We start from the raw sequence: 116550 nt of genomic DNA, 5'->3' as shown, positions 1-116550 counted from the left end.
GCTAGTTATCCTAATGAGGAGTAAAATTTCATGCTATGAAGGATTAATAGTAGCACATGTGGACCTAGAGGGAGAAGGAAAATGATATGAAGACATAAGGAGGTCTCTAGAAGTGAGAGAATACTCACAATAAGCCTACAAAAAAGATAGAGCTACAATTCATAGATTAGCCACTCAATTTACTTTTGGCTGAGGGGCAATTCTATAAACTCTTATGTGTGATAGAAAAATAGGCTGAGCAAATAATGAAAGAAGTACATGCAGGAATGTGTGGTCCCCATATGAATGGAAAGGTTCTAGTTGGGAAAAAAAAATGTTCGAAACATATAAGGATTGACCTGAAAAACTCTTTTATGTTCTTTAAGGCTATCGTAGTACAAGGACATCCACGAGGGCAACCCTATTCTCTTTAGTGTATGGGACTAAAGCAATGCTATCCATTAAGTAAGAGTATGTTCTTTAAGGCTATCGTAGTACAAGGACATCCACGAGGGCAACCCTATTCTCTTTAGTGTATGGGACTAAAGCAATGCTATCCATTAAGTAAGAGGTCAGATCCTTAAGAGTGATGCTAAAAGCTAAGATCCTAGAAAATGAGTGGGCCTAGAAGAGATATGAAGAATTAGCTTTGATTGATGAAAAGAGTATGTGAGCCTTGTATCATATGCAGGCTTATCAAAGGAAGATAACTAGAGCCTTTAATAAGAAGGTAAAGCCAAGAAAGATCAAAAAGGGAGACATGGTTTTGAAACAAGCTCGGCCTGTCCCTTTTGATTTAAGAGGAAAGTTTAACCCAAGCTAGGATGGTCTATACATAGTCAAAAAGATCTTGTTACGGTAAGAATATCATACTTGGATGGGAATGAATTTTAAGAACCAGTCAATTTAGACAGGCTAAAATGGTACTTTGTGTGAGACAGGCTCGCTAAGCTAAAAACCTACAAAAGGCGATCTAGGCAAAAGTAAGGGTTAAAGAAAAAAAAGAAAAGAAAAGAAAAGAAAAAATGCTATATTGAAAACCTGCAAAAGGCAGTCTAGGCAAAAGGAGAGATGAGAGAAGATCTGGATGAAAAACTTAAAAAGGCCATTCGGCAGGTTATAAAGCTTATTTCTAACTTTGGAAGGTTAGAAATTTGGCAAAACTAAATATAAGAGGGAGTAATGGTGTACCTGAATAAATAAAGAAGTTTTTATTGCATTGACTAGGAATGGGTTTATATTTAATTATGATCGCGAATGTTTGTGTCTTGAGGGATACATCAAATGATTAAGTAATTGAACTGCATTGTTTTGATTTAATCTATGTCTTCTGAGCATGACAAGATAGGTGCTTGATATGAATGCCCTGGTAATTGTCTAATTTCAAAAAAAAAAAAAAAAGGAGCTCGCTAGGTGGAAAACCCGAAAGGGCCGCTTAGGCAAAAGTTAAAGCAAGCCCGCTGAGATAAAAATCCAAAAGGATGTTTCAGGCAAAAGTTAGGGCACAGAGAATAGAGTTTATGGAAGAGAAATGAGTCAAGGCACAAACCATGGGGGAAGAAAAGAAAAAGAAAAATCAGAGGGAAATTGTATTGTGACCTTAAGGAAGTCTTTTTTGGTGAACAATTCTTCTAAAAAATTTTGAGGTTATAAGAAAGTTTTTGCAAAAAGAGGTCCCCCAGAGGACTAAGTTTTTTTAGAATCTCTAGTAAAATCAGCATGCCCATGATAGGAAGTAGCATACAGGAAGCATAAAAATCAGAGAGAATTTTGAGACCCAGTCATCCCAATTTTTTTAAATCATGAATTAGATATTTTTTGGCAAGTCCTTAGACGTTGTTTAGGACGCACGATATAGTTGTGTAAGGTATAGAAGAACATGCATCAACATGTCACCTATAGGTGTGTAAGGCGTAGAATAACATGCATCACTACAGTTTCAAGTGTCGAACTACGAGGGGGTCTGATTCTTCTTCAGGATAGCGAGGAGGATACGTAGGTAGTTTAGGACTGCGGTCCTAAATACGAACCTGCAACATTTCATGACAGATGTTTTTTAGTAAGTCCTTAGACATTGTTTAGGGCATATAGCATAGTTGTGTAAGGCGTAGAAGAACACGCATCAACATGTCACCTGTAGGTGTGTAAGGCGTAGAAGAACATACATCACCATAGTTTCAAGTGTTGAACTACGAGTGGGTCTGATTCTTCCTCAGGATAATGAGGGGGATACGTAGGTAGTTTAGGACTGCGGTCCTAAATACGAATCCACAACATTTCAAATCACACAGTTGCCATTATCATGAGACCATAGTTAGTCTCATGACACAGAGTGTATCGACAGAGCAAGATGCACTCAATTTTCACATGACACAGTTATCACTGTTATGAGATCGTAGCTAGTCTCATGACGCAGAGTGTATCGACAGAGCAAGATACACTCATTTTTCACATGACACAGTTATTACTGTTATGAGACCGTAGCTAGTCTCATAACATAGAGTATATCGACCGAGCAAGATATACTTGATCCTTATAGCCAATGTTTCATAGTTATTAGAAATTTGAGTTTCACTTTGACGAAAGTTGAGCAATGCTTTCGCATTGATTTCAACTTTCGCCAAAGTGGGGGGCAAACTGTAGACCCTTATTTTGTGATGAGTATGTGCATTGAGGCTGTGGGAAACCCGATAATGAAAAATTATATGACAGTAAGATGTAATTGGAGGCACAGAGCTGAATTATTAATTCCATAGCATGATCTTGAAAAAAAAAATAATAATATGTTTTTTTTTTGAAAGCGAATTTAATTAAATTTAAATAAAATTTTGTTTTGTTTAAATTTAATATGGGTAATTTTTAAATGTACCTAATTAAGTTTAATTGGGCCCCATGGGCCTAAAAAAGCCTAGTTAGGAATTTTAAATAAGACCTATTTAATTTATTTTTTTGAAAATTAAAATAAGAAAATATCTTTTTTTCTCTCTCTTTTCCTATTGGTTGGAACACTTCACCCATATCACAGTCTCACCCAAATTCCTCGATCCCAGTTATTTAAGTTATCTGAACCTTATCACACTAGGACTTCAAACCCTACCACACCTCTTCCTCACTTTCTATTGGTGTCTTTCCCTTCCCCTCTTTTCCTATTGGTTGAAACACCTCATCCATATCTCAGTCTCACTCAAATTCTGCAATCCTAGTTGTTTAAGTTATCTGAACTTTATCACCCTAGGACTCCAAACCTTATCACACATCTCTCCCAAAACCCTATAAATACCCCACTGATAAAAAATTAAAAAAAAAAGAAAAAAGAGGAGAAGAAAAAGAAAAAAAAAGGAGAAAAGAAGAAAAGAAAAAAGGAAGGGGGATGGGAGGAAAGAGGAAGAGAAAATTCAGAGCTATAGGAAATTTAGAGATATTAAAGACTCTTTGAGTTCTTCCTTATTTTTTCTTTTCTTCAAAAAGATTTTCATACAAGATTTATAGAATGTCAGTTTTTATTGTTTTCTTTTCAAGATCTATGCCACACAATATTTTAATTCTATGCTCTTTGTCTTCAATTTATTTTATATGTTCATATAGATCATATAATCATGTTTAATTTGAGGAGATACACAACTCTGCATATGTTTACTTTCTATCTCTCGTATTTTTATTATTTTTCTTTATTTTCTGAATCTGTAAAAAATTTGTAAAAATTATATTAATATTCTACACGAAATTTCATTAATTTTAGGCTCAAGAATCACTAAAAAAGCTTTAATATTTTGTAAGTTATGGCTGTTTGAAGTTAGAGTTCCTGTAAATTCTGATTTGCAGGTTATCCAACTTGTGGAGCCCATATCTCATTTGTTCCTTAATATTTTTGTGTAAATCTAGTGTCTAAAATTAACTTCAGAATCTTATGAATATTTTCCAATTGGTTTTGCATTCATATATGTTGTGGTTAATGAGTTATGAATTTTACAAAAAAGTAGTACGATTCTGTCACTTAGAAAAGTTACGATTTATGTAGACCATTCGGCTAGGGTTTTGTTTGATTTATAAATTTTATGATCTTGTATGATATGTAGGCTATCTTCTTTAATTTTTTTATGATTTTTAGACATGTCTAATTATTTTTAAAAAATCGGATTTCTTACTACCGTTAATCTGTCAGAATTTGGAAATTGTATATTTATGCATGTTCTTGTATTTTCTTGGGTTTTAATTGATATTTGATCTATTTTTCTGTGTTCTTTTAATTTAAGAAGTGTTATGAAGTGTTTGGATTATGTTAGAAGACTTAGACCATTAGGTAGTTGTAACTAATTAGAAATCTTAACCCTTTAGGAGACTAGAGTTAGAATCCAATGTAAATTGTTATTAATATTTTCTTTATTTCTTTTATTTTTTTTAGTTTATTTATTTTTTATTATAAATAAAATTGGTAAGTAACCCTAAGGTAAGTACCAAAGAAGGCATTTGCGTAGAGCTTATATGGAGCTAAACGGGAGTAAGCCAGGGATATCATTACCATACTAGAAGACAATACCCTTTTTTAAGGGTAGCTTACTCCAATGGTAACTATATTTACCAACAGGTAAGTAACTCTAAACTTCTCTAATAACCATTGGCATGAAATTACAGTAATAATAGAACTTTTATTTGGTAAATTAAAATTAACTTTGTTTTTAATTTAACTGACTTTTGCATGTAATTAATTTAAATAAATACTTTATAAATTAAAATTAATCTTGTTTGTAAATTAAACTAATATTGACATATAAATAAATTTAATTTAATACTTGGTAATTGTAAAATAAATTTACATGTTAGAAATCTTTATTAGGTTGTGATTGTTTGGGCCTTATGTTATATTAGAATAAATTACACATGTACATAATTAACTTAGTTCAATTATCCTTAGGGTAACTTGGTGAAAATTAATTAATTAGGTTAAATAGAAACGTAGGGTTATTGAAATTGAATTTGTTTGTAAATTAAATTCTCAATAATAAATTAATTTTAGTCATCTGGTAAATATCATTTAAATAATTAACAACCCCATAGATAAGAATTACTTGTGTATGAAATTTATGTGTACACAACAACCCTTTTGTTAATTATTTGCGCGTGTAGGATTAGAATTGCATTTTTTAGGATGAAGTTTAATAATGGAATGATAAACAAGACTTTTAGAAACATTAGTAGAGAACTGGCACTCAAATTAACGAAATTAGACCAGGCGTAAGGGGTGCCCAACACCTTCCCCTTACGTACCCATTATCCCGAACCTAGACATTGGGCTATGGTAATGACAGTTGTGAAAACTCTGCAAGGAATAAGTTGCCATCCAAGACCTTCGAAAGAAACACTGAATATGTCCCAGTTATTACCCTAGTAGTATTATGGGAAAACGGTACTTACCAGTGATTTGATTCTATTAGAATTGTATGAAGTGCATGGCTAAAAAATGCTGTCTAAGGAGGTGGTACTTAAGTGAGACCATTGTGACTCCACTATCTTTTCTGGGCATTACCTTGTGTATCTTATATAATTCTAATGAATGATATTTCGCTTCATGCCCCCCTCCTACAGTAACACATTGAATTAGCAGTAAAGTCTATTTGCTTGCTAGCAGATTTTGAGGTCAACATAGACCATTCATGAACTGCTGAATCCACCGACTTCGCAGCCTTTGACAACCAAAGATTCAATGGACTAAATACCTCTATAATCTCCATTGTAAATATTAGCAAACCAGGCTGCTTCATTGAATGGGATTCATGACATTAAGAGAATCAATGCACTGCTTCCAAAGCTAACAAAGGAATAATCTTCTTGCATGGTGACAAGGACCGCAACTCAGGCAGCTAAAATGTTTACCAGATCACATCTCAGTTCTGACATTTGATCCCTGAAACGAGTCGTCATTCAACTGAGCAGCCTTCGTATAAGATAAATCACTGCTTTTAACCCCACACTGAAAACACACTAGAAAAGAAATAATGAGCACAACTTGTCACATAAGTATGGACAAGAAAATCTAAAGTCCAAAAACAAACTAAGATTTAACAACTTCAGGATAATGATCTCACCAGCATATTTTGGATCAATCATTTTTCCAATCTTGCCTTCAACTTTCTATTTCAGCAAGCATTCACTGCAAATAACAGACTTCAGTGAGCATGCTTGAAAATAACTTTTTTAGTTAAAAAAAAAAGCCACAAACAGTGACCTGTCTAACATTTATGAATACAATCATATATATGATTCGCAATCACATCCACTTGTGTCTGTTAGAACATGTATCATTGTTGCCTCCAACACCTGTTAGTGATAATTGAACATGTTTCATTGTCTGCCAGGTCATCTAAGGATTGTTTAAGGAAAAAGGACATAGAAACAAACTTTTATATGTTACAAATTGTAGATTTCTTATTGTCATAGAAAAGGAGGCATGAGAGCATAAAAAATCATATGTGAAAATTAGACAATTTTAAACCATATCATTAACGTTCCAGAAGCTTCAAGCATTATCTCAGCCTCCCTAGCTCACCAAGAAGTAAACCATGTATGAGGCAGACAACTTCTTTCCATCAAAGTGATAGAGGTGGTGTTTGGCATGTCACTAAGTTGTAATTCAATCAATTTTAATTTGTTAAAAATCCATAAAGCTGTTAGTAATGCCTCTTTTGTTTGACATTTCTTGCACCCCAGCTTAGCCTTTGGAAGCTCATTATGCACAACCCAAAAAGCGTGTTTTAGTTTCTTGTTTCGAGTTTCCAGCTACCTTTTGATTTGCTTCTTGTTTATCTGTGAAGATGTAATTTTATTTTATTTTATTTTTTGTTTCCATTTGATGATGATCTTTGATTTTAGGGTTATGTATTGATGATTTAATTGAATGGGAATGGAAGTGACATTTCTTAGCTTCTTGGTTTGCGTTAGATTGGAAAATTTTCAATGTGGGTTTTTGCTTGATTGTTGAGAAACTGAGGGAAAATGTCTCAATAGACTAAGTTGGGGTACCAGTGGCAACCGAGAGTGATTTTGATTTGTGTAGTTTTGATTTATGAAATAGCATAGGATGATAGTAGAAGAAAGAGAATGAGGACATTCAAAGCATAATCAGCAATGGGTGGAGCCACTTCTGGCCTTTTTTGATAAGTCACACACGTGATTTCATGCTCCATTCTGACAAGGCCAATACGTGTTTAAGTGTTATTGCAATATAATAGTTGAGGTGTAAAATAGGTTACAAAAAGGTTGAGAGTGCAATAGGTCAATCCCAAATAGTTCAGGGGTGCAAATATGCATTTATATTGGACAGTCCTCACCTTGCATCTCACACCATATTAATTATAAAACTATACTTGTATCTATGGAGCAAGAGAGAGGACAACAGCAACAACCAGGGTCATCTATTTAATTTGTAAAAGACTAGAAATTTTTTTTTTGGTGATATTTTATATAATTTGACATTATCACAATATGCAGTGCTGCAACAATCATACAATTTATTTTCTCATTTGAAAATAAATATGGGTTTGAGTGTCTAGATGCATATAAGTTATTAATTCTAGGTCAAAGTCACTATTGATTAGTGGCTTTTCCGGTCTAGGCTATATAAATGTTTCTTTTGCCATAAGGCAAGTATAAATTCAGCAGAAAGTTCTATGTAAAAGAAAAAAAGAATACCAAGGAAAAAAAAAAGATAAAAATGAACCTGAGCATCACATGATAAGCATTGCATCTTGGGAGCAGCAACTTGTACAATATATGCTCAACAAAACGAAGCAGAAGGTTTCAATTTGGCACTTTTGCCGCACCATGCTCACCAGTAATCCCCACAAGAACATGTACCATCCCATATATGGTGAAATTGATTTCCATCTCGAACAATGATCTTACGTTTAGTGGCTTTGGACATGAACTTCATAAAAGAATGACAGTCAACACAAATTCGGAGATTCTTCATAATCTGAATAGGAGCACCAGTTGGTGTTCTCAGAATTCCATACACAATAGCAAGTTTCTCACTATGGTAAAGAAGCTCATTCTCCTTTTGTTCCTCTTCAACATCCTGAAATACAACATTTGTATCTGGATAACCTGCAGCTCTGTAGCATCCATAGAAGTCCTTTAGTGCCAAGTGTATCTCATTGATCTCGTTATGCTTCTTGTCTCCCACAAGGAAACAGTGCAGCCTATTCTTGACCTGAATCCAGCTGATTCCTGGTTCTTTTTTCACTACACTGTGTTTCATCAATTCCCTTATTTCCCTTGCTTTGTCCCACATGCCTTGAGATGCATATATATTTGATAATAAGACATAAGTCGCAGATCTCTGCATCCCCATTTGCAAAAGCTTTTCAGCAACCCTCTGGCCAAGTTCCATGTTTTGATGGATCATGCAAGCGGCAAGCAGTGCATCCCAAATCACACAATCTGCTTTTAAAGGCATGTTTTGAATGAGAGCTTCAGCTTCTGAAAGCTTTCCAGCTCTCCCAAGGAGATCAACCATGCAAGTATAGTGATAAATTGATGGGAGCATCCCATAATCCTGGGTCATGGAAATGAAATAGTCCCATCCTTCATTGACCAACCCAGCATGGCTACAGGCACCTAAAACATTTAAAAAGCTTATTTCATTTGGCAAAACCCCGGCTTCTTCCATTTGCTTGAAAATTTTGGTTGCTTCTTCACCTAATCCATTGTGTGCGCATCCAGCTAAAACTGCATTCCATGTGACTAGGTCCCTGTCAAGCATCTCTTCAAAGACATGAAAACCATATAGACTACCACATTTGAAGTACATAGATATTAGAGCATTCAACACAGACAAACATGAATCAAATCCATATTTGAATACCAATCCATGAAGCTGTTCTCCAAGCTTGGTTACACCCAGATTGGCACAAGCACTTAGAAGGCTAGTAAGTGTTATGTTTTTTGGTCTCACTCCAGCTGACAACATGTCAAGGAACAGTTTCAAGGCCCTTTCTGCTTGACCAGCTTGCACATATGCTGATATGATAGCTGTCCAAGATACCACATCCCGCATTGGCATCTTTTCAAAAATGTTCCATGCATCATTCAACATGTTGTTCTCTGAAAGCCCAGAGAGAAGTGAGCTCCACGAGACTCTGTCTCTCACATTCATCGTACTAAATAACTGGGAAAAATCTCCTATGTTATTGCACTTTGCATACATGGAAATCAACCCATTTCCCACAAATGGATTAGAGTGACACCTTGTCTTGATAGTAAGGGAGTGTATTTGTTTACCTATCTCAACATCTCCAATGTTGGCACAAGCAAACAAAGCGCTGGTAAAGGTTGAATGACTTGGAACCATCCCAGTCCTATGAAGCTCAGAAAACAACTTCAAACCTTCTTTACAATTTCCATTCTGCACAAAACCAGCAATCATGGCTGCCCAAGAAGCAGCATTCCTAACAGGCATTTGCAAGAATATAGCTTTTGCTTCTTCAAGCATTCCGTTCTGAGCATATCCACCAATCATAGCATTCCAAGTAACCACATTTGGATTCTCAATCTCATCAAATATGTGTCTGGCATCATCAATCCTCCCTTTCTGCATATATGCAGCCATCATTGTGGTCCTTGTAGCAACACCTTTTTCCCTATCCCTCTCATACAATGCAATCGCATCATCCAATCTCCCACACTGTGAAAAGGCAGCAATCATACTAGTTAATGAATACTCGTTCCTTACTGGCATTGCCTCAAAAAATTTAGCAGCATTATCCAAACTTCCACTCCTCATATATGCATTCAGAATGGCAGTCCCCACCACCACATCCCCTTCATAGCCCAATTTCATCGATATATTCCTCAAAATGCCAATCAAATCCAAATTATTCAAACCCATTATTGCTGACAGTCCAACCACCAAAGTTGCCTGGTCGGGCATCAATCCACTATTCATCATCATCAAAAAGATGTGCCAACCTTCTCTATACTGGCTTATCTCCACATAGCCAGACACCATAACCATCCAAGACACGCAGTTTCTCTCTCCCATTCTATCAAATAACTCCCTCGCTTCCCTCATCAATCCACTTCTAGAATACCCGGTTATAATAGAATTCCACGAAGAAATATTTTTCTCAGGCATTTCGTCGAACAAGTTCCTAGCACTTTTTATATCACCATTCTGCACATAACCAGCTAACATTGCGTTCCAAGTCACTACATTACGCTCAGGCATTGATTGAAATACAGTTTTAGCTTCTTCAATAAGCCCAGCTTTTGCATACCCAGATAGCATGATGGTCCATGTTCTCACATTCTTGTACTCAAAGTCATTAAGAAGTAATTTAGCATCTCGAATGTTGTTATTTTGGATATAAGCAGTGATCATGGAGTTCCAAGAGACAGTGTCTCTTTGAGACATTGAGTCGAACACATGACGAGCCTCTTCAATCCGGCCAAGCTTGCCAAGTTGTAGAATCCTTTGGTTGCATTGAAACAGATGCTTTTGTGGGTTTGGTGAGCTTTGGGAGACAGGGAGAGGGATAGGAACAGTGGAGAGAGAGCGGAAGCGGGCAAGCGGCAACGTAATATTAAATGTCGAAACGGCTGGCCTCCGCATTGTTGGGCAAAGACCAGCATATAGCCTCTCATTTCTCAGAGGGAGGGGAAAGGGACGAGAACCATAGAAGACTTGCCAAAAAAAAAAAAGGAATTAAAACCCCAACGATAAATGAATTTTGTTAGGGCCTTAATGGGCCAAACTTTCTGTTCTTGTGCTTTTAGTGGAATAATGGGCTTAGCTTCCTAAAAGGGACAGATTAAAAGAAAATGTTTTCAAATTTGATATTTTTTTTTAATGTCTATCTCATGTTAGGTTTTTCTATTTATAGACCAAATTTATTAAGAAAATATCTTGATGAACTTATGATTAAGAAAAATTTCTTAGAGCCACAGCTAGTTAACCATAACCCTCGATGTTTAATCTTATTTAGTCTGATAACTAAACGCATATTATTTAATCGGTATGTATCAAATTTAAATTCTCACTCCTCCAATTCCTATATATATATATATATATACACATTACACCCTTACAATGTTAGTGACTTTAAGAGAGAATTTAATTAGTAGATGAATATTTATTTATTTATTTATTAACATTTTTTTTAATTTCATAGCATAATTACAATTGCTTAAATTTAATTAAAATAATAAAGGGTGCATTATAAATAGCCTAAATAGAGATTAATTTGCAAACTTGTTTGAAAATTTATTTAAGGATGTAGAGATTAAATATTGACTTAATGTTTACTTAACATATCAAAATTGACACATAACTTAATACCAATTTTTAAAATTAAAAGAAAAGAAAACAAAAAAAAAATAAAAGAAAAAAAAAACCTAACAACACTTGAACGGCTTATAAATAATTGGTTTCAAACTTATCTCGTGATGAATGAACTTGTCCAAGCTTGAACGAGAGCCATTACTTTTGATGTTCTTGATCTTAACAAGTAAAATTATTTTTTAAAAAAATACTAAAAATTTATTTTATTATATGGGGTTTGCAATTTGCATGGGCATGCATTTAAGGAAAAATAAAAAGGATTGAAATCATCACTTATTAGCAACCTCTAATTAGATATAATAGTTATTCAGTTAATCAAAAGGAAATTAGGTGTGCAAAGATGATGCCTCCCACTAGTAAGTGTACTCCTAAACTCAATTATAAATGGGTCACTCTCTTAACCAACATCACCACCAAATCGGTGCCACTTTGCCTAGAGTTGGTCACTGAATGTTTGACAACTTTGAAAGGGATATTTCTATGCAAAAATTATCATCATTGTTCATTTCTTTTCTTTTCTTTTCCTTTCTTTATTGGCTACCAACGATAACGAACACTTAAAAATAAATATAGGTGAGCAATCAAGTTGAAGAAGGAAGAGGACTAATTTTATTATATTCAATAAAAAAAAATATAATTATCAATAATATTTAGATATATTGATACTCATCAGAAACAAATGAATAACCATTCAAATATGTTCAAGAACTTTAAATTTGTGTTCACGGGCAGCCACAACTAAAACTTTATTTCCGAAAAATCATGTGAGAGTTGCTGAGGATGTTTCAATTTAATTGAACAAGAAAACAAGCAGGAACAATAGACCACAGTCCACAAGCATCTCCTGCTGCATTTATAAGTTTGTTGTTTTATTAGTTAGTTATTATTTATGTCCATATCTACCATTAAAAATAATAATAACAATTAATAATTAAAAAAGGAATCTATACTATATATTATGAAAAAAAAAAAATGGATCGTGATCATTGCATGAAGATTATGTACAAATGGAGGATCTGGACAGTTGCAAAAGTACCCATCACGAGTGGCATCAATCTATCTGATGGTGCTCCATTATCTTGGAACATGGGATGCTTTTTATTTTTATTTTTATTTTCTGATTCATGTGGTTTAAAATTAAAAAAAAAAAGTACCTTTTCATTTTTGTTTGTATCAAAACCATCCAAATATATGTATTGGAAAAAGTTTTAATAAAGTGGGATGTGTTTAATTTTCATGCTATGATTCATGTATCTCAGTTATAGATAAGAAAGAAAGAAAAATAAAAAAATCTTATAACCAAAACAATCATTCACCTAATTTACTAGTGTCTTGTATTTAAATTTTGAATTTTGACTGTGTTTTATATTTTTAAATTAAAAAAAAAAACACTTAATATGATATATGACAAATTGATGGATGGATATATATTAATGAATTTTATCATTATGATATTAAAATTATAAAATATTAAACTTGAGTTTCAGGTGAAATTAAATAAAAAAAAATAACATACCATATAATAAAAAAAAATTATGTTAATGATATTACAGCTATTTTCAAGATTATAAGATTTTGAGTTTAAATTTGAGTTTAGTCAAAACTAGAGGTGTTCAAAAACTGAATAAAAAAATTGTAAAAATTGAATTGAATTAAACTAAGGACAGGGTCGAATCAAACCAATTTGATGAAGTTCAATTTAATTCGATTGATTTTCATTTTCAATATCTATACTATGTATAAATGTGGAAAGAGAGAAATATTAGCATTGTAAAAAAATGTCATTTATTTTTTAAATTAATTATGTTTATATATTTATTATTTAAATTAATTTTAATGCTTATATAAATTTAAAATTCTTAATTTAGAGTTAATATAAATTTAAAATTCTTAACTCTACTTATACTTACATTCAATTAAATATAAACTTTAGAAGTAATAATTAACTAAAATAAGAAATTAATAAGTGAAAAATAAAAAATACTATTAATCTATAATCTATAATACATATAAATGTATGAAGGAGGAGGAGGAAATTATGTTTATCAAAAATATCATTCTTTTTTAAAATTAATTACAATTATAATTTTATTATTTATTTTAAAATTTGTATAAATTTAAAATTCTTACTTCTACTTATATTTAACTTCAATTAAATATAAAATTTTATAAGAAGTAATTAGCTAAAATAAGAAATTAATAAGTGAAAAATAAAAAAATATTAGCAATGTATAAATTGGTGTAGAGGACAAGGCAATTAATCTGTAACTGATTCAACTCTGCTATATTAGAGCTAACAAAATCATCATTATAACTGGAAACTCCATGGGTCCCCAGTTAATCTCAATAATTTCATGAATCATATATGTAACACTTAATTCAATTGCTTTAAATAACTTTCAGGCCCTTAAGTTACTCAATCCAAAATGATTAACCTAAGTTATTTTAGTAGTTAGGGCTAAGATTATATATATATATATATATATATATATATATATATATATATATATATATATATATATATATATATATCCTGAGCCCAGGATATGGGACATTACAATCCTCCCTCTTAATGTTGTGCTATATGGGTACAATTGCTAAGCTAGGTATTGTTGTTGGCTAATGCATTAAGTGGTTACACCTCATCTCTAACTATGGGTAGGCATTTCCTCACAGGTACACTAGTTTTTGAATAATGTAGGATATTATAAGATACTTGTAATGTTTCATCACTTATTATACCTATTTCCCTATCTAATAAGTAATTTTTTTGCCACTTATCAAGCTTAAAGAGAGTCGCTAGAGAGAATTTGTCTATAAAATTGCATGTCTTCAGTGTTTTTACTCTGAGAGAGTGGCTTCAAGCTCATTAGCACTAGATCGGATATGAAATATGAACTATTCCAATTGTCTATCCTCATCCATTCTCGAGTCATTTTTAACTAAATCCCATATTACTAAATACTACCTTTCAGAGATTGCAAATAATCTATATCTTTAAGATGTACGAATAGATATCTTCTAGAGATTGCATATCTCAAGAAAACTGTTTAGGACGTTGAGTGAGGAGGGTAAAATCGAAATGGGTTGTTTCTTGGAGGGGGCATGTGCAAAAATATCAAGGGATGTAGATAGAAATGTCAAGGAAAAAAAAATAAATTTATAAATTTATCCCACACAAATAAGACAAAAGAAAAAGAGCAATTAAAGAGACAAAAATTATAATAACCCAAATTTTTAAATAATTTTTTTATGTGTAACTATATGATTTTTTTACTGTTTTAGAGAACTCAATGGGGGTCATATGATGTTGATGAGATATGACTGAGAGAATTTGAGATTTAGAAGTGTTATTTGGATCTTTTTGCAGGTTGGGTAGGTCCTAGGTATATGAAAAATTTTACCGGATTTTCAGCAAAACTTAGGATTGTCCCTTGATTCTTTAAAATTTAGTTTTAAGTAAATATTGATAAAATTTTTTATATAATGTTTAGGTGAGCTGGGTCAACCTTCTTCTTCCGTTCAGCTACCAAAGTGACTTTTTGTTAATTTATGAGTAGATATTGATTTTATTTATAATTTCAATATTATTATATTCAAAGTATGTTCATGCATCATTTATACATATATGTATGTAGTAAATATTAGGCACGCTTTATATTGCATTTGTTATTATTGATATTGCTGTGATTGTTGTCTTATAGTGATATGAAGCGGTGTGTGTGAGTGGGTGTGTATGTGGTGTGTATATGGATATAGATAGGATGGGTAGACGTGGCTGAAACTTGACTCGCTGGGATCTGATCCTTATTATAAATAAGTTGGGATAGACACGACTTTGAGTTAATCTCGCTGGCCTCCACATTTGGATATTAAGAGAAAGTCCAACTTTGAGTTGATCTCGCTGGTAGATGTTGGAACTAAGAGAGCTGTATAGGGAATCAGCTCTCATATATATATGTGTGAGTGTAGATGTGACACACGGGTGTGTGAATGCTCCAGATTGCCTTTGATATGATTATGACTTGCTTTATTTGAAATATGTGAAGATGATGCATTTCACTCTTAGGATGCACTAGACATAGATAGTTATAGAAATTGTAAGTAAAATCAATATCTTACTCTATGAGTCGAACGCTCACTCATGTTCTCCATATTTTTCCAAGTTACATGAGAGTTTTTCTTGTGATTGACCTGTCTCCTTCTTCGCAGGTCTATTGGTGCATTGTCTATGATTATTGTCGTTGATCTAAAATCTAGAACTCCGCATGTGTTAGTGATATTTTATTTAACTGGGTCTGTAAAAGATTAACTATTTAAATTTGTTAACTTATTGATTGTGTACGTGTGGACTTATAAATTTATTTATTTATGTGGATGAGGGAGCTAGGCTCCCAGTGATCATATTATGTTGATTGAGGATGTTGTGGTGAGCTGAGCTCCCCAAATGGTTATATATATATTGTGATTACAGGTCGAGTGAGTCAAAAACTTCCCATTCGATGGTTCTAGTTATGGCCGGACTCTATCCGGTTATTTTCTTGAATTGGGTTTTGAAATTGGGCTTGTCGTTTGGGCTTGACGGTGAGGCTTATTACGGGTTTTGGGGGCTTTATACTGATCCAAGTTTTAGTGCCAGACCTGCCCATAATTTGGATCGTGACAAAAATCCTAATCTTATAAATACAAATGCTTAGATAGTCAAGGACAAATTAGCGATTAAAGTAAATCCAAATCAATTCATAATGCAATTAAAATTTGAGTTCTAATATATTTATATAGATTAGCCCAACTAAAATGAAAAATGAGTAGTCTATTTTTTTTAATTTATGTAAAAATAAATTTTAAAAAAATTTAAATTATGAGTGAGATACACAAAGCACACAAAATATTGTATTTGTCATTGGCCTCTTCTAAATGTCACTAGTTATTTTTTTTACTGGCTCAATTAAATAAATAATTTAATGAGTTTATATTCTAACAATTAAATATATATATTTTTTAATTTCTCAATTGAATTAAAAATTTTTAAAAAGACTAAAATTGTGAATGAATACTATATTGAGGTAGATAGAATAGAATAATAGATTGTGAATTTGTAATGAAAAATAGAGAGGAAAGAAGGGTGTTCAATTCAGACTTGAGAGAGAAATCGAGAGGGGGCGAACATGTGAGGAAGCCTCGTACTATCTATAATAAGAAATGGAGAGTGAAAATAAAAATAACCCTAAAATAAAAATTTAAAATGCTAATTAAAATAATTGGATATGATTTTTTTTTAAATTAAATTGAATAAATTATAATTTAAAAATAAAAGTTAAACTATCTAATAAATAGAATTAAATTTTTGAATTTTAATTTAGATCAAATAATGTTCACCTTAATTGAAGCTAAATAATAATAATAATAATAGTAATAATAATAATAATAAATCTTTAACATTGGAAAATCCAAATAGCTATACTATACATTGTTATAAGAAAAAAGCTATAATATAGAGAAGCTTTTGTTATTAAAAGGATGTGTGTGCTTCGCTTCACATGGCGCTTGTAAATGTCCACACCCGTGAAACCTATGAATTTAAGTTTGAAAAAAAGTTCAGAATAGGCATGTGAATGTGAGAGAGGATTTGGATTTTGGAGGGCTTCCAGAGATAAGACTTTCAATATGGATGCATTTTTGAGACAAAATATAGTGTTCTCATTGCCTAACATTGTCTTTGCATGTGATAGGATAGTCGTAGGACCCATATTAATTTTGGGGCTACATTTTTCATTTAATTATTAGCCTATAGTTAAATACTTAAAAAAATATAAATTTTAATACTCTTTTACAAAAAAATTTATAATACACTATAGTATATGAATGAATGAATGAATTTTTAAGATAAAAAAATAAAGATTTTAATTAATTACTTGGCAAAGTAGTGACTGACAATAAATAAAATATTTTGAGATAACCATTAATAATGTTTTATATATTTTCAAAATTGTGATTAATCAATATTTTATGTATTTTCATCATAATAAATAGCATTATTTTTTGAGTAAAAGGAAAATAATAAATTCTCAATTTTTAAGAGTCTGTTGGGCAAATGATTAGAGGGACAGTTAAAAAGGCGTCCATGCTGTGAGTGATGATTAATTTTTTAAGAGCAATCTGTGATGATTAATTAGTGTGTCTAATGTCTAAGCAAGAATGATTATGCTCTCTTTGAGGGTTCATTTCAAATAATTAATATTTAAGGATTAAAAGCTAAACATTGCATGCCCTTAATTAATCTACAAACTTTGATGATTAAAATGACTGCAAAACTTGCATGCTTCAACCCTCGTCCCAAAAAATGAAAGGCACGTCTGTCAGTTCCAATCCTGACAGGATGTTTTTTCCTAAACAATTATCAGGTGAATAAATATTGAGGTAACCACTGGTGAAAACTTATCAGTGATAACTCAAGAAAGATCTGAAGTAAAAAAGGAGAAGAGAGGAGGAGAGGAGAGGTTAATATTAATTTTACAATATGCCATTTTGTAGTTCATGTTTCCTTATTAACACATCATTATTGTGAAGTTTATTAATTATATGTTGATTTTTTTAGTTTACAAAGAAAAAAAAATTCAAATTTAATTTTTTTTATTTAGTGAGTGTAAAATATATGTTCTTGCAAAGAAAAGCTTTCATTGGAAATTAATAAATAAATATATTATTTTATCAAGAAAATGTAATGTTTATAATTTATTGGGTATTTTTGCTAAGTTGAAGTAAATTAATTATGAAACAAGGTGCATGTGTCAATGGTATTACTCAGTCTGGGGTCATCTCATGCCGTATAATGTTTTATGTTATGTTATATATATAAAAAAAATTAGTTCTTGATGGTAGACCACGACTAATCAAATTATAAAATTAAAAATTAAAATTAAAGTCAAATTTTAGTCTAAAACAACAATATATATAAATACTACAGTTCATCAGCAACATGACTCTTAAACTTTCATTTTTTTAGGTGGAAAAATGATAATCAAGATGGTATAAATTAAAGCTTCTATTTTCTATATTCATTTACAGTTTACAGATTTTTTTGAGATTCATTGTTATTCATTTTAATAATATTTTTCTCAAAATTAAACTTGAGTTTTCTTTTTAAAAACATACAATAAATCTTATCACTGCACATAACACTTATTGACAGTATAATTTCAAAATTTAAACTCTAATACACTCATTTGCAAAATAAATTGAACTTTGGATAGGATTTTCTTCATATACATGATAAATAAAACCAATAAATAAGAATTGATGAGTATCATTTAGTGGGTACTTTTTTTTTAATATATAAACTTATATAAAATAGGCCAAGTATGTGAATAGCTGAAAGTGTTAAACTAAGTCTAAGAGATCATGATAAGCTTACATGGTATTTGTCTAATCATGGCATAAACAAGCAATTACTAATTAGCTAGTGATGGTAGACAACAACTAATACAATTAAACAAAAACTAATTAAAATTAAATTAAAGTCAATCTCATCTCACACATAAACTATAAATTATATTTTCCAAGCCTCCCACTTTTTCTTTTGCCCAAGAAAAGCACAACTCCAAGTCAGATGTGGAAAAACTTTTCTTTACTATTGATCCTTTTAAAAAAAAAAATAGTTAGCCATTCATTTATTATTATTTTTTTTTGACAATAATTATTTCTTGTGCTAGAGAAAAAGCCTCCCTTGTACTTGCAGTCAAACTTCTGATACAATTGGCCAAAAGGAGCGCCCTTAATGCAATGGCAACTTTACTCTTTAATCCAAAGTTTAAACTCCTTAATCCTAGGAGGTTATTACTAAATAATTAGGAGTTAGATTATAGAAATTTTCATTAATTGGATTTTTTTTTTGGGCAAAAGCAGGTGAGAAAATTTGAATTTAAGACCTTAATAAGATTATGAGAGATTGATCTATTATCTAAGTATGTGGGTGATGAATTAGGTAGTGATTAGTGAATGGCAAGAGGGATTGCTTTTAGTCTAACCAAGAAATAATCCAACTTTAAGAAAAGGGTTGCCAAGTTTGAAATTTGAGTCCAAAATTTGCCACTTTCCTCCACAAAGACAATAACAACTCACACTTCACCTTACATACAATGTCCCCACTTGCTACTATTTTCCCATGCCGTGATTGATGGTATTATAATTTCACATGGAATTCTTAGGCCTCACTCCTAATTAAGGATCACCAATTTAGCCCAATTTTGGAGGGAACATGACCTTGTAAACCCCACATCCTCTTTCCTTTTTCTTTAGTCACTCTCAAGATTCAACCATCAAGCCAATTTATAAAAGAAAAGCAAGGCACCCCCCACCCTCCGAAAGAAAATCTCAAGTCTCCTCTAGCAATTTCACCACCTTTTACACTTACCTATCTAGACCTTCTTGCCTTGTATACTTCTTTCAGACCTTCAACCTCATCACACACTCAAAGCCATGGATTGGTTCTCTTGGCTATCAAAAACTGGCCTTGAACCTTCTCTTGTATACGAATATGGCCTTGCTTTTTCTCACAATGAGCTTGAAGAAGATGATATAGCTTATTTTAACCATGAGTTTCTTCAAAGCATGGGAATATCAATAGCCAAACATAGGCTGGAGATCCTCAAGCTTGCTAGGAAGGAGAAAGGAGCTAGCCCACATCCCATTTCAAGAGTTCTTGTTGCAATCAAGAGAACAAAGAGGTGTCTAGCTAATTACATAAGAGCATGGTCTCGCCGCGATGAATCTGCTCTTGTTGTTGTTCCAAGGCCTGGTTATGCCACTAGATGGAGAGGAGCAATGTTGAAGAGGAACAAGAAGTTGATGATGGCTAAGCAAGGGAGATTGTTGCTCACAAATGGAAGTCCTAAGGTGGTTTCTGGGCCTAGATTAGACAGTTTCTCAAGTCCAATGGTGTATGATCTTCACAAAGAGGAGAAGATGGATGGTGATGATGATGGCTATTGGTCAACTGGTGTTGAAGAGATCAGGTGGGATACCATGTTTCAGAATCTGAAACCAACATGAGCTAATTGTTTCAGTTTTCAGTTTTCTTTTCTTTTTCCAAATGTTTTCTTTATTGATTTTAATTTTAATGGTGAGAGATGGATTTTTTGGGTTCTTCCACCGGAGAGTCTTATTTGTGTGTTTAAGAAGACAATATTTTCTTTTTTCCTTTTTTTTTCCCCACTAGTGGTGGGTCAGATAGAGCGCACACTTTGGCATCAGGGGTCAGAGCCTGTTTCAGCAATGAGATTGTCTCCCCTTGCTTTTGTGTGGCGTAATCTTTCTTTATCTTTGCAGAAAAGAAGGCATAATAGCGTTTGTGTCTTTCTAAGAAGACAGACTGTGTTAGGTATGCAAATATGTAGTGAAATGTATCCCTGTTTTCTTTTGGTAAAAGAGAAGAAGCTAAATTTATCACTTTAATGAATCAATTCTACTCTTCTGATATCTTGGGAGCATGAATTTCTTTATCAAATCTGTAAATAAGCCATTCACTTTATACTGTAATTGCCCATAGAACATAGAAACAGTGATACAGAAGTTACAAGCTTCATTTCATGTAAGGATTTTAAGTGTATGTGTGTGTTTGTGGATTAACAGAGGCACAAAGCACAAATACAATTCATTTCAACCTAAATTGTGCAGTCAGCAGTGGGTGTACGTGCGTGCCCTGCAGGAACCCATGCTCATGTGAAGATAGAATTCAATGACTAGCTGAGTTTAAATTTTGCATTGGTACACTGGTTAGCGGCTAGGGTTGTGTACAAAAATCATATTGAAGCGATTCCCACATGACACGCTAGAAATCAGACAGCACCTGGAAGAGGAACCAGAAAATTAAAGAAAAACAGGGATTTATGTATTCTTTATTAGGATTCATTTAGAATGATCAAGGAAAACACAGAAATCAGCATATTTCCAGTGTTTATTGAAAGACTAAATTCTGTCTACAGATGAAATGATAGTAAAACTTGCTGCTAAAGCTGGGGCAAAAATATAGAAGGAAAAAACATAAATGAGGCACTATAACATTAATCTTTCACATATAGTTTGCTACAGCATTCCAGTTCAGGCTTTGATATAGCTCAGGAAGATATAATTTCACTGATACACAAGCAAAATCATTCCTCAAAGGGCAATATATATATATATATATATTGAATGTCAAAAGCTTTTACTGACAAACCCCAATTAGCTCATCCACAGCCAACAAATTCTCGGGGTAGATTAATTTCTCAGCAATTTGCACCATATGTAGCCAATTCAAGCTACTTCCTTTGGTACTGCACGGTAAACTCTGCAAAATAGGCATGTCTCAATTTTTTTTATTACATAACAGCCATACTTTCTGCTTGTTAATGGCCTGAAGATTGAGGTAGATGAAAAGAACCTCCTGCATAAAGCATTTGGTAAACTGGCCTTAATCTAACTGTCAGGATTATGCTCAGGATGGTGCCTAATCCACAGATGCCAGCTAGAACCAGGAATGTCACCTTGAAACAATCAGGACCCACACAGGTAGAGCTTCCTTGCTTAGTAGCTTCTGCATCATACACATATCCAGCAAGCAGCCCCGAGAAAAGAAGTGCACCTATAGGATTTCCCAGCGACATAAAGGCATAAATTATGCCAAAATGTTTCAAGCCGAAAAGCTCAGAGACAGTTGGCACTGTTACAGAATACAGAATACCATAACAGACACCAATCACAGCAGTTGCAACAAAAAGAATACCATCAAGAGCTAATGCCAATAGAATGAATATCACAACCATGATTAATTGTGCACATGTCATCCACAGGGTTCGAGGAATTGTTTTTGACCTGCAATATCATGATTTAGTCACCTTTCATTGTAATGTCCTCGAAACAGCAAGGGAAATACATCCAACCAAAAGATAAAAACAAGTTTGAAACTAAAAAGGGAAATGTAGGTTATAAATTAGGAATGGGGAAAGATTGAAAAGCCAGAGGTAGGCACACAACTGGGTACATGCTTGTTAAGGGAAAAACCAAAATACCAATGATATTTTTTAATCTAGTAAAATTGGAAATATTATGACTGCATATCGAAAACATCAACATCAAACATGATACTTCTTTGAAGGAAAGAATAATTTCATATTCCAACCTAGTACAAGATTCTAAATCAATGAGGAATAACCTGACAAAGTGCTCAGAAACAGCACCCGAGCCAAGACGGCCAACAAAATTGCAAAAGCTGAAGACAGCAAGCAATATTGTTGTATCATCAAGGCCATATGCAAACCCAATTTGAGCCAAATTATTGAGAACAGTTACTCCAGAACCAACTCCAAGAAAGCATACCACCCAAACAAGCCAGAAATCAGCCTTGATTAAAGCTTCAACAAATGTAAAATCCTCCCCTCTCTTAGGTTTCCTTTTCTTCTTCACTGCTCCCTCTCCCACAGCGAGAAGTATTTCTATATCTGAAGCATCCTCAATATCAAGAAAACTTCCAAGATATGAGGCTGATGAAGATGGTGTCACCAAAGGATCTGTCGGGGCCGATTCACCTTCTTCCGAAACCAGATGATCCAAAGAATCAGTTGCTGGGATATGGTTCTTTGGCCTCACAGGAAAAAGAGTCATTTTGACAGGAATTGCAAGAGGAGACATCAAAAAAATAACCATTATGGCAACTAATATGTATGAAAGAGTATCACTTAAAGGAATCAAATCACTTATTATAGTGGATATGAGAAGATAAAGGGCAAGCACAATGCTTGCAGCTTGGGTGAAAACAAAATGGACATGAACAGAAGAGTCTTCTCCAGAAGCTGGAGTACAGGGTCGAATAAAGAACATCATTGCTAGACATATAATAGGAATGCCAAGTGTAAGGAATAGCAGAAGCTTTGAGGCAGAGTCACCCAGCGCCATATTGAAAAGCACAGTATAAACTGCAGCAGAGATCCCAACATAACCTTTGAGAATGCCAGAAACAGTACCCCTACTAAGAGGGAAGTTTCTCATATTGGTTACAAGCACAGCTGTGCCAAACCATGCATTGCTATTAGTGGCAACAACAAGTGCAAGCCATAGCTACAAGAGCAATGAAAAGCAATGGTTACAAGCACATATATGATAAAATGGAATGTTGAAAACATACATACTGCAACCAAGACTTAAATCTGCCACAATAACAGTGGAAAGAACGAATAAATTGTAAATGTTCATTGATTAAGTAGATGGAATTTCAAATGAAAAGAATGTTCATTGATTGCTTCACTATAAGCTAGAGTGACATGGTGCTTCATCTCTCCTTTGTTACTCGATCCTTAATTCTACAGAATGATAAACAAAATAAAAACCTATAATACTCTATTAAACAGGATAAGATTGAAATTGAGTACAAAGTTAAATATGAGCTGCTTTTATATTTATAAAAAAAAAATAATCCTTTTTTTCATATGATCATTTTGAAATGAAAAATGAAAAAGCAAATCCTTGAGAAAAATCACTGGAATTGTGATCACACCAATATCCGATAACAAAAACATAATACTAAGACAAGTAAGAACAAGTACTGCAAGCAAAATTTAAGAACGTAAGAACAAGCATTTCAAGCATCTGGGTAAATATACCAGAAAAGCTATAATATTGATCAGAAATGAATTTTCACACCTACTCCAATGCACATAAAACCAAATATTATGCAAATATTAAAAACAAAAAACTTACTAGTCTAATAGAAAAAGATCAAAGCCATACATCAAGAAAATGACCTCCATTCATACCTACGGATTAGCATAAATGTATCTACGTTCCTAGTTAAAAAGATGAAACTTCAAAGTGGATTCTTCAAACTATATCAAATGGGTATGCTTGCAATTTCAAATGAACAACCCGATAGAGGGGGAGAAAAACTAAAAACAAACAAACTAGGTCACATGGAGGTCAGATAGCTAATCACTCACTACCAAATAGTTTCAGTGATCAAAAGTGGAGAACAGCTAATACAATCAAACGATCATTTTAAACCCATCAAGTCCATAATTGGATAAACAAAAAAACTTGGATTGTTTCAAAATCTAACTCACCAGCCAATAAGGCAAGCCAGGGACAGTTTGGCTAAAAGCAAGCCAAAGAACGCCATACCCCAAGAAACAAAAAACTACACCCACAGAAAGCACAGCCCAAGGAGGCAACTTATTGATGACAATACCAGGGATCAAACCCACGCTCTCTCCAATATCATTAGCCACTCCAAGAAGTGTTAACTGCTGCTGGTTGAAACCAAGCACCGATTTAAGTGCAGATGAGTAGAGTGGGAAGTTGTAGCCATTCCCAGCAGCGACCTGCACCCATGCAGCGGCTGCCAATCCCACCCACGGTGGCCTACTCCCTGCTTTAAGAACTATATTTGGCATCTTGGTTCATATATATTATTCTTGGATAATGGTCTCTGTTTCCGCACCCGAAAGGGGACGTTTCTTTTGGTTCTTTCTGATTCTCGCTGTATTGTGGAGAGACAGAGGAGACTGTTTCAGAGTCGAAGAAAGCGTTCAGAAGGTCAAGAGAAAGTCGGGCTTATTCAGGAGCCCCCCAACTACGGAAACATTCTTTTTCCCGATTAAACGAAACCTCGTTTGATGAATAATAATAACCAAATTTATTATTTCATCTTATACTTTGATTGATATTATAATTTAAATTTTATATTTAAAATATTAAATAATTTAAATTTTTTTATATATGTTTCATCAAAATTAGAGACTCTTACATTTAATATTATTATTAATTTAAATAAAAAAATAAATATATTACTTTTTTTTAAATAAAAAAAATTTACAATTTAAACAATGAGTTTTGATAATATTATAATTTAATTTTTATATTTTAAAAATTAAATAATTTAATTCCTATATTTAATAATTACTAAAATTATTAGATTTTTTCCTTATTAACTTTATTCTTATTAAATTTTTTTCTTGAATTATTTTTGTAGAATAGAAAGAACTAATTTATTCAATAATTAATTTTTATTAAAGAGAAACATAAATAAGAGATTAAATCATTTAATTTTTAAAATATATTTATTAAATTATAGTATCGATTAAATTTTAAGAGCTAACTAGTAATTTTTTTAATTAATTAAAGCATATATTTATCTTTATATTTAAATTAATAGTAATATTACACAAAAAAACTTTTGATTGACGTGAGTATAAGTGAAACATTAAATCATTTAATTTTTAAAATATAAAAATTAAATTTTAATATCGATTAAAATTTTAAAATTAAATAATAAATTTTTATAATAATTACTTTATTTTTTAAAATTAATAGTACTTTATTTATTATTATTGAATTCGCATTAAAATTGTAAAGCGTTGAATTCAAATTTAAATGAGATTTGATTATGATGATTAGATTTGATGATTACTATGATATAATTTTGAATGCCACAGCTGGCCAAATTCTGTTTTTACATAAATATGTTATCTTTAGTTTTTGGTTTTTTAATTAAAAGTTTTTTCAATAATTATTATTAAATAATTATTATAAAATTATCAAATTATCAGTATAGGATAAAAAAATCCTATACTGAAAAATTATAATTAATGTATGAAAAGGTTTATAAAATATTTGAATTTTTTTTATCAGAAACAAAATAAAATATTTGAATTAAATTGTCTAATAATTTAATATTAATTTTTCAATAAACATAATGCTTGGATGCGGTACACATGTATAAAAAAAATTTCTCAATTTTTAAAAATTAATATTCCTATGCTAATCTAATGATTAAGGATCATGACATTGTTGTTAGGATTATTGTTAAAAAATAATTACTTTAATATATTAACTAAATAGCATTAAAATTTAATTTAAATTTATATTTAAGTTATTTTAATCATGAAAATTTTCAATAATTAAATCTTTTCCATATTATTTTTTGAAAATTTTTTACTCAAAATTTCAATATAAAATGGGACTTAAATTTTTATTTGAAACTAAAATGTCAGAGTTATTAATAAATTAAATTAATAATAATTGATGATTAAAAATACAATTTATAAATATTAAAATTCAAACTTTATTTGTTATTATTTAATTAATATTTTATGCCTTAAAATCTAACACATATGCATATAATAATTAAAGAGAAAAAGAAATATGGGAATCTTTCCAAAATTAATTTCACCAATAATTTGGTGATCAACGAAGGAACAATAAAGCAGCTTTGTTTGAAAAGAAAGTTGGATTTTTGAGCTCCTGATTTGAAAGATTGGAATTTTTCTAAAACCCAATTTATTATAAGTTAAAGATATAATACATATTAAATTTATTTATTAAATATATAAAATATAAATATTTATATATTAAATTTACATATTAAAAAGTATTTAATTTAATTTATGAAAATTAATTTATAATAAATTAATTTAAATATATAAATATTTAAAATTTTAAATAATTATGTGTATTTATAAATTATTGATAAATAATTAATATATTTAGTAAAAATAATTTATAATCACATTTATTATTAAAATAATTAAAAATAATATTAAATAAAATTTATAATAAAATATTATATATTAAATGAAAATTACTATAATAAATATTTAGTAAAATTAATTTATCAATATCAAAATGAAAAATTGATTCTTTAATTTTTATAAAAAAATTATAAATTCAATTTGTAAGTTAAAAAATATTATAAATAAATAAATAAATTAATATTTTTAAAGCTTAGAATTATAAATAAAGATAAACACTTTTTAAATCTCCACCGAATTCAGATAAATATTTTTCAAAAGATTAATTTCAATTTGGTTGAATTATAAAGATTTTTTTTTTAACTTCAACTGAAAAAAGTCAAAATTCGCATTGATTTCAGGGTTTATCAAATTGCATACCAAACTAGACACAGGCAACACCGAACACTTTCCTACCTTCTATTTGAAGTTGATCTTGGCTGCCTAAGACAGAGAGATAAGACGTAGACCCATTACACAATTGTTGAGAGACAAGTAGTAATTAATTGTTGCTCCTTCCAATTATTAGTCCAAGCACTTTCCAAATTGGAATTCAAGAAAGCATACCACTTTCCCTTCTTTATATATTAAAAATATCATATCCAAATAATATAAAAATAATAATAAAACCTTTTGTATTTGTCACACTTAAATTTTAAAATTAATATGATATTACACTACATTCTCTAAATAGTTATCCAAACACCTGAAAGAGAAATTATAGTGAGTGGATAATCTATTATTGGACTAGGACTTATGCAAATTTCTGTTGGATAATCTACATATCCTGGGTAGTCTTGGACTGAGCTGCGTTGAGCTTCGGCAGTGTCAGCTCATCCTCTACCTTACATAAAGCCCAATACAAGAGGAAAAATTATGAATTCACAATCTTGATACGAAATAATGCAACTTATGAATATGTATTAGCGAGGGGGTTATATTATTTTTTTATCAGAATAATTACAGCCTAAATTATTTCTCCACTCTCTGTTATATTAAAAATCGATGATTAACAAAATAAAAAGGAAGTATCACCTCAATTATTCCTTCAATAATATCTTATGAACATTTGATTTAGAAGTTGGTAATTTATATTTTTTGTATCCAGCAAATAATGGATGATGTACAAGTTGAATATAAAAAAGGTGCATGGTGTCATCTCAATTATCAAATAATGGACATTGATAAAGAAACAAAATTATAATGACAATTTTTATTTTCTAATATAAAATGTGGTAAAAGTAGATGGAGCTCATCCATATCCACATAGTTTACGCAATAATTGAAAGGCCTTTCTCAACTTACTTGCATTGCATAGTCCGAAATATACTTGCCAAATTTTGTACATTTCTCAGTGATCTCAAGCCCTGTTGCAATCACACCATATTAACTAATATTATATCCCCCAAAAAATCTGCAATTGGCTTTTTGTTAATTATATTTGTCCTACCTTATTAATAACTTTGGAAATTTCATCAGAGATAATCTATTTTATTAATTAGCATAATCTAATATTAAGACTCTGTTGAATAATAATTTTTAAGATAATATTTAATATTTTAATCTTAATTAAAATATTATCTCTTTTATTTATATTATTCAGTGGTATAATATTTATATTAATATTTATAGGTTAAGGAATTGATTTATGAAAAAGTTATCCCTCCTAATATTTAGAACTGATTTATTAAAAGTTATCATCTAACCTTTAAAGGTTGATGGAGATATTATTTGATAATATAATATTTATACTAATATTTAGAGGTTAAGGAAATAATTTATAAAAAGTTATTTCTCATGACTTCTAGAGGTAATTTATGAAAAATTATCCTTCCTAATTTTTAAAGATTAATGAAGTGTTTTGATCGGAGTTAATAAAATATATCACTATTTTTATATTTAACGGCTAGTATAATAGTTATTTTATTGAAGAAAAAAAAATACATTTAAGTATCATGTGACTTACGCATTTTATTAAAAGTGACTTAAAATTTTCTTTTTTACACATAAAGGCATATAGTTTAACACCGTTAATATTTAAGGGATAAAGAGAGTAACGGTGTTAAATTTTGTTTGATGTGGCAAATATGTGATAACATGGTGATGATGTGGCAAAATATGGCATGTCATCAATGCCACATCAGTGATAAGTCAATATCACGTTAGCAATTTTTTTTTATTATTATTATTATTATTATTATTATTATTAATTTTGAGACTTAAGTATAAAAATATTAAAAGCATATGTCCCTGTCCCTTAAGTATCCAAAAATAGAAAGTTTGGGCCCTGAATACTGAAAGTTTAAAATTATACGATACTTAAGTGTACTTTACGCTTTGACATTTAAGGGTAAATCAAAAGTAAAATACACTTAAGTATTGTTTATTTTCAAACTTTTAGCATTTAAAGCCTGAGCTTTCCTTCTTTTTGACATTTAAGAGATGTGCTTTTAGCTTTTAACACTCAATAAACATGTACTTTTAATCTTTGCACTTAGGTTTCAAAATAAATAATAAAAATAATAATAAAATTGCTAACGTGGCACTGATTTGTTACTGAAGTGACATTAATGACATGTCACATTAGTATCACGTTCTGTTACATCATCACTTTGTCAATGCATACCTACCACATTAGTAAAAAATCTAACATCGATAGTTACTTTGTTCTTTAAGTTCTAACGATATTAAATCATAGGCACTTTTGTACAAAAAAAAAAATTTAAGCCTCTTTTAATAAAACATGTAAATCATAGGGTACTTAAGTATATTTTTTCCTTTATTTAATATTTCTACTTTATTATTACATAAATAATAAACTATTAATAATTAATATTTACTGTTTAACAAATAATAAAACTGCTGACAATTACTTAAACAATTAACCATTATTATAATAACTAATATTTGATGAATAGACCTAAATCATCTAATTATACTAATAATTATTTTCATTTTTCTCTATAATTTAAAAAATAATATTCCGATTAAGCACGGTTTGATGTATTTAGTATATATTTATATAAATAATTAATTAAATATAAAATATATATATATATTTTATTATAACATTTATAAAATTTTAAATATTTTATTTTAAATAAATATAATTTAAATGTTTTATGAAATTATCAATTTTAAATAAAATATATTTAATGGATTACGAACTTCTACAAAATTAAAATAGTATTTAAATATACGAATCATTTGGAGTATTTTATTTGGTTTAAATATTTAAATCATTAATTAAATTTAAATTTGAATGGAATGTTTTTTTATAAAATTTATTGTCAACTTTTTTTTTTAAATATTTATTTTCATCTTTAAAAATAAAAGATTAAAATTTTAAATTTTATAATAAAAAACAAATAATTTTCTTTTCTTTTCTTTTTTAAAAAACTAGCATTCATTTACTCTACAGCCTGTCAATTCCACATACATGCATCACTAATAATCCTGCAAATTTATTCGCAACAGAGTATCCAAATCGAATCTTCATGAGCCGAAAGAGAATTTATAATTCAAGAAACAGTTCAGAGGACTGTGATTAAAGAAAAAATTTAGAGAATTTTTCGGTTTCACTTTAATACTCAAATTAAAAATTAAATTATGCTATTTATATAAAATAATTGTAATCCTTATCGACCAAGGCAATTAGTTTCGTGTAAAATTCTTCTGAGATAATTTTATAATTATAATCATACTAAAAATTAAAATAATATTTAAAAATAACTTTAATATGAAATTAAAGTTAATATTCGACATTAAGTTTATTAAAAATAATTATAAATTAAAATTTTAATATGAATTTTGAGTTAATATAGTAAAAATTGAACTCAAAAATATATATAGTATTTTTTTTAATATAATATATTTTAAATTAATATTATTTTTCTGTATATGATAATATACATATGAAAAAGATTTTATAATGATTAAATTATAAAAATTTAAAAAATATTGAAAGAAATAAAAATCGCTCTAATCGAATTCAAGTTGCTTAACGTGTGATTTTAAAATTTAATTTATTAATTTTATTTTAAATATTATTAAAATCAAATTTACCTAATTTAGTAAAATAGCATGAATATGCTCAAATTGATTCATCTATAACTTACTATAAACTCCATTATAATCTCTAAAAAAAATTGATATTAAATTTTTGTTTGACAAGTATATATATATATATATATATTGTAATGTGAATGGTAAGTTAATTTATTTTTATAATTATAATTATATTTATTTTTTGTCTGACCGACACAAATGGAGTTGATACAAGGAACCTACAGTAACTGTCTACGCTCCCGGCTCCGGCCCCGCTAGACCAGAACCAGTTTTACCTGCATCCTACACGAAATCGCCAATTCATCTGTCACATTATTAAGGATGATAACACCAAAATTTCCATGGATGAGAACTTGAAGCTTGAGTTCCATTTTTCACATTTTTTTATAATATTTGATTACACAATAGGCTCTCTGTTAAGATTCTTATTTTTCACACTTTTCATTCTTTTTACTTTTTAAAAAGAATATATTCTACCGCCGTCGTGATTTTCTCTGATTAAATGGCTATTCCCGATCTGCTTTTTACTTAAATAAGATAACTATATAAAGAAATTAATTAATTTCTTATTAAATTTGAAATTTTAAATTAATTATAAAAATATTTAAATTTAATATTTAGTTAAAAATAATTATAATAGAAAAAAAAATGATGTGCATAAATGCATAACCTCCAAAATTTTAATTGCCAAGAAAAATTATAAAATGAAAAAAAAAATCTAGCAATCGGTTACATGGAGTAATATTAAATTTCCAATAAATATTAAAAAATAATCAAATAAATGGATTATCTCACAAATATTTAATTACATTAATGCTCTTAAAAAAAACATTTAATATTCAATCAGCATACTCCCAAATTTAACAAAAATTGCCTCATCTACCACCTACCATCAATTCTACATAAGAAATGAGAATTCCAGTTTTCGCAACAGATTTCACTAATCTCCGGCTTTAGACATGATGGAAAGCCGGCTCGGTCTCGTCTCGAAAGCGGCTCGACGCCGAAGATGATGCGAAGAAGGACGAATCAGAGCCGACAATGCTCTCTTCACTAGCTCTCCCTCCACACCTCCGATCCTCACAAGCGAATTCGTCATCGCCGATCGCCTAAAGTTCAATCTACTACTTGAGTGATATGATGCTGATTGTGTACTGCTGCTGTGATGGTCATAGCCATTATTTCTCGTTAATGACCTGTGGAAGGCGCACCGGAAGGAGCCGGGATGCGTCGTAGGGGAACACGCGCACGTTCTCTTCTGATTGGACATTGCATTGGCATTGGAGGTGTGCCTTTTGATGGAAATCGAACGGTTAGGAGAGATTGAACGATCGATTGATAAACGCAAGGACGACGAAGATTGATGGTTGTTCTGGCGATGGTGGTGACTGTACATGTTCACTCGTGTGGGGGAGTTGGCACGTGCAAATAAAGTGGCGGAGGTAGAAGAGGAGGAGCTAGATGTGAAACTGGAAGCGGTTGATGAAGCGAAAGAAGATGACGACGATGACATCAATGGTGGTGGCATGCGGCACGTGCAATGAGTATGACCATTCGATTTGTTTCTAGACGTCGCCATTGTTGCATCAGAGACAAGCAAGAAATGAAAAAGCCTTTTTTTTTTTTTTGGATTTTCTATAAGGGGCATAAGGAAATGAAATTGGGCAAACCTGGAGTGAAGCAAGACGGATATATATGGAGGGCCATTTGGGTGGACGGGTTGTAAATAAGATGTGGTTAGGAGGGTAGATCTTTAAGTAATAAAGGGCGGTTAGTACATGGTAGGAGTGTAACTGAGATCGGACTGTACACAAAGTTGCCGGTTGGTGGGTTAGGGTTTCGTTTTGGGCTCTCCACGCATATTCAGGAGAGTGTAATAAACGCTCTTCATTTTTTAAAAAAATTATATCATTTTTCTAACTTAAATAAAATGTAAACATCTTAAAATGATTGCATATCTATTTTTTAAAATTTAGCAAATAAAATTATTTCTAATTAAAAATAGAATAAGATATTTTGAGCATTCAAGAATAATACTTTAAGTGAAAATTCAATTTTTTTAAAAAAATAAAAAATGATTTTATTGATAAAGTAAATTTTAAAACTTAAATTATTATTCATTAAAAATAAAAAAATGATAAGTAATAATTGGAATATTTTAAAGATTGAATTATAAATTATTTTTAATTTGATTGATAGACTTATAATTGAACGTAAATAATAAAAAAAAATAAAATAAATGAAAATGCGAATTTTATAATCTCGAGATCGTTATTCAAGTTTCGGAGGGAATAGCGAGTGCTTAAAATTGGCGCCTATTTTCCGAGTGTTCTAGTGCGCTCAAGAGGGAGTGGCACGCATGGAGATTGGTGTGCTGTCAGAATCTGCCACTGTTTCTATGACACAATTACCCTTCTTTGCTTGCCAAATTCACAATTTCTTGTATTAATTAAATCAAATCTTGCCTCCAAATGCAACCTTTTTTTTTTTTCTTCAAATTTCAGATACCCATAAAGATTATTATATATGAATTTAAATTTATTTTAAATTTAATTAAAATTTATTTTTAAAATTATTTAAACTTATTTTAGATTTAATTATTATTTTTATTAGAAAGATTTAAATCTATTTAATTTTATATATTTTAATTAACAATCACATAAAAATTATTTTAATTAATTTATATTTTAAAAATTTAATAATTTTATAAAATATTTAAAATTCATTTTATATAAAATAAAAAAATATAAATATTATTATAAAAATATATTTTATATTTAATTAAATATTTATAAAAAAAATTCAAATAACATATATTCAATATATAATATCCAAATTAATCATGAGTAATAATTTTTAAATTCAAATTTATACTAAAATTTAATTATATAATACTCAAATCTGTCGTACCAAGATTTGACATTGGATACTTGCAACTCAACCATCTTATTTCAACTGAGTGTTAAAAAAAAATCCTATATTATTTACTTTTTTAAAATATTAAAAAATATTCCTTAAAAAATAAAAAATAATTATTTTTTAACTTTATTTTGATTTATTATGATCTCCAATGCATCTATCTTTTTTATATCAATTTTTTTTTTATCTTAATTAAATATAAAGATACTCTAATACATCACATTTGAATTTTTTTTAAATTATCGGTTACATTTAAAAAAAATAAGAAGTATTAATTTTTCTTTAATTTTATCCTTTGCCTCCGTCAAATATTATAATAAATATTTATATAATTTTTTAAATAAAGTGAAAGGTAATTTAAATAATTATTAAAATATTTTTATAAAAATAAATTATCTAATTATTTTATTAATTACGGTATAAAATCTAAATGTAACATATAAAAGTTAACGAAGGTAATATATTTTAATTATTGATTATGATAAAATTTATCATAATTAACATTCACAATAAAATTGATTACAAACCTATTTTAAAATTTCTCCATTAATTAACAAGCGCAGATGACATGTGCTTTGCCTTCTTTTAAACCCACTTTACTCGAATTTATTCATCTTAGTGAAGGGAAAAAAATTTGTTGATAGTAAAACTTGAAGTATATATATATATATATATATATATATATATATGTCATTTAAAAAAAAAATTGGAGTTCCTTCCCAATTGGTCAAAGGCTCAAATTGTTCATAATTTTTTTTTTAAGTCAATCAAGCTATTAACATTAAAATTGATTTAATTAAATTTTGTTATATTTTAATTTTAATTATGTATTCTCATGTGATGAAACAAAAATATATTTATTTATAAAAAAAATTTGACAATTAATTCAAAATTAGAATTGATTTTTTTTTCCCCTCTTCATACTCCATCCACATCAACGTTATAAATAAAAGAAGAAAAGCAAACGCTTGAAGAAGAAGAACAATACAGAACACAATAATTACTTTCAAATTGTAAAGTCATAAGCAATATCAACATGCAACCACCAATTAATTATCAAAATGATCACCATGACTCAACTAACAAAATTAACATATCAAACATTTTACTAGAATTTCAATTCAAATGCAATCGACGACATCAATCATACGAGAATTCAAAAATATAGCTACATCATCACAACAGTCAGTAGATTCTGCTGCATCATTGAGATTTATTTAATTAAAATTGAAATGTGCATATAAATTTTAATCGATTGAAAAACAATATATATGACTCTATTTAACTATCCAACTTAAAAGTGAATGGGCGAATTTAAGTTTTTGGCCTTTTAATTTTTAAAGTCGTAAGATGCATCATTTAAAGAACAAAAATGCTGTCCATCAAATTGATGATTCGTTCACAATTATAACCAACAAACATAACTTTGGAACAAAGAAAAACAACATTGAGAGACCTCATCCTCTCTCTAAATCTCTAAGAGAGATTTTTCTATGTTTTCTTTAATTTTCTTGGGGCCCTTTGTCTCCTTCGATTTTTGCTAGCTAGCTTGTGGCCCCATCTGGGCAAGGGAAGTAATTCATCCTTTGTTCAGAAGTGGATTCACTAGATCCTTTCTACGGGTAGGGTTGTAATTTTTGATTTTCTTGTTTTGGTCTGGTTGTAGTGGGGCTTGCAGGTTTAAAGGGTTCTTGTGAGATGCTTGGTTTCTTTGTGTTTTCTATTTTCCTTTGTTTGTGTATTTTGCAGGTATTTCTGGGGAAACAATCTTGAGTCGGAGAGCTCTTTTGTTCTTGTATGGCATGCGGTTTAGCTGCTTCTGGTGGTGGTTGCTCGTGGGGTGCAGTCTGAAAGTTTAGCCCGGAAGGCGCGAATGAGACGCCGAAGAACCTCACTATTGCAATCTTTTGCTTTCTTGGTGCCGGTGTGATGTTTCCATGGCTTTTCGAAGGCGGCCAGTGGCTTCCCTTTGTGGGTTTTGGTACCTAGGATGGGGTATTTCTTCTCTGCTTGTGCCTGTGCATGCAAATCCTGTTTTTGTTCTCCCTGGTGGTTTCTTCTTCCACAAGGAGAGGTGGGCAATGTGGCAGTGCGGAGGACCAGTAAACGGCGCAAGCTTTGCCGTTGCTACCTAGAGTTTCCTCTCTGCTTAATCTTTGTACTTGAAATGAGCAGAGTAGGTTCTGGTCCTTTGGGCCGATTGTTTAGCCTCTTTGGTTCTTGTCTCTTTTGGACTAGTCTATGAGCTGGCCCATGCTTATAATGCTATGGACTTGGACCATTTAATGAAATTGCTTTGATCATTGGTTGAAAAAATAAAAAAAAAAGGAAAACAAATATAAAAATAAAAACAGTACTATCCAAAAAGTATATTTTATAATTTCTTGATTTAAAATAAAATAAAATAAAATAAAATAAAATAAAATTACTTTATTAAAAAAATGAGGTGATTTAATAAAATTTTATAATTTATTTTATTAAATTTTTATAAAATAATTTTTTTTTCATAAAATAATTAATTATGAAAAACTTATTAACGTAAAAAAAAATTTAACATCTTAAATATCATATTTTTTTATAATATTTTAAATTTTAATTAAAATAATAGATGTTAAATATTTAAAGCTATATAAGTGTACTTTATTTAATTTTATTTATAATATTTTTTAATATTATTAAAAAAATATTATATATATATTCTTTTACGTGACGAAATTTTATTTTTTTATTAAATTAATAAATTTGTTATAATTAATTATTTTATTAAAAAAATATTATTTTATAAAAATTTAATAAAATAAATTACAAAATTTCATTAAATTATCTTATTTTTCTTAATAAAATAGTAATTATAAAATACACATACCTAAAAATAGCAGACAAGGGTTTCATATACTCAATGGCTTTAATCCATTTACTATTTTTTTTCCGAGAATTATTCTCTTGGTTTAATGATTGAAGGTTTCATATACTGTCTTGGTTTATTATTTATCATTAAATAATATAAATTTATTTATTAGAAAAAATAAATTAAAAATATAAGTTTAAATAAAATTTTGATAATAAACATATTTTTTTTATTAAAATTATAATATTTAAATATATAAATATCAAAATAAATTAATTTAAAAAAATATATATCTTTATTTGAAATAAATTTTGGAGATTCACAGCGGACAAATCGTTTCTTATTTTTACCCCACACGATACCAAGAATGGAGTGAGATTAGAGAAAATTATTTGAGTGTGGTATAGGTTGAATTAGCTTAACAGTCTGTTTGATATTAAGTTTAAAAGATTAAAACTACTTTTTTGAATAAAATCATCATTTTATATTACCATAAAAAAATAGTTAAAAAAAAATATTTAATTATTTTAATATCTTTATGATTAAAATTTATTAAATTTATTTTAATATCTTTATGATTAAAATTTATTAAATTTAATTTTTAATTATTTTTAATATTTTTAATTAATATATTTAAAAAAATAATTTTCGAATTAATAATTTCAATAATAATAACAAACAAGCCTTAAGTCAAAATCAATTGTCGTTTCTAAGTATTTTTAATGTATATATATATATATATATATATATATATATATATATATATATATAAAAAGAATAAAATATTAGGAGTGAGCAAAGAATATCATTTTCTTGGATGTGGCCATGTTGGAAGTAACGGTCCTTTCAGGTTTTGGGTATCTTTTAACAAACAAACAAACAAGAAGAAAACGATGGAGAAAGAATTTTAGAATAGGCTAATTATATAATTACTGATTTTTAGTGTTTTTTCAGATATTAATATTTTTTTAAATATTTTTAGAAAATGAGGACTCATTTTCTTTGAATATATAAAGGCATTGCTTTAAGTGGATATTTGTCAACTAATTATATTGACAATGCTACTCCATATCGTTATACATAAAAGTTGGGACGTGAGTGGTGTGTTGTGTTAATAGGAAAAATTTAATGCCAGTCCATCTGTCATGGAATTGGTCTTTTGGGATCATGTATTAATTGTGAAGGGTTTGCATATTGGCTTACAAGGGTTAATGAATCTTGATAAAAATTATTATAATTGTTAGAATTTGCTATTTTGTTTTAGTCAATAAATCCCTATTGCTAAGGGATTTTCAAGTTGTTTTGATTTGCTGAATTATTCTACAGATTTTTAGCTTTTGCTGTTTTTGTAAGGCTATATAAAGCCATCTACTGCAATTCAATATATTATCTTTTTCTCTCATCTGTCTTCTATATTTCTTTTCTTTGTTTTTTAACATTTGGTATCAGAGCCTCCTTGAGAGGTTAGAAGTAGCAATCTTCTGAGATCTTATTTTCAACATGACGGAATCGTCTTCTTTTGTCCAACCAGCCATTCCAAAATTTGATGGGCATTATGATCACTGGTCAATGCTTATGGAGAATTTTCTGCGTTCAAAGGAGTACTGGAGTTTGGTGGAGAATGGAGTCCCTGCAGCAGCAGAAGGAGAGACTCTGACAGATGTACAAAAGAAGTCCATTGACGATCAAAAGTTGAAAGATTTGAAGGCAAAGAATTTTCTGTTTCAAGCACTTGATCGTTCTGTTCTGGAAACAATTCTGAAAAAGGATACAGCAAAGGACATATGGGACTCAATGAAGCAGAAATATCAAGGTACAACTCGGGTTAAGCGAGCACAGTTGCAAGCTCTTCGCAAAGAGTTTGAAGTTCTCCAAATGAAAAATGGAGAAACAGTAAATGAATACATTGCCCGAGCTCTTTCCATTGCTAATAAAATGAAAGCAAATGGCGAAGACAAGGGAGATGTTGCTGTGGTTGAGAAAATTTTAAGGTCCATGACTCCTAAATTCAATTATGTTGTTTGTTCCATTGAAGAGTCTAATGATACAAGCAAACTAACCATTGATGAGCTGCAAAGTAGCTTGCTTGTACATGAACAGCGTATGAGCACGCAAATTGATGAGGAACATGCCTTAAAAATTTCTCATGGAGATCAATATGGAGGACGAGGTCGCAGTAGTGGACGAGGTGGTCGCGGAAGAGGACGAGGCCGGCAAAATTTTGACAAATCAACAGTAGAATGCTTCCGGTGCCACAAACTTGGACATTTTCAATGGGAATGTTTGCAGAAGGAAGTGAATTTTGCCGAGGGACAAGAAGAATTGTTGTTGATGGCATATACAACTACAGGTATTGCCAACAATGAAGACACATGGTTTCTTGACTCCGGGTGCAGTAATCACATGTGTGGAAAGAAAGAATATTTCTTTGATTTTGATGCAAATTTCAGAGATTCTGTGAAACTTGGCAACAATTCCAGCTTGCTTGTCAAAGGCAAGGGCAACATACGGTTAGTAATGCATGGAATAGCACAAATCATCACAAGTGTGTTTTTTGTTCCTGAACTGAAAAATAATCTACTGAGCATTGGACAACTACAAGAGAAGGGTCTTGCCATTCTATTTCAACATAACAAATGCAAGGTTTATCACTCTGAAAAAGGCCTAATTATGGACACAACAATGTGCTCCAATCGAATGTTTCTTTTCAATGCAGTCACTCAACCTGTAGACTCTGCTTGCTTCAACACAATTACTGAGGATACAACACAACTTTGGCATCATCGATATGGGCACCTAAGCTTTCAAGGCTTGAATCTTCTTCAACAAAAAGACATGGTTCATGGCTTACCACAGTTCAAAACTCCTTTAAGGCTATGCAAAGATTGTCTAGTGGGCAAGCAACACAGAGATCCATTTCCAAAAAGGAGTAATTGGAGAGCTTCCCGAATTCTACAACTAGTCCATGCTGATATTTGTGGGCCAATCACGCCAATTTCCAACAGCAACAAGAGGTATTTGCTCACTTTTATTGATGATTTCAGCAGAAAATTATGGGTGTATTATTTGATTGAAAAGTCAGAAGCTCTTGATGTTTTTAAGAAATTTAAAGCTAAGGTTGAAAAAGAAACAATCAGTTTCTTCAAGGCTTGCGCACTGACCGTGGTGGGGAATTTACATCTCAAGATTTCACTAATTTTTGTGATGTTAATGGTATAAATAGACAATTAACAGCTGCATACTCGCCGCAACAAAACGGAGTCGCTGAACGGAAGAATAGGACCATCATGAACATGGTTCGCAGTATGCTTTCAGGAAAGGATATTCCAAAGAATTTTTGGCCTGAAGCTGTTAATTGGGCAGCACATGTTTTGAACCGGAGTCCAACCTTAGCAGTGAAAAATCAAACACCCGAGGAAGCATGGAGTGGGGTGAAACCTTCAGTTGAGTATTTTAGAGTTTTTGGTTGCATTTCACATGTTCATGTTGCAGATAATAAAAGAACTAAGCTGGACAGCAAGAGTTTTCCTTGCATTTTGTTGGGTGTAAGTGAAGAATCAAAGGCTTACCGCCTTTATGATCCTACTTCAAATAAGATCATTGCAAGCCGTGATGTTGTGTTTGAAGAAGACAAAAGCTGGGAATGGAACAAGAAAAATGAAGAAATTGTTGTACGTGATTTGGAATGGGGCGTTGATGAAGAGGAGCTCAATGATAACACAGAAGCTGATCCTATTTTCAGCACTGCAGAAGGAAGTGAATCTGATCCTAATGATGCAGATTTACTCTCTGATTCAGATCAAGTAAGAGCAAGGGTCCCACCAGTCTGGATGAGAGATTATGAAACAGGTGAAGGACTTTCTGAAGGAGAAGCTGATATGGTCATGTTTACAAGTTCCAATAGCGTTGACCCAATCCATTTTGATGATGCTGTACAAAATGAGAATTGGAAACAAGCTATGGATGCAGAAATGGCAGCAATTAAAAGGAATGATACCTGGGAATTAATAGATTTGCCGAAGGGAGTAAAAACAATTGGGGTTAAATGGGTCTATAAGACAAAATATTCTGAAAATGGAGAAGTTAATAAATACAAGGCCAGACTTGTCGTGAAAGGCTATGCCCAACAACATGGAGTAGATTACAATGAAGTATATGCACCTGTGGCACGAATGGAGACAATTCGATTGATCCTGGCACTTGCAGCTCAAAAAGGGTGGCCCATTTATCAGCTGGACGTGAAATCGGCATTTCTACATGGTGAGTTAAATGAGAATGTTTTTGTAGATCAACCTTGTGGGTATGTGCTGAAGGGAGTTGAACAGAAGGTGTATAAGTTGAAGAAGGCTCTTTACGGGCTAAAACAGGCGCCACGTGCCTGGTACAGTCGAATAGAAGCTTATTTTTTAAAAGAAGGCTTTGCTAAATGTGATTATGAACACTCTGTTCATCAAAAGGGAGACTAATGGTAAAGTATTGATTGTCAGTTTGTACGTAGATGATCTTATTTTTACCGGAAATGATGACATGATGTTTGAAATTTTCAAAAAATCCATGAAACAAGAGTTTGATATGACAGATCTTGGGAAGATGAGCTATTTTCTTGGTTTGGAAATTTCACAAAGCTTAAGAGGAATTTTCATTAATCAAAGGAAATACGCTCTGGACATTTTACGTAAATTTGGTATGGGTGATAGCAATTGCTTCTTAATCCCATTGTTCCTGGTTCCAAACTTGTGAAAGATGACGATGGCATCAAAGTGGACAAGACTTATTACAAACAGATTGTCGGTAGTCTTATGTACCTCACAGCGACTCGACCCGATATGATGTTTGTAGTTAGTCTAATTAGCAGGTTCATGGAGAATCCTACACAGCTCCATTTACAAGCTGCAAAGAGGGTGCTGAGATATTTGAAGGGGACAACTGATTTTGGGATTTTTTATAGAAAGGGAGGAGATGATGAGCTTATTTGTTATAGTGACAGTGATTATGCGGGAGACTTGGAAGACAGAAAAAGCACTTCAGGTTATGTTTTTTTATTGAGTTCAGGGGCTGTGTCTTGGTCCTCAAAGAAACAACCTGTTGTCAGTTTATCTACTACCGAAGCGGAATTTATTGCAGCTGCCTCTTGTGCTTGTCAAGCTGTCTGGTTGAAAAGAGTGTTGGAAAATCTGGATTTGGTTCAAGGTAGAACTATTATTGTTCGTTGTGACAATAGTTCTGCAATCAAGCTCTCAAAAAATCCAGTAATGCATGGGCGAAGTAAGCACATTGATGTGCGTTTTCATTTTTTGAGAGAGCTTACTAAAGAAGGCACGGTGAAGCTGGTTCATTGCGATTCAAAAGAACAATTGGCTGATTTAATGACTAAGCCACTCAAGATGGATGCTTTCTTGAAGCTACGTGAGCTCTTAGGAGTTTGCTCCAAATCTGATATAAACTATAAGCTGTAAGCCTTTAGTTTAAGGATGGAATTGTTAGAATTTGCTATTTTGTTTTAGTCAATAAATCCCTATTGCTAAGGGATTTTCAAGTTGTTTTGATTTGCTGAATTATTCTACAGATTTTTAGCTTTTGCTGTTTTTGTAAGGCTATATAAAGCCATCTACTGCAATTCAATATATTATCTTTTTCTCTCATCTGTCTTCTATATTTCTTTTCTTTGTTTTTTAACAATAATTTTATTTTATCATAATTTTATTAAAGGGCGTCTCTCTTTCTTAAATTGGTGTGTGAATATTTATTTTTAATAAAAAAAATACAAGTTTATTATTTTGTTATTCTTGTTTGCACTGGCGAATAAGTATATTGACCATTTTTTTTCCACAAAATCTAATAATATTTTAAAATAAATGGCGTTTGCATTCAAAATCATCGCGACTCTGTATTAATAACCTTAATGAAAAAAGAAAACATTAAAGAATAAATCAGTGAAATCATTTTTAGACCGTAAAGTTTTCATTAAAAAAAACCTCCAAAGGATAAAGCGAACGAAAGAACTACAAAAATTCGATAATTGCAGGCGGCCGTGAGCTTAGTTCACGACACTGCATAACCTCCTGATTTCACCTTGAGTTCCTGTAAGAACATCGAGAGAACCCATGTGCACCATTGCCTTTGCAAACTTGGCAGCCCATGCTCCACCATTCCTCGCATTGTTAACCACCATCCTCTGTGTAGAAGGACTGTTCATCAATGTCTGATCTGAAGTCAATAATCCTCGATTCTTCTTTAACTCCATGTAGTATTTGTTGTCCATGCAATTAGGCGTAGGATCAAGCGCCACTGTTGGACCTCCGCTGGCCCCATTAGCGCTGGGTGGCGGGCACTTTGTCTTCAAGAAAGCTGCATACCTGGGGTCCATGGAGGGATCCTGGGCATGAGTGGCATTGAAAGAGTACAGACGCTCAGAGAATGAAGAGCAATGTGAGACGCCAATGGAATGTGCTCCTGAGAGTGTCACCATCTCATCCGCTGACATTCCCTTACGGGCAAAATTGTCCGCGAGTTGCTGTGCATTGAAGAAGGGAGGAGGGAGTTCTGCGACTTCATCCTCTCTAGACACACGTCCGTCCCTCCGTCCTACCCGCACGGCGTAGTTTATCCCTCCAAGCTTGTAAGAACTGTCGCGTGCAGCGAAAGCAAGAATGTCTGCACATGACACAGTTTGTGGACATAAGGCTTCAATTGCAGCCTTTGCTTCATCAATGACCTCGAAACCTCGTAAGCTAGGATTGTTAGCAATATGTTCTCTCTCTGATGGGTTCCCTGGTGTGGATTTGAGCAGAACAGAAGCATCACAGCCCTGTAAAACACAGAACCAAATGATCAATATATATGTTGAAGCAACAAAACAAAACCATATACAAGACAATTAAAATAAGCAGAAATAGTTGAAGCATACATACCCTGACAAAGCAGTCATGGAAATGCATCCTAATAAGGCCAGCACCTAGCCCTGGATTTTGAGACACGGCTTTGTTTACCGCTTTTCTCACAATTGCTTCTGCTGATGGACAAGAAGATTTGTAGAATCCCACTCTAAGGGAGGCCAATGACAGGGTAGAGCATAGCACAAGGAAAACAATGCAAGAAGGCAATATTGTAAAAGAATTCAACTTATAGCTACAGCCAGAAGTCATTGTATGAATAACTTACGATGAACTTGCTTGACTAAAGGGAGAGTATCGAGAGAATAGACAAGCTAAAGAAGGATATTGAAATTGGAATGTATAGGTAGTGAAGCGAATAGGTGAACTGTGTTGGTATTTATAGGTGAGGAGTTTAGTGAAGAAGGTACGTTATTGAACCTTTCTTTCTTTGAACATTTCTGTACTAGAATAGCTTCCCTGAATGTTCCTTTTCTGCTCACTTGCTCTTTCCACACTTCTGCATGGCATTTTATCTTTTTGGATACTATGATGGATGGGTGAGTGGGTGGGTGGGTGGGTGGTTTAGCTTCCATTTCTTTGACTTTTACGATCAATAACAGCTTTTAACGATGAGAAAGTGATTGGTATGTCCGATAATTTCTTAAAGAAACTTCAACTCTTTAAACAAAGAAACTTTCAATTCTGTGCTCATTAATTACCATGATCAGGTCGTGATTGGAAAATTACATCTACATCCGGAATCCACAGTTTTTGAAATTTTCACCAGTTTGTAGCGTTGTGATCTTTAAATGTTGATGTATCTGCCTGAACTTACCATCTCGCTGAAATCAAACGAGTACAAAGAAAACCAAAATGAAAAATGAAAAGTTCTTGTCTTTTTGTTTATGTTGGTTGGGGATTAATCCACCTCTGATAGACCACAAAATTTTCTGAAGTCATTTCTCTGAAGACCATAGACTCTCGTATGAGAGCAACGAGCGAAGCTAGCGATAATAGTAATTAGCTAAACAAACAAAAATTGATGATAAGAATGAATGCCTGAGTAGTGCATTGTTATGTGAATTGTCACAGAAAAAAAAATCATTTCTCAATTGCCTTAACAGTTGATTCAGCGTTAATCAGGCGACAAATATACTGTTTGGTTAAACAATCCTTTCAATCCATTCAAAATAGAACTTATCATATTAAAAACAACATATAAAGATTATTCCAGCATATATATATATATATATATTTACACACATTTAGGAAATGCTCCAGGAGTCTTCAGGATGATCGTCTATACTTGCAAAACTGCTTGTTTGGTCATCATGGCAGCAGCAGCAAAATAATCACATTGACAGCTTCTTTAGCTTTTAAAAAGGAATCATGCTGCGCTCAAGCAGTTTTCCCATGTTCCATATTTTGAGCTGAAGCTTCCTCCACCACTCTGCTGGGCATGCTCGGAAATAACTGCCCGGGCACAAACATCCCATGTCCTTGCAATTTCCCCAAGTGACATGGGTTGTGAAAGGCTACGGAGAGAAATGCTAAACCTTGACTTAGCCTTCGCTGAAAGATCCTTGTATTCCTTACTGTTGAAGTAGAATGTAAGACCCAAGATGATTACCAGCAATTAAAAGAAAAATATTCTAATGCAAGAAGGAATGAGCAGACTGACAAAAATGACAAATATTATAACCGATTTAGTTCATCAGATCCAAGTTTGCTGTTGCACTAAGAGGGGTAAAAATTTAAACTCAAGCATGCTGGCATACTCTTCATAGAGTTAGTGAATCAGAAGTGCCTGAGACTCATTTTAAATTTCACTATTTTACTGTGCCAAAATTGGATTATATTAATTTCTCCTTATCAAATAGCAGAATTCTAACCAGCCAATCAGATAGCATACCCCAAGAAACCCAAACAGCTTAAAATAATCCGTCTATAATGTCTAATTTAATGCCTATCCAAGAGCAGGTAAGAGTCCTCCAATACCTTATCATTACAAGATCCACCTTATGCATACTATATAAAAGTTATAGTCTTTATATGAATTGATGCTCCGCTGACCAAAATTTCTGACAATGCCAGTGATGATGAAAATCTGATACCTTGTTCCCTTACCTGATTTCAACTGGTAACTTGTCCAATAGTATTGGGGAGCAATTAGGATAATTTGTAGGCACGAGCAATCTAAGGGGCTGAATTGGTGACTGCACAGTAATAAAGCGCAAATAAATACAGAGAAAGGCATGGCCCGTGCAATATATCATGTTATATTAGGTCTGAATGCCCACCATTTGTGCTGAAGTGTACTGTGATTTCAAGTTTGGACTAAGAGCTACAGCACTGAAAGAACACTTAACAATGGTTCCTTCAGCCCCTTCTGTAGCAGAAGCTGCAGCAGTTGGATCAACATCTTCCTCACTAATATCAACCACAGTTTCTATAAGTCGTTGATTTATTTCCCGTATCTCTTCCAAAAGAACATGATTAGCCTGCAAAGCGACCATGCCATTTATCCATTGAGAAGAAGCCAAAATGAGAGTTCCCAGCATGAGTGAGGTGGAACTAACACACCGTTCAACATTTTTCCACAATGAAAATTACCAGTAGAGTTCCCCCAGTATGAAGATCTTATGGTTTTTGTTTCTTGTAAAAAATTTTCTCAAACACACTATCAAATGACAAAACATCTTGCTCATCCTGCTATTCAGAATTTTGACTAAAGTACATGAAAAACTTATAGCAAACACAATGTCTTTCACCTTTTTCTCTGTTAGAATGCTTAATGACGAAATTGATGAGAAGGATTATTTTGGTTGTTGCCAGGAATGTACAGAAAATTATTCTAACATGTCAAAATTGCACAGGATAACATTACAAATATAATGTATGGAACCCAACCTTTTGTGAATCAACACAATCTCACGGCATGAGACAAGAGGCATACACCAAAAAATTTTTATATGCAACCAAAAAATCCACAGATTATTATGGTTCAACCAGAAAGCAAAAGGCACCAAAAACAATACCTCAATTTTTGGCCTCTTGACACTTGATGTTGCAGTAGACTCCAAATCAGATGTCTCTGGACCATTCAACTGCTTGAAACTGTCACTTATGCTACTAGCTGATGATCCAATATTCAAGGGCATGGCACTTGTATATCGCCTCATTTTCCTTGTCCCAGTCATTCCATCTTGGATGGTAAGATTTCTTGCCTGAAGCCGACAATTTGTCATTGCTACCAAATCCTCACCCACTGCAGCTCTAGATCCATTACCTGGGGCTGATCCTGCAATTCTGTCAATCATACTGACAACTGAGCCAATGTCAGTGACAGAGGCACTCAGTGCTTTAGGGGACATAGACTTAACCTGGGAATTACATTTATAGCATGAGTATGTCATTCATGATCAATAACAAAATACCAACAGAAATATTCTCAAGATATAGGCTTCCCAAAATATAAAAACACCGCCCGCCCCACCCCCCCCCCCCCCCCCCCAAAAAAAAAAAAAAAAAAAAAAAGAAAGAAATCCTCTAGGCACCTTTAAGATTAGGGAAGGTAAAAGTAAATAAATAAATAGACCTAGAAAAGGCAAGACCAACCGCTTTAATCAAGCGCTCAAGAGGTTGCTCTGTGACACTTGACTTGCCAGAAGCAGTAGTTAAAGCATTTCCATGTGCGCCATCAGAACCGGTAAACTCTGCAAGCAAAGGTGAGGCCGATATCCCAGGAGTGCCAATTGCAAGGGATGGAGCTGGTGCTTGAGCACCAATTTGTTGCTGTCCAATATTTCCAGCATTTGAAAGTGAGGAAATACCAGATACTGGTTTCTCAAAATCACCTGGCATAGGGGATGGGGCTAAAGGAGTTGAAGGAGATGGTACAACAAAAGGAGAATTAGCAGACTGCAAAGGGGTTCCTGTTTTTGTTAGAGATGACAACAGATTTTGCTGATCAACTTGAGGAGAAGAGTGCTGCGATAACTGAGGGGAAGCAGCCTGAAGCAGCTGAGGTGAAGAAATAGGAGATGAAGATCCTGATTTCATCTGTTGATGGGGATAAGCTGTGCGCTGACGTGCGGAGAGATGTTGCTGACAGACACCCGGCTTAACACCCATCCCTTGTCTGATCTTAAGCTCATTGACATCATTCATCTGATGTAACTGTGGCATTTGGTGTACCTGCATTTGTGCAGGCAACTGCTGCTTTGCCTGCTGCTGCTGTAGTAACTGCTGCTTCTGCATTAACTGTTGGCGCTGTTGAAATTGTTGTTTCAGCTGCTAAGTCTGCAGCAGTTCTTGTTGTTTCAGATGCCGATGTTGAAGCATATTGGGATTCGACTGAAGGGGAACATTTGGCTGCAACATATTTACCCCACTCTGTGATGAAAAATTGTTAATATTGGCCTGTTGGGTAGTGCTCACAGGAATCTGTTGGAGAGAGCCTACTGCTGCATGCTGCAATGAGCTCATTGCATTTCCTTGGCCTGAATCTAAATTGGAAGCTGGCTGCAGGGAATTCATCATGTTTTGCTGTGATGCAGAACCCGATAAAGAAGACACAGAATTATGCTGCAAACTTGACATATTGTTCTGCTGCATTGTTGGCATAGACCCTTGCAAATTCATTGATTGCATTTGGGGGTTCATTTGATTTTCATGAGACTGCACTTGAGTAACTTGAGATTGTGGTTGCTGGATATGAGGCTGGGGAAGTTGTCCTTGTTGAAGGGGCTTCCTGGGTCTATTGGTGTTTATAAAATTTATAATCTGCTTCTCATAGGAACTCAATTTCTCCTTAAAACCAGGCAAAATATTATTTTTTGAAACCTGTAAGAATGATATTATGCGCTCTAACATGGTCTTAAATATTTTCAGCTTCTCGAGCTGCTCTGACTTGGGTTGTTGTGGAAGAGAATCATGCTGTAAAGCAAAGAATAACATACTTGTGAGCTTCAAGAATTGCATTAGAACTTTGCAGCAAAATTTGCATAAATACATTTCTTCAGTTTTCTTGCTTATTTGCAAGGATTTTCTTCTTTATCTTTGCACGTGGCCTTTTTTCGAGAGGTGGGCAAGGGAAATGAAGTGACAAGTGCTGATGATATAAAGATACTCAACATATGGACAAGCAATGCTAGAGTGAACCGTAGATTAGCACAAGCTCAGCATTCTTACAGTAAGTGAACTGAAAAGTAGTAGTTTACAAGTAATGCATAAGCAATAAATTGAGAAAAAAGATGCAGTGAGTTAAATTACCTGCTGTAACTTTGTGGCAATTTTCTGGTACATTTCATTTAGTTCAGGCAAGTACATTTCCTTCATGCCTTTGATCTACAATTTTTAAAATATCATTAGAATACTATAAAACAAAATCTTTATTTCTTCAGGTAACACAGTAAAAATAAGAGTATAAATAATCAAAGAAAATGTAGAGTGAATGCCAAAAGGTATAGAATGAAAAATAGAAGAGGATATCAATACCAGAGACTTGACAAGGCATATTAGTTTTACATAAAATGAAAAAACATGAAAGTTTATGTAATCTACAATTTATTTGAGAATAGGGCTTATTCCAAACTACTTAATGCCTGGTTTTATTTTTGCTAATGACAAACAGATGTCACAAATTTTGCAGTGTCCATTGTGACAAGACACCTTTAATCTATTATCCATATAAAACTTGAAGCCTCCATATAAGTTATTATAACATTAAAATTGAGATCAGTTGTGCTTTCCTCTCCTAAGCATCAAAAGAGTTTTTGCCTTGATCAAACATATAGATTCAATAATAAAAGAAAAATAACTAAGAATTCAACAATTCAATTTCATTTGTATGAAAATTTTGAAATTAGAATAACAGATGTGGTCATGATTCAATGGAATACATTCACTTCTACTAATCTTTCACTTTACAATTCATCCGTTTGAATATATAACTAATAACAAATTATGAATTTCATTATCAATTACAACTATAAAGTATTGACTGAACTGAACTACATTAAAAGAATGGAGTAAAATAATGCATGTGCAAAAGGACGCAAAATCAAAATACAAGTTTTAGGGGAGGGGGAATGCAACATAAGATTTTGTTGCTCTAACCAAACTAGTCAAAACATGAATAAATGATTGACCTTAAAAGGAGAAGTTTTATTCTCTTACTGCTTATTTCTTGTTGTCACAGTGATTATGATCATTCCTAGCTAACCATAATTATTTCCAAACCAATACTTCCTGTGTACCAAAATCCCAAACAAAACTCCCTTAAATTTGGTCCTATGACAAAGAAACTTCCTCAAACAAACAACAAGTCATTAAAAATACCTTTTGGTAGACTTCCTCTTGCCAATCACCTCCGTTTGCATGTCTGGTTTGTGCCGTCGAATCAACGGATGCTACAATAACAAAACAAATATATACTCATGTAAGTCCAACTGGAACTTGCGCAATCTATATAAGCTCCACAAAGAATCTTCATAAAAAAGAATGTACAGTTGCAGGAACAGAGAGATCAATTGAGGTGCATCATGCATTGCAATTGTAACTAAAACAACTACAACCACCAAAACTGCTACAAAGTATATGATGAATGAAGAATTGATAGGATAGGAAACTTTATTAATAAATCATTGTCATGTGCTTTGCCTTCTTTTAAACCCACTTCACTCGAATTTATTCATCTTAGTGAAGGGAAAAAATTTGTTGATAGTAAAATTTGAAGAGTATATATATATATATATGTCATTTAAAAAAAAAAAATTGGAGTTCCTTCCCAATTGGTCAAAGGCTCAAATTGTTCATAATTTTTTTTAAGTCAATCAAGCTATTCACATTAAAATTGATTTAATTAAATTTTGTTATATTTTAATTTTAATTTAATTTTAATTATGTACTCTCATGTGATGAAACAAAAATCTATTTATTTATAAAAAAAATTAACAATTAATTCAAAATTAGAATTGATTTTTTTTCCCTCTTCATAATCCATCCACATCAACGTTATAAATAAAGGAAGAAAAGCTAACGCTTGAAGAAGAAGAAGAATACAGAACACAATAATTACTTTCAAATTGTAAAGTCATAAGCAATATCAACATGCAACCACCAATTAATTATCACAATGATCACCATGACTCAACTAACAAAATTAACACATCAAACATTTTACTAGAATTTCAATTCAAATGCAATCGACGACATCAATCATACGAGAATTCAAAAATATAGCTACATTGTCACAACAATCAGTAGATTTTGCTGCATCGTTGAGATTTATTTAATTAAAATTGAAATATGCATATAAATTTTAATTGATTGAAAAACAATATATATGACTCTATTTAACCATCCAACTTAAAAGTGAATGGGCGAATTTAAGTTTTTGGCCTTTTAATTTTTAAAGTCGTAAGATGCATCATTTAAAGAAAAAAAATGTTGTCCATCAAATTGATGATTCGTTCACAATTATAACCAACAAACATAACTTCGGAACAAAGGAAAACATCATTGAGAGACCTCATCCTCTCTCTAAATCTCTAAGAGAGATTTTTCTATGTTTTCTTTAATTTTCTTGGGGCCCTTAGTCTCCTTCGGTTTTTGCTAGCTAGCTTGTGGCCCCATCTGGGCAGGGGAAGTAATTCATCCTTTGTTCAGAAGTGGATTCACTAGATCCTTTCTCCGGGTAGGGTTGTAATTTTTGATTTCCTTGTTTTGGTCTGGTTGTAGTGGGGCTTGCATGTTTAAAGGGTTCTTGTGAGATGCTTGGTTTCTTTGTGTTTTCTATTTTCCTTTGTTTGTGTATTTTGCAGGTATCTATGGGGAAACAATCTTGAGTCGGCGAGCTCTTTTGTTCTTGTATGGCATGCGGTTTAGCTGCTTCTGGTGGTGGTTGCTCGTGGGGTGCAATCTGAAAGTTTAGCCCGGAAGGCGCGAATGAGACGCCGAAGAACCTCACTATTGCAATCTTTTGCTTTCTTGGTGCCGGTGTGATGTTTCCATGGCTTTTCGAAGGCGGCCAGTGGCTTCCCTTTGTGGGTTTTGGTACCTAGGATGGGGTATTTCTTCTCTGTAACAGGCTTGTGCCTGTGCATGCAAATCCTGTTTTTCTTCTCCCTGGTGGTTTCTTCTTCCACGAGGAGAGGTGGGCAATGTGGCAGTGCGGAGGACCAGTAAACGGCGCAAGCTTTGCCTTTGCTACCTAGAGTTTCCTCTCTGCTTAATCTCTATACTTGGAATGAGTAGAGTAGGTTCTGGTCCTTTGGGCCGATTGTTTAGCCTCTTCGGTTCTTGTCTCTTTTGGACTAGTCTATGAGCTGGCCCATGCTTATAATGCTATGGACTTGGACCATTTAATGAAATTGCTTTGATCATTGGTTGAAAAAAAAAAAAAAGGTATACAAATATAAAAATAAAAACAGTACTATCCAAAAAGTATATTTTATGATTTCTTGATTTAAAATAAAATAAAATCACTTTGTTAAAAAATAAGGTGATTTAATGAAATTTTATAATTTATTTTATTAAATTTTTATAAAATATTTTTTTTATAAAATAATTAATTATGAAAAATTTATTAATTTCAAAAAAATTTTAATATCTTAAATTATCATATTTTTTATAATATTTTAAATTTTAATTAAAATAATAGATGTTAAATATTTAAAGCTATATAAGTGTACCTTATTTAATTTTATTTATAATATTTTTTAATATTATTAAAAAAATGTTATATATATTCTTTTATGTGATGAAATTTTATTTTTTTTATTAAATTAATAAAATTTTCATAATTAATTATTTTATTAAAAAATATCATTTTATAAAAATTTAATAAAATAAATTGTAAAATTTCATTAAATTATTTTATTTTTCTTAATAAAATAGCAATTATAAAATACACATACCTAAAAATAGCAGACAAGGGTTTCATATACTCAATGGCTTTAATCCATTTACTATTTTTTTTCCGAGAATTATTCTCTTGGTTTGAAGGTTTCATATACTATCTTGGTTTATTATTTATCATTAAATAATATAAATTTATTTACTAGAAAAAATAAATTAAAAATATAAGTTTAAATATAACTTTGATAGTAAACATATTTTTTTATTAAAATTATAATATTTAAATATATAAATATCAAAATAAATTAATTTAAAAAAATATATATCTTTATTTGAAATAAATTTTGGAGATTCACAGCGGACAGATCGTTTCCTATTTTTATCCCACACGATACCAAGTTGAGATTAGAGAAAATTATTTGAGTGTGGTACAGGTTGGATTAGTTTAACAGTCTGTTTGATATTAAGTTTAAAAGGTCAAAACTACTTTTTTGAATAAAATCATCATTTTAGATTACGATGAAAAAAGCAGTTTAAAAAAAATTATTTGATTATTTTAATATTTTTATAATTAAAATTGATTAAATTTAATTTTTAATTATTTTTAATACTTTCTAATTAATATATTTAAAAAAGTGATTTTCTCATTGGCAGTTTCAATGACAATGATAAACAAGTCTTAAGTCGAAATCAATTGCCATTTCTAAGTATATATATAAGAGAATAAAATATGAGGAGTGAGCAAAGAATATCATTTTCTTGGATGTGGTCATGTTGGAAGTAACGGTCCTTTCAGGTTTTGGGTATCTTTTAACAAACAAACAATAAGAAAACGATGGAGAAAGAATTTTAGAATAGGCTAATTATATAATTACTGATTTTTAGTGTTTTTTCAGATATTATTTTTTTTAATATTTTTAGAAAATGAGGACTATAAAGGCATTGCTTTAAGTGGATATTTGTCAACAAATTTTATTGACAATGCTACTCCCTATCGTTATACATAAGTGTTGGGACGTGAGTGGTGTGTTGTGTTAATAGGAAAAATTTAATGCAAGTCCATCTGTCATGGAATTGGTCTTTTGGGATCATATATTAACTGTGAAGGGTTTGCATATTGACTTACAAGGGTTAATGAATCTTGATAAAAATTATTATAATTTTTTCATGATTTTATTAAAGGGCGTGACTGTCCCTTTCTTGAATTAGTGTGTGAGTCTTTATCTTTAATATAAAAAAAAAAATACAAGTTTATTATTCTTATTTGCACTGGCGAATAAGTATATTGACCTTTTTTTTTCCACAAAATCTAATAATATTTTAAAATAAATGGCGTTTGCATTCAAAATCATCGCGACTTTGTATTAATTGGTTGAACATTCACATTAAATAATAACCTTAATGAAAAAAGAAAACATTAAAGAATAAATCAGTGAAATCATTTTTAGACTGTAAAGTTTTCATTAAAAAAAACCTCCAAAGGATAAAGCGAATGAAAGAACTACAAAAATTCTATAATTGCAGGCGGCCGTGAGCTTAGTTCACGACACTGCATAACCTCCTGATTTCACCTTGAGTTCCTGTAAGAACATCGAGAGAGCCCATGTGCACCATTGCCTTTGCAAACTTGGCAGCCCATGCTCCACCATTCCTCGCATTGTTCACCACCATCCTCTGTGTAGAAGGACTGTTCATCAATGTCTGATCTGAAGTCAATAATCCTCGATTCTTCTTTAACTCCATGTAGTATTTGTTGTCCATGCAATTAGGCGTAGGATCAAGTGCTACTGTTGGACCTCCGCTGGCCCCATTAGCGCTGGGTGGCGGGCACTTTGTCTTCAAGAAAGCTGCATACCTGGGGTCCATGGAGGGATCCTGGCCATGAGTGGCATTGAAAGAGTACAGACGCTCAGAGAATGAAGAGCAATGTGAGACGCCAATGGAATGTGCTCCTGAGAGTGTCACCATCTCATCCGCTGACATTCCCTTACGGGCAAAATTGTCCGCGAGTTGCTGTGCATTGAAGAAGGGAGGAGGGAGTTCTGCGACTTCATCCTCTCTAGACACACGTCCGTCCCTCCGTCCTGCCCGCACGGCGTAGTTTATCCCTCCAAGCTTGCAAGAACTGTCGCGTGCAGCGAAAGCAAGAATGTCTGCACATGACACAGTTTGTGGACATAAGGCTTCAATTGCAGCCTTTGCTTCATCAATGACCTCGAAACCTCGTAAGCTAGGATTGTTAGCAATATGTTCTCTCTCTGATGGGTTCCCTGGTGTGGATTTGAGCAGAACAGAAGCATCACAGCCCTGTAAAACACAGAACCAAATGATCAATATATATGTTGAAGCAACAAAACAAAACCATATACAAGACAATTAAATAAGCAGAAATAGTTGAAGCACACATACCCTGACAAAGCAGTCATGGAAATGCATCCTAATAAGGCCAGCACCTAACCCTGGATTTTGAGACACGGCTTTGTTTACTGCTTTTCTCACAATTGCTTCTGCTGATGGGCAAGAAGATTTGTAGAATCCCACTCTAAGGGAGGCCAATGACAGGGTAGAGCATAGCACAAGGAAAACAATGCAAGAAGGCAATATTGTAAAAGAATTCAACTTATAGCTACAGCCAGAAGTCATTGTATGAATAACTTACGATGAACTTGCTTGACTAAAAGGAGAGTATCGACAGAATAGACAAGCTAAAGAAGGATATTGAAATTGGAATGTATAGGTAGTGAAGCGAATAGGTGAACTGTGTTGGTATTTATAGGTGAGGAGTTTAGTGAAGAAGGTACGTTATTGCAGCTTTCTTTCTTTGAACATTTCTGTACTAGAATAGCTTCCCTGAATGTTCCTTTTCTGCTCACTTGCTCTTTCCACACTTCTGCATGGGATTTTATCTTTTTGGATATTATGATGGATGGGTGGGTGGGTGGGTTAGCTTCCATTTCTTTGACTTTTACGATCAATAACAGCTTTTAACGATGAGAAAGTGATTGGTATGTCCGATAATTTCTTAAAGAAACTTCAACTCTTTAAACAAAGAAACTTTCAATTCTGTGCTCATTAATTACCATGATCAGGTCGTGATTGGAAAATTACATCTACATCCGGAATCCACAGTTTTTGAATTTTTCACCAGTTTGTAGCGTTGTGATCTTTAAATGTTGATGTATCTGCCTGAACTTACCATCTCGCTGAAATCAAACGAGTACAAAGAAAACCAAAATGAAAAATGAAAAGTTCTTGTCTTTTTGTTTATGTTGGTTGGGGATTAATCCACCTCTGATAGACCACAAAATTTTCTGAAGTCATTTCTCTGAAGACCATACACTCTCGTATGAGAGCAACGAGCGAAGCTAGTGATAATAGTAATTAGCTGAACAAACAAAAATTGATGATAAGAATGAATGCCTGAGTAGTGCATTGTTATGTGAATTGTCACAGAAAAAAAAATCATTTCTCAATTGCCTTAACAGTTGATTCAGCGTTAATCAGGCGACAAATATACTGTTTGGTTAAACAATCCATTCAAAATAGAACTTATCATATTAAAAACAACGTATAAAGATTATTCCAGCATATATATATATGTTTACACACATTTAGGAAATGCTCCAGGAGTCTTCAGGATGATCGTCTATACTTGCAAAACTGCTTGTTTGGTCATCATGGCAGCACCAGCAAAATAATCACATTGACAGCTTCTTTAGCTTTTAAAAAGGAATCATGCTGCGCTCAAGCAGTTTTCCCATGTTCCATATTTTGAGCTGAAGCTTCCTCCACCACTCTGCTGGGCATGCTCGGAAATAACTGCCCGGGCACAAACATTCCATGTCCTTGCAATTTCCCCAAGTGACATGGGTTGTGAAAGGCTGCGGAGAGAAATGCTAAACCTTGACTTAGCCTTCGCTGAAAGATCCTTGTATTCCTTACTGTTGAAGTAGAATGTAAGACCCAAGATGATTACCAGCAATTAAAAGAAAAATATTCTAATGCAAGAAGGAATGAGCAGACTGACAAAAATGACAAATATTATAACCGATTTAGTTCATCAGATCCAAGTTTGCTGCTGCACTAAGAGGGGTAAAAATTTAAACTCAAGCATGCTGGCATACTCTTCATAGAGTTCGTGAATCAGAAGTGCTTGAGACTCATTTTAAATTTCACTATTTTACTGTGCCAAAATTGGATTATATTAATTTCTCCTTATCAAATAGCAGAATTCTAACCAGCCAATCAGATAGCATACCCCAAGAAACCCAAACAGCTTAAAATAATCCGTCTATAATGTCTAATTTAATGCCTATCCAAGAGCAGGTAAGAGTCCTCCAATACCTTATCATTACAAGATCCACCTTATGCACACTATATAAAAGTTATAGTCTTTATATGAATTGATGCTCCGCTGACCAAAATTTCTGACAATGCCAGTGATGATGAAAATCTGATACCTTGTTCCCTTACCTGATTTCAACTGGTAACTTGTCCAATAGTATTGGGGAGCAATTAGGATAATTTGTAGGCACGAGCAATCTAAGGGGCTGAATTGGTGACTGCACAGTAATCAAGCACAAATAAATACAGAGAAAGGCATGGCCCGTGCAATATATCATGTTATATTAGGTCTGAATGCCCACCATTTGTGCTGAAGTGTACTGTGATTTCAAGTTTGGACTAAGAGCTACAGCACTGAAAGAACACTTAAAAATGGTTCCTTCACCCCCTTCTGTAGCAGAAGCTGCAGCAGTTGGATCAACATCTTCCTCACTAATATCAACCACAGTGTCTATAAGTCGTTGATTTATTTCCCGTATCTCTTCCAAAAGAGCATGATTAGCCTGCAAAGCGACCATGCCATTTATCCATTGAGAAGAAGCCAAAATGAGAGTTCCCAGCATGAGTGAGGTGGAACTAACACACCGTTCAACATTTTTCCACAATGAAAATTACCAGTAGAGTTCCCCCAGTATGAAGATCTTATGGTTTTTGTTTCTTGTAAAAAATTTTCTCAAACACACTATCAAATGACAAAACATCTTGCTCATCCTGCTATTCAGAATTTTGACTAAAGTACACGAAAAACTTATAGCAAACACAATGTCTTTCACCTTTTTCTCTGTTAGAATGCTTAATGACGAAATTGATGAGAAGGATTATTTTGGTTGTGGCCAGGAATGTACAGAAAATTATTCTAACATGTCAAAATTGCACAGGATAACATTACAAATATAATGTATGGAACCCAACCCTTTGTGAATCAACACAATCTCATGGCATGAGACAAGAGGCATACACCAATAAATTTTTATATGCAACCAAAAAATCCACAGATTATTATGGTTCAACCAGAAAGCAAAAGGCACCAAAAACAATACCTCAATTTTTGGCCTCTTGACCCTTGATGTTGCAGTAGACTCCAAATCAGATGTCTCTGGACCATTCAACTGCTTGAAACTGTCGCTTATGCTACTAGCTGATGATCCAATATTCAAGGGCATGGCACTTGTATATCGCCTCATTTTCCTTGTCCCAGTCATTCCATCTTGGATGGTAAGATTTCTTGCCTGAAGCCGACAATTTGTCATTGCTACCAAATCCTCACCCACTGCAGCTCTAGATCCATTACCTGGGGCTGATCCTGCAATTCTGTCAATCATACTGACAACTGAGCCAATGTCAGTGACAGAGGCACTCAGTGCTTTAGGGGACATAGACTTAACCTGGGAATTACATTTATAGCATGAGTATGTCATTCATGATCAATAACAAAATACCAACAGAAATATTCTCAAGATATAGGCTTCCCATAATACATCAACACCGCCCGCGCCCCGCCCCCCAAAAAAAAAAAAAGAAAGAAATCCTCTAGGCACCTTTAAGATTAGGGAAGGTAAAAGTAAATAAATAAATAGACCTAGAAAAGGCAAGACCAACCGCTTTAATCAAGCGCTCAAGAGGTTGCTCTGTGACACTTGACTTGCCAGAAGCAGTAGTTAAAGCAATTCCATGTGCGCCATCAGAACCGGTAAACTCTGCAAGCAAAGGTGAGGCCGATATCCCAGGAGTGCCAATTGCAAGGGATGGAGCTGGTGCTTGAGCACCAATTTGTTGCTGTCCAATATTTTGCAGCATTTGAAAGTGAGGAAATACCAGATACTGGTTTCTCAAAATCACCTGGCATAGGGGATGGGGCTAAAGGAGTTGAAGGAGATGGCACAACAAAAGGAGAATTAGCAGACTGCAAAGGGGTTCCTGTTTTTGTTAGAGATGACAACAGATTTTGCTGATCAACTTGAGGAGAAGAGTGCTGCGATAACTGAGGGGAAGCAGCCTGAAGCAGCTGAGGTGAAGAAATAGGAAATGAAGATCCTGATTTCATCTGTTGATGGGGATAAGCTGTGCGCTGACCTGCAGAGAGATGTTGCTGAAAGACACCCGGCTTAACACCCATCCCTTGTCTGATCTTAAGCTCATTGACATCATTCATCTGATGTAACTGTGGCATTTGGTGTACCTGCATTTGTGCAGGCAACTGCTGCTTTGCCTGCTGCTGCTGTAGTAACTGCTGCTTCTGCATTAACTGTTGGCGCTGTTGAAATTGTTGTTTCAGCTGCTAAGTCTGCAGCAGTTCTTGTTGTTTCAGATGCCGATGTTGAAGCATATTGGGATTCGACTGAAGGGGAACATTTGGCTGCAACATATTTACCCCACTCTGCGATGAAAAATTGTTAATATTGGCCTGTTGGGTAGTGCTCACAGGAATCTGTTGGAGAGAGCCTACTGCTGCATGCTGCAATGAGCTCATTGCATTTCCTTGGCCTGAATCTAAATTGGAAGCTGGCTGCAGGGAATTCATCATGTTTTGCTGTGATGCAGAACCCGATAAAGAAGACACAGAATTATGCTGCAAACTTGACATATTGTTCTGCTGCATTGTTGGCATAGACCCTTGCAAATTCATTGATTGCATTTGGGGGTTCATTTGATTTTCATGAGACTGCACTTGAGTAACTTGAGATTGTGGTTGCTGGATATGAGGCTGGGGAAGTTGTCCTTGTTGAAGGGGCTTCCTGGGTCTATTGGTGTTTATAAAATTTATAATCTGCTTCTCATAGGAACCCAATTTCTCCTTAAAACCAGGCAAAATATTATTTTTTGAAACCTGTAAGAATGATATTATGCGCTCTAACATGGTCTTAAATATTTTCAGCTTCTCGAGCTGCTCTGACTTAGGTTGTTGTGGAAGAGAATCATGCTGTAAAACAAAGAATAACATACTTGTGAGCTTCAAGAATTGCATTAGAACTTTGCAGCAAAATTTGCATAAATACATTTCTTCAGTTTTCTTGCTTATTTGCAAGGATTTTCTTCTTTATCTTTGCACGTGGCCTTTTTTGGAGAGGTGGGCAAGGGAAATGAAGTGACAAGTGCTGATGATATAAAGATACTCAACATATGGACAAGCAATGCTAGAGTGAACCGTAGATTAGCACAAGCTCAGCATTCTTACAGTAAGTGAACTGAAAAGTAGTAGTTTACAAGTAATGCATAAGCAATAAATTGAGAAAAAAGATGTAGTGAGTTAAATTACCTGCTGTAACTTTGTGGCAATTTTCTGGTACATTTCATTTAGTTCAGGCAAGTACATTTCCTTCATGCCTTTGATCTACAATTTTTAAAATATCATTAGAATGCTATAAAACAAAATCTTTATTTCTTCAGGTAACACAGTAAAAAATAAGAGCATAAATAATCAAAGAAAATTACTATAAAACAAATCTTTATTTCTTCAGGTAACACAGTAAAAAATAAGAGTATAAATAATCAAAGAAAATGTATAGTGAATGCCAAAAGGTATAGAATGAAAAATAGAAGAGGATATCAATACCAGAGACTTGACAAGGCATATTATTTTTACATAAAATGAAAAAACATGAAAGTTTATGTAATCTACAATTTATTTGAGAATAGGGCTTATTCCAAACTACTTAATGCCTGGTTTTATTTTTGATAATGACAAACAGATGTCACAAATTTTGCAGTGTCCATTGTGACAAGACACCTTTAATCTATTATCCATATAAAACTTGAAGCCTCCATATAAGTTATTATAACATTAAAATTGAGATTAAGCATCAAAAGAGTTTTTGCCTTGATCAAACATATAGATTCAATAATAAAAGAAAAATAACTAAGAATTCAACAATTCAATTTCATTTGTATGAAAATTTTGAAATTAGAATAACAGATGTGGTCATGATTCAATGGAATACATTCACTTTACAATTCATCCGTTTGAATATATAACTAATAACAAATTATGAATTTCATTATCAATTACAACTATAAAGTATTGACTGAACTGAACTACATTAAAAGAATGGAGTAAAATAATGCATGTGCAAAAGGACGCAAAATCAAAATACAAGTTTTAGGGGAGGGGGAATGCAACATAAGATTTTGTTGCTCTAACCAAACTAGTCAAAACATGAATAAATGATTGACCTTAAAAGGAGAAGTTTTATTCTCTTACTGCTTATTTCTTGTTGTCACAGTGATTATGATCATTCCTAGCTAACCATAATTATTTCCAAACCAATACTTCCTGTGTACCAAAATCCCAAACAAAACTCCCTTAAATTTGGTCCTATGACAAAGAAACTTCCTCAAACAAACAACAAGTCATTAAAAATACCTTTTGGTAGACTTCCTCTTGCCAATCACCTCCGTTTGCATGTCTGGTTTGTGCCGTCGAATCAACGGATGCTACAATAACAAAACAAATATATACTCATGTAAGTCCAACTGGAACTTGCGCAATCTATATAAGCTCCACAAAGAATCTTCATAAAAAAGAATGTACAGTTGCAGGAACAGAGAGATCAATTGAGGTGCATCATGCATTGCAATTGTAACTAAAACAACTACAACCACCAAAACTGCTACAAAGTATATGATGAATGAAGAATTGATAGGATAGGAAACTTTATTAATAAATCATTGTCATGTGCTTTGCCTTCTTTTAAACCCACTTCACTCGAATTTATTCATCTTAGTGAAGGGAAAAAATTTGTTGATAGTAAAATTTGAAGAGTATATATATATATATGTCATTTAAAAAAAAAAAATTGGAGTTCCTTCCCAATTGGTCAAAGGCTCAAATTGTTCATAATTTTTTTTAAGTCAATCAAGCTATTCACATTAAAATTGATTTAATTAAATTTTGTTATATTTTAATTTTAATTTAATTTTAATTATGTACTCTCATGTGATGAAACAAAAATCTATTTATTTATAAAAAAAATTAACAATTAATTCAAAATTAGAATTGATTTTTTTTCCCTCTTCATAATCCATCCACATCAACGTTATAAATAAAGGAAGAAAAGCTAACGCTTGAAGAAGAAGAAGAATACAGAACACAATAATTACTTTCAAATTGTAAAGTCATAAGCAATATCAACATGCAACCACCAATTAATTATCACAATGATCACCATGACTCAACTAACAAAATTAACACATCAAACATTTTACTAGAATTTCAATTCAAATGCAATCGACGACATCAATCATACGAGAATTCAAAAATATAGCTACATTGTCACAACAATCAGTAGATTCTGCTGCATCATTGAGATTTATTTAATTAAAATTGAAATATGCATATAAATTTTAATTGATTGAAAAACAATATATATGACTCTATTTAACCATCCAACTTAAAAGTGAATGGGCGAATTTAAGTTTTTGGCCTTGTATGGCATGCTGTTTAGCTGCTTCTGGTGGTGGTTGCTCGTGGGGTGCAATCTGAAAGTTTAGCTCGGAAGGCGCGAATGAGACGCCGAAGAACCTCACTATTGCAATCTTTTGCTTTCTTGGTGCTAGTGTGATGTTTCCATGGCTTTTCGAAGGCGACCAGTGGCTTCCCTTTGTGGGTTTTGGTACCTAGGATGGGGTATTTCTTCTCTGTAACAAGCTTGTGCCTGTGCATGCAAATCCTGTTTTTCTTCTCCCTGGTGGTTTCTTCTCCCACGAGGAGAGGTGGGCAATGTGGCAGTGCGGAGGACCAGTAAACGGCGCAAGCTTTGCCTTTGCTACCTAGAGTCTCCTCTCTGCTTAATCTCTGTACTTGGAATTAGTAGAGTAGGTTCTGGTCCTTTGGGCCGATTGTTTAGCCTCTTCGGTTCTTGTCTCTTTTGGACTAGTCTATGAGCTGGCCCATGCTTATAATGCTATGGACTTGGACCATTTAATGAAATTGCTTTGATCATTGGTTGAAAAAAAAAAAAAAAGGTAAACAAATATAAAAATAAAAACAGTACTATCCAAAAAGTATATTTTATGGTTTCTTGATTTAAAATAAAATAAAATCACTTTGTTAAAAAAATAAGGTGATTTAATGAAATTTTATAATTTATTTTATTAAATTTTTATAAAATATTTTTTTTATAAAATAATTAATTATGAAAAATTTATTAATTTCAAAAAAAATTTTAATATCTTAAATTATCATATTTTTTATAATATTTTAAATTTTAATTAAAATAATAGATGTTAAATATTTAAAGCTATATAAGTGTACCTTATTTAATTTTATTTATAATATTTTTTAATATTATTAAAAAAATATTATATATATTCTTTTATGTGATGAAATTTTATTTTTTTATTAAATTAATAAAATTTTCATAATTAATTATTTTATTAAAAAAATATCATTTTATAAAAATTTAATAAAATAAATTGTAAAATTTCATTAAATTATTTTATTTTTCTTAATAAAATAGTAATTATAAAATACACATACCTAAAAATAGCAGACAAGGGTTTCATATACTCAATGGCTTTAATCCATTTACTATTTTTTTTCCGAGAATTATTCTCTTGGTTTGAAGGTTTCATATACTATCTTGGTTTATTATTTATCATTAAATAATATAAATTTATTTACTAGAAAAAATAAATTAAAAATATAAGTTTAAATATAACTTTGATAGTAAACATATTTTTTTATTAAAATTATAATATTTAAATATATAAATATCAAAATAAATTAATTTAAAAAAATATATATCTTTATTTGAAATAAATTTTGGAGATTCACAGCGGACAGATCGTTTCCTATTTTTATCCCACACGATACCAAGTTGAGATTAGAGAAAATTATTTGAGTGTGGTACAGGTTGGATTAGTTTAACAGTCTGTTTGATATTAAGTTTAAAAGGTCAAAACTACTTTTTTGAATAAAATCATCATTTTAGATTACGATGAAAAAAGCAGTTTAAAAAAAATTATTTGATTATTTTAATATTTTTATAATTAAAATTGATTAAATTTAATTTTTAATTATTTTTAATACTTTCTAATTAATATATTTAAAAAAGTGATTTTCTCATTGGCAGTTTCAATGACAATGATAAACAAGTCTTAAGTCGAAATCAATTGCCATTTCTAAGTATATATATAAGAGAATAAAATATGAGGAGTGAGCAAAGAATATCATTTTCTTGGATGTGGTCATGTTGGAAGTAACGGTCCTTTCAGGTTTTGGGTATCTTTTAACAAACAAACAATAAGAAAACGATGGAGAAAGAATTTTAGAATAGGCTAATTATATAATTACTGATTTTTAGTGTTTTTTCAGATATTATTTTTTTTAATATTTTTAGAAAATGAGGACTATAAAGGCATTGCTTTAAGTGGATATTTGTCAACAAATTTTATTGACAATGCTACTCCCTATCGTTATACATAAGTGTTGGGACGTGAGTGGTGTGTTGTGTTAATAGGAAAAATTTAATGCAAGTCCATCTGTCATGGAATTGGTCTTTTGGGATCATATATTAACTGTGAAGGGTTTGCATATTGACTTACAAGGGTTAATGAATCTTGATAAAAATTATTATAATTTTTTCATGATTTTATTAAAGGGCGTGACTGTCCCTTTCTTGAATTAGTGTGTGAGTCTTTATCTTTAATATAAAAAAAAAAATACAAGTTTATTATTCTTATTTGCACTGGCGAATAAGTATATTGACCTTTTTTTTTCCACAAAATCTAATAATATTTTAAAATAAATGGCGTTTGCATTCAAAATCATCGCGACTTTGTATTAATTGGTTGAACATTCACATTAAATAATAACCTTAATGAAAAAAGAAAACATTAAAGAATAAATCAGTGAAATCATTTTTAGACTGTAAAGTTTTCATTAAAAAAAACCTCCAAAGGATAAAGCGAATGAAAGAACTACAAAATTCTATAATTGCAGGCGGCCGTGAGCTTAGTTCACGACACTGCATAACCTCCTGATTTCACCTTGAGTTCCTGTAAGAACATCGAGAGAGCCCATGTGCACCATTGCCTTTGCAAACTTGGCAGCCCATGCTCCACCATTCCTCGCATTGTTCACCACCATCCTCTGTGTAGAAGGACTGTTCATCAATGTCTGATCTGAAGTCAATAATCCTCGATTCTTCTTTAACTCCATGTAGTATTTGTTGTCCATGCAATTAGGCGTAGGATCAAGTGCTACTGTTGGACCTCCGCTGGCCCCATTAGCGCTGGGTGGCGGGCACTTTGTCTTCAAGAAAGCTGCATACCTGGGGTCCATGGAGGGATCCTGGCCATGAGTGGCATTGAAAGAGTACAGACGCTCAGAGAATGAAGAGCAATGTGAGACGCCAATGGAATGTGCTCCTGAGAGTGTCACCATCTCATCCGCTGACATTCCCTTACGGGCAAAATTGTCCGCGAGTTGCTGTGCATTGAAGAAGGGAGGAGGGAGTTCTGCGACTTCATCCTCTCTAGACACACGTCCGTCCCTCCGTCCTGCCCGCACGGCGTAGTTTATCCCTCCAAGCTTGCAAGAACTGTCGCGTGCAGCGAAAGCAAGAATGTCTGCACATGACACAGTTTGTGGACATAAGGCTTCAATTGCAGCCTTTGCTTCATCAATGACCTCGAAACCTCGTAAGCTAGGATTGTTAGCAATATGTTCTCTCTCTGATGGGTTCCCTGGTGTGGATTTGAGCAGAACAGAAGCATCACAGCCCTGTAAAACACAGAACCAAATGATCAATATATATGTTGAAGCAACAAAACAAAACCATATACAAGACAATTAAATAAGCAGAAATAGTTGAAGCACACATACCCTGACAAAGCAGTCATGGAAATGCATCCTAATAAGGCCAGCACCTAACCCTGGATTTTGAGACACGGCTTTGTTTACTGCTTTTCTCACAATTGCTTCTGCTGATGGGCAAGAAGATTTGTAGAATCCCACTCTAAGGGAGGCCAATGACAGGGTAGAGCATAGCACAAGGAAAACAATGCAAGAAGGCAATATTGTAAAAGAATTCAACTTATAGCTACAGCCAGAAGTCATTGTATGAATAACTTACGATGAACTTGCTTGACTAAAAGGAGAGTATCGAGAGAATAGACAAGCTAAAGAAGGATATTGAAATTGGAATGTATAGGTAGTGAAGCGAATAGGTGAACTGTGTTGGTATTTATAGGTGAGGAGTTTAGTGAAGAAGGTACGTTATTGAAGCTTTCTTCTTTGAACATTTCTGTACTAGAATAGCTTCCCTGAATGTTCCTTTTCTGCTCACTTGCTCTTTCCACACTTCTGCATGGGATTTTATCTTTTTGGATATTATGATGGATGGGTGGGTGGGTGGGTTAGCTTCCATTTCTTTGACTTTTACGATCAATAGCAGCTTTTAACGATGAGAAAGTGATTGGTATGTCCGATAATTTCTTAAAGAAACTTCAACTCTTTAAACAAAGAAACTTTCAATTCTGTGCTCATTAATTACCATGATCAGGTCGTGATTGGAAAATTACATCTACATCCGGAATCCACAGTTTTTGAATTTTTCACCAGTTTGTAGCGTTGTGATCTTTAAATGTTGATGTATCTGCCTGAACTTACCATCTCGCTGAAATCAAACGAGTACAAAGAAAACCAAAATGAAAAATGAAAAGTTCTTGTCTTTTTGTTTATGTTGGTTGGGGATTAATCCACCTCTGATAGACCACAAATTTTTCTGAAGTCATTTCTCTGAGGACCATAGACTCTCGTATGAGAGCAACGAGCGAAGCTAGTGATAATAGTAATTAGCTAAACAAACAAAAATTGATGATAAGAATGAATGCCTAAGTAGTGCATTGTTATGTGAATTGTCACAGAAAAACAAAATCATTTCTCAATTGCCTTAACAGTTGATTCAGCGTTAATCAGGCGACAAATATACTGTTTGGTTAAACAATCCATTCAATCCATTCAAAATAGAACTTATCATATTAAAAACAACATATAAAGATTATTCCAGCATATATATATATATATATATATATATATATATATATATATATATATATACACACATTTAGGAAATGCTCCAGGAGTCTTCAGGATGATCGTCTATACTTGCAAACCTGCTTGTTTGGTCATCATGGCAGCACCAGCAAAATAATCACATTGACAGCTTCTTTAGCTTTTAAAAAGGAATCATGCTGCGCTCAAGCAGTTTTCCCATGTTCCATATTTTGAGCTGAAGCTTCCTCCACCACTCTGCTGGGCATGCTCGGAAATAACTGCCCGGGCACAAACATCCCATGTCCTTGCAATTTCCCCAAGTGACATGGGTTGTGAAAGGCTACGGAGAGAAATGCTAAACCTTGACTTAGCCTTCGTTGAAAGATCCTTGTATTCCTTACTGTTGAAGTAGAATGTAAGACCCAAGATGATTACCAGCAATTAAAAGAAAAATATTCTAATGCAAGAAGGAATGAGCAGACTGACAAAAATGACAAATATTATAACCGATTTAGTTAATCAGATCCAAGTTTGCTGTTGCACTAAGAGGGGTAAAAATTTAAACTCAAGCATGCTGGCATACTCTTCATAGAGTTAGTGAATCAGAAGTGCTTGAGACTCATTTTAAATTTCACTATTTTACTGTGCCAAAATTGGATTATATTAATTTCTCCTTATCAAATAGCAGAATTCTAACCAGCCAATCAGATAGCATACCCCAAGAAACCCAAACAGCTTAAACTAATCCGTCTATAATGTCTAATTTAATGCCTATCCAAGAGCAGGTAAGAGTCCTCCAATATCTTATCATTACAAGATCCACCTTATGCATACTATATAAAAGTTATAGTCTTTATATGAATTGATGCTCCACTGACCAAAATTTCTGACAATGCCAGTGATGATGAAAATCTGATACCTTGTTCCCTTACCTGATTTCAACTGGTAACTTGTCCAATAGTATTGGGGAGCAATTAGGATAATTTGTAGGCACGAGCAATCTAAGGGGCTGAATTGGTGACTGCACAGTAATAAAGCACAAATAAATACAGAGAAAGGCATGGCCCGTGCAATATATCATGTTATATTAGGTCTGAATGCCCACCATTTGTGCTGAAGTGTACTGTGATTTCAAGTTTGGACTAAGAGCTACAGCACTGAAAGAACACTTAACAATGGTTCCTTCACCCCCTTCTGTAGCAGAAGCTGCAGCAGTTGGATCAACATCTTCCTCACTAATATCAACCACAGTGTCTATAAGTCGTTGATTTATTTCCCGTATCTCTTCCAAAAGAGCATGATTAGCCTGCAAAGCGACCGTGCCATTTATCCATTAAGAAGAAGCCAAAATGAGAGTTCCCAGCATGAGTGAGGTTGAACTAACACACCGTTCAACATTTTTCCACAATGAAAATTACCAGTAGAGTTCCCCCAGTATGAAGATCTCATGGTTTTTGTTTCTTGTAAAAAATTTTCTCAAACACACTATCAAATGACAAAACATCTTGCTCATCCTGACTAAAGTACATGAAAAACTTATAGCAAACACAATGTCTTTCGCCTTTTTCTCTCTTAGAATGCTTAATGATGAAATTGATGAGAAGGATTATTTTGGTTGTTGCCAGGAATGTACAGAAAATTATTCTAACATGTTAAAATTGCACAGGATAACATTACAAATATAATGTATAGAACCCAACCTTTTGTGAATCAACACAATCTCATGGCATGAGACAAGGCATACACCAATAAATTTTTATATGCAACCAAAAAATCCAGATTATTATGGTTCAACCAGAAGGCAAAGGCACCAAAAACAATACCTCAATTTTTGGCCTCTTGACACTTGATGTTGCAGTAGACTCCAAATCAGATGTCTCTGGACCATTCAACTGCTTAAAACTGTCACTTATGCTACTAGCTGATGATCCAATATTCAAGGGCATGGCACTTGTATATCGCCTAATTTTCCTTGTCCCAGTCATTCCATCTTGGATGGTAAGATTTCTTGCCTGAAGCCGACAATTTGTCATTGCTACCAAATCCTCACCCACTGCAGCTCTAGATCCATTACCTGGGGCTGATCCTGCAATTCTGTCAATCATACTGACAACTGAGCCAATGTCAGTGACAGAGGCACTCAGTGCTTTAGGGGACATAGACTTAACCTGGGAATTACATTTATAGCATGAGTATGTCATTCATGATCAATAACAAAATACCAACAGAAATATTCTCAAGATATAGGCTTCCCATAATATATCAACACCGCCCCGAAAAAAAAAAAAAAAAAGAAATCAATCCTCTAGGCACCTTTAAGATTAGGGAAGGTAAAAGTAAATAAATAAATAGACCTAGAAAAGGCAAGACCAACCGCTTTAATCAAGCGCTCAAGAGGTTGCTCTGTGACACTTGACTTGCCAGAAGCAGTAGTTAAAGCATTTCCATGTGCACCATCAGAACCGGTAAACTCTGCAAGCAAAGGTGAGGCCGATATCCCAGGAGTGCCAATTGCAAGGGATGGAGCTGGTGCTTGAGCACCAATTTGTTGCTGTCCAATATTTCCAGCATTTGAAAGTGAGGAAATACCAGATACTGGTTTCTCAAAATCACCTGGCATAGGGGATGGGGCTAAAGGAGTTGAAGGAGATGGTACAACAAAAGGAGAATTAGCAGACTGCAAAGGGGTTCCTGTTTTTGTTAGAGATGACAACAGATTTTGCTGATCAACTTGAGGAGAAGAGTGCTGCGATAACTGAGGGGAAGCAGCCTGAAGCAGCTGAGGTGAAGAAATAGGAAATGAAGATCCTGATTTCATCTGTTGATGGGGATAAGCTGTGCGCTGACCTGCAGAGAGATGTTGCTGAAAGACACCCGGCTTAACACCCATCCCTTGTCTGATCTTAAGCTCATTGACATCATTCATCTGATGTAACTGTGGCATTTGGTGTACCTGCATTTGTGCAGGCAACTGCTGCTTTGCCTGCTGCTGCTGTAGTAACTGCTGCTTCTGCATTAACTGTTGGCGCTGTTGAAATTGTTGTTTCAGCTGCTGAGTCTGCAGCAGTTCTTGTTGTTTCAGATGCTGATGTTGAAGCATATTGGGATTCGACTGAAGGGGAACATTTGGCTGCAACATATTTACCCCACTCTGTGATGAAAAATTGTTAATATTGGCCTGTTGGGTAGTGCTCACAGGAATCTGTTGGAGAGAGCCTACTGCTGCATGCTGCAATGAGCTCATTGCATTTCCTTGGCCTGAATCTAAATTGGAAGCTGGCTGCAGGGAATTCATCATGTTTTGCTGTGATGCAGAACCCGATAAAGAAGACACAGAATTATGCTGCAAACTTGACATATTGTTCTGCTGCATTGTTGGCATAGACCCTTGCAAATTCATTGATTGCATTTGGGGGTTCATTTGATTTTCATGAGACTGCACTTGAGTAACTTGAGATTGTGGTTGCTGGATATGAGGCTGGGGAAGTTGTCCTTGTTGAAGGGGCTTCCTGGGTCTATTGGTGTTTATAAAATTTATAATCTGCTTCTCATAGGAACCCAATTTCTCCTTAAAACCAGGCAAAATATTATTTTTTGAAACCTGTAAGAATGATATTATGCGCTCTAACATGGTCTTAAATATTTTTAGCTTCTCGAGCTGCTCTGACTTGGGTTGTTGTGGAAGAGAATCATGCTGTAAAACAAAGAATAACATACTTGTGAGCTTCAAGAATTGCATTAGAACTTTGCAGCAAATTTTGCATAAATACATTTCTTCAGTTTTCTTGCTTATTTGCAAGGATTTTCTTCTTTATCTTTGCACGTGGCCTTTTTTCGAGAGGTGGGCAAGGGAAATGAAGTGACAAGTGCTGATGATATAAAGATACTCAACATATGGACAAGCAATGCTAGAGTGAACCGTAGATTAGCACAAGCTCAGCATTCTTACAGTAAGTGAACTGAAAAGTAGTAGTTTACAAGTAATGCATAAGCAATAAATTGAGAAAAAAGATGTAGTGAGTTAAATTACCTGCTGTAACTTTGTGGCAATTTTCTGGTACATTTCATTTAGTTCAGGCAAGTACATTTCCTTCATGCCTTTGATCTACAATTTTTAAAATATCATTAGAATACTATAAAACAAAATCTTTATTTCTTCAGGTAACACAGTAAAAAATAAGAGTATAAATAATCAAAGAAAATGTAGAGTGAATGCCAAAAGTTATAGAATGAAAAATAGAAGAGGATATCAATACCAGAGACTTGACAAGGCATATTAGTTTTACATAAAATGAAAAAACATGAAAGTTTATGTAATCTACAATTTATTTGAGAATAGGGCTTATTCCAAACTACTTAATGCCTGGTTTTATTTTTGCTAAGGACAAACAGATGTCACAAATTTTGCAGTGTCCATTGTGACAAGACACCTTTAATCTATTATCCATATAAAACTTGAAGCCTCCATATAAGTTATTATAACATTAAAATTGAGATCAGTTGTGCTTTCCTCTCCTAAGCATCAAAAGAGTTTTTGCCTTGATAAAACATATAGATTCAATAATAAAAGAAAAATAACTAAGAATTCAACAATTCAATTTCATTTGTATGAAAATTTTGAAATTAGAATAACAGATGTGGTCATGATTCAATGGAATACATTCACTTCTACTAATCTTTCACTTTACAATTCATCCGTTTGAATATATAACTAATAACAAATTATGAATTTCATTATCAATTACAACTATAAAGTATTGACTGAACTGAACTACATTAAAAGAATGGAGTAAAATAATGCATGTGCAAAAGGACGCAAAATCAAAATACAAGTTTTAGGGGAGGGGGAATGCAACATAAGATTTTGTTGCTCTAACCAAACTAGTCACAACATGAATAAATGATTGACCTTAAAAGGAGAAGTTTTATTCTCTTACTGCTTATTTCTTGTTGTCACAGTGATTATGATCATTCCTAGCTAACCATAATTATTTCCAAACCAATACTTCCTGTGTACCAAAATCCCAAACAAAACTCCCTTAAATTTGGTCCTATGACAAAGAAACTTCCTCAAACAAACAACAAGTCATTAAAAATACCTTTTGGTAGACTTCCTCTTGCCAATCACCTCCGTTTGCATGTCTGGTTTGTGCCGTCGAATCAACGGATGCTACAATAACAAAACAAATATATACTCATGTAAGTCCAACTGGAACTTGCACAATCTATATAAGCTCCACAAAGAATCTTCATAAAAAAGAATGTACAGTTGCAGGAACAGAGAGATCAATTGAGGTGCATCATGCATTGCAATTGTAACTAAAACAAGTACAACCACCAAAACTGCTGCAAAGTATATGATGAATGAAGAATTGATAGGATAGGAAACTTTATTAATAAATCATTGTCAGTGCACACTCTAACAACTGAAAACATAAATAGTGGTTTAATGATTTCAAAGTAGCAGCAGTGTCAACAACACATAAAGCTAGTAAAAGGGATAAAAATTGCTCAAAACATTCTCATATCTTCCAGAAGTTTATGCTGGGATGTATATGATGAGGAAACATGAAAACACAAAATTGCAAAAACACAGAACATAACGAGCAATTGTGAAGATGTAATTACATAATAACATACTTGATGATGTCTCTGGGAGAGGCCTTTGTGATTGATACAATTGCTTTTGTTGATCAATTAAATTCTGCTGTTGAAGCAAGGAAGCTGGTGCTTGACTTGATGCTTGGAGCCTTGGCTGCAAATCTCGTTGTAAAGGATTAGACTGCTGTTGCAAACCCAGCTGTTGTTGTAACTGTGTTGGCTGTGATTGAATCTGTGACATCAATTGCTGCTGTGGAAGCTGTGATTGTGACTGCTGGCCTTGAGTTGGCAACAAATTAGTTGCAGTTTCCTGCTGCAATGGAACCTTGGGCTGTTGCAGCATGTGTACAGAGTGCTGATTAGTTTGCATGCTTGAGTTGGCAGGCTGGGTTCCAAGCAGCTGCTGCTGTTGCTGATGCTGTAAACCAGAGACATTACTTTGAGAGCCTAATTGCTGTTGATGCATACTCAAGAGGTTATTTTGCTGAGTCATTAATTGCTGCTGCTGCTGCTGCTGCTGCTGCTGCAGATTTTGAATGTTATTCTGCTGGCCGAGCAATCTCTGCTGCTGCATGTCTCCAAGATTGTTTTGCTGTCCAATTAACTGATTTTGCTGCATATTGGTGACATTTGGTTGCTGGCTCACTAATTGTTGCTGCTGCTGCTGGGCAGGCAACAGTTGCTGCTGCATCATTGATGTTTGCTGTTGATGAATGCTAGAAGCCTGTTGCAGCTGTTGCTGCCTGAGGACTGATTGTGGATGTTGTTGAAGCATGGATTGTGTTGATTGTTGAACAGGAGGAGGCTGACCCTGTTGAAGACCAGAAATTACTGATTGCATCATAGATGGCTGCATAACAGATGATGTTTGCATACTTGATTGCTGAGAAGATTGCAACTGAGTTGGCTGTAAAAGGTTTTGCTGCTGCTGCTGTTGCTGTTGTTGGATTTGAGATTGCACAAGTGAATGTGGTAAATTTCCGTTCTGGTACTTCTGCTTCATGAGTTGTAATTGCTGCTGATAAAGATACTGCTGAGGATTTTGGGATTGCTGCTGCTGCTGTTGGGGAACAACCTGTTGCCTTCCTGGCATTTGTCTCTGAGAATTGGCAAAAATATTGGAGGGCACCCCTTGTCCCATTGAATTCCCTGCTGTGCTCTGTGGAACTCCAGAAATATTCTGAATGTTAGGATTCTGACCAACAACACTGGGGATAGAATTCTGTGTTAAACCAGAAACGGGGGGTAGTGCAGATGTTAAACTGGCAGAACTTTGAAACCCAGTAGATGTCATATTATTCTGAATGGTCTGGGATAACAATTGCTGACGCGTTTGAGACTGGTTCGCTTGCATTGGGATAGGAAGTGACTGCCCTTGATTTTGAACTTGGGGCTGCATACTATGAGATGCTGTTCAAGATAAAACCAAAAACCAAGTTAGAGAAATAAACACCAAAAAAACCATGACTTAAAAAAAAAAGGAGGCAGGCAATTGCTGATACACCAGTAGAAGCATTTAGTATTGAAAATTGTCTGACAGAAGCTTTGATACAATGCACAAAAGGGTCATTTCATCACTCAGATATTTTGGAGTATTAGGGGGAAGAGAGGAGAATATTCATATTCAGCTTACATCCTTCAGAATTCAAACTTTTAAAGAACAAAATCTACCAATCCATAGTTAAAAAGCTGAGCTAATATATGGAGCCATTTCCTCAACAGAAAGTGCAAAAATTTGCAAAAAGATGGGGCATCACAAAGAAGCCTAATGCTCAATCAAGATACTACCTCCTGGATCAGAAGGTCTGTTGTTATTGCCAGGTGGGTTGGGAGGCAAAGGATTAGGCACTGGCTTTTGGGACTTGGACTCTAGTGTAAGCATCTTCAAAGATATTTTCCGTAGATAATCCGACTGAAATCATAGATCATTCAAAAGTTAGATCTTACAACAATACACTATACAAATATAGCTTGTGTAATACACTATACAAATATAGCTTGTGTGTGTGTGTGTGTGTGTGTGTGTGTGTGTGTGTGTGTGTGTGTGTGTGTGTGTGTGTGTGTGTGTGTGGAGGGTGGAGCAGATGATGCGAGCCTACATGCTCAATCTTTAGCATATAGTGGCTTTTCACTATTTTCTCTCTCCCACCCAAGTATTTTTTTCTTCTTTCTATAATTAGAAAATACCTCCCATCCTTGTAAATAAAATCTGCATTCCTAAACAATAGAATTACCAAGAGGATGTGAAAAAACCAACTACTGACATACCTGGCTTATGGCAGCAGTGTAAATCTTTTCTTCAAACCGAATAGCAATTATCTTGAGTTCCTCTAATCCCTCTTGTCCAGAAAATGGAACTTGTCTTTTTAATGTCTCCATTCTACACATGCAAAATATCGTATTTGTCAATTACATTACAAGAACAAGGAAATTAACAGAAAGGAAATTGACAGCCAACCACAGAGATGATCTCTTAAGATAGCTTGGCCAACAACAACACAGATAATCAAATGTCTTGATGTGGAAATGTCATAAGTTAGCAAGGTAAGGGGAGGCCTAAGATAACGTGGAGAGAAATAGCATAAAAGGATTTACAAGTCTTGGATACTGATGCAGACCTGGTGTCTAAGAGAGTTGAATGGCGAAAAATATTCCATATAACCGACCCCAACTAGTTTGGAATCAAAGCTTAGTTGTCATTGCTGTTGTTAAAACAAATTCTTCTTTTAAGTTAAAAAAATTGAATTCTTTCAACTATTAGGTTTTTCAAAGATAAGAATTGAACAAAAAAAAAATTGAATTGAATTCTTACAAAAATTTAGTTTCAAACAAGCTATAATTAAAAACAAAGAAATTGCAAGTGAATGAGAGATAAGTTGGCTCGATCTCATTGTATATACAAACAATTGAACGATTTCTAATTTTTTCCATTTTAGGTTTATTTGAAATACAAAGTAGTAATTTTGCCACTGATTCATACAAAAGTACAAATTCTCAAATACAAAAATGTCAAATGTTAGTTGAGCCACACATTAAAAAAGAAAGAAAACTAACATTTTGTTGACAATTCTATGTCGTGAATCAGGCTGTAATTGAGCTCTCCAATCACCGGTGTCAATTGCAGGTTCTCCACCTTGGGCATTAGGTCTCCAGTTAGTGTTCTCCATCAGATTCCAACCAAGAAAAATAAACCGCTGCTAACACTGAAAAAAAAATCAACTATTAAAATAAACCCAAGAGAAGTGAAGAAATGCAGAAATTAAGCCTTCAAACCGCACCAACATGATAAAGAAATACAATTTTCTTAATATCCCTTATAAAATATCGATTCTACAGCACAAAACACGCAACAAACGAATAAAAATGACAAAATTTAAATTATTGTTACTTAACAATTAAATTCATAAAGATCAACATTACCTTTAGAATTTAGACTGTAAACTAAATCAAAAACCAATAAGAGGTTACAAATTAAAGGGAAAAAAATTCGGCATTACAAAACCCATCACTAAAGGCAATCATTTTTCGTGTTTCAATTTCAGGATAGAGAATAGTATATCAGAATTGACCGATTATCGGATTCTTCATTACAAAGATTGACCACAAAGGCATCAAGATTTTAGAGAGAATCCGTTACTTAGAGAAGCGGAAATCAAAATTTTCATCAAAACTAGCTTAGTTTCATGATCCCTCAACAAAATTATTATTTTTCAAAAAAAAAAACAAAAAACACTTGTTGATCAGAAGAAGAAAACAATAACATATGCATGCAGTTCCTTTTAAATTTTTTTAAATGAAGAAACGGAGGAAGCACCTTGAGATTGGAACCCTTTTCTCGCTGATTTGCTTGCTGTTTCTTTCGTTCGTTATCAGGCGGACTTGAAAATATGCAGCAGAAGAGAACTGCAGAAGAGAGGAGAGAGATAGCAAACGAGCGAGAGAGAGAGAAAAAGACACAGATTGGAATTCAAAGAAACGTTTTAGTTTTTAACTCTTCCAAATTGTAAATATATAATCTCACTTCTTTTCTAAATTACAATAAAGTACCTAAAATTTAAAAAAATTCATAAATTAATTATTAACACAAATTTAATATTTGCTCCTTAAAATTTATTTTTTAATAATTTAATTTTACATTTTACTTTTACAAACAAATTAATCTTTAAAATTCAGTATTATAAGAGTCAATTTGTTAATATATGTTAAATATAAATTACAAATTAAATTATTAATGAAAACAAAATTTAAACATTAAATGGTTATAAATTTCCATTAAGGATTAGTTTGTATTTCTATTAAAATTTAAGGACTTTATTGTAATTTATTTTTTTAATTATAGAAATTAGAATAATATTTGCATATCTAAGTGACTGAATACCACCATTACCCTTGTTCTTTTATTTTTAAATAATTTTTTTAGGGTGGTTATTTGAAAATATAGATATCTAATAAAAACATTAGAAAAATGGTTTATTGTTGAATTAATAGCTTTGGTTGTGATTATTTATAGATGAATTAATTGCATTAATACTAATTAGGTATCTTGTAATTTTTTTTAAAAGCATGATTGATTTGTAATAAAATAGATTAAAGGCCAATTTAAGATTCCTATTTAATTTGGAAGCTCAATTAAATATAAAAATAATTTATATAGTCAATTATTATTATTATTATTATTAAATTTAGCTAATTAAATCAATTTGACAAATTCAAATAATACAATACAAGCTTTGGTGTTTAAATTTGATAGTTTATAATTTATTCTTTCAAATTTTATTAAAGTTTATATTTGATTATTCTCCCTATATCTCTTAAATCATTTTCCCTTACTTCATCTATTTATCTTTATATTTTTCTTCCAACAAATCATAAAATTAATAAAAAATAAAATTTTAATTGACAAATAAAATAAAAAATACTACCATTTCAACTTCTATTATTTCAATCTCAGCCTAAAATTTAAAATTGAAATCAATAAATTCAATAAATATTTTAATTCCAGTATTAAAAAATAAAAAATATAAACATGTATTAATTTTATAAAATATTAAGGGCTCAAATATAATTTATCATTGGTTCAACTGTTAGAAAGTATTTATCTTAATTTTAGTTTTGACTGGCTTATAAATTTTAAAAATAAATTTATTTATTTATCTATAATAATTTTTGAATTTATATTAAAAAAAATAAGTTAAAATTAATTTTTTTATTTTGACACTTATAAGTTAGTTTGATAGAATATTTTACCATATTCTACTCATTCAATTTTTTTAAATTTTATTATAGATCTTATTTAATATCATTTTTAATCATTTTAATAATAAAATGAGTTTATAAATATTTTTTATTAAATACATTAATTATTTATCATTTATTTATAAATAATTTAACCAATCATATAACTATTTAAAATTTTAAATATTTATAAATTTAAATTAACTTATAAGCATTGTCTCTAGATTAAGAAACTCCATTAAAGAGCATAGAATGTATATAAAGATTAACTTAAAAGTATTTGTAATAAAAATTTACCATTTAAGGCTAGCAGCCCCTACACACTCCTTTATTGTGTGAGTTCCTTGCCTTTCATTTTCATGTCAAATTAAAATATTTTATATTTAGAGTATTATTGAGTAAAAAAATATATTTTATGTTTAGTTATTTTTTTTGGTTTATAGAAAATATTGTTTATATTTTCTAAGCATTTTGGACACTTATAAAATAGATTAATGAAAAAATATATATTTGATCAAAGGAAAATTAAGCTATTTTTAAGAAAAAATAATTTTTTATTTTTAAATATGAATTTTGACAGTTTTAATAATATGTAAAAATAATTATACATGCATAATATAAATACATAATATTAATTTAATATTATAATTAAATAATAAAAAATATTTTTATATTTAAAAAATAATTTTTTATGATAATATTTTTTAAAAAATAATTTTTATTAAAACCGATTTTCATAGAGCCTAAATTTTAAGGTCAAATTAAACTTTTATCTGTAATAAAATTTATAGCTTTTGTCTTATGTATATCAATTCAAAGTTTCAAACAATAATTGAGTATTTGTTATTTTGGCTTCTTATCAAATGATTGGGTTGTGTATAAAGATTAATAAATTATGTTATATTGAATAATAAACCATGAATTTAATTATGTAATTTAATTTTTTTTAAGTCTTTTCAATGATTGGATTATTTTGGTACAGTAGAAACTTACATTTTTTGGCAAAAAGTCTAAATTTATCTAATAATTAAATTATCATCAACCTTTCTTTAAAGTTAATTATTGCACTTGCAGCAGACAGAGAGTCACCTTGCAAATCGGCTACATTATTAGCAACCTGCAGTCAATTAGCAGTTGAAACACACGTGAAAATTTGATTTTGTTTTTGTCCTTGCACAAAAACATCGACAATGATGTTCGTGCATCAACTTCTAGTTCTACATCATGATGGCTCAAATTGGCAGCAAGTCCTGAACCATAATACTCGGATAATTTCTGCTGCAAGATATGCTGCCCATACAGCTACTCTCATGAAACCAATCCACCCATCCACCATTGAAGTTGAAAAGCACAAAAAGTGAGGACTGCAATGGAATGGATTTAATGTAAAATGCAATGCTCTTTAATGAACTTACCTCCTGAACCAGGGATTAATTGGGCACACTATTTTTTTGGCTTGATCTCCATTGTAAGCATCTTAAAACTTATTTTCCGCTCATAACCAGACTGAAATTGAAACAATGAGAAAAAAAAAGTAATTATATTTCACGATGAGTTGGTGCAAACACACACAGACATGGATACGGGGGTGGGAGGGAAAAAAGCCAGCATAATTTTTAATATTAGCATCTTTTCAGTGAAAAGAGGCTAAGCATCCATGCATTCCAGCTAGAATCTTTCCTGGTGAAGCCAAGCAATTCATTTTTTTTTTTTTTTTACACTTTCCACATTTGATCATAACTTTTGAATAGTAAGTAAGATCAATAACCCAATGATTCACATATACACATGCACGCATGTATGCATGAGAATGCACGTGCACACGGCTATGTCTGTTTGGTGTGTGCATGTGCAGATTGTATAGATCATCAAAATCATTGAACTGAAGCACTGAGGAAATACCTTGATTATAGCATGCACATAAATCTTTTCCTCAAACCTTTCAGCAATTTTCTTCAGTTCTAGCAGTCCCTCTTCACCAGAAAATAAAACATGCCTCTTTAGTGTCTCTATTCTTTTACACATCAGAATAATAGTTATTGATCAGCCACGGAGATTGAAGTATTAGGACAATAAAATTTCCAATTGGTAAATCACACTGATAGAGTCAGAATCAAGCCATCAAAATCACTAAATACATTCATACTTGAATATTAATTACCTTTGCCCTCTCTTTTGGTGGTAGGGGATTAAGAAACTCAAGCTTCTGTTAGTTTGAAAAAATCGACAGTTTAGTTTCACTTTGATGAAGATAGTGTCACATGAGGGTTTTTTTTTTTTTTTCCCTTCTCTTTTTCCTCATTTCAAGAGAGTGGTTAGGTATGAAAATTGACAGTTGAACCAAGGTTCAATTTGATGTAGTTTTTCAAGGGAGGTTTTTTGTATTATTTCATAAGAGTGGTATATAATAAAATCTAAAAACTTGATCTTCAAACGCCAAGATGGGATTTCATAACCATGATGGGTAATGTTTCTCAAGAACATGGAAGGATTCCAAATTTGCAATTCCAGTAGCAACATACTAACATAAAGTTCAATATTTTGAAAACACAAGTAGGAACTTCATTACAAGCACTTTTAGTTTGAAAGAGCATTTAGCTTTGTTGCAACACCACAACCTAATTTTTCCCTTTTACTTTATTTAAAATTTTTTCAGTTTGGTAGAGAAAGTAAATTATTAACACATCAAAATTGAATCTCCTAAATGCAATCAGCAGAACCATATACCCCACAATACAGAAGAACACTTACATCTTGTTGATAATTCCTTCACGCGAATCAGGCCGCCAGTGAACTCTCCAATCATTGGGATCCATCCGATTCTACACTTCACACAAAAAATTAGAAAATAAATTAATAACACAAACAAAAGCAAGTTCTTTACTTCAACTCACAAGCTAAAAAACTTTTCCAGAAGTGACAATGCAAATATCAAAACCAATCCTTCAAATTTGGAATAACCCATAAAATGACAAAGTTACCCTTCATCATTTCAAGAGCACAAGAAGTGGAGACAGCAACAGAATGGGTTGAAATGTAAAAATACCATCTTTCATGTTATTACCTGCTGAACCTGGAGTTCATTGCTACAGACACTAGAGTTGGATTGCACTGGATTGGCCACATTATCCTGAGCACGGAAACGGAAACATGGACATAGGGAAAGGTGGAAACGGACACGGAGAAACGGCATTTTCAAAAATATAGAAACGTGGGGAAATGAGTAAATATAAAAAAAAAATATAGGGATATATCAGTAAATTCAACCATATCAAAAAGAAAAACAAAATCTATTAAAATGGGTCTGATGGGTTTCATTTTTTTGTCTTAGTTATATGAAAATTAAGTGTTTCAGCGACACTTGCATAAAGAATCAAAGAAAATATAAAGACAGCTAAAAGGTATAGATTAAAACAGTAGAAGAGGATATCAATACCAGACACTTGACAAGGCATATTTGTTTACATAAAATGGAAAAAAAAAATTGAAAATTGAGCTTATTTGATTAATGCCTGGTTTTATATTTGCTAAGGACAAACAGATGTCAAAAATTTTGGAGTGCCAATTGTGATAAACACCTTTAATCTATTATCCATATAAATCTTGAATTTTCTGTATAAGTTATCATAACATTAAAATTGAGATCATTTGTATTCTTTTCTCTCCTAAGCATCAAAAGAGTTTTTGCCTTGATCAAATATACAGATACTCAACTCAACTCAACTCAACTCAACTAAGCCTTTATCCCAAAAATTTGGGGTCGACTATATGGATTCGCTTTCTCCATTCTGAACGATTTTGGGTTAAATCCTAAAAAATGTGTAATGCTTCTAGATCATGTTGTACCACTCTCCTCCAAGTCAATTTAGATCTACACCTTTTTTTCTTTCTATCCTCTAACTTAATGTGCTCTACTTGTCTAACTGGAGCCTCCGTATGTCTACGCTTCACATGACCAAACCACCTCAATCTCCCTTCTCTCAACTTATCTTCAATTGGCACCACTCCTACCTTTTCTCTAATACTCTAATTACGGACTTTATCTAGTCTAGTATGGCCACTCATCCACCTTAACATTCTCATCTCTGCAACTCTTAACTTAGATGCATACGACTCTTTCAGTGCCCAACACTCACTACCATATAACATAGCCGGTCGTATGGCTGTACGGTAAAATTTTCCTTTCAATTTATTGGGAATCTTACTATCACATAAAACTCCCGTGGCACGTCTCCACTTAAACCATCCGGCTTTAATCCTATGACTAACATCCTCCTCACATCCCCCATCTACTTGAAGGACTGAGCCTAGATATTTAAAGTGATTACTTTGGGCGATCACCCATTCAAACTAACTCCTTCCCTATCACCTGGCCTTCACCGAACTTGCAATGCATGTATTCTGTCTTCGTTCTACTTAACTTAAAACCCTTTAACTCTAGAGTACTTCTCCAAAGTTCTAGCTTTCTATTGACTCCTTCTCGTGTCTCATCTATCAGAACAATATCATCCGCAAACATCATGCACCAAGGAATACTCTCTTGTATATGTTTCGTCAGTTCATCTAAAACTAATGTAAAAAGGTAAGGGCTTATGGCTGATCCTTGGTGTAATCCAATTGAGATCGGAAAATCTCTTGCATCCCCTCCCATTGTGCGCACAATAATAGTTGCTCCTTTATACATATCTTTCAATACTTGTATGTACCTAATAAATACCCTCTTTTGTTCTAACACATTCCATAAGACCTCTCTTAGAACACTATCATAAGCCTTCTCCAAATCAATAAAAACTATATGTAGATCTTTCTTCACATCTCTATATTTCTCCATCAAGCTTCTAATGAGAAAGATCGCTTCCATAGTTGAACGACCGGGCATGAAACCAAATTGATTGAGAGAGATAGAAGTATCATGACGTAGTCGATGCTCCACAACTCTCTCCCACAACTTCATAGTATGGCTCATGAGTTTATTTCCCCTATAGTTTGAGCAACTCTGTATGTCTCCCTTATTTTTAAAAATAGGTACTAAAATACTCTTCCTCCATTCATCAGACATTTTCTTTGAGTTTAGAATCTTATTAAATAATTTAGTTAACCATGCCACTCCCATATCTCCCAAATACTTCCACACTTCAATTGATATTTTATCGAGTCCACAGGCTTTACCCACTTTCATTCTCTTAAGTGCTTCCTTTACTTCTAAAGATCTAATCCTTCTAGTATAATTCACATTCTTTTCTATTGTTTTATAATCTATATTCACGCTATTACCATTTTGACTATTATTAAAGATATCATTAAAATAATTTCTCCATCTTTCTTTAATGTCCTCATCTTTCACCAACACTTTTCCTTCTTTATCCTTAATGCACCTAACTTAATTGAGATCTTGACATTTCCTTTCTCTCCTCCTTGCTAATCTATAAATATCTTTCTCCCCTTCTTTAGTTCCAAGTTTCTCATATAACTTTTCAAAGGCCTGTGTTCATGATTCAATGGAACACATTCACTTTTTCTTCTACTAATCTTTCATCTTTAGAATTCATCTGTTTGAGAATATAACTAATAACAAATTATGAATTTCATTATAAATCACAACTATAAAGTATTGACTGAACTGAGCTACAGTAAAAACATGGAATAAAATAATGCATGTGCAAAAGGATTCAAATATAAAATAAAAGTTTTAGGGGAAAAAGCAACATAAGATTTTGTTGCTCTAACCAAACTAGTAGCAAATGAATAAATGAATGACCTTAAAAGGTGAAGTTTTATACACCGGTAGTCTGTTATTGCTTATTTCTTGCTGTCACAATGATTATGATCATTACCAGCTAATCACAACGATTTCCAAACCAATACTTACAGACCTCCCTTAAATTTGGTCCTATGACGATTTGACAAAGAAACTTCCTTGAACACACTAAGTCATTAAAAACACCTTTTGGTAAACTTCCTCTTGCCAATCACCTCTGTTTGCATGTATGGTTTGTGCTGTCAAATGAAGAGATGCTGCAAAAATAAAACAAATACATACACATGTATGTCTAACTAAAACTTGCACATTCTATATAAGCTCCACAAAAAAATCTTCATCAAAGGAAAGTACAGTTGCAGGAACAGAGAGATCAATTGAGATGCATCATGCAATGCAAGTGAAATTAAAACATGTGCAACCACCAAAACTGCTACAAAGTATATGATGAAGCATTGATGGGTTAGGAAACTTTATCCATAAATCAATTTCAGCACACACTTTAACAACTGAAAAGATTAATAGTGGTTATAATGATTTCAATAAGTAACAGCAATGTCACCAGCACATAAAGCTATGTCAAATGGATAAAAATTGCTCAAACCATTCTCATATCTTCCAGATGTTTATGTTGGGATGTGTACGATAAATAAATATGAAAGCACAAAATTGCAAAAACAGGGTTAAAACATGACTAGGAACTGTGAAGAAATAATTAAATACTTGATGATGTCTCTGGGAGAGGCCTTTGTGATTGATACAATTGCTTTTGTTGATCAATTACAATCTGCTGTTGAAGCAAGGAAGCTGGTGCTTGACTTGATGCTTGGAGCCTTGGCAGCAGATCTTGTTGCAATGGATTAGACTGCTCTTGCAAATCCAGCTGTTGTTGAAATTGTGTCGGCAGTGATTGAATCTGTGACATCAATTGCTGCTGTGGAAGCTGTGATTGTGACTGCTGGCCTTGAGTTGGCAACAAATTAGTTGCAGTTTCCTGCAGCCATGGAACCTTGGGCTGTTGCAGCATGTGTACAGAGTGCTGATTAGTTTGCAACTTTGCATGCTTGAGTTGTCAGGCTGGGTTCCAAGCAAATGCTGCTGTTGCTGATGCTGAGAGCCTAATTGCTGTTGATGCATAATCAAGAGGTTATGCTGCTGAGCCATTAACTGTTGCTGCTGCTGCAGATTTTGATCGTTATTGTGTTGCCCCAGCAATCTTTGCTGCTGCTGCTGCTGCTGCTGCTACTGCATGTCTCCAAAATTGTATTGTTGCCCAATTAACTGATTTTGCTGCATACTGGTGACATTTGAAAGAGAGTTTAGCTCATTATAATCACTCTCTTCAAAACAATGGGAACAATATACAAAATTAAATTCTTCAGTTTAATGTGGGTTAAGATGCTAAAATTTTTGGGATAAGAGTGTCCTTTTTGATCTGCAAACTTTCTGAAATAATATTTAAATTTTCAGAGAGAGAGAGAGAAATAAAGCATGTATATAAATTCAGTACATATACATATATACCCCTAGCTGGCTTATCAATGCTCACAGTTTTTTCATTAACTGCCATGGATGGGCAGCTCAGCCTTTACTTCAATTGCTCTACATTATCATCACATCACAATCACTAAGGGACATCAAACTTGAATCTCCTAAATGCAAATTTAAGGATGGCAATGGGTAAGGTACCCACGAATTTTAAAGTACCTGAATCCACTAGATAAACAGATCAGATACCAGAACCCAAACCCTAAACTTTGGAGAAATTTAAATAGTTCTGCAAATGAAAAATTTTAAGAAACAATTAAACATATCAAACTAAATGGTCACCAAAGTTTATATAATTCAAACAAACAAAATACATAAAAAATAATAAAAAAAAATTTAATCATAATACATAAATTGTATCAAACATGCCAAATAACAACACATTTAATCACAAATTATAAAAACAACAAGAAGTTCATAAATAAAAGACTAATCTTCTAAAAGAATTCATAGAAACATAATCTTGAAACTCCAAAATCCCAAGGCAAGATGAATATTCCTTGTATACCTTTAAAACTAAATTTGAAAAAAAAAGAATTAGAATATTGCACTTGAAGAAGGCAGAAACATATCCAGCATAAGCCAACAGCATGTCAACATCTATTAAAATTTAATGAATTGTGATCACCCTATCAAGCAACATTTTATTTAATAAAATTTAATAATAATAAATTTAATAAATGGCCATAAATGCGGTTCTAACCTGTAAAGTATAAGAAGTTCAAGGAGAGTTTTAGAATCTGTGCAGCGGTACACCAAGAAAGACGATAATCTACCTCAATAGTCGTTTTACACACTAATCTAAATATACCCTTTAATAAATTATATCATTCGGAAACAAAATAATAAATCTGTGCAACGAAATTTAATTATACCCATTTTAACAGTAAGCCAAACATCTGTGAAACGAAAAATAACCAAAACATCTGTGACAGAACATGGGAAAACAATAACCCAAACATGGAAACAAAATAACATCTGTGCAGGAAAAATAACAATAACATGAAATCCAAACACCTATGTAGTGAAATCCAAACGTCCATGAACTAAAAATTGAAAACACACTCACTGTGCGGGAAGGACGAGTAGGCAGCTAGAGATCCACTCACTGCAGCGGGACGCACGAGCAGGCGATCCCCAATCAGAATCCGTCCTATCTTGCGGCAAGATGGACGGTAATGAGAAAGAGAGAATTAAAGAAAGACAACAATTGTCTTATATAAAATTCATGATTTTTATTGCTTTATTTAGTAAAATTATTTTTTAATAAATTATATTTCAATATGTATTATGATATTTTTCTTTATATTTTTCATAAATTTATAATAATAATAATAATAATAATAATATTTTCAAAATAATAATAATAATAATAATAATAATAATTAATATATAACAAAAACATTTATGTAAGTTTTAAATTTTTTTTATGTAAGTTTACTTTTAAAAAATTGTAATATGTGCAAAATTTATTAATATTTATTAAAAACGTATTTAAATGTCATTTTTATAAGAGTCTTTGAAACGAGATAAAAAAAATATAGTGTAATCCACTTATTTTTAAAGATCAATAAACTAATTTTTTATATATATATTTAACTTAATAAAATAGTCTTTATATTAAAGTTGATGGTTATTAAATTAAAAATTGTAATGATTTAATTTATTATATTTCAATTTTTGTAATTATTTGATTTATATAATTTTAATATTTATAATAATTTAATCTCTAAATTTAAATTGACTACCTTATTTATATGATTGAGTAAATACCAATTGAAGTGTGGAAGTGTTTGGGAGCTATAGGAGTGTCATGGTTAACTAAATTATTTAATAAGATTATAAACTCAAAGAAAATGCCTGATGAATGGAGGAGGAGTATTTTAGTACCTATTTTTAAAAATAAAGAAGACATACAAAATTACTCAAACTATAGGGGAATTAACTTATGAGCCATACTATGAAGTTATAGGAGAGAGTTGTGGAACATCGACTACGTCATGACACTTTTATCTCTCCTAATCAATTTGGCTTTATGCCCGGTCATTCAACTATGAAAGCGATCTTTCTCATTAGAAGCTTGATAGAGAAATATAGAGATGTAAAGAAAGATCTACATATGGTTTTTATCGATTTGGAAAAGGCTTTTGTTTAACTATGGAAGCGATCTTTCTCATTAGAAGCTTGATGGAGAAATATAGAGATGTGAATAAAGATCTACATATAGTTTTTATCATTTTGGAAAAGGCTTATGATAGTGTTCCTGTAACACCCCTATGTTCGGTAGTGCGTTCTACTGCTCCGGTGACCAGTGTCTGTCCGGACAGCTAGAATGCCTAGAACTACACTTAAATATGGATGAGGAGACATAAAATAATTAAATACAAGAAAAGAAAATACAAGAAAAATAAAAGAAAAATAATAGCAATGAAATGTAACCAAGTTAAACGAGCCGAGAACCCTAGCGATGGGTGACCGCACCGGAAAGTTGCGGCGTGGACCGTTGACTAGCCCTGGACCGCGAGAAACCCTGGAAAATATTTTTAGGACTTAAATAAATGCCTATTGAAGTATAAATACCATTAGAAATATCAAAGAAAAATTAATTAATTAGTACAAAGAAAAGTGAGAAATCGAGAAAACGGACAAAACTCGGTGTTACCGAAAAATCGGGAATGCAACCCGAACAGTGGCATTGTGGTCATTTGACACCCCGAGTTGTCTTTTGACCTAAATGTCCATTAAAAATACATGATATTACACTTGGAAAATGTCATGAAAAATTTAATTGGTGGTACCTAATGTAAATAGCAAAAATTGAGAGTTAAATGAGGGAAAATGAAACTTTAGATTAAATTAATATTAAATCTTATATAGTGCTCTACTAACTCACCTAAGTGGACTACTTACTCTTCATTTAGGACAGCAGATTTATCTTCTTCGTCAATCTCTCAAATTCAGCCGAAAATGGAGGAATGAAGAACTCCATGGCCGCATGGTTTTGAAGCTCCATGCAAGCATGATCCAAGCTTCTTTCTTTGCACTTTCCTTCATTAAAAGTTGTCCATACACCTTGGGCAGTAGATAGGCAGCAAGAAGATCAAGTTTTGGTGAAGTTTTGAAGAGTTTCCAAAGTGGTAAGTAGGTATTTTTGATGCTTGCTTCATTAAAGTTTGTGTGGATGTTATGGGTACTTGAATTGTGGAAAGATTTTTGAGGTTTGATGTTTAAAGGGAGATGTATATTTTTGGCAGCCATGGAAACTCCTTAATGACAGTTTATCCTTGTATGTAAATAGTAGATTAAAGTATTGATGAAGTATTTATGTGTGTAGGAATAAGATGGGTGATGTATATTAGATGTATGTGAATGTATACTTAATTTTGGAAGCTTGGAAGTTAATTGGGAGAGATGTATGAATCGGCAATTTGAAGTGTGGACCATAAAAATGTTGTTTCATGGTTTGGTTTGTGAAATATTATTGTTGAATTATGGTGCTTGTTATGGCAGCTTGTGTATGTATATGAGGGTTTGGGTTTGGACATGTAAATGAGCCATATTATGTAGTTAAATTGTGTGTAAATTGGATTTGGTAAATTCTGTACTATAAGGTGCATATTAAGTGTGGTTATAAGCTGCTAAAATGACAAAAAAAGTGTTGTGAAATGTGTCTATGTTATGGTACAAAACAGAAATGGCATGAATGTGTAACTTGGTAAGTGTTAAAAGTGTATTTGGTATGTGATGAAGAGTGTTGCAATAGGACAGTGTGTATTTTGGCCTAGAACCTTAAGTGTGTGGCTCCAATTAGTATGAGACCAATTGGAGGTGAAACTAGGCACAAAATGTGCCAACTTTCATGAAGGAAGCTTACCAAAATTCTGCTTGGAAGGTAACTTGAAAAATGACCAAATCCGGATTAGTGCATTTAAGGCCTGAAAATTGACCATTTGGACAGCAGTTAGTATTTTGGCCATAACTCACTCAAAACAGGTCCAATTGACCTGAAATTTTTACCATGAATAGTTAAGACATATATCTGCAATTCTTATGAGACACCAAAGCCCAGAAATGGCCAGAACCAAGCCAAATAGCTTGCACAAGTTCAGGTCCAAAAACTGGCCGAACCTAAAATGACCTTAAATGACCTAAAGTGACCAATTTTGGTACATTCTGACCAGCAATAGTAAAATGACCATAACTTGGTCTACATAACTCAGAATGACCTGAAATTTTGCTACGCGTGCAATAAGACATAGATATACAAGTTTGTAGTTTTGACCGAAACCCGAAAACTGAGGGAACTAAGTCATTCGACTAGGTCAAATTAGTATACCGAAATCCGGCAAATTGCAATAAAATGCAATATACTTGAAAATGAATTTGGTAACATGTACCAATGCTAAAAGGCTATAAAATATGATATATTGGTAATATTAGAATTGACTCACTTAGAGTGCATCAAGGGTCAACATTATAGGTTGACTAATGAAATGAATTGAAGGGAATAGTACCAAGAAAATTTAAATATTGGATTTTATTGTTAGAAACAAATTCATTGAGTACTGAAACACTTTAAATTGTGTGTTTCAGTTGAAAAGGATATTGAGAAGCGTAAGGAACACTAAGTCAGGGCCAAGAGGCATATATCAGAGGTTTGTGCACAATAGTTATTTCTTTTGAATTTTTCAATTGAAATAAACTATGATTATTTGTATGTTATTGTTTTAAATTGTGTTGTGCACAATAATTTTGGTTTCTCATTTTCTACTTAAAAATTTAATTGAACATTATAGTTTTAAAATTGTGTCCGTGCATAATACTTTTATATTCACTACTTTTACTAGTAAATTTATTTGGAGAAATGAGTTATGAATAATTTTTTATTGTTTTGGTTTTGGGAATATTATTTGGAAATTATTGTGTTGCCAACTTTGCAAATGGAAATTTTGGGATAAAATGTGATTTGTGGTGTGTATGAAAAATTGTGATTTGAAATTGTTTTGATTCACACTTGGCATGACAATGTTACTATGTTTCTCCTCCATTTATGGGGTGAGTGTGATTATGTTCCTCCCTCTTTGACTTGCCAGTCTGGGGTGAGTGTGGATGAATACTTATTATTTAGCTAGCTTCCTCCCTCATTGATTTCGATTATTGGGGTGAGTGTGTCATGTCGTGGTGTACAACACGGCATGTGCGAAAAAATTGTGTCATGGCCTAAATTGTGTTATTGATTGGCAAAACTGTATTATTCAGTTATTTGATCAAATTGTGTTATTGATTAGCAAAACTGTATTATTCAGTTATTTGATCAAATTGTGTTATTAATTGGCAAAACAATATTATTCAGTTATTTGATCAAATTTGCGTTATATGAACTTTGTAAATTGCGAAATGGAATTGTGAATCATTTGATTTGTGAATTGTCAATAAAAGATTTATATATCGCATTTCAAATTGTTATTGTGCACCACTGAGTAAATTTTACTCAGCGATAGCTTTTCATTGCTGTCGCAGGTAGACAGACTGACAGGGCAGCAGACTAGGCTGCTAATGCTATATTGAGAGTTCATCGGGTCTATTAAGTATATCATATTTTGCATTTTGTATTATAATGTATGTTCACTGTATGTATATAGTGTTCTTGGTTTTGAGCAGTTGTAAATTAAAATTGTACATTGAAGTTGTAAAATAAATTGTAAATTATTTTGGTTTGTAAATATTGTGATATATTTCTTTTATCTCAGCTTTTGAAAGTATTGAAAAATTATTGTGGATTTGAGTTGAGAAACATATTGTGTTGATTAAATGTTGGAGTTGAGATTGAGAACTATATTTGAGTGCTTTTTACAGGTTTTTGAAGAACTGTTTTATTCAAAATACATATGGCACTCCGCCAAAATTTTTACAGAAATTGTTAATTCTTTAAATGTGTTAGCTGTTTCATTTTAGTTCAAAAATTTTTTTTAACACCTGTAAATTATGCTCACCACTATAAAAAGAAGTAAGAAAAGTTTTAAAATCCCTTGTAGTGTATTTAATGGGTTATCAGTAGACGAAGTTGGTAATTCATTAGGTATATTACGGGATCATGTTATGCCTTACAGAGGAGTAAGGTGTGACAGTTCCGAGAAATGTCTTGTGGAGAGTTTTAGAATAAACGAGAGTATTTATTAGGTACATACAAGTATTGAAAGATATGTATGAAGGAGCAACTACTATTGTGTACACAGTAGGAGGGGATACAAGAGATTTTTCAATCTGAATTGGATTACACCAAGATTCAGCTGTAAACCCTTACCTTTTTACATTAGTTCTAGATGAATTGACGAAACATATACAAGAGAGTATTCCTTGGTGTATGATGTTTGTGGATGATATAGTTCTAATAGATGAGACGCGAGAATAAGTCAATAGAAAGGTAGAGCTTTGGAGAAGTACTCTTGAGTCAAAGGACTTCAAGTTAAATAGAACGAAGACAGAATATATGCATTGCCATGTCATAATCAAACCTATAGGCTGAACCGACACTAGGACTTGGGCCAGCCTAAAGCCCCCGAGGCCCGTATTAAGCCTAATTATTCTTAAACCCAATCCTAAGGCCCATATTGAGTCCAATTTCAAGAAAATAACCGGACAGAGTCTGACCATAATATGGACCACCAACGAGGAGTTTTTGACTCACCCGACCTGTAAGCACAATATATATTAATTTGGGGAGCTCAGCTCATCCTCACATACTCATCATGTCATAAAATCAAATGGGAGTTCAGCTCCCTCATCCAATCCAATCATACATGCATTTAATAGGTTTACAGATCCAACACAGTGTTATATTACAGATCCAAATCAAATAAAATACTTCTAATATATGCGAAGTTCTAGAATTTAGTAAAGCTATACAAAACATAGCAAATACTACTAAATGACCTGTGAAAGAGATAGGCGGGTTAAAACTCACAAGAAATCTCTTGTATCTTGGAAAAATAGTGTGAACAGAAGTGAGCGTTCGACTCAGAGAGTAAAATACCGATTTTAACTACAATTTCTATAGCTATCTAAAGCTAATACATCCTAAATAGTGGAATGCAACACCATCATAATTTTCATACAAATCACATCATAACAGCAAAAAGGTAATTTGGAGCACTCACACACCCATATAATATTCAAATAGTACATATACGGGAGCTAATCCCCTATACAGCTCTCTTAATCCAACCTCTGCCAGCGAGTATCTCTCAAGCTGGACTTTCGCTTAATAAACCAAATGCGAGGGCCAGCGAGATCATCTCGAGTCGTGCCTACCCCAACTTATCCATAAAGAATCGGGTCTCAGTGAGTCAAGCTCCAGCCGTGCCTACCCGTCCTGTCCATAACCAATACCACAAACCATATGCACGCCAACACACGCACACTGTTCCAAACTACCATAAAATAACATCTATAAACATTTCATCAACCAAAGATGCAACATAAGACGTGCCTAGTATTTAACTACATAAATATATTTATAGATGATGCATGGACATGCCTTAAATATATAATAATATTGAAATTATAATTAAAATCAATATTCTACTCACAGACGTGAACCAAGGTCACTGAGGTGGCTGAGAGGAGGAGGAAAGCTGTCCTGGCTCACCTGACAATTTTATTATAATTATTTAATATAATCAACTCAATACAAGCTTAAAAAGAACCAAAAACACCCTAAGTCGTGCCGAAAATCCGGCAGAGTCTCCCCTATACCTAGGACCTACCCAACCTGCAAAATGGCTCAAAATACACTTCTATATCCACAAGTCTCATAACCACAACTCAATCACATCCCCTCCTGGGTACATCCAAACAGTCGATAACCACAATTTGAAAAATTATCATTTAGTCTCTACAATTAACTCTTTTGCAAAAACTACCCAAATGAGCTCTAAAAATTCTAAAATTTCACCCCGCTGTCCTTAGCAATATTACTAAGCTAATACAAAATAAATTATAATTTTCTAACTACCCACGAATATTTTATGGATTTTTAATCTAAACTTGAAACTAAATAATTAAGGGAACTTTGGGTTCGGGCTTACTTACGCCAATTTTGATACTGAAAATGTATCCGGGACTTCTGAAAATGGTGGGGTAGCTTATAATCTTGACCCGGTTCCGAAGTGATTCCAGCAACTTATCTGGTCGGCTCGAAATTATAGATCCGGGCGATGGTCAAATTGCCACAAAATGAAAGTGCCTACGCAAAACCCACAATACTAGGAGTTAGACTAAAATATTTATATTTATATATAAAATAATTATTTAAAAATTAGGAGTGTTACATGCCAGCTCAGTGAAGGCCGAACTGATGATAGGGAATGAGTTAATTTGAATGAAATGGTATTGCCCCAAAGTAATCACTTTAAATATATTGGCTTAATTCTTCAAGTAGATGGGGAATGTGAGGAGACGTGCCACGAGAGTTTTATGTGATCGCAAGATTCCTAACAAGTTAAAAGGAAAATTTTACCGTACTATCATAAAACCGACCATGTTATATGGTAGTGAGTGTTGGACAATGAAGGAGTTATATGTGTTTAAGATAAGAATTGCGGAGATGAGAATGTTAAGGTGAATAAGTGACCATACTAGATTAGATAAAGTCCATAATGAGAGTATTAAAGAAAAGGTAAGAGTAGTGCCAATTGAGGATAAGTTGAGAGAAGGGAGATTGAGGTGGTTTGGTCATATGAAACGTAGACATACGGAGGTTCCAGTTAGACAAGTAGAGCACATTGAGTTAGAGGATAGAAAGAAAAGAAGGGGTAGATCTAAACTGAATTGGAAGAGAGTAGTACAACATAAACTAAATGGATTACACATTTCCGAGGATTTAACTCAAAATCGTTTAGAGTGGATAAAGAGAATCCATATAGCCGACCCCAATAAATTTTTGGGATAAAAGCTTAGTTGAGTTGAGTTAATAATAAATTTTAACTAAAAAAAACACAAGTTTATTAATAAAAATATATGAAGTAAATTATGTTTTTTGATATATTTTAAAAATATAATTATAAATGATCTATATTGTTATTAACTAAATTTTTTTTGTTCAAGATCATTAATCAAATCCTAATAAAATAAAGATCAATTTCTTTTTTTAATAAATATAAGAGATTATTATGCAAACTATAATATAAGAGAACACATTTAAAAATTTTAAAAATAAAAAATAAACTCAAAATCAAATTTGAATTTATTTATTTTCAATCATCACCACTGTCCCCTCTCTTCTCTAATCTTCCTTCTTCCAAATAAGTCGAGCATAATCAATGAATTTTAATTTATTAATAATAAAATGATTTCTAGAATTATAAAATTTAGAACTCGAATTTCAATTATAAAAGCAGAAAATTAAGTTCATTGATGCAAAGAAAGGGAAATTTAGAAGAGAGAGAGAGAAGAAAAAAAAGATTGAGAGTAGAGAATCAAGAAGGAAGACGGTTATTATTCATCATCTGATCAACATTACAACAGTTTAAATCTCTTACAGAGTAATATAGCTAATGTATTACAAACAGATACAACAGATTTGATTATTTCCACACACACAACAGCTCAACAAACTCCGCTAATGTAAAATGCCATCTGAGAAACTTCCTTCTTCCAATCCTGAGACCTTGTTCCTATAGCCTTGGCCGAGGATTCACTGCCTCTGACATCAATTATACAAAAAAGTGAAAATTAGAAGAGAGCGAAAGAAGAGAGAAAGAGAGAGAGTAGAGAATCAAGAAGAAAGATTCATCAACTGATCAAGATTAGAACAGTTTAGATACATCAACTTCTAGTTCTACTTCATGACGGCTCAAATTGGCAGCAAGTCCTGAACCATAATACTCTGATAATTTCTGCAGCAAGATATGCTGGCCATACTGCTATTCTCATAAAACCAATCCAGCCATCCACCATTGAAGTACAAAAGCACAAAAAGTGGCGACTGCAATTGAATGGATTGAAACGTAAAAATACAATGCTCTTTCATGTTCTTACCTCCTGAACCAGGGGTTAATTGGAACGCTGTTTTTCAGCCTTGCTCTCCATTGTAAGCATCTTCAAACTTATTTTCCGAAGATAGTCAGACTGAAATTGGGAAAAAAAAAAAAAAAAAAAAAAATATATATATATATATATATATATATATATATATATATATATTTCATGATGAGTTGGTGCAAACACACACACACACACACAAAGACAAGGATGTGGGGTTGGACCAAGAAAAAGCAGCATAATTTTTTAATATTAGCATCTTTTCGGTGAAAAGAGGCCAAGCATCCATGCATTCCATCTAGAATCTTTCCTGGAGATGCCAAGCAATTCTTTTTTATTCCTTTTACACTTTCCACATTTGATCATAACTTTTGAATATTAAGTAAGATTAATAACCCAATGATTCACATATTGTATACGCATGCACACAGGTATGCATGAGAATGCACGTGCACACACCTATATCTGTTTGGTGTGTGCATGTGCAGATTGTATAAATCATCAAAATCATTGAACTGAAGCACTGAGGAAATACCTGGCTGATGGCAGACACATAAATCTTTTCCTCAAACCTTTCAGCAATTTTCTTCAGTTCTAGCAGTCCCTCTTCACCAGAAAATGGCAGATGCCTCTTTAGTGTCCCTATTCTGTTACACATCAGATTAATAGTTATTGATCAGCCACAGTAGGACAATAAAATTTCCAATTGGTAAATCACACTGATAAGTCAAAATCAAGCCATCAAAATCACTAAATACATTCATACTTGAATATTCAATACCTTTGCCCTCTCTTTTTGGTGGTAGGGAATTAGGAAACCGAAGTAGCAAAATGAAAATCCTCCTAGTGATTAAGAATGTGATTATCATTTTTATTCAATCTCATCGGTTGGTTTGAAAATCGACAGTTTAGGTTCAATTTGATGAAGATGGTTTTACATGAGTTTCTTTTCCCCCCTCTATTTCCTCATTTTAAGAGAGTGTTAATGCTATGGAAATTGACAGTTGAACCAAGGTTCAATTTAATGAATGCAGTTTTCCATGGGAGGTTTTTTGTATGATTTCAAAAGAGTGGTATATTATAAAATCTTAAAACTTGATCTTCAAACAACAAGATAGGATTCCATAACCACGTAATGCTTCTCAAGAACATGGAAGGATTCCAAATTTGCAATACCAGTACTAACTAGTTACCCCTAGCTAGCTTAGATGAGCAATGCTCACAGTTTTTCTATTAACTGCCACTGGCTGTTCAGGCTTGACTTCACTTGCTATATATCTGCATAATTTTGTAACACCACAATCGAATTTTTCCCTTTTAACTTTACTTTAAAATTTTTTCAGTTTGGTAGGGAGTAAATTATTATTTCATCACAACTACTAAGGCACATCAAACTTGAATCTCCCAAATGCAATAAGTAGAAGCATATACATACATTTTCCTCTCTTTAGTTCCCTACAATACAAAAGAACACTTACATCCTGTTGACAATATTTTGTCGCGAGTCATGCTGCAAGTGAACTCTCCAATCACACATATCTATGGCAGGTTCTCCACCTGGAGCAGTATACCTCGAATTGCTGGAATCCATCAGATTCTACACTTCGCAGAAAAATTTTAAAAAATAAATTAATAACACAAAAAAAGCAAGTCCTTTACTTCAACTCACAAGCCAAAAACTTTTTCCAGAAGTGACAATACAAACATCAAAACCAATCCTTCAAATTTGAAAAAACCCATAAATTGACAAAGTTCCTCTTCATCAAGATCAAACCTCTGTTTTTGGCATATGGAAATGATTTGCTTTAAAATTAAAACAGAATGCAATTTTCGAATAACTAGGGATCACCAGCCATTGAAGTCCATAAGCACAAAAAGTGGGGACAGCAATGGAATGGGTTGATAATTAAAAATACCATCGTTCGTGTTATTACCTCCTGCACCTGGAGTTCATTGCTACAGACACTAGAGTTGGATTGCGCTGAATTGGCCACATCATCTTGAGCAATGGTCTCCATATCCATTTTAAGCATCTTCAAACTAGTTTTCCGAAGATAATCAGACTGAAATTGAGATAATGAGAAGAAAGATTATATCTCATGACGATCAATGGAAACACACACACAGACATATAAAATGGGGTGGGAACAAGAAAAGGCATTATGCTTAATGTTTAATGTTTGATCAGAACTTTTACCATTTGGCCCATTTCAAAGAAAAATATTCTCATAAATAAATATTTAATAAAATCAACAACCCAATGATTCACATGTTGCATACTTATGCAAACAAGCATGCACGTGCACACATCTATATCTATTTGGTGCGACCAATAACCTGACTTGTGGCAGCATCATAAATCTCTTCCTCAAACCTTACAGCAATTTTCTTCCGTTCTAGCAGTCCCTCTTCACTAGAAAATGGCAGATGTCTCTTTAGTGTCTTTGCTCTGTTACACATCAGATTAATAGTTATTGACCAGGAATCGAGATTGAAGTAGCAGCAGAATAAAATTTCCAATTGGTAAACCACACTAACAGAGTCAAAATCAAGCCATCAAAATGACAAAATAGATTCAAACTTGAATAGTCAATAGTCAATGCCTTTGCCCTCTCTTTTGGGGGCAGGGGGTTAGGAAACTGAAGTAGCAAAATTATGATCCTCTCAAGAAATTAAATACATGATTTTTATTACTTCAAAAAAAAAAAGATGGCTTTTATTTTTATTAAATCGCATTTGTGAATTTGGATATCAACTCTTTTTTTTTTTTTAAATAAACTTGGACATCAACTGTTTATATTCAATTTAACGGAGATGGTTGCACATGAGCTTTCTTCTTTTTCATTTTTCATTTTCAAAACTCATTTCAAGAGAGTGATTTATGATATGAAATTGACAAACTGAGTTCAATTGAAGTTAGTTTTACCTTGGCAGTTTTATGCATAGTATAAATTTTAATTGTTGACAAACATGAGTTAATAAAGTTCAATTTTGGAAACACATCAAGGAACTTTACTACAAGCACTCCTAGTTAGAAAGAGAGTCTAACCATGGGCACAGTGTATAGCTATTAAATTCTGCAAAGAAAGTCACTTAATGTGGGTTAAGATTTTTTTTAGTCCCCTATAATACAAAAGAACACTTACATCTTATCGACAATTCGTTGTCGTGAATCAGGCTGCAAGTGAACTCTCCAATCACGCAAATCTATATCAGGTTCTGCACCTGGAGCAATATCCTTCACAGGAAAAAAGAAAAATTATATATATAAGAAGTCTGATTAGTACTGTGAAATTAATTAAGAGTATTATATGGCGTACCTGTGGAGACTTGGCAATATTGGTAGCTCCAAACGCTCCATCATCGGCGGAGGCAGCGGAAGAGACAGGCGCGGGAGCAGCAGCAGCATAAGGATGGACAGAACTTGAAGAAGGTTGGGAAGGTAGTAGGGGAAGACTTGAAGAAGATTGAGAAGCAGAAGTTTCACTAGGAGAAGAAGGATAATACGATGGTAGAGAAGAAGAAGAAGAAGAAGAAAATGGAGAATAAGCGATTGATGTAGAGGGAAAAAGAAAAGTATTATTAAAATCGGGGTTGTAGTTCGCCATTGAAAGAGAGATCGAGACCTGGTGCCCGTGCCTGTGCTGATTCCGGGGAATGAAAGCTCAGAAGTCAGCATGCAAGTGGAAACGTATTGGCGTATAAAGGCGGAATCGGATGCCCTGCCGATGCTTCCAAGCAAAATCCAATTTAGCAATTACAAGCGAAACTACCCGCACAAAGAACAATGCTATGATTATTTTATTTTATAAAATTAAATTATTGAATGATAAAAAATAATTAATGAATAATTTTTTATTTTATAAAAAATAAAAAATTATTATTTATATTTTATTTTTTATATTTAATGTCTATCAAATTAATATTTAATCTTTTTTTATAAAATTAATTAATTAATTTTTATATTTTGAAAATTACTATTATTTAATAATTTATTTTAATAAAATTAATTGATTAATCCTATATTTTGGAAACAAAATATTTTAAAAATTATATTTTTAAATGAAAATAAAAAATTTGCTAAGTGAAAAATAAATATGAATTGATATTTTTAAAAATTGTTTAAGTATTTCCATTTAAATTTTTATGCATATTTTTATATTTTTTCTATTAAAAATAATTTTTCTAGCAAATACCTACTTTATAAAAAGAGAGTCACATTTAATGACTTTCAAAAGTGGGCAATATAGAAGCCAAATGGACTTCCTCTTAACTAGGAAGACAAGCAGAGCTCTATGCAAGGATTGCAAGGTCATTGTAGGAGAGGCTTTAACAAGTCAACATCGGTTGGTGGTCTTGGATGTCAAGTTTAGGAACAATTCAAGTAAGGTCAGAAGAAATAGTGTAGCTCGAACAAAGTGGTGGGAGTTCAAAGGAGTAAAGCAGATGAAGTTCAAAAATGAGCTTCTCGAGTCTGAAGTATGGAAGCTGGATATGGAGGCCAATGATATATGGATACAGATGGCATTAAAGATTAGAGAAGTAGTTAGAAAAGTACTTGGAGAGTCTAAAGGACATGGACCACCCTCAAAAGAGAGATAGTGGTGAAATGAGGAAGTACAAAAGGCAGTGAAGAGAAAAAGGGAATGGTATAAGAAATTACCTAAATGTGATAATAATGAGGCATATGAACAGTACAAGATAGCAAAGAAAGAGGCAAAAAAGGCAATCAGTCAAGCAAGAGCACAGGCCTTTGAAAAGTTATATGAGAAACTTGAAACTAAAGAAGGGGAGAAAGATATTTATAGATTAGCAAGAAGGAGAGAAATGAAATGTCAAGATCTCAATCAAGTTAGGTGCATTAAGGATAAAGAAGGAAAAGTGTTGATGAAAGATGAGGACATTAAAGAAAGATGGAGAAATTATTTTAATGATCTCTTTAATAATAGTCAAAATGATAATAGCGTAAATATAGATTATAGAACAATAGAAAAGAATGTGAATTATACTAGAAGGATTAGATGTTTTGAAGTAAAGGAAGCACTTAAGAGAATGAAAGTGGGTAAAGCCTGTGGACCCGATGAAATACCAATTGAAGTGTGGAAGTATTTGGGAGATATGGGAGTGGCATGGTTAACTAAATTATTTAATAAGATTCTAAACTCAAAGAAAATGCCTGATGAATAGAGGAGGAGTATCTTAGTACCTATTTTTAAAAATAAGGGAGACATACAAAGTTGCACAAACTATAGAGGAATTAAACTCATGAGCCATACTATGAAGTTGTGGGAGAGAGTTGTGGAGCATCGACTACGTCATGATACTTCTATCTCTCTCAATCAATTTGGTTTCATGCCCGGTCGTTCAAATATAGAAGCGATTTTTCTCATTAGAAGCTTGATGGAGAAATATAGAGATGTGAAGAAAGATCTACACATGATTTTTATTGATTTGGAGAAGGCTTATGATGGTGTTCCAAGAGATGTCTTATGGAATGTGTTAGAACAAAAGAGGGTATCTATTAGGTACATACAAGTGTTGAAAGATATGTATGAACGAGCAACTACTATTGTGCGCAAGGTGGGAGGGGACACAAGAGATTTTCCGATCTCAATTGGATTACACCAAGGATCAGCCATAAGCCCTTACCTTTTTACATTAGTTTTAGATGAATTGATGAAACATATACAAGAGAGTATTCCTTGGTGCATGATGTTTGCAGATGATATTGTTCTGATAGATGAGACATGAGAAGGAGTCAATAGAAAACTAGAGCTTTGGAGAAGTGCTCTAGAGTCAAAGGGTTTTAAGTTAAGTAGAACGAAGACAGAATACATGCATTGCAAGTTCAGTGAAGGCCAAACTGGTGATAGGGAAGGAGTTAGTTTGAATGAAATGGTACTGTCCCAAAGTAATCACTTTAAATATCAAGGCTCAGTCCTTCAAGTAGATGGCGGATGTGAGGAGGATGTTAGTCATAGGATTAAAGCCGGATGGTTGAAGTGGAGACGTGCGACAGGAGTTTTATGTAATCGTAAGATTTCCAATAAGCTGAAAGGAAAATTTTACCGTACAGCTATACGATCAGCTATGTTATATGGTAGTGAGTGTTGGGCACTGAAAGAGTCGTATGCGTCTAAGATAAAAGTTGCAGAGATGAGAATGTTAAGGTGGATGAGTGGCCATACTAGACTAGATAAAGTCCGTAATGAGAGTATTAGAGAAAAGGTAGGAGTGGTGCCAATTGAAGATAAGTTGAGAGAAGGGAGATTGAGGTGGTTTAGTCATGTGAAGCGTAGACATACGGAGACTCCAGTTAGACAAGTAGAGCACATTAGGTTAGAGGACAGAAAAAAAAGGGGTAGATTTAAATTGACTTGGAGGAGAGTAGTACAACATGACCTAGAAGTATTACACATTTATGAGGATTTAACCCAAAATCGTTTAGAGTGGAGAAAGCGAATCCATGTAGCCGACCCCAAATTTTTGGGAAAAAGGCTTAGTTGAATTGAGTTGAGTTGAGTTATCGGTTTAAGAAGAATTGATTAACCTTTTTATATATACAACTTACATTATTTTATAAAAAATGAAAAATAAAGAGAAAATGAGAGAAAAAAGTGTGTGGGTGTAATAAGGAAGAAATATGATTGAAGAAAAATAAAAGAGAATAAAAGAGAAATAAAGATGAGGAGATCAGGATAGTTTAGGTATAAAAATATAATAAAAGAGGCTAAAAAGTTAACAGAAATAAATTATAAAAATTAACTAATATATTTTTAAAAATATAAAAACTAACTAATTAATTTTACTAAAATATATGAATTATATAATAGTTTGAATGTTATTAAAATCTTTTGTACAACAAAAAATTTAATAAATGACTAAATAGTTTAATGAAAATATAATATGGATACCAAATAATTAGCTTTATTAAAATATAAGGACTAAATAGTAATATTTTCTATAAATAATGACTTTTTTTTCTCCCTCACAAATTATAATAATTTCCTTAATTAATTAATTAATTAATTTTCTAATATATTCATATTTAATATATATTTTTATTAATCAATTATAATTAGAGTAATTAATATAAATCACTTTTTAATGAACCCTAATAAATTTTTATCTCTATTTTATAATTTTTTTATGTAAAAATATTTTAATATAATTATATATAAATTTATGTAAAAAAAAATTATTGGCCAAACATATAAATTCTTTTATTATTACTTTTAAAGTTTTCTTTTAAATTAATTTCTTATAATTCATTGAAAAATATTTCATATAAAATAAATTTATATTTTATAATTGTAGTATATTTCTAAAATTACTAATTATTACATTAATATATAAATGAATTCTAATGAAAATTGAATTCATAAGTCCTATGTAAATACTTCTACATTTATTGATAAGCTATATATATATATATATATATATATATATATATATAATGGAAAAATATTATAAAAAAAATTCTTATTTATTGATTTATAAAAATATTTAATTAAGATGTAATATATAATAAAATTATATGAATCTAAAATTTTTAAATAATATATAATTAATTTCAAAGCATAAATATATATTATTTAAAAAAATTAATGATTAATGTAATATGTTAGTTTTGAGTTTAATTATAAAATTAATATAATTAATAGGATAATTAGAATTTATAATACTATTTTTTCATTTTAAAATAATATATTATTAAAAATTTAAAAATGGTAATATGTATACATATAAAAGAAATAATTTTTTTTTAAATTTTTAATACTATAATATTATCTTAACTTAGCAAATGGTAAATATGTGTAAAAATAATTAAAAATTATATTTTAAATATAAATTTATTAAATTTATACTTAAATATAAGTACAAATTAATATTTTGATTTAGAAAGAGTCTAATTGTTATATAAATATAAGCATTACATCATTTAATAGAATATTTACTGTTGTCCCAAAATAGTCCAAGAGGGGGGTGAATTGGACTTTAACAATTTTTCGGCCCTTGCTTATAGCCTAATGAAAAATTGTGGCTTTGTTCAACTATGTGCTTCTCTATATAAAAAGTAAGTAATATGTGCTTCAACAATGTGTTCCTAAGTTGCAATTCAATTCTCAATCAATGTATATGGCAATATCTAACAAAGCATTCATCAACCAATTTTCTCAAGTCACTCAATATGTCCACAAATTTATCAACTCAATCTATTTAACCAACATTCAATATCATGTATATGAGAAAAGAAATTTAAATTGCACAAAAGTAAAGAGGTAAATGTTAGAGAGATCAAACACAATGATTTTTATAGTGGTTCGGCTTAACTAGCCTACATCCACTCTCTCAAAGAACCCTCTTTGAGTATTCTCTCCACTATTTGCTCTTTTGAAGGCAAGAGACCAAAAGCCCTTTACAATTTCTCAACACCAAGCTTTTACCAAGGTAGCTTGACACTTTCACAAGTGCTATCTCAAGCACCCACACTCCCAAGCTTCAATAGGTGCTTATACAACCTCTCTTAAATGCAATTCAATATTTCAACACTCACTCTTACTCAATACAAATCAAACTATAAAGAAGAGATGAGTTGATTTGCCAATGGAAGCTCAAAATCTTTAAAGCTCTTGAATGAAAGCAATGAATGAAAAATCAATGTTGGAGTTCAAATATAAGCTTTCATTAAGTGTAAATGAAGTAAAGAAGGTATATTTATAGTCCCAAATCATTTTAGACCGTTTGAAACCCTTTTGGAACGTTATACACACTGCCCAAGACAAAATAGCCGTTATTTTGTCCTTTTGTGCGAAGTTGAGCAGCTCTGGCCAGTTAGCAAACTAATGAAATTTTAGGAGCAGTCAGCAAACTGGTTAGTAAACTAATGTTTTTAGCAAACACATTAGCAAACCGAAAATTTTAGCAAACCAGTTAGGAAACTAGGTCAACAGCTGCATGTCTCATCTTGCAATGTAAAATGATTTAGACCTTAAAAAAATGTTTCAATAGTTGTGTTCAAGGTCATGATGAGAAAAAATAATCAGAAAATAAATTTTCATTTTTGAGCTCCATATGACTAAATTCTCATCTATTCTTTTTCACAAAAAGACCTATGACTCTAATACTATGCTTTTCATACCTTTGCTTTGAGTCTTGATTTCCATAGTCTTTTTCTCATTTTGGATTTGTCTTGAAATACCTTTGAGTATCCTTTCTCCTTAGATACAACTTCAAAGGTTCTTTATGCATAAGACAAAGAATCTACACATCACTTTAAGGTTAGGTTAGATAGATTCTCTTTGAGTTTTGTTATCATCAAAATCAATGCTCATTTTGAGCTACACTGGTCAACAATCTCCCTTTTGATGATGACAAAACTCAACTGAATCAATCAGTCAAAAATAAAAGTGTGTGAGAATTTATGTGAGTATGTAAATCCAAGTATAGTATACCGAAAATGCTCCCCCTAAATATATGCACATAATATCCAAGAAATCCATTTTCTGTACATAAGCTCCCCCTGAATTTATGCTATAAAACATATTCACACTTCACAAGTATCAATCACAAGTATAAACATATATCCAGCAACACAAGTATCATCACATATATATATCACCACACTTCACAAGTATATATATCAACACATTTCCATACAAGTATATATATCAACACATTTCCATATTTTCATGTTCATCAACACATATTCACATATCCATAACCATTCTCCCCCTTTTTGTCATCAATCAAAAAGGAAACAGGAGAAAGTACCCAAAAAGAATCATGTGAGCCAAAATGTAAATGCAGTAAGATAGACAGTAGCAAACTAAAAACCAATATCAGCAAACAGACTAGTAAACTAAATATGCAATCAGTAAACTAAAAATCCAGATGAGATGCTATTTAAGTCTTTTACTCCTGCGAGTGGATTTTGAAGGCACCATTTTCTTCCTAGGCAGTTTAATAACAGGGGCCGGAGGTGCTTGGTCAGCCACTTGATCATCTTTCTCGGCCTCATCATCTTCAGAAGGGGGTTCAAGAGCAGCAGCTAACGTCTGATAGGGATTGGACATGGTGGACTTGTACCTTTTCTTACCTTTCTTGGCTGCAGGGACAGCAGCTGCAGATAGCTGAGTTTGAGCACTAGCTTGGTGGTCTTTGAAAGAAGGTTCCTGGTGCTGTGTAGGAACAGCAGCAGTCTCAACTGGTGGAGCAGGTGGAGGTTCAACAACTTGTTCAGATTCTAGAACCTTTTCACCTTCCTTTGGTAACTCACTTTCAGCTTCTACAACCTTGTTACCATCAAGTTCAGTAGGTACATCACCAGAGGACCAATCTCAGGTTCAAGGACCTGGTCACTAGCATGCTCATCATGGGCATCCACTACAGGTTCAAGTTCAGCTTCAGCAACTTGACCACTTTCACATGCCATATCAGCAGGAGATTCTTCAACTTTGTTGCTTTCCCCCTTATCAGCAGAAACCTGAGTAGCAGCCTCAACTTTAGTTGAGCTCCATTTCCTTGGCCTCAAGAGCCATAATCGCCTTCTTTAACTCCTCATTTTGAGTGAGCAGGTGACTCACTTTATAGTCAACCACATCCATAAATTTTCTGAGAATGTCAAGGGACTGATTTGTTGAACTAAAATGTTCATTAACAGTAGCTTTTATCTCTTGAATTTCATTCAAAACTTCACTAGCAGAACCAGAATCAACTTTAGCAGAGGAGGACCCACCCTTTTCAAATCTTGTCTTTCTCCCATCGTTGTGCGAATGTATTTCTCTAAGCACCATCAAGTCAGCCCTAGAGCTTTCCTTAGTGACATTCACCTTTAGCTCTTTAAACACAGCAGTTAACAAATGTGCATAAGGCAGTTTTCCAATCCCATAGGCTTTGAACATGTTTTTGAAAATTAAGTAAGCTAAATTCAACCTAACTTTGTTCACAATGTGCCACATAATACACATGTCCAAGTGACTCAAATAGCCATAACTGCCAGATTTCGGACAGAACACATAGTTCACCATCGTGAATAATTTTGATATCTTTGGAGGGCTTTGCATCGTGGATTTCTCATTTTTGGCAGTGTTAGCAGGGAACACCTCATTTTCAAACTCAACCAGATTGAATCCTGCTACTCTAGCAACATCCTTATGTGTGGAAATTCTATTTCCATCATTGGGCAATTTTAAAGCCGTGGCTATCAGTTCAACAGAAACACTATATGTATTTGTATTCAAAATTACTTCAAATCGATCCTCATCATCAACAGTTCTCATGGTTCTATAAAACTCTTGAACAAGCCTAGGGTAGTACTCATTCGCACATTCACATACATCCAACCATCCTTGAAACTCAAAAAGCTCTTTAAATTGAAAGTTTACCTGATTAAAGTTCTCCCATTTGATGAATTTGCAATCCAACAGTGCTTTATCCACTGAACCCGAAAGTTTTTCGATACCCATTTTTCTTTTGGTATCCATCCCTTGCTTCGATACTGTCTTTTTCTTTTCTAGCGTCGATTTAGGGGATTCGACACCCTTGGACGAGTGAGAAGACTCACTAGCTGATTTTGATTTCGGCACGTTTTGCTTTCCTTTCATTTTCTTCCGCAATGCCGCGACAGGAACATCGTCGGAGGCTGACGAGGAAGATGAAGCAGCTGCAACAACAGGGGATTTTCGTTTGGTGCGAGCCATTGAAACAAAAATGAAATCGGGTAATGGTGGTTCGGTGAGTGAAGAGAGGAAGAGGAAAGGAAACTTGAGATTTTTGGTGAGTTAGGGTATGTTTCGCCGGATAGAGGTATTGGGTATGGTTTGGGAGGTGTCGGAAATCGAAACAGAGGAGAGAGAGAAAGCGTGGGGGGTTTCGTGTGGCAGAGGGTTTAAGTCCTCTTGAGTCCCGCGCTTTTCATTTTCACTGTACTTTCAACTGAACCTGTTTTTCCCTTTTCTTCCCCCTTTTTTTATTTTATTTTATTTTGCATTTCAAACAAGTCTACCTATACCTATATGCACAAAACACATTTCTACATGTCTGACATAGCATTGAGAATGGGATATGAAATGTGAAAAGATAAATGCATTGGTGGACACGTAGAAAATTTCAAGAACAATCACCTTTTGGTTTGAAATTTGAACAGTACATGATATAGCAAACTAATTTTAGCCATGCAATATTAGTATACAACTTAGTAAACTAATTTCACTAGTACACAAACAGGTTAGCTAATATTCTTTAAAGATTTTTCAGCAAACTAATATCACAGCAGATCAATCACACATTCAATAAAATGCAGATACATGAAGTTATTATGACTTAGATTTCAAGCAAGTGATTCACACATACCAATTTCCCTTCTAATTCTACAAAAGGTTTCTTCATTAAGAGGCTTTGTAAAAATGTCAGCAAGTTGATTTCCAGAGGCAACAAACTCTATTTTGATATTTCCATTTTGAATATGATCTCTAATAAAATGATGTCTAATCTCAATATGTTTAGTTCTTGAATGTTGGACTGGATTTTTGATCAAGTTTATGGCACTTGTGTTATCACACCTAATTGGAACAAGATTATATTTTAAACCAAAATCTTCCAATTGTTGTTTCATCCATAAGATTTGAGCAACACAACTACCAGCAGCTATATATTCTGCCTCAGCTGTAGATAAAGCTACTGAAGTTTGTTTCTTACTGTGCCATGAAACTAGTGCAAGACCAAGAAATTGACAAGTACCTGAAGTACTTTTTCTATCCAGTCTACTTCCAGCAAAATCAGAGTCACTATAGCCAACAAGATTAAATGATTCACATTTTGGATACCATAAACCAATTGATTGTGAGCCAATGAGATATCTAAAGATTCTTTTAACTGCACTTAGATGGGATTCTTTTGGACACGATTGAAATCTTGCACACAAGCAAACACTAAAGTGTATGTCTGGCCTAGATGCAGTAAGATACAAAAGAGAGCCAATCATACCTCTATAAAGCTTGGTATCTACTTCTTTACCTTTTTCATCACTGTCCATTTTAATTGTTGAACTCATAGGAGTGCCCATGCTCTTCAAATTTTCCATCTTAAATTTCTTTAGCATATCCTTGATGTACTTTGATTGATTTATGAAGATGCCATCTTTCATTTGCTTAATTTGAAGTCCAAGGAAGAATGTGAGCTCACCCATCATACTCATTTCAAATTCATTCTGCATAATCTTAGAAAATTTCTTGCAAAGAGATTCGTTAGTAGCACCAAAAATTATATCATCAACATAAATTTGCACAATGAGCATATCATTATGATGCTTCTTAACAAAAAGTGTTGTATCCACTTTGCCTCTTTGAAAATCATTTTGTAAAAGAAATTTACTAAGCCTTTCATACCATGCTCTAGGAGCTTGCTTTAAACCATATAAGGCTTTAGTAAGTTTATAAACATGATTTGGATGCTCATGATTTTCAAAGCCTGGAGGTTGTGCAACATACACTTCCTCATTAATATAACCATTTAAAAATGCACTCTTGACATCCATTTGATAAAGCATTAAGTCCTTGAAACATGCAAAGGCACATAACATTCTAATAGCTTCAATTCTAGCAACCGGAGCAAAGGTTTCATCAAAATCAATCCCTTCCTCTTGGTTGTAGCCTTGAGCCACTAGTCTAGCTTTGTTCCTTACAACATTGCCTTTTTCATCCATTTTGTTTCTAAAAACCCATTTAGTGCCAATAATTGAATGATCTTTTGGTCTAGACACTAAATTCCAAACTTTATTTCTCTCAAATTGATTTAGTTCTTCTTGCATAGCAAGAATCCAACTTTCATCATTTTGAGCATCTTCAACACATTTAGGTTCAATTTGTGAAACAAAAGCAACATTACCAAAATATCTTCTCAATTGTGCTCTAGTCATCATCCTCTGAGATGGATCATCAATAATGTCTTCTTGAGGATTGTTTTTATGGAATCTCCATTCTTTAGGTAAATCTTCATGTTGGGGCTCATTTACTTGTAATTCTTCCAAATTTGGCATTTCTTCATTAATTTGATCTTTATTGGCATCATGGACATCTATTGTAATTTCTTCTTGAGTTTCCTCATCTTTGTCATCAACTTGTTCCATTTCTTGACTTGATATTATATTTTCTTTTCCAAAAACCTGCTCATTATTATCATCACAAGCATTTTTCCTTCTAATAGAAGGGTTAGTCTCATCAAACAGAACATGAATAGTTTCCTCAATAACCAAAGTTCTTCTATTGAACACTCTATAGGCTTTACTCTTTGTTGAATACCCAAGAAAGATTTCTTCATCGAATTTAGCATCAAATTTCTTTAAGTTATCCTTCTTGTTATTTAAAACATAGCACTTACAACCAAATGCTTTGAAATATGAGATATTTGGTTTTCTTCCTTTTCAAAGCTCATAAGGGGTCTTTTTCAAAATTGGTCTAATCAAAACTCTATTCAACACATAACAAGATGTATTAACAGCTTCAGCCCAAAAGTACTTTGGCAAATTATTTTCACTCAACATAGTTCTAGTCATTTCTTGCAAAGTCCTATTTTTCCTTTCTACTACCCCATTTTGTTGTGGTGTTCTAGGAGCTGAAAAATTATGATTGATTCCATATTTATCACAATATTTCTCAAACAAATGATTTTCAAATTCAGTTCCATGGTCACTTCTTATAGATGAGATGCAAAAGCCTTTTTCATTTTGAACCATTTTACTAAACGAGGTGAATTTTTCAAAAGTTTCATCTTTGTGAGCAAGGAAAAATGTCCATGTATATCTTGAATAGTCATCAACAATAACTAAAGCATATGATTTTCCACCAAGACTAGTAGGAGTTACAGGTCCAAACAAATCAAGATGAAGCAATTCTAAAGGCCTAGTGGTAGACACAATATTCTTAGATTTAAAAGATGCTCTAGTATGCTTTCCTAGTGCACATGCTCTACATTGAAATTCATTTTCATAATTAATCTTAGGAAGACCATTAACAAGTTCCTTCTTAGATAATTTTGAAAGTGTATGCATGCTTGCATGACCTAGTCTTCTATGCCACAAATAACTTGAGTTATCAAGAGATACTAGACATGTACCATGATTAGTTTCAAAATTTTTCATGTCAAGCAAGTAAACATTATTGGATCTATTTGCAATGAACAATGTGTCATTTTCTAAGTTATTGATTGTACATAGGGAAGAAGTAAATTTTACCTCAAAACCTTTATCACAAAGTTGGCTTACACTTAGCAAGTTGTATTTCAGTCCTTCAACGAGCGACACATCTTCAATACAAGGTTTGGTTCCAATTGTGCCATTTCTAATTATTTTTCCTTTTCCTTTATCTCCAAATTTTACATATCCTCCATCTTTCATTGCAATTTCTGAAAACTTGTCCTTTTCACCAGTCATGTGCTTTGAACAACCACTATCTATATACCATTTATCACTTTCCTTCATCCCTTTGCAACAAACCTGAAATTTAATCATTTAGCTTTAGGTACCCAAGCAACTTTGGGTCCTTGGGGGTTAGTGACCTTAGGTAAGGTTCCCTTTGGTACCCATACCTTCTTTACCTTAAAATGACCTTTCCTAAGTGCACAAGAGCTAATCATATGACCTTTTTTATTGCAATAATAACATGTAACATTAGGCAAGGAAGATGTAGATGCTTTAATGAAATGATTCTTATATTTGTCATAGTTCATGAAGCCATCAAAACCAATTCCATATTTTTCACTCGAAATTCTTTGGTTTCCAAGAAGTACATCTAGAGTTTCTTTTCCTTTTGTAAATTTTGCCAAATCATTTGTCAAAGACTCTACTTTAGTTTTAAGAACTTTATTTTTCTCAATGAGCATTTCACAAGTATCTTTTGAGATTTTCAACTCTAAATCTAGTTCTTTAAACATGGCAATTTGTCCTTTGTAAAATTCATTTTCTTTATACACATCGGACATGGCAATATTTTGTGATCTCAATGATTCAATCTCTAAATTCATTTTAGTGCACTTTCTCTTGTAATTTCTATACTCATCATATACTCTAGCAAATGCAAGTTCAAGTTCTTCTACATTAGGAGATTCATAAGAATTTACCTCATTGTCGCTTTCTTCTTCTTTTTGTGAGCTCTCGACTTTCTCTTCAAGTGCCATTATACAAAGAAGAGCAGCCTCTTTGTCACTTGATTCATCATTTGAAGATTCTTCACTGTTGCACCATACTACTTTCATAGCTTTCTTGCTCCTATCTTCTTTTCCTTTCTTCTTTTTGAGCAATGGACATTTGGGCTTGATATGTTCAGGTTTGTGACACTCATAACATACAATTTCTTCTTTCGAATCTCTGAAGTGTTTATCCTTGGGAGTATACTTTTTCAAGAATTTCTTGTATTTGCTTCCTCCTTTCTTGAAAGCTCTTTTAAATTTTATTGCAAGCATAGCCATTTCATCATCATCTTCACTCGAAGCACTTGAGTTGTCACTTGAGTCAACTTTGAATGCAACTCCTTTCTTCTTATCTTCATCCTTGTTTGATTTGAGAGCAATGCTTTTCTTCTTCTTTTGCTCATTTTCAACTTCATCCTTCTTGTATACCATCTCATGTACAATGAGAGAACCAATTAGTTCATCATAGGTGAATGTTTTGAAATCTTTGGTATCTTGGATAACTGTTGTCTTTGCTTCCCAAGACTTTGGAAGTGATCTAAGAATTTTCTTCACAAGTTCAGCTTCCTCAAATCTTTTACCAAGTGCTTTGAGAAGATTTACAAGATCAGTAAACCTTGTACTCATATCCGCAATTGATTCTCCTGGCCTCATTTCAAACAACTCATAATCTCGAATCAGAAGGTTTGCTTTGGACTCTTTAACAACATCAGTTCCTTCATAAGTCACTTCAAGCTTATCCCAAATTTCCTTAGTAGATTGACATCCTGAAACACGATTGTATTCATTAAGGTTAAGTGAGCAATGCAAAATATTAATAGCTTTGGCATTTATAGAAATTTTCTTCCAATCATTGTCATCATATTCATCTTCAAGTTTTGGAACTTTTGAAGTTCCTGGACCATTCTTTTGAGGAACATGTGGACCATTTTTAATAATTCTCCATGCATCAATATCTACAGATTGTATGAAATTTCTCATCCTTACTTTCCAAAATGAATAATTAGTGCCATTGAAAAGTGGTGGTCTAGTGATTGAGTAGCCTTCAACTAAAGGTGCAGTATCTGGCGTGATTACTAGATGAACTAGCCATTATGGATCACTCTAAGGGTGTTAGACCCTAAGCAAGAGAGTCAGGCTCTGATACCAATTTGTTGTCCCAAAATAGTCCAAGAGGGGGGTGAATTGGACTTTAACAATTTTTCGGCCCTTGCTTGTAGCCTAATGAAAAATTGTGGCTTTGTTCAACTATGTGCTTCTCTATATAAAAAGAAAGTAATATGTGCTTCAACAATGTGTTCCTAAGTTGCAATTCAATTCTCAATCAATGTATATGGCAATATCTAACAAAGCATTCATCAACCAATTTTCTCAAGTCACTCAATATGTCCACAAATTTATCAACTCAATCTATTTAACCAACATTCAATATCATGTATATGAGAAAAGAAATTTAAATTGCACAAAAGTAAAGAGGTAAAGGTTAGAGAGATCAAACACAATGATTTTTATAGTGGTTCGGCTTAACTAGCCTACATCCACTCTCTCAAAGAACCCTCTTTGAGTCTTCTCTCCACTATTTGCTCTTTTGAAGGCAAGAGACCAAAAGCCCTTTACAATTTCTCAACACCAAGCTTTTACCAAGGTAGCTTGACACCTTCACAAGTGCTATCTCAAGCACTCACACTCCCAAGCTTCAATAGGTGCTTGTACAACCTCTCTTAAATGCAATTCAATATTTCAACACTCACTCTTACTCAATACAAATCAAACTATAAAGAAGAGATGAGTTGATTTGCCAATGGAAGCTCAAAATCTTTAAAGCTCTTGAATGAAAGCAATGAATGAAAAATCAATGTTGGAGTTCAAATGTAAGCTTTCATTAAGTGTAAATGAAGTAAAGAAGGTGTATTTATAGTCCTAAATCATTTTAGACCGTTTGAAACCCTTTTAGAACGTTATACACACTGCCCAAGACAAAATAGCCGTTATTTTATCCTTTTGTGCGAAGTTGAGCAGCTCTGGTCAGTTAGCAAACTAATGAAATTTTAGGAGCAGTCAACAAACTGGTTAGTAAACTAATGTTTTTAGCAAACACATTAGCAAACCGAAATTTTAGCAAACCAGTTAGGAAACTAGGTCAACAGCTGCATGTCTCATCTTGCAATGTAAAATGATTTAGACCTTAAAAAAATGTTTCAATAGTTGTGTTCAAGGTCATGATGAGAAAAAATAATCAGAAAATAAATTTTCATTTTTGAGCTCCATATGACTAAATTCTCATCTATTATTTTTCACAAAAAGACCTATGACTCTAATACTATGCTTTTCATACCTTTGCTTTGAGTCTTGATTTCCATAGTCTTTTTCTCATTTTGGATTTGTCTAGAAATACCTTTGAGTATCTTTTCTCCTTAGATACAACTTCAAAGGTTCTTTATGCATAAGACAAAGAATCTACACATCACTTTAAGGTTAGGTTAGATAGATTCTCTTTGAGTTTTGTTATCATCAAAATCAATGCTCATTTTGAGCTACACGGGGTCAACATTTACTTATTTGGATTCAATAATTTCTTTTATTGAAATTTAACGTTTACTTCTAGAAAAATAATTATAAATCATTTAACTTAAAAGTATGTTATAAGTTATTTTGACAAAATATTTTATTAAAAACCGAATTATTTATATTATTTTTTACTATAATCATTCAAATTAAAAATAATAATATGCTACGTATTAATTTATTATTTATAAATAATTTATTAGTATTAATATATTTATCAATCTTATTTTAAAATTTTTCTCTATATCATAAGAAAATATGAAATTATATAAAATATTATATATCAAATAAAAATTAATAATATTGATACCTATTAATGTAAGTGTGCAAAGTTTAGTAAATAAAATTAAAAAAATAAAATAAAAAATATCTAGATATGAAAAAAGAAAACATTATATAAAATAATACCAAGTTAAATTTATTTTACTATTTTATATATAAACTCTTAAATAGTTTTAGAAAAAGTTTAGATTTTTCCACTAATTATATATGTTTTATAAAAATTATAAATTATTAAATGTTAATTGGCCTTCGTAAACTCAACACAAGAAATTTAATATAAAAATATATGAATTAACAAAATAATAAATAGTTAAATTTATATATTTATAAAATATTTAAAATTATAAAATTATATTATAAATTTTTTATAATAAACTTCATCTCTATAATTTCTTATTTTTATTAATACATTTTCATTTTTATTAATTTAATCTAAAAATAATAAATATACCTACTATAACATGCATTTCATGAAAAATAAAAAATTATTATATTATTATAATAATAATTAATATATTATAATAATATTATATCACATAAAAAAATAATTATATATATATATATAATTGCGGGTGCATATAACGAACACAAAACGTTCATTGCATGTCTAAAAAAATAGTATTCATAAAATATTTATTAAAAAAAATAAAAAGAATTATTACTTTTATATATTAAAATCGTATTTCTCATTAAAAAAGATTAAAATTGATTTTTTCAGAAGGATAAAAATTATTTTTTTTTGGTTGAGATAAAAATTATTTTTTAACAATTATATTTTAAATAATGTTTAAAAAGTCAATCTGAAAAAAATTATTTAATTATTTTAACATTTTTATTATAAAAATTATAATTTTATATTATTTTTAATATCTCATATTTATATTTTTTTAATATCATATTCAACGATAACACTAGCATATACGCATCTTTTCGGTGATAGTTAATATTATAAAGATAAAAAAATATGAATAAGTTTCTTATTCATGTATAATTTATTAAATTTTAGAATCTATTTATTTTGTAAAAAATCATTTATATATAAAAAATATTTTATTCAAAAATTATTTTTTATGAAAATATTTTGTATTATTTAATTTTAATGTTAAATTAATAATATATATTTATGTGATGTATGTATAAATATTTTTATATTGTAATAAAATTTTAAATTCTAGAAAATAACTTTTTTTTTTAAAAAGATAAATTTTTTTTTAAATGATTAAATTTTTTCTTTTAATTAAGAAAATATTTTTCATTATCCTAATTCATTAGCGGCTAAAAGTTAAAAAATATAAAATATATTTTCCAAATAAATATTATTCACAAAACAAACAAAGCTTAAACGTGTATTTTAATTCTTAAATTTAATTATATTTTATTAAAGTTATTTTTTCTTAAAAATAATTTAATTTTTTTTAATCACAAAAATAATTTTTTTAAAAATTATTTTATGTGTGTTTTAAATACTAAAAAAATATAAAAATTGATTTTACAAAAATATTTTGTTCAAAACAAACAAAGCCTAAAAATATATTTCAATTCTTAACTTTATATTTTATTAAATAGTTTTTCATTCAAAACTCATTCTCAATATAAGAAAAATAATTTATTTATTTTTTTTTGTAGCTTTTATCCTTATTATGTATGATATTGATTCAAAGCAGTCATTAAAATTGTAATTTGATAGTATTAATAAAATTATTTTTTCAAGATTTGTTTTAATTATTAGATTTTCATAAAATTTTTTATTTTGAATAATTATGTAATCTCCTAGGACCTAGAGGCATATGTTATTCTTTATTCGTAAATGTTTATTCCATAATAATAATAATAATAATAATAATTTATTGAAAATTTTAAAATATGATAAAATTATAATTTGATTTATTTACTTTAAGGAGAGTTAGTTTTTAATATATATATTTTTATTAATAAAATAATTTTTACGTTAAAATTTATTATTACTATATTAAAACTATAATAATTTAGTTCATTATATTTTACTTTTTGTGATTATTTACTCTATATAATTTTAATATTTGTAATTTGAGTGAATTATTTTAATTTATGATTGATTAATGGTAAGTTTTAATAAAAAAAATATATTTTATTAACAAAAACATATTTTTTAAAATTAATTTATTTCTTTTGAAATATATAAATTAAATTATAATTTTTGATATACATCGAAATTTGAAGACTAAATTATAAATTACTTATATTATTATTAGTTAAGATTTTTTTTTTCTCTTATAAACTATAAAATTGAAAGTTGAAATTTCAATTATAAAAAAAAAAATAATAAGGTCCGGCTCATTCCCAAGATCTATAGCCATCAGCCTCCATGAAATTGTTAGCATTCTCAGCTCTACTGCGTAACACTAAAAAAATTGAAACCCAAATCAGAAAAGGAAAATTACTCACCATTGATATAACTTCTTATCAATAATCCAAGTCTTTGGTCCGGATAAGTAATTGACATGGTACGACCCAGAAAACTCAGGTGAACGGTTTCGGTAATTGGGAATCACAAACCCGAGGACCCGAGAAATACACAGTTCGTACAGCTCGC

The 116550-nt window shown here is 32.3% G+C and overlaps 11 protein-coding genes, 1 long non-coding RNA gene and 1 pseudogene across 24 annotated transcripts; 2 read left to right on the top strand and 11 right to left on the bottom strand.

Moving 5' to 3' along the window:
• Nucleotides 1-5404: 5404 nt before the first annotated feature.
• LOC110651094 (pentatricopeptide repeat-containing protein At4g02750) lies at nt 5405-10676 on the bottom strand. Of its 6 annotated transcripts, none has more exons than XM_058148790.1 (3): nt 7694-10676; nt 6063-6127; nt 5406-5958 (listed from the first exon to the last, which is right to left on the bottom strand). In XM_058148790.1, the coding sequence occupies exon 1, from the start codon at nt 10583-10585 to the stop codon at nt 7802-7804; it is 2784 nt and encodes a 927-aa protein (XP_058004773.1). In that variant the 5' UTR covers nt 10586-10676; the 3' UTR covers nt 5406-5958; nt 6063-6127; nt 7694-7801. The 6 variants fall into 6 exon arrangements, with proteins under 6 accessions (XP_021661972.2, XP_058004773.1, XP_058004772.1 ...); XM_058148789.1 differs by having other exon boundaries at nt 5406-5947; XM_058148791.1 differs by having other exon boundaries at nt 5406-5881.
• An 8891-nt stretch (nt 10677-19567) lies between these two features.
• On the top strand, nt 19568-20791 carry LOC110651092 (uncharacterized). The gene has a single exon (XM_021806278.2). The coding sequence runs from the start codon at nt 19793-19795 to the stop codon at nt 20363-20365; it is 573 nt and encodes a 190-aa protein (XP_021661970.1). The 5' UTR covers nt 19568-19792; the 3' UTR covers nt 20366-20791.
• A 550-nt stretch (nt 20792-21341) lies between these two features.
• LOC110651093 (protein NUCLEAR FUSION DEFECTIVE 4) lies at nt 21342-24943 on the bottom strand. Its single transcript, XM_058148787.1, has 3 exons — nt 24406-24943; nt 22506-23407; nt 21342-22165 (listed from the first exon to the last, which is right to left on the bottom strand). Exons 1-3 carry the CDS (start codon nt 24733-24735, stop codon nt 21700-21702), a joined length of 1698 nt encoding a protein of 565 aa, XP_058004770.1. The 5' UTR covers nt 24736-24943; the 3' UTR covers nt 21342-21699.
• Nucleotides 24944-31678: 6735 nt separating this feature from the next.
• On the bottom strand, nt 31679-32761 carry LOC131180862 (uncharacterized). The gene has a single exon (XM_058148786.1). The coding sequence runs from the start codon at nt 32564-32566 to the stop codon at nt 31859-31861; it is 708 nt and encodes a 235-aa protein (XP_058004769.1). The 5' UTR covers nt 32567-32761; the 3' UTR covers nt 31679-31858.
• Nucleotides 32762-42655: 9894 nt separating this feature from the next.
• On the bottom strand, nt 42656-43868 carry LOC131180998 (peroxidase 5-like). Its single transcript, XM_058149311.1, has 2 exons — nt 43597-43868; nt 42656-43493 (listed from the first exon to the last, which is right to left on the bottom strand). The coding sequence occupies exons 1-2, from the start codon at nt 43828-43830 to the stop codon at nt 42723-42725; spliced, it is 1005 nt and encodes a 334-aa protein (XP_058005294.1). The 5' UTR covers nt 43831-43868; the 3' UTR covers nt 42656-42722.
• A 796-nt stretch (nt 43869-44664) lies between these two features.
• Nucleotides 44665-50660, bottom strand: LOC110645876 (mediator of RNA polymerase II transcription subunit 15a-like). Its single transcript, XM_058148037.1, is given in 8 exon segments — nt 44665-45155; nt 45688-45776; nt 45861-46061; nt 46599-46943; nt 47179-48498; nt 48835-48909; nt 49903-49997; nt 50642-50660. Coding segments are annotated over 8 exon segments (2352 nt in total). The 3' UTR covers nt 44665-44947.
• Nucleotides 50661-50951: 291 nt separating this feature from the next.
• Nucleotides 50952-51935, top strand: LOC131180861 (uncharacterized). The gene is made up of 2 exons (XR_009149537.1): nt 50952-51259; nt 51387-51935. It is a non-coding gene; the product is annotated as an uncharacterized LOC131180861 (long non-coding RNA).
• Nucleotides 51936-53757: 1822 nt separating this feature from the next.
• Nucleotides 53758-55142, bottom strand: LOC110645884 (peroxidase 5-like). The gene is made up of 2 exons (XM_021799147.2): nt 54832-55142; nt 53758-54729 (listed from the first exon to the last, which is right to left on the bottom strand). The coding sequence occupies exons 1-2, from the start codon at nt 55063-55065 to the stop codon at nt 53959-53961; spliced, it is 1005 nt and encodes a 334-aa protein (XP_021654839.2). The 5' UTR covers nt 55066-55142; the 3' UTR covers nt 53758-53958.
• A 733-nt stretch (nt 55143-55875) lies between these two features.
• LOC131180679 (mediator of RNA polymerase II transcription subunit 15a-like) lies at nt 55876-62425 on the bottom strand (annotated as a pseudogene).
• Nucleotides 62426-64692: 2267 nt separating this feature from the next.
• On the bottom strand, nt 64693-65827 carry LOC131180860 (peroxidase 5-like). The gene is made up of 2 exons (XM_058148785.1): nt 65591-65827; nt 64693-65488 (listed from the first exon to the last, which is right to left on the bottom strand). The coding sequence occupies exons 1-2, from the start codon at nt 65822-65824 to the stop codon at nt 64718-64720; spliced, it is 1005 nt and encodes a 334-aa protein (XP_058004768.1). The 5' UTR covers nt 65825-65827; the 3' UTR covers nt 64693-64717.
• A 797-nt stretch (nt 65828-66624) lies between these two features.
• LOC110651123 (mediator of RNA polymerase II transcription subunit 15a) lies at nt 66625-76340 on the bottom strand. Its single transcript, XM_058148784.1, has 12 exons — nt 76179-76340; nt 75419-75567; nt 74633-74744; nt 74153-74276; nt 72404-73774; nt 71863-71933; nt 70794-70868; nt 69138-70457; nt 68587-68931; nt 67869-68069; nt 67696-67784; nt 66625-67163 (listed from the first exon to the last, which is right to left on the bottom strand). The coding sequence occupies exons 2-12, from the start codon at nt 75529-75531 to the stop codon at nt 66956-66958; spliced, it is 4029 nt and encodes a 1342-aa protein (XP_058004767.1). The 5' UTR covers nt 75532-75567; nt 76179-76340; the 3' UTR covers nt 66625-66955.
• Nucleotides 76341-78657: 2317 nt separating this feature from the next.
• LOC110651125 (mediator of RNA polymerase II transcription subunit 15a) lies at nt 78658-86129 on the bottom strand. 7 transcript variants are annotated; one of them, XM_058148780.1, is made up of 9 exons: nt 85975-86116; nt 85065-85134; nt 84907-84959; nt 84081-84654; nt 83544-83614; nt 80664-80729; nt 80351-80421; nt 79502-79613; nt 78723-79105 (listed from the first exon to the last, which is right to left on the bottom strand). In XM_058148780.1, the coding sequence occupies exons 4-9, from the start codon at nt 84382-84384 to the stop codon at nt 79043-79045; spliced, it is 687 nt and encodes a 228-aa protein (XP_058004763.1). In that variant the 5' UTR covers nt 84385-84654; nt 84907-84959; nt 85065-85134; nt 85975-86116; the 3' UTR covers nt 78723-79042. The 7 variants fall into 7 exon arrangements, with proteins under 7 accessions (XP_058004759.1, XP_058004760.1, XP_058004763.1 ...); XM_058148776.1 differs by lacking the exons at nt 84907-84959; nt 85065-85134 and adding an exon at nt 78658-78716 and having other exon boundaries at nt 79015-79105; nt 85975-86129; XM_058148778.1 differs by lacking the exons at nt 84907-84959; nt 85065-85134 and having other exon boundaries at nt 78723-78901; nt 79015-79105; nt 85975-86129.
• An 8245-nt stretch (nt 86130-94374) lies between these two features.
• Nucleotides 94375-98683, bottom strand: LOC110634892 (uncharacterized). 2 transcript variants are annotated; one of them, XM_058148774.1, is made up of 8 exons: nt 98267-98683; nt 98093-98184; nt 97284-97395; nt 96881-97009; nt 96425-96543; nt 95482-95593; nt 94944-95033; nt 94375-94608 (listed from the first exon to the last, which is right to left on the bottom strand). In XM_058148774.1, exons 1-7 carry the CDS (start codon nt 98552-98554, stop codon nt 94959-94961), a joined length of 927 nt encoding a protein of 308 aa, XP_058004757.1. In that variant the 5' UTR covers nt 98555-98683; the 3' UTR covers nt 94375-94608; nt 94944-94958. The 2 variants fall into 2 exon arrangements, with proteins under 2 accessions (XP_058004757.1, XP_058004758.1); XM_058148775.1 differs by having other exon boundaries at nt 97326-97395.
• Nucleotides 98684-116550: the final 17867 nt, after the last annotated feature.

Source organism: Hevea brasiliensis, chromosome 6, assembly GCF_030052815.1.
Source record: "Hevea brasiliensis isolate MT/VB/25A 57/8 chromosome 6, ASM3005281v1, whole genome shotgun sequence".
NCBI classification, from domain to species: Eukaryota; Viridiplantae; Streptophyta; class Magnoliopsida; order Malpighiales; family Euphorbiaceae; genus Hevea; species Hevea brasiliensis.
This window is presented reverse-complemented; position numbering and strand designations above follow the sequence as displayed.

Excerpts from the sequence above, each read along its gene's own strand:
- LOC110651092 (XM_021806278.2), top strand. The coding sequence starts at position 19,793 with ATGGATTGGTTCTCTTGGCTATCAAAAACTGGCCTTGAACCTTCTCTT.
- LOC110645884 (XM_021799147.2), bottom strand. The coding sequence starts at position 55,065 with ATGACTTCTGGCTGTAGCTATAAGTTGAATTCTTTTACAATATTGCCT. Across the intron at positions 54,730-54,831 it reads TCCATGACTGCTTTGTCAGG|GGCTGTGATGCTTCTGTTCT; the intron begins GTATGTGTGCTT and ends TGTGTTTTACAG.
- LOC131180998 (XM_058149311.1), bottom strand. The coding sequence starts at position 43,830 with ATGACTTCTGGCTGTAGCTATAAGTTGAATTCTTTTACAATATTGCCT. Across the intron at positions 43,494-43,596 it reads TCCATGACTGCTTTGTCAGG|GGCTGTGATGCTTCTGTTCT; the intron begins GTATGTATGCTT and ends TGTGTTTTACAG.
- LOC110651123 (XM_058148784.1), bottom strand. The coding sequence starts at position 75,531 with ATGGAGAACACTAACTGGAGACCTAATGCCCAAGGTGGAGAACCTGCA. Across the intron at positions 73,775-74,152 it reads CAGACCTTCTGATCCAGGAG|CATCTCATAGTATGCAGCCC; the intron begins GTAGTATCTTGA and ends TATCTTGAACAG. Across the intron at positions 71,934-72,403 it reads TCTCCCAGAGACATCATCAA|CATCCGTTGATTCGACGGCA; the intron begins GTATGTTATTAT and ends TTGTTATTGTAG.
- LOC131180860 (XM_058148785.1), bottom strand. The coding sequence starts at position 65,824 with ATGACTTCTGGCTGTAGCTATAAGTTGAATTCTTTTACAATATTGCCT. Across the intron at positions 65,489-65,590 it reads TCCATGACTGCTTTGTCAGG|GGCTGTGATGCTTCTGTTCT; the intron begins GTATGTGTGCTT and ends TGTGTTTTACAG.
- LOC110651093 (XM_058148787.1), bottom strand. The coding sequence starts at position 24,735 with ATGCCAAATATAGTTCTTAAAGCAGGGAGTAGGCCACCGTGGGTGGGA. Across the intron at positions 23,408-24,405 it reads CTGGCTTGCCTTATTGGCTG|CTATGGCTTGCACTTGTTGT; the intron begins GTGAGTTAGATT and ends TTGCTCTTGTAG. Across the intron at positions 22,166-22,505 it reads GTTTCTGAGCACTTTGTCAG|GTCAAAAACAATTCCTCGAA; the intron begins GTTATTCCTCAT and ends ATGATATTGCAG.
- LOC110651125 (XM_058148776.1), bottom strand. The coding sequence starts at position 84,384 with ATGCTGCAACAGCCCAAGGTTCCATGGCTGCAGGAAACTGCAACTAAT. Across the intron at positions 80,730-83,543 it reads AAGAGGAAGTTTACCAAAAG|GATAATGTGGCCAATCCAGT; the intron begins GTGTTTTTAATG and ends TTCCGTGCTCAG. Across the intron at positions 79,614-80,350 it reads GAAGGAATTATCAACAAGAT|AATAGAGACACTAAAGAGGC; the intron begins GTAAGTGTTCTT and ends GATGTGTAAAAG.
- LOC131180862 (XM_058148786.1), bottom strand. The coding sequence starts at position 32,566 with ATGCCCCTTATAGAAAATCCAAAAAAAAAAAAAAGGCTTTTTCATTTC.
- LOC110651094 (XM_021806280.2), bottom strand. The coding sequence starts at position 10,585 with ATGCGGAGGCCAGCCGTTTCGACATTTAATATTACGTTGCCGCTTGCC.
- LOC110634892 (XM_058148774.1), bottom strand. The coding sequence starts at position 98,554 with ATGGCGAACTACAACCCCGATTTTAATAATACTTTTCTTTTTCCCTCT. Across the intron at positions 97,396-98,092 it reads CAACGAATTGTCGATAAGAT|AGCAAAGACACTAAAGAGAC; the intron begins GTAAGTGTTCTT and ends GATGTGTAACAG. Across the intron at positions 95,034-95,481 it reads ATGTGTCTGCCATCAGCCAG|TCTGACTATCTTCGGAAAAT; the intron begins GTATTTCCTCAG and ends TCCCAATTTCAG.